Below are 126,788 nucleotides of genomic sequence, written 5' to 3'. Positions count from 1 at the left end.
GAGAAGAACTATCCTCATAGCCAGTGTGCCACAGAGAGAAAGCAAACATGAAAGATGGAGCCCACAAATCATTTTCACCATTTTATCTCACTTTGTTATTCTTGTTTCCACAGAGATGGGATTAGAACCCAGGGCTTCACACTTGGTAGGCTAGCACTTAGGACAGCGCTACATCCCCAAGCCTCAGATGAGCTTCACTGAACCTGACCTAGAACTCATTCAATATAACAAGCCCCTTTCCTAGAGTCGTTGTCATGGCTACATGCAAATTGCACACTGCATGGGACTGATGCAAGAGAAAACAAGACAGCCATGAGGGTTGACTGGGGTTTAACATGTTTCTAGGAAACTAGAAGGCTGTATGCATGCGGAGAAAGGTGGACGTGCACTGCACGCATGCTCAGAAGTCTCCGCAGTCTTTCATTTCTCTCTGCAATAATTGTAAGGCTCTGAGAAAGTGAGACGTGAAGGCTAAGGTGGAGCCGCCAACTGCCCTGATGAGTGTTGAGCACGGAGTCTACTACACGCATAGAATTCCTTAACGAAGGTGGGGGTTCGGTTCCAAGCATGTAAGGAAATCTCCGTCCAGTTCTTTGTTCACATTAAGTCAACTGGGAAGAGACTTCAGTGACCACACACAACCAAGAAGAGAGACTTTGTCACCTAACTGAGAATACTCGTGGATAAAAAGCGGCGATTAGGAATAACAGAGCCTGAACAGCGTGAATTTTAAAAGATGCAGATTCTAAGAGTTGCTCTGCTTTCTGAAACACAACAAAATCAAGGTAATTATGAAACATGCAAATAAAGCCTCATACACAACTTTTCTTTTAAATTTCATTGTGTGTGTGTGTGCACGCGCACGAGCGCTCGTTGATATTTTGCCAAAATGCTCCAGGGAAATGGAGTTACAGACAGTAGTGAGCTGCCATGTGGGTGGTAGGGATTGAACCTCGGTCCTTTGGAAGTGCAGTCAGTGTTCCTAACCACCACTGAACTGTCTTTCCAATCCTATACATGACTTTTTTAAAAGTAGGTTTTGCCAGGCACGAAAAACACATGTATGTATGAAGAACTGAGAGAGGCTTGGGGCATTAGTAAAGTATACATCTCTCCTCTAGGGGTGGCTGTGACACATTGCCAAAAGCAGTTAACACAGGGAAAATCTTGGAAAGTGAATTCTCTCTCTCTCTCTCTCTCTCTCTCTCTCTCTCTCTCTCTCTCTCTCTCTCTCTCTCTCTCTCTCTCGCCCCCCCCTTCCCTTGCCCTTCTTGGCTATCTTGCAACATGCAGTGATGGCTCTTTCCCACTATGCCTTGCTGCCGTGATGCACAGTAGTCTCAAACAGATCCAAAAAGCTAAGCAACAGAAACCTGTGCAGACATGAGCCAAAATAAACGTTTCTCCCTCGAAGTTATTCCTCAACTGTATTTGTTAATAGGAAGTTAAACTAGCATATAAGATTCATAACTGCAGTAAGTACCTAATGGGGGGACTTACTAACAGGGTATTTTAGAAGTATTTGCCAAAGGAATTTTGAATTTTTGCAGAAATACAGGCTGCAGAAGCCTAGAATGGGGTAGGCAGACTAACAATCAACTCTGGAAGGAACTCAAAGGATCAGGCCGCTCATAGAAGTGCAGAGTGGTTTCTGGTGGGAATGCAGACTCTGTTAGGGCCAGAGGCTGCTTACCTTGTGTTAAGAGAATTTGTCTACATTTTATCCATGCTCTAACACTTTGTGGGAGGTTGAGTTTAAAGGTCATGGACTAAGCTGGTGGAAGGAATTTTGAAGGCAGCTCAACATTCATGCTGTGACATAGGTATTTGTTTATCCAAGCTTACGGTGAGAATGTGTTAGCACTAAGAAGAGCAAGGGTTTTTAGAGAAAGATGTGCAAAATTGGGGCCAAGGACAGTCTGCTGTCAAAGAGATGGGGTTCATCAAACAGAAGCCATCCCTGCCTTTACAATGGGGCTACAGCGAAGACGCCTTCAGAGCATCTTAGAAATAGGCTGGGCCCAACCTGTCCCAGGCTCAAGGATATAGAAGTTTCAATCCACCAGAAAGAGTTTCAAGGCTCCTTGTTTTCCAGGGCCACCTAGAAAGGCGCCTCCCCATCTAGACACTGAGCTGCTGTTAGAGTCATGGTCCAAGGGATCCGGCTGCTCCTCAAGGTGGTAGTAGACCTTGGCGACAATCAACATGATTCTGGTTTTGTAGGCATGCAAAATACAAAAGTTACAAGGTCTGTAGTTGTTGGATTTTTACTCTTTTGGGGACCTGCCACCCACCCAAATAAATACACACGGAGGTTTAGTCTTTCTTATAAAGGCCTGGCTTTAGCTTGGCTAATTTCTAGCCAGCTTCTCTTAATTTATCCCATCTACCTTTTCCCTCTGGAGTTTTCCCATTCTCTATTTCTGTATATCTTTTCGTTCCTTCTTATTCTGTGTCTGGCTGTGTAGCTGGGTAGCTGCCCTCCCCCTTTTTTCCCACTCCTTGCTCTTGCTTTCTATTTCCTCCCAGATTCCTCCTCCTATTTATTCTGTCTGCCTGCCAAACCCTCCTATCCTTTCTTCTGCCTTGCTATTGGTCATACAGCTCTTTATCAGACCAATCAGGTGTTTTAGGCAGGCAAAGTAACATAGCTTTACAGAGTTGAACAAATGCAACATAAAAGTATGCAGCACATCTTTACATCACTAAAACAAATATTCCACATCATAAACAAATGTGACACATCTTAAAATAATATCTACAACAAAGGTCATGGAGACATCTCCATGGGTTTTAAAGGAAAGCCTGGGAGACTGGAAAGCGTACCTACAGCGGGAGCAGCTTCTCTAGATAGGATTTCAAGATCATAATACATGAAACCATGAGAGTGAAGTTTCAGGTACAAAAGAAACATGAGGATGTTAAAGGCATTCAGAATGTGGATTGGAATGTCTGCTGTGAGGGGGCTATAGCCAGCAGAGCCATAGAGGTGGGGCTTATGGCAGAAAGTACCAAGCCCATCAGAGGTCATATCACAATGCCATGTGCCAAGGATGTTGGACTCGGAGTTACAGGATTCAGTTTTCCCCTGCAGGGTTTTGGTTTTGCTTTGGACTGATACTTCCTTGCTAGTCACCTATTCCCACTTATGGAATGGAAATGTTTCCTCTGTGACAATGTGCGCAATGAAGGTATTTGTGGTCTTGTTTGTTTGTTTAATTTTACAAAAACTCAAGGTAAATGTTTGTCTTGCATCTCAGAGGAGAGACTGAGAAACACTGAATTAGTTAAGCTTGTGAGGGCTCTTAGGGATAGATTGAATGGATTTTGCATTCTGAGATTAACAGGAGCCTTTTGAAGTCCAGGAGTGAAATTTTATGGCTTAAGGTGATGTGGTTGGGTATCAAGTTTACAAGGGCTGGAGTTGCAATGTTTAATTTTGACCATTGACCTGATTGGATTAAAAGCCTAGGAGATTAGTGAAATGAATCTCTAGATTAACTCTGGAGCATTCATTTCTGGAGAGGATTAACCAAGGCAAGAAGCCCCACCTGGATATGAATGTCGCCATCCCATTGGCTGGGGACCCAGATGCAATGAAATGACAAAAAGGACAGAGTTCACTAGTGAAGGCACGACACTCCGTGTGTGTGTGTGTGTGTGTGTGTGTGTGTGTGTGTGTGTGTGCGTACGCATGTGTCTGGACTGCCATGATTTTGACTTTGTTTTACTAGTCCCCTCTGCTAATTATTTTTCCCAGTTTAGCAAGAAAAAAAAAAGAATTGAAGTAGCACAATTTGAGATACTGTTTTCTTAGTCCCAACAGTACAGTGCCAATTTTTGTTATTTCTTATGGCGCTAAATATGGATTTACCTGGCCTTTCATTACACTTCAAAGTATTTACTCAAGACAATTGATACAATCCAAATGCCCATCACTATAAGAACACGTAAACAATGGAAAATTACTCCGTAACAAAGTCAGGCTCATGATGCATGCTAGCGCACAGATGAATCTCAGATAGCGACAGGAAAGGCTAGATACTATTTAGCCTTCGTAAATGGCATTCTAGAAAAAGGCAAAACCACCTAGTCTGGAACCAGACAGTAGTCATCCTATATGACCAGAGACAGGAGATAAGAATGGACTAATGTGGAACACAAGTGAATTGGAGGGTGTAAGGAATTTCTCTGGAGCTTAAAAATAGCGGTGGTTATGCGGCTACAAGCATTTGCTGAAATCCCTAAGGCCTAAGGGCGTAGCTTTCTGATAGAACAAGAAAGCATTGGGCAGGATCCCCAGCCAGAGCATAAGAAAGGGTGGATTTTCCCAAATGTCAACAGTTGAGTAGCACCTCACTGGGAACTATCGGGTCCTCAAGGTTGGAGACCACTGGTGTGGTCAGTTCAGGAACTTCCAGATGAGTGTTACTCACCGGCAATGTGTTGAGTCGATGGGTGTGTCCAGCATTGAGACCTGATTCTCACCATGAGTCTATACGCCAGAGACATACCCGTGGGGAATATACTGGCAACCACAGAATAGATAATAGGGTGCGGCCTTCATGCTAATGAAGACAGTCTTTGTGTGAACATGCCTATGAAAAGCAAACCCAGCTCCTGAATCATGGCCTACAACACAAGAGAACCATCACCGCCTGACTCAGGCCTTTCAGATTCTTGGCCTGAAAGCATGAAAATCTGCTAATTAATCCAGCTGTCAAGTAGCTTCCTGATGCTTCATTGACCTGTCTTTATTTCTTGTTCCCCAGGAGGGATCAAGCGGAACACAAATTTCAGACAACTTATTTGGTAAGATAACTCGGTTCTGGGAGCTCACCTTTCCTGTATTGAGCTTTGCTTATGCCTGACAAGCTCCCGAGACATTTCTGAACCAATAACAAGATGAGGAGTTGCCTGCCTGGAGGGTTTCTCCACCAGGGTGGGAGGGCGACACTGCCAAGTTCAAGGCTACAGAGGCTTCGATCCTGACCCAGGGATTTGCCTTTCTCTGGCTAGTAATGAAATGCTTTTATTTAATCATCCAAGGGATACTTTTTCTCAGATTGTACAAGGTGTCTGTTTCATGCCTCTGTAACAGAATACCTAAAAAAAGTGGGAGGGTGGGGAGGGAGCTTTATCTCTCTGGGAGTCCAAGATAAGGAATCAGAATTCGAGGAGAGCCTCTCCTAACGTGGTGGAACACATCATGTGACAAGAGGAAAAGAGAAGGGCCGAGCCCACCCATCTATGTGGAACCCACCAACCAATGGTGGCATCCATGCATTCGTGAGGGCAGACTCCCTGTGACCTTAGTTATCACCTGCCTACCCTGTGACCACCCTCTCAACACAGCTTTAAGTTTCCAGCTCGTGACCTTGGTGGTCCAGGATGTGGCCATAGCAAAAGCAAGCAACAGCGGAGGTCAGGTCATCACTGATTTTTCTCGAGTACGTTGTGTTCTTTTGTTGAAAGAGCCTGACTGCTATAGGGTATGTGTCAGAAATAGCATATGATGGTTTCTGTAAGCAGAGACTGCTTGTTTCTTTTCTGACTGCTCAGACCCAAATAACCACACAGAAACCATCATTAATTACAACACTGCTTGGCCTATTAGCTCAGGCTTCTTATTAACTACTTCTTACATCTTAAATTAACCCAGTTTTATTAATCTGTGTTTCGGCACAAGGCAGTGGCTTACTGATAAGGGTCCAGCAGGCATCTTTTTCCTTGGGAAGGGGGCCATGTGGCGTCCCCTTGACTCCACCTACTCTCTCTACATCTCTATTCAGATTTCCTACCTGGCTTTACCCTGTTAAGCCATTAGCCGAAACAGCTTTATTCATCAACCAATAAAAGCAACACATATACAGAAGGACAATCCCACATCAGTTTCCAACCAAGTAGACATGTCACCTATAGGTGTCGAGTATTTTTCTGTCGCTTAATTCCTAAATTCTTCAAGACAGAAAACGGGGCTGTTTTTAAGTGTCCCATTTATTACATGATAAGGGGTGAGCCTAGGACAAATCGGGGTGGGGGGAGGGAAGACTAGAAACAAAAGGAATAATCTCGTTATTGTTTTCGTATCCCCCACTGGAATGTAAGCTGTAACCCAGGGAGGTTTGAGAAAGGTAACTTGGCTGGGAAGGCAAATTGCTGTGGTCGGCGGGCACCTTGGAACACTCTCGATATCCACCCAGTGTCTGGTGCCTCTGTCAGACTAACAGCTACTGTCTCTGTCCAGCCTCCTTTTTAATTATGTTCATGCGTGTATGCAAGTATGCATGGGGTTACACACGCATGACAAGGCCGGAAGTCAGCATGGTGACATCCGAGTCACAGCCTCACTCACGCTCCACCTGTTTTAAAAAATTACACTTTATTATTTATTTATTTTTATTTGTGTGTATGTGTGTTCGTGTGCAAGAGTGTGGGCACACAGATGCCACACACAGCTTACAGAAGCCAGTTTTTCCCTTCTACCTTGTGGCTCCCGGGGATGGACTCCCGGGGATGGACTCAGTGTATTAGACTGGACGGCAGACACTTTTACTGCTGAGCCTTGGCCCTAGCCTCCCACTCCATGTTTTCAGACAGATTCAGCTCGACTGGGTACCCAGCCAGCTCCCGGGATCCTCTTGGGTCAGCCTTCCCAGTGCCTAGCTTTTGTCTGGATTTGAATTTCGGACCTCATATTTGAATGGCAAGTGCTTTGCAGAGCGAGTGGTCTCCCAAGCCCTCTGTACCATCTCCCTGAAGTCTCACTACTGTGCCCCACCGTGCTGTGTGTGCCTCGCTCTCACGTTGTCGTTGGTCCTTCATTCCGCGTTGCAGAGCGACTGGACAGACGGATCCGAGCCTTCCAGCCTCCCCCCTTCCACCCTCCTTCCCTCGCACTATGCTCAACCACCCTCCTCCAAGCCCTGTTCTTTTCTGCTGTACCCTGAACTTGAAGTTCTTTCTCAAACCTCGGTTTCTAACACCACCCCACCCTTAAGATCCAGCTCCAGTGATGTCCCAAGCTGAAGGAAAGTCTCCAAAGTTCTGAGCGGTTACATCACCTCTATGTGGTACATCCATCCTGAATACTGAGGTCCACCTCAGCTGTCTCAGGCACCTTATAATGACCTGTGGTACACACTCAGTAGGTGGTGGTGGTTTCCTCATTCAGCAAAAATGTGTGAGTTTGGGGTGGATACAGGGATGAATAGATCAGAAGTTGGAACTGGAAGAAAGGAAACCAGGTTCTTTGTTATTATAATGAAGGAAGCCAGGAGCCCAGGTGGGGACAGACTATTCTGGAAGCCTTATAGACAGGAAAAGCAGACCTACAGCCACGTGGCAAAGGAGGCTGTTCTCAGCTACATCCCCACATCCTTCTGGTGGCCAGACTTCTCCACAAACACACATGCCCTTATCATAATTCTTTTTAGATGAGTTCTGTTACCCAGAAACCCGCGGTCACCGGGGAAGTCCAGGCGGACGCACTGTCACCTAGTTCTAGTAGCGATCAGAGCAAAGCCCAAAAAAGTACAAAATATAAAAAGTGGGTTTTGTGTTGTATTTTTAATATTTGAGGATTAGTTCTTTAAAAATCAGTGGATTTGCTGTTCAGTAAAACAGATGAACCAACAGATATAGAGATTAGAGTGGTCTCATGACCTATGTAAAAAAATTTAAAACTATTTTGTCGTCCCCCCCCACTCCCTTCTCAATGTCTTTTGCTATTTTGTTTTGTTTTATTTTGTTTTTTGAGACAGGGTTTATCTGTATAACTTTGAAACCTGTCCTGGAATGCACTTGTAGAACAAGCTGACCTTGAACTCACAGAGATCTGCCTGCCTCTGCCTCCTGAGCGCTGGGATTAAAAGTGTTCACCACCAAGTCCAGCAATGCCCTTTACTTTTTATTGCCTCTTAGGAACAGTGTGCAAATGAGTACTCAAAGTTTAGGATCTCTAGATGAAAATACTATAAGCATCACTATCAACTGATGCGGCTTTATGGGAGGAAGTACTAAAGCATCTCTACCAACTGATGCTTAGGACACAGTCATCAAAACCAGCCAAGCAAAGGAGATGTGTATGTATGAAGATGCATGTGTATTATGAAGATAGATGCATATATATAGGAGGTGCTTAATAAAAGCCCACCATGGCCTGGGTTTATCTGTCACTTTTCAGAAACATGTCTGTCATGGCTGAGTCCACCTGTTCCTATGCTGCTCAGTTAGTGAAGAGTCTGGTCATGTGATATCCACCTGCATCACATGTGCAGGCATGTGCTCACCACATGTAGTGGGCATCCTTTCCCTCTGCCTGCTTTAAAGTCATTGGATAAATTTAGGGACAGGACTATTTTTCTAGATGCCTTTTAAGGAACTTTGATTAGACTCCTAGCCAATCAAAAACTAAGCAGAAATTGGCCGGACTGTGGTGACACACGCCCTTAATCCCAAGACTTGAGAAGCAGAGGCAGGCAGATCTCTGAGTTCAAGGCCAGCCTGATCTACAGAATAAGTTCCAGGACAGCCAGCCCTGTTACACAGAGAAACACTGTCTCAAAACAAACAAACAAACAAAATAAATAAATAAATATTTAATAAAAAAATTAATGGGTCTAGCTGGGTAGTGGTGTCACACGCCTTCAATCCCAGCACTTGTGAGACAGGCAGATCTCTGTGAGTTCGAGGCCAGCCTCGTCAACAAGAGCTACAGTTTCCAAAGCTACAGCTAAACCCTGTCTCAAAAAACCAAAAAAAAAAAAAAAAAAAAAGAACGTTCCTGGACCTAAAGCGATGATCAGTGGTTGTTAAGTTCTCACTGCTGTTGTCAAGGACCAAGATTTGGTTCCCAGCATCCACACAGTGTCTCACAGCCATCAGAACGCCGGTTCTAGGCCGTCTTCTGGCCTCAGAGGATACCTCACATGCTTAGTACCTACATGCGCATAAAATGAAAACAAATCCATCTCTTTAAAAATTAACTAATGATTCATCAGCATGAGTCTGGCTGTGGAGAGGAGAGATGAGCACCTTTTCTGCCACAAGGGTCTTAATCACTTCTGTTTCCGGAAGCTGACTCTCTGCCTCTTCATTTCAACAGGAATTCCGCTGTTTTCTAGTTACTCTAAAATGTTCCTGGTGCTGAGAGTTTTGCACGTGAATATTGACAGACACAGTTCCCTCTCTTCGTGCACCACGATGAGTCCCAAACAGCTTTGTCAAGAGCTGGAAACTGAAAACCTGGGGGAGGTAGAGGGTGAACACTGAATTTTTTTTTCTTCCTTTCACAAAGGAAAGATTCTATACTTACTACTGTTCTATACCTGTCCAGGCTCTAGAATAATCTTCCCCTTCCCCTCACCTAGGGGATCTCTGTCGTGTATTGATCTAAATGTCACTTATGTGGCCCTACTCAAGACCATACACCCTCGCAGTGTCTGGAACTACATTTTTACAATCGTTGCCACATGCCTAATCATAGAAATTTACATACGTACTGTTGCTTGCAGATTGAATTGCGACATGCAAGCCCACACAATCATGTGTGACATCTTAGCCACAAGAGTTCGGGAATGTGACTGTATTGGAATGAAAAGACTACTAAAGAAGTGATCGATTTAAATGGGCATTATGATGGGCCCTCATCCCATGTGACTGGTGGCCTTCTATCAAGAGATGAGGAACTGTGTGATTCTATACCTAGTACAGAATCTATAAGCGGGACTCAGACACACCCATGAACATGTGGGAACATATGTGCTTGTAGGTGCACACAGGCTGACTAGCTGGCAAGGGCCTGACATTTTCATGGAATGTGGGGAATAGCAACATTATTACAGGAACCAGAAGGCAGAAAGCCCAGCCGTGTTTATGCAATGGTTGCTAAGCAAGCTCTAATAGTAGCCATAGTTAAACCAGTCAGTTGTCTTAATAAACAGATTTCTATCTAATCTTTTTCTTGTCGATATCATATCATAGTGCTACTGACGAAAAATTCCACTGTTTGCACATTTTTTATTTTAGGTTGTCATTTGCAGTCAGTCTGATCTGTTTGCCTGTTTTCCCCCTTTTCAAAACCATGGGTGTTCCGGGCATGATGCTGCATGCCTTTAATCCCAGCACTTGGAAGACAGAGGCAGGTGGATCTCTATGAGTCCCATGCCATCCTGGTCAGCAGAGCAAGTTCCAGGCCAGCCCGGCCTGTATACATCATGACAAAACTATCTCAAAAACAAACAAACAAATAAACAATCCAACCATGGGTATACTTAAATTTAACAATCTACAAGGAGGTGGCAAAAGAGTCAAAGGGCCAGGCAGTGGCGGCTCATGCCTTTAATCCCAGCACTTGGGAGGCAGAGGCAGGCGGATCTCTGTGAGTTTGAGGCTAGCTTGGACTACAAGAGCTAGTTCAGGACAGCTAGGGCTGTTACTCAGAGAAACCCTGTTCTGAAAAAAAAACCAAAATAAAAGGGGGAGGGAGTCTCAAAGGTCAAGTGGAATAGAGGTGCAACCATCTGTGAGATATAGGGCCCTTGATCTGATGGCCCAGCTACTCACAACTTCACCTCTCTCTGCTGCAAAAGCAAGGACAAGGCCTGAGCGGCGGCTCAGCAAGTGAAGGTGCTTGCAGCCAAACCTGGCAGCCTGAGTTTGAGCCCACACAGGAGAAGGAGAGAACCGACTTCCAAAGAGTTTGCTTTGAACCTTGGCATGTGTACATTTTGAGGGGGGGGGGAAGAGAGAGAGAGAGAGAGAGAGAGAGAGAGAGAGAGAGAGAGAGAGAGAGAGAGAGAGAGAATAAATACATATAATAATAAAAATCAGGACAATAATGAAATGCAGTTCTTAGACTTGAGTACAATCCCTTATGCAATAGGGATTGTATAAGACAATGTGTATAAAATGAATAGAATATAAAAGGCCACATGAAAAGGAGTTCCATCAGGCTCTTCCCCCAGGATCTATAATTCAAGCACTCAGAGAGTGCCTGTAAAGACTACAAGTTTAAGAACGTTATCCAGGTACTGAAACCCACTGCCTGCCTAGGCTGTGAAACCATATATGAAGAGAGAACTTGGCCTTCCTATCTTTCTCCGGCCACCACCCCATTCTCTCAGTGCTGAACACAATCTGGCCTCATCCTTGGTCCTCTTGCTCACCATGGTCGTCCCACCTCAGAGCCTTCTCAGCTGCCTTGTTCTCTGCCCAGGCTCTAGAATAATCTACCCCTTCCCCTCACCTAGGGGATCTCTGTCATGTATTGATCTAAATGTCACTTATGTAGCCCTACTTAAGATCAGACCCTCGCAGGGTCCGGACTGTATTGAAATGAAAAGGTCCCTCGCCCTCTTGATGAGCATCTTTCTCCATTATCGGTGGCCCATTCCCAACATGCTGCTTCCTTTGAGGTCATCGTCACATACCAAGTCATGTCTTTCACAAGAAGCAACCCTTAACCCACCAAGCACTCAACCTCCTCCGTATCAGGCATGTACTGGTGCATGGCTTCATGTTTGACCCAGGTGAGTCTGGCTGGGTTTGGCCAGAACGGAGGAAAGAGGCCAAAGGCACAGATCTTGAACACACATTCTTCGTGGTTCTTCCAGACCTCGGGCACTTTGGCCACAGATCCCTCATGGGCTGAGATGCCCTGTGAACCGTGTGTGCTGGGACTCAGGTACCCTGTGGTTTGGAGGAAGGGAACTGCTAGGTTATGGTTATTTCCAGATACCTGAGGTAGGGCGAAGCTGTGAAGGGTATTTCCCGTGGGCCAGCCCTTTATTCCCCTTCCTGCGGGTCTATAAATGGTTAATAAGTGGGCAGGAGAAGTCTTCTGCCTTTTGCAAAGTTTGGTTCCTGGAGGCAGATTTTTTTTAAACCCAGCAAGTGTCAGATAATTGGAAGGGTGGAGCAGGGCGGCAAAGCTCGGCACACCTTTGTCAGGACTTGTTTGGAAGCAAAGCGCTGAAGGAAACAAGAGGGAGAGAAGAAGCGAACATTTTTGAATGATCACTCAGCTTTAACACACCTTGGCTGGGCCTGGATAAAAAAAAAGTGGCACCGCAAACTTCTAGAAGAAAGGTATCCGAGGAAGAAAGAGAGGGGTGTCTGCTTCAAGCCGTTTCCAGTTCCTCCAGACTCGAAGCCAGGTGAGTCTTTTCCCTTTCTCTGAGACTTTGGTTTGAGGCTTGCTTTCAACTGTAAAATGTTTATCAGAAAAAAAGAGGGAATTTCTGTCTGGAGCTCTGGGTGAAGCCAGAATTGGCCACATACTCATGTATGTATGCTGCTTAGGGTTGGTCTTCTAAAGCAATACCAAGGAAGACCCACCTAAGGCAAGGAGAAGGCCAGCGGAGAGCCACGGGGCTCTCCCGGCAGTGACGACTTCTCACCATTATCTTCAGAACTGAAAAATGATTGTAGCAAACTGCTCTTGCCAGGTGGCAGTCCCTTCCCTCCGTCTCCCTCTTCCTACCAGCCTCTGCCAACTGCTCCAAGCCTCTTCTGGCTGCCCCAGGCCTCTGTTGCTGCAAGGTTTCCCTTAATCTCTGGGGCCTAAGCAGACATTGCTGCTCATCCCTAACTTGCGGAAAAGTGAAATCTTTGAATGGTGTAATTGTTCCAGGGATTTCCTAGAGTCAAACTGGAGTGTGAAAGAGAATGAGAGAAAGAGAATGGAGAGAAAGAGAGAGGAAGAGAGAACACTGTTTCTATGTATAAACTCTCCCTGGCCAATTTGGCCTCTCTTTCCTCTCCTCTCAAATAAAAAATCGCTTTGGCTTTGGACTTTCCAGCTTAGGTCTGATTGGAGCAGAGGTGTAGTAGCTAACACACTGTCCCTTCACGTTTGAAAGCCGGGCAAGCCTCGGCCATCTCACTCCCGCCAGAAGTGCTTACTCCGCAGTCTAGAGTTCAGAACTGTAACGTCCTCGAAAGACGAGAAGGTTTTAAGGCTGTGTATCAGAACCCTGGTACTGTTTCCTTCCTTCTCTGTGTCCTCTCTTGGAGCTGAGACAGGGACCCGAGTAAAAACTATCACATGTCCGTCTACTGATGGATGCCCTCTGATAATTAGGGGGTCTGCCTTGCTCTCAGGCCCTGCAAAATCTCACAGAGCATGCACGGGTCAGAGACAGTGAGAAGCTCTGCTTTAAATCTGCACAGAATCCCTTTGTTTTGGGAAACAGATCAGGCCTAACAAGTTACCAAACAGATTGCAACCAACGGAAAGAAGCCTGTCGGCAACGCATGGTTTGTTCACCATTGGTGGTGGCAGTCACAGCTGAGTTGGCATAATTGCAAACTGCTGTCTTAGCTGTGGTCATGAAGATCTAAGGTGACCAAATGTACTAGGTTGTTGTTTTAAGATTTACTTATTTATTATGCATACAACGTGCTGCTGGTACGTATGCCTATATGCCAGAAGAGGGCACCAGATCTCATTACAGATGGTTGTGAGCCTCCATGTGGTTGCTGGGAATTGAACTCAGGACCTCTGGAAGAGCAGTCAGTGCTCTTAACCTCTGAGCCATCTCGCAGGCTTAAATTCCTAGGTAGCAAACTCACGACACGACCTATGACGTGACCCCACGACATGAGCACCAGGCCTCTGGTTTCCCTTACCTTCAACCTGCTTGGCTCCTGTGTGGAGTCAGATAAAAGGCCAAGGCATGGTTTTCTCATTCTGCAGCAATTTCCGTAATACTTTATTTTAAAATGTAAAATCTACAGAGATTGGAGTAACAAAAATGCTGAAAAATTACTGTGGTTCTTTAGCAGAATATAGGAACATTTATTCCTCAAATTAAACGCTAAGAAAGAAAGAAATGATGAGGATAATTTATTTATCTCCTCTGTATCAAGCACGGGTGTTTTGTTTGTCATTAGAGGATCATGGCCGTGGTTTGTTGTTACACTGACAGGAGCTGGTCCTTGCTTGTGTGTGCCTTAGACCACATCCCTGTCTGAATGGTTTTAAGCGGATGTGACACCATCCAAAGAAAGTGGAAAGGGAAAAAAAATACTCATCAAAGTAGGAAACTGTTTTCAAATTTTGTCTTCATGTACCAGAAAGTCACGTGGGATTGTTTGGACTTTTTTTTTTAAGCATTAGTTATGAAATAAGTATAAGGCAGCTCCTGAGAAGAGAGAGTGGGCACGTTCTCACAGGGAAGCTGAAAGGTTGACCTCAGAGAAGGGGTGAGAATGGTGATTACTAGAGGCTGAGAAACACGGGGGAGGGGAGAAAGAGACAGAGGCTGGCTAACAGTTGCCAGTCAGGTGGGAGGGACAAGCGCTAGGGGCCCACTGCACAAGGGGCTGCCTGGAGCTGGCAGCGATTTCTTATGGATTTTATAAACAATAGAAGGAAGGGTTGTAGGTAGCAGTGCTCGAAACCCAGATAGTGGTGTGAGAAGCTGGAAATGGCACTCACCTTGACTGCATCAGTGCATGTGTGCATGCGTTTAATTACAACACACACTGACTGCTTGACTTGAAAATCAATGAGAGGCATTCCTTGAATCCCAGCACTCAGGAGGCAAAAGCAGGTGGATCTCTATGAGTTCAAAGTCAGCCTGGGCTTCACAGCAAATTCCAGGCCAGCCAAGGCTATATAATGAGATCTTGCCTCAAAATAAATAAGCAAAAATGAACAAATATTAGGAGGAACTGCAGAAGGAAATCGGTACAACTTCGGAGTTAAGAACTTGAGCTACGAACTCGGCCTTCGTGCTAGTGAAGCAGCCCATTCATCCAGGAAGTTAAGAATTATGTTAGACGACAAAGCTCCCATTAAGTGGTACTTTGGGAACTCCAGAGCCCAGCCAAGGATTGACAGGGATGGCAGGCTCAGGCACGAACCTGACCAAACTTTCTTTTCCCTGATGTTACACTTTAAAAAACAACTACCAGCTTGGAATGATTGAAACAGAAGTTCCGTGAGGAAAACCTCTCTCCCGCGGGACAATGCTAGCCCAGGTCTGTGCCTACCACAGTGCACTTCCTCAGAGGAACTCAGAGAAAGTGCTAAGAAATGACTCAAAATCACAAAAGTCAGGAAACCACAAAAAGATCTGCCTTCATAGCAGGGTGTCTACCTCTTTGTGCCTCGGGAAGCTGGGGAACCTGTGGCTTTCTGCTATAGAAACAGAAAGTTCTTCCTTAGAAGAAACCACAGGGCCTGGGAAAGCCTGTGACTGTGTGGATACAGAAACCCCAGCAGAACTGAGGCCTATGGCGCTCAGGAGACTGAACCCTTACAGAGCTGCCTTCAGTCAGTTCCATCAGCACCCTTCTGGAAGTATCAAAATGATACCTCGGGGAGTAAAAGATTCAGACATTTTACTAAGCAGTGATCTCAGGGTAATATTTCCTATTGATCAAGTACCATTCTAGACAGCCAGTCACTGCCCCAGCCAGCATCCAGCTCTACTGAAATGTTTAATCTCCTCAAATCTCCAGCCCCGGCTCTTGGTAATGGTCAATTCGAAGAAAGATAATGATGATAGCAGTGATAATAGCACAAGAGAGAATGCCAGTGGTCCTGAGATAATTAATTCTTAAGCTAAGGATTTCAAAGAGGGTGTCCAGCTCCACACAGACCGGCATGCACAGTCCTATAGGGCACAGCCAGCCTTCCGGCGTGGTCACCAGGCTAGATTTCCTTATTAAGCTGTTTCCGGAGCTATTCCTCTTAGTCCCAGAAAAGACATTTGATGGCATCTCAGATGCAGCTACCCTTTTTCCATGACGCCACATTCCTTCTCTAGAGCTAGGATTAAGAAACACCAGTGATCAAGGAGCTGGCATATCCAGTCAGGCCCTGAAGCGAACTCTCGCCAGTCTTGGCTGAGTCCAACAAACTGCTGAGCTGGTCTTATTTCGTCAGTGTCTCACCAAGGAAGTCACCTCAGGCTACAGTACGACTTGCAAGTCTTAGACATGTTTACATTTGTTCGTTCCTTCCTCCATTACAAACAAAACCAAAAACCTCCTAAGAAAAATATAATCCAGATTAAAGTGTATTTATTTCCCTTCTGATTTTAAAAGAAATTAAAATAACTATGGTTCCCAATCAACACACACACACACACACACACACACCACAAACAAACAAACCAAAACCACGGTGTGAGGCTGGGAAGACAGTTCATCAGTTAAGAGCATTGGCTGCTCTTCCAGAGGGCCCAGGTTTGTTTCCCAGCACCCACATGGCAGCTCACAGGCATCTGTAACTCCAGTTCCAAGGGATCTGATGTCCTCTTCTGACCTCCACGGGCACCAGGCATGCATATATGCACAGACATATATGCAGATAAAATACCCATCCACAAAGTTAAAAATAAACAAGCAAACACATCATAGATGTAGTCTGCCGTCCATGTGCCAAAGCAGTAGGGCAGCAGCGTGAAGCCCAAAGGCAGATGAAGCGTGCAGGAGAAGGCTCTGTAGGGGGCACCTGGGCAGAAATGGCTTCACGTCTACAATCTAGACAGCACTGCACCAAAAGATAACACTGAGAAGGGAAGGTTAGCAGAAGAGAGGCCCAGGGAAAAGCCTGGCTCTGAGTCCTCCCACAGCAGCCCCTAGTCTACCACCATGTCTGTTAGCCCTGCCTGTGTCTCCTGTGCCCAGGAACACAGCAGGCAAGAGCTTTGCCCTTCCAAAGCAGAGTCAGGGTAAGGCTGTTGGTCTGCCTGCCTTCTTCTGCTTGTGTCTGCATGGAAGTCTCTGGACTAGTCTGTTAGGAAGATCACACTTCAAACTTTGCAAACTGTAAGGATCTGTGGATATATAGAATGTGTTTTTATCCACCAAGCACTGTTCTCACATGCAAACTCTAACACGGCATGCAGGTCATACATTCAGAGTTCCTCCCTGAGCACAGAACACTGCTCTAGGTGTTTCATTTCTCCTCTGTGTACGAATGCTCGATTGTGAGTGTGTACAGATGTGTATGGATGTGTGGAGGCCTAATGCTGCTGGTGGGTGTCTTCCTCCATCACTCTCCTGCGTATTTATTGCAACAGGGTCCCTTGCTGAACCCAGGGCTTGCCAATTCTAGCTACTCTAATAAGCCAGCTTGTCCTGGGGATCCCCAGTCCTCTGCGTCTCAAGTGCTGGGATTACAAACAGCCACCATGCCTGCCTGGCATTTATAAGGGCTCTGGGAAATCTACCCTCTCGTTCTTACTCACTAGTATTTAACCTATGGAGCCATCTCCCAGCGCTAGAACACAGAACACTACAAGGCATATTAAAATGTCATAGCCAATATGACCTCAGCACACATCCTGCGGTCCCCCATCACCCTAGCGTATAGTTAGGCAAAGGTCAGGGTGACCAGGCTGCTGAAGCCGAGGGCAGGCTGTCCTACTAGATTCTAAAAAGGGTAGACTGTACAGGGGAACTGCTGGATTTTGTCTGTTATGATCAGTGACCAGATGGGGACTGGTGCCTGTACAAGGTATGCACAAGAGTTAGGCTTTGAGTGCTAAAGACAGGTTTTTGGCTATTAGCTTGAATGTGTGTTGTCGGGGCTAGGCTTGCTAAAATCAGTGACTTCTGTTCCTGCAGGTGGCTATGGGATGGATGTGACCAAGAAAAACAAGCGCGAAGGCACTGAAGTCACTGAAAGACGTAAGACTCTTTGGATTTCTCTTACTCAGAACTGTTTTGGGAACAGCTGCAATCTCTGCTCTTAGTCCACTGCCACCGCGGTATCTCCAAAGGTCTCAGCAGGCAGACTCCACTCCTTCGCCCGGGAGCCATCTTCTCGATTTTTGCTTTCATGGGCTTATAACCAAAGGAGTTCTGCATCTTGTTCCGGGATGAAAATCTCCATTTCTGAACCAGGTTCAGGGCACTATCCCCAGTCCGACAGAAAACAAAAGAAATAAAGAAAGGAAAGGAGGAAGAGGAGGGAGAAGGGAGGAGGGAGAGAAGGGTTTTCTTTTCCCCATAGTTTCCATGAGCAGAATTTCAACAACTGCCCGGTACTCTGTGGTTTGATGACTACTTGAATCTCTGTGGTCTGTTTAACTTCTTTATTTAACCCTTCTCTACCCAGCGGTATAGGACAACAGAAATCTAAAAGTAGAATGTCTTACTTATTTTGGGGTCTAGGTTGAAATACCGCTGGTGTCACGCTCGAAATCCACACTAAAACTTGAAATCACATACATTTCCTCTGTGGAACTGTCCAAATGATAAATTCAGGGGCGTTTAGACTGTCTCTCCAGCAACTCTAATTTAGGAAACTTTTTCATTTATTGTGTGACTTCCATTTATTTCCAACAACAACGAAAAATTGTGGCTCCACTGACTTAGAACTTTAGGCTAGAAATAATTTATGTTTATGCATCAGAAGATCCCTAAGGTCGGTGCAGCAAGAGGTTGCTGGGAGCTCAAGGGTCATTATTCAAATGGAGCTGTTACCTTCCTGTGACAAGCCTTCCCTTTAATGTCCTGAGTGCGGTCCCCACAGCATTCATAACCCTGTGCTCCTGGGGGAGTGAGAGAACTAATTAGAAACATGCCCCGTGACGGGCAGGGATGGATGGGCAGCAAGGCTGGAATCCCAGCAGCAGCTGACTCCGTGCGGCACACGGTGGTCTGGACCATCTCCTTCCAGCTGCTCTTTCACCCCTCTTTCTGACAAGCATGCATGCACGCACTCCACACAACCACATCTGTACACATGTGCACGGCACACAGAAAACCCCCTTTAAAGACCAGCGAGGGCCAGTCAGGTGGCTCAGCATGTAAAGGTGCCGGCCTGCTGACTGTTTAAATGTGAAATCCAGACCTCACATGGTAGAGGGAAAGAGGCAACTCCTGCAAGCTGTTCTCTGTTCCATACACATGCCATGGCACACACATGCCCACACACATGCCATGGCACACACATACCATGGCACACGCATGCCCCCACACACAGGGGCTCCAGCCAGATGAGGCCGAAAGTGAGGGAGGTAGTGTGTTGATGGTCACAGTCAGACAAAAAGTTGACCCTGTTATGGCTTTGGGAATCCACCCAAGCCTCATGCTACTTCAGGGGACTGACTCCTGAGGAAAGAGTCCTACTTCTGAACAATGTTTTCCCAGACACGGGAAGCTGTTAGTGTCTCCGTAAGCTTGCCACTGGAGAAACTCGTGGTTGTGTGGTACAAGGGGATGTTCCTCAAAGTCTGCCTCTGGGATTCGTTGATGCTCATTTTACTGACCTCCCAAAGTGGCTGACTCAGGCTTCCCTTCCTCTCTCTGCCCTCTACGCTCACACACGTCCTTGAGGGTCCAGAATGAATCATGGTATCCCAGAGACACCTCCAACGTCATCAGGGCAAACAGAGTGAGATCAGCCAGGGTGCTGGCCCCAGCTGGCCCAGGCATCTCTGGGAAGGGACAGAGCAGGGATGTGTGACTGTAAGAAAGGAGAGGCTGGCCCTCTTCCAGACTCAGACTTGGGCCTGGACTGGAGCCATCAGTGAAAGGCCTCGGTGCCAAGACAACCCACTCTAACAACTGGGGGGGGAACTTTTGGTACTGACTTAGTTAGGGTTTTCATGCTGTGAAGAGACGCCATGACCACAGTAACTCTTACAGAGGAAACATTTAATTGGATGACTCACAGTTCAGAGGTTTAGTCCATTGTCACCATGGTGAGGAGCCTAGCAGCACGCAGGCAGACATGGTGCTGGAGAAGGAGTTGTAAGTTCTACATCTGGATCTGTAGACAGCAGGGAAAGAATACCACACTGGGCATGACTTGAGCATCTGAGACTTTAAAGCCCACCTCCAGTGACACAATTCCTCCAACAATGCCACACCTACTTCAACAAGGCCTAATAGCCCTACTCCCTATGGGCCTATGGGAGGCCATTTTTTATTCAAACCATCATAGGCACCAAAGAGAAAATTTATAGTCTAGGACATTGACCCTCATTGTTACTGCTCATATTTTCATGTATAATAATAGGTCAGATTTCTTTTCATAAAACACAGCTATGTAAAAAGCTCTGTTGAGCCTAACAATGGTCTTAATGTATGACAGACACCAGACCCTGCCAAAACCCAGTAATGTCAGTAAAAGCTACAGCGTCTCCTCTTTTCCTTGTCTTTTCCAGTTATCACAGAAACAGTAACTACAAGACTCACATCTTTACCACCGAGTAAGTAGCTTTGTCACAGTAGGTCCCATGTGAAGGCTTGAACACGACAGTGTTCCCACTGAGAAAATCTAAACTTTCTGGAATATATTCTTGTGTCGGTGGGGGGAGGGGATTGAGACAGGATTTCTCTGTGTGGCCCTAGCTATCCTGGAACTAATTCTGTCTATTGACCAGGCTGGCCTTGAACTCACAGAGATGCACCTGCCTCTGCAGCCCTAGTGCTGGAGGCCTGCGCCACCACCACCTGGCTTGGGAGATAGCCTTTGCTAGCAGTTAGGCTGATGTTGGATTATACACCACTACCAGTCCGAGTCATGTGATTTGCTGCGGAAGTGCGCAGCAACTGTGTGTTTCCTTATAATTTGAGGATATTCCCATCACTCCCTGCAATAAACCCCCTTGTGTCTTGGCAGTTACGCCCCACTCCCCTCTGCTCCCCCTGGCCCCTAGGAACTCCATCTGCCGGGAACGGTGTCTGCGTCTGTCTTTATGGATTTGCTAGTATAGTCAGTAAAATATGGGGAATCCTATACTCCCTGAGCATTTGACTTCAGTCCACTTTTGTTCGGGAGCTCTTAAGTGGATTCTAATCTTCCTGGTGGATTCTAACAACAGAAATCCCAACACTACCCCTGAGCCCACGTGGGCTGTGGGGTGGGGAGAACCAAATCATCCGTGGCCAAACCCACGTGGGCTCTGGGGTGGGGAGAACCCACCCATCCGTGGCCACAGCAGGGTGACAGAAACAAGTTAAGTGGAACCCAGAGCCACCCCTCATCCTCTCAGCACCTCTCACGGCTGCTGAGTCTGGGTCCCAACTTCCATTTGAGATGGGGGCGGGGCTTCGCGTCACTCAGCGGCCTGGTCTGTCTGGTCTGTTTTGCCTCCGGGATAACTTTCCGTGCTCCACCAGAAAGCTCTCGTTCACATCAAGCAGGACAGTCTTTCCAGACCTCTGTACTGAAAATGAGGAATGGGGAAAGGGCCGCTTAGAATTTGGAGCGTGGTAGGCAAGGCATCCCAACCAGCGGGAGCCTGACGAGAAGGGGGGCTGGGAAGGCTCCACAGAGCAGAGGATGAGGAGACCCTCTGGACAGGCTCCACCTTGAGACTGTCACCTGCTTTGACAGAAGGGAGCACCAGCAATGGATACGCTAAGACAGGCTCTCTCGGTGGAGGAAGTCGGCTAGAGAAACAAAGTCTGACTCATGGCAGCAGCGGCTACATCAACTCAAGTAAGTGGAGTCTGGCCTGAGGGTCAGGTTGATAAGCAGAGAAGAGAAACAGTGGAAATCCACCGTCTGCAGTCATTGCATGAGGGGGACCATTGCCCTCTCTGTCGTTCATTCCACATGCCCCAAGAGTCACCCAAATGACAAGGGAGGGATTGGACACCTACAGCAAATGGATTCGATTTTCACTAAGTCTCCAGGGCAGGTGACACTCACCAGTTAGGAAGCCTGCGAAGGAGGTTGTCTCTCCCCCATTGAGTCCCTCTACCTCAGCTACATCATACAGCTGTGTGTGTTTGAGGTTTACAGTCGGACTAACAAGGAGTGAAAGGTGAAGTCTGATTTGCTCTGCTGAGAAACTCGAATGTAGTTCTCAACCTGTGGGTCACGACCCCTCTAGAGACTGAATGACCCTTTCACAGGGTTTACATATTAGATATCCTGCCTATCAGATATCTATGTGATAATTCATGACAGTAGCAAATTATAGTTATGAAGTGGCAATGAGAATAATATTATGTTGGGGTCATCACAACATGAAGAACTGTATTAAAGGGTCTCGGCACTAGAAAGGCTGAGAACCACGGCCCTAATGACACGCAGCTCCGAGCTGCAGTGTTCTGCTGGGTAAGCACCCACTGTGACCCTCTCGCTCCCTGTGAGGCCATCTTCCACATGAAAACAAAACCCAGCAAAAGTATGACAAAACAAACAAACAAACCACATAACCAACTCTGGAAGCCATTAAGAGGTGGCAGGGGAAATAAAAAGGAAACCTAACACTCAGGAGAGCCTGCCCTCGTCCCTCTGAGCAGGAGTCAGTGGTCCAGCATCAAGTCCTCAAGAAAACTCTAAGCATCCTTACAACCCCCACGCACTCTGTGTCTGAGGGCATCCTTACCTCTCAGTGTCTGCCCGAAAAGGCAGGAGCAGCAACCCTGCCTTCCTTCTCCTGTGTCCCCTGGGGTCCCCTGGCCCCTCTCTCAGGGTCCTCACTTAGTAGCCTGGAGATTATTTGGCTGATAGAACCGTGTGTGGATGTTGAGGAAGCATCTCTGGTGAGGTGGTGCCACTAACACTTACACTGCTTCCCCACGTCAGGCGGGAGCATCCGGGGCAACGCTTCCACCTCCAGCTACAGGAGAGCTCACTCGCCGGCCTCCACCCTGCCCAACTCTCCAGGCTCCACCTTTGAGAGGAAAACTCACATGACCCGCCATGGAACTTACGAAGGTATCTGCAAAAGAGAGCGACTCTCTTCCTGGTGTAATGCCACTCATCCTCAGCACATTGGCTTCTTGGCTTCTCTTGTGTCCACACTCCACCCATCTTCCTCCTCACTGCATGGCTGCTCTTACTGATCGCATTATTGGAATAGCCTTGCATTCATTTATCTCACTCATTCGTTTTTTATTCACTTAATCACTTTCCAATTAGCATGCTACTGTGTTTTACGCTACGCGAAATGCCTTACGGATCTTGTCTTCAGGGGCCCTATAGTCTATAGACGACCTAAGGTGACAGGAAGAAGCGGTAATACCGAGTAGAAGGAGGTTCCTACTTTCCACTGAGGAAATCAAGGATGACTCCATGAAGATGGTGCTTGGCCTTGGCATTGTGATTATACTCATAGATGGAAGGACAAGACACGGATGGTCCAGGGCTAAAGAGGGATTGGGAGGCCCAGATTCTGTACTAGGCTTAGATTTTAGTCTCCATATAAGAACACACAGAGGTTTTTGAGGCAAACAGGTAATCATATTTGAGGCCCAGAAAGCCATGGACAAGTGATGGTTTAAAAGGAAATCTTCAATGGTTGAGAAGAGAGAAATCTGGGCTACGACTAGCTTCTAGAAGTGAAAGGGGGCTGGGAAGTGCGAGATAAAAGAGACAGAATTGGCAGACTTTGCCACCGATGTGAAATGTAAGAACCTGGAAACAGCTGTGCCCCTGGGGTTCCAAATGCAGACAGGGAGCAAAGTTATGCCAACAGTTGGGACAGGCAAGCAGGAGGAAGGGCCCTGCTTGGGTGAATTCTGCTACAAGAACGACCCATTGCCTCCTGAAACACCTCCAGCTATGGGACATAGTAGCTGGCACCCCTGTCCCATAGGAAGCCTTGTGGAGGTAAGCAGCCTTTTGTACTAAGTGTCCTATCTGCTCTCCAGGTAGCTCCAGCGGCAACTCCTCCCCTGAGTACCCACGGAAGGAACTCGGTAAGTCGTCTCCTTATTTGCTGGCGAAATGCTCTAACAGGGCGCTAGGGAAATGCCTGAATGATGGATGTTGGTCAGGGGATACCAGGAGAAAATGGTTTCTTCTCAGAGTTTGGCTCCTGTTGACTTGCTTCCCATTCACCCTGATGCATCCTTGCCAGTTTATTAACTTATGTCGTCAGCATTTGCTCATGACGCTGCTAAGATGGTAAGCTGTGTACACGGTTCATGCCAGGACACATGCGCCCCTAAGGCCAAGCAACAGCTGTAGGGATTCTTCTTTCCACGGTCTTCACAGAGACCTGCCACCAAGGAGGAGCACCAGTCACAATGTTCAAATGCTGGACGTCTCTCTACAGCTCCCTCCCAAGGGCCACGCAGAACACCTGTGCCACACTGAGCTGTGTGTTCACTTGACCTTAAGTGTTTCTCTTGACCTTAAGTCTTTGGTCTGTATTCTTAGAATCTCAATGTACAAATGAAGTGAGGTTAGGACCAGTGGTTACATAATGATTATAATTTTCTTATTTGCTTATGTTGGGAAAGCCAAGGTAGGCTTTAATAAACTTAAAGATTTAGCAGTCTTTTTGGTCCATTTGACAGTGTTTCCACTTGTCCGAATGCATCACACATACACACATACACACACACCTCCGACACAATGCTCTAAGCATCAGCTAACTCAACACTTGCTCAACTAAACTGCATAAAGGAGTTGCAAGAACATTATTTGCCCTTCAGCCTCTAGGCATCATTTATTTAGCATCTTCTATACAGTTAAATATATATATATATATATATATATATATATATATATATATATATATATATATCTGGATTTAGACACTGTGAAAATATCACCAAGTTCAAAAATATTCAGCATATCAAGTCTGTGCCTGAGGTTACTTTTCTCTTTTCCTCAGCATCTTCTGCAACCAGAGGACGAAGCCAAACGCGAGGTGAGTACTATCACTGAATCCAGTTCAATTCACTCTGAGCAACTAGTACTTGTCAACCTGTAGCCAGGAAGCAGAGCACAGAAGCGAAATTGGAAGAGCCTCATCTTGAGGAGCCTGGAGCACTGCAGAGTCTCAGACAACTCTGTGAGCATAGGAGTGGGCATCTGAGAACGACCCACAAAGCTCCATGGGCAGGAACCAAACAGTGGCAATTGAGGGATACGGGTGCCACATCTGTCTTCACAGCTGGTCTCCTAGATGTGCTCTGATTCCTTCGTAAATCAAGACAAGCAAAAGCCCTTCTTTGACAAATTATTGCAAGGGATAGTTCTTTAAACTTGTCATCTAGAAAGACAGAGGAGAGAAAGACTCTAGGAAAGCCCCCCCAGCAGAGGCCTGTGCAACGTGGGAGCCTTGGTCAGGCTGCACTGAAGGCAGAGTCCTCCGCAGGCTCTGTGTGGTGTTCTTCGTGACCAGGCTAGGCTCCCACTGTGTGTCACCGGGAGCTGTACCAGCCACCTGCAGCTTTAGGACAAGAGTTAAAAGTCTCCCACTCCCTAGCTGAAGCTAGCTCTACACTGCCATCTTACCGACTTCCTGTTAGATGACAAAGTGAACACCAGAGGTTTTCGAGTTCTCTTGTCCCCATCTCGGGGGCTCTCGGAGGCAGAAAGATGCTGGCAACAGTGAGGTGGGTGGTGACAAGCAGGGCTTCCTCGCTCAGCCTGGGGTTTGTGAAGTCTCAGGTATCTAGGAGTCAGCTGGCAAGTGCTATGGCAGAGAGGACATCCCTTCTGTAGCCACACAAAGTAGCCCAATGAGTCACACTCTTTTCAGAACTCGGGGTGCAGGATGGTGATGCAGACTCCTTCATCCATAGCCTCTCCTTCTCTTTTCTCCTCTTGTACAGAGAGCGAAATTCGGGTTCGACTGCAGAGTGCGTCACCATCCACCAGATGTAAGTGGTCACTGTCCTACTTCAATGACAGCACCCAGGAAAGTCTCAGAGTAAATCAGAAGCAGAGGAACCGCAGAGCCGAGGAGTTAGGGGATAACGTGTGCTCCCCCGAATCCCTTTCGACACTGCAGGCATACCAGGTCGCCCAAGACACGATATTCAGGGGAAAGCCAATTGTCAAGCTAGTTTCTTAAAAGAGCCTAGCCCTCTAACAGCCCTATCCCAGATGACAGTGTCTTCCAGGCACAGTCACCCCAATGAGTCTGGCGAGGAAATACCTCCAAGGATTCTGAGTTGTGTGTGTGAAGCCCTGTACTTATGAGGCTGTCCCAGCCGCAAACTGGCAGGTTCATAGGAGCTACAAATTGTCAAAATTCAAAAACTGCAAAGCTAATGGGAAATGTCTCCACTTACGGGGCAGATACCAACTTCTCTGATATCAGAATGCCATCGGCATTCCTTCCCTGAACTTTGGACTTAGGAAAGGGTCCAGGGCCTGATGGGAAAGTCTGGGGTTCTTCGCAGGGACAGAGCTGGATGAAGTCAAGCGTTTGCTTAAGGGGAGCCGATCTGCAAGCGCAAGTCCCACCAGGAACACCTCCAACACGCTCCCCATCCCCAAGAAAGGCACCGTAGAAACCAAAACGGTGACCGCGAGCTCCCACTCAGGTAAGCGCCACAGCCCAGGCTGTCACCGGGAGTTGGGAACAGTGTGAAAGATGTGCCTCTTCAGATTTACCAGAGTCGGGAAAGCACCGAGTGTCTGCTCTTCCACACTGTGAATGTCTGAGCGGAACACTCTAATCCGCCTGCTCGGCTGTCTTCTGAGGATGTGGTACCCAGCTAAATCCCCCAGCAGGAGTGTCCCTCCCTCTCATGGTGAAGTACACGTGTGTTTCTCTTTCCAGTATCAGGAACCTATGATGCGACAGTACTGGACACCAACCTCCCCTCCCACATGTGGTCGTCCACCTTGCCCGCAGGGTCCTCCATGGGGACCTATCATAACAACATGACAGCCCAGAGCTCCTCCCTCCTCAACACCAACGCCTACTCAACAGGATCGGGTAAGGTGTGGGCTGCACCTGGCTTCTCCCTCCCAGAATGGGGACCAGTGGGGACCAATGGGGACCGCTGCAGCTCTACTCTGTCACTGAAGAGCTCCCTCGGTGGGCGCTGTAGTATGGAGTGGTGGGCAGCTTCCTGCCACTGTCTAGCTTAGCCCCAGAATAATTACACAGAAACTGTATTCTTTTAAACACTGCCTGGCCCATTAGTTCCAGCCTTTTACTGGCTAATTCTCACATCTTTCTTTAACCCATTTCTAATATTCTGTGTAACACCACAAGGTGGCTTACCAGGAAAGATCTTAACCTGCCTCTGTCTGGAGTGGGAGAATCATGGCGACTCACTGACTCGGCTTCTTTCTCCCAGCATTCTGTTCTGTCTACTCCGCCTACCTAATTTTCTGTCCTATTAAAGGGCCAAGGCAGTCTCTTTATTTAACCAATGAAATTAACACAAAACAGAAGACTCTCCCCCATCAGGGTGCCGTCCCCAGGGCCTCCTGGGAAGGTTTTGTTTTTGTTTTTGTTTTTTTAAGGCCAGATGTCCAAAGCATTTCCCACTGGAACATTGTTCATTTCAATTTAACCCAGAAGGTATTTTTTTTTTTATAGAATGAACATATAAGACTTAGTATCAGAAGAAATACAAAGAACACTAAAAGTAGATACGGACACCACATATCAATGAGTGTTATTTGATTGGGGGACCCTTGAACCATTCAAATAATTTTTAGAGATCCCACTCTATAAGATGGGGCCACTAAGAAGAGAACCTTTAACTGGACCCACTTTCTACTCTGGGTCTAGCTATCCCAGATAATAATGTAACAGAATGCTGGAGCCAGCTCCCAGCATTTGTTCTGGTGTATGCACAGCATGTGAGCGTCCGCCTTGCCTGAGCCTTGCCGTCAACTGTCTTCTCTTTCCCCGCTGTAGTCTTTGGAGTGCCGAATAACATGGCGTCGTGCTCCCCCACGCTGCTCCCTGGACTCAGCAGCTGCTCCTCAGGTCAGTGCCGCCACCTCGACACCTCTTCCTCTTATACTATTTTGGAAATTATTTATTTTTCTATTGCCTGAGAGAGCATTCTATCTGCACGGACGTTTGTTCATCATGAGTGTGAAGCGCCTGCAGGGGGCAGAAAAGGGCATGGGATCACCAGGAACCAAAGTTTTCCCATAGGCTCTGGGAGTCACACCAGTAAGGCAATCAGACCAATCCCCCACAGACATGTCAGTAGGCCAGCTCAAGGTAGACAATCCTTCCCAGATGATCCTAGGCTATGTCCAGTTGACAGTTAAGTCAACAATCAAGCCTATAGGAGTCAAAATTGGGGCAAGGATTTAGCAGGTGCACACCTTTAACCCCAGAACTCCAGAGGCAGAGACGGGTAGCTCTCTGGGTTCGAGACCATACTGATCTGTGGTGAGTTCCAGGGTTGCACAGAGGTGTGCTGTCTCAAAAGGGGATCTTCAAATAAACCACTTCAAACAGAGCTCAGTGGTTATTTTATGTTTTGCCACCCAGGCCACTGTGTTGGCGCAGACCTCAGGGTTAGAGCAGGGGAAGGGATGTGGTGATGCTCGGCTCCTGCCTTCAACCTGCCAACCCCTTAGTCAGAGCAGAGCCCAACCCACGGGAAGCAATAAGGATCCTGTAAAACAGCAGGGATTAAGTGAAGAGCGAGGTCAGAGAGGACTTCCTGAAGGAAGTGGGTCGAGGAAGTAGGAAACTAACAGGAAATTAAGCCCTCCACCCCCACTGCTGGAGAGAGTTGATTTCCTGTGTCCAGCTGATCAAAGGGCTCCCGAGCCGTGGAACCCATCTTCGCATGCTGGCCCAGCTCATTGGTGCTTTCTCTCCTGCAGCATATGGCTTGGAGAAGATATGCTTCCTCAAAGGGAGGGGAGACCAGGGAGTTTATGTGTTTGTTAGAGTCAGAGGAAAGAGTTCAAAAGAAAGGGAGAAACGTGCTGTGTTCGTGCTTCTGGGCTCAGTGTGTCTGCATCTGGTCCCCGCACAGCGAACCTGCTACTAGCCTAGAGGGCAACAGGGACAGGATTTTCAGGGGAGGCGGTAGTGTTTTTCAGCCCTGTGTGATGTACTGCTATTTAGTCACATGGCCCTTACTCTGAAACAACCATAGATAAAGTTTATTCTGGTGGAAGATGACCATGTTTCTAAGAGCATGCCCCTGGTAAAAGCAGTTTTCTGGGAAATGATCCAGCAGCTTCAGGATGCTTGCAGCATCTCAAGGGCATCATCCCACTCACGACTCTCACCCGTTCTCGGTTTCCCTCCCAGTGTTTGGCATGCAGAACAATCTGGCCCCCAGCTCTTCTGTCCTAGCCCACGGCACAACCACCACTTCCACAGGTTGGTAGCCCACGTGTGGGGCTCAGGAACTGGGAATGGGCACCCCTTAGATGCTACAACTCACGACACACCTTTTCACAGAGAGTTAAAAGGACCAAAAGAACTTTCCCACCAGTAAACCAGACCCCCGCAGCCTACGATGTCAACCCTCATCCCTTACTGTCTTTGCTATGAGTTGACTATACAGGGGAGCCTGTAAAGTCAGCAAGTCCACCCTGAGACATCTCATTCCCGTGTGTCTCTCATCCCAGCTGGTCAGGTGGTCTCTCTAGCTCATTAGTCAATCTTTTTCAGCCACTGCCACTTCAGATAAAGCTCCATGGTTGCTTTTATGTTGTTCCGCCCAGGCCATTGCGCCTGTGCAGACCTGGGGGGTAGAGCAGGAGAAGGGATCGCGGTGATGCTCGGCTCCTGCTTTCAACCTGCCTACTCCTTAGCTGGAGTAGAACGCCCAACCCACGGGAAGCTATAACAATCCTGTAAAACAGCAGGGATTAAGTGAAGAGTGAGGCCAAAGAGGACTTCCTGAAGGAAGTGGGCTTACGAACTAGGAAAAGACACAGCAAATTAAGCCACCCCACCACACCCCGCTGGAGAGAATTGATTTCAATGCTTTCTCTCAGCTGATCAGACCGCTCCCACGCCACCGTACCACATTAGCCCAACTCATTGGCGCTTTCTCTCTTGCAGCATATGGTGTGAAGAAAAATGTACCGCAGCCCCCCACTGTCACCAGCACCGGTGTGTCCACCTCTGCTAGTGAGTGCTATTACCAACATCTAGGGCCCCGGTTGGCACATGGGAGAGGCGCCATTACGACACACGGTGTCCTGGGAAAGATCTCAACCCATGCATGGGTGTTCTGAGATCCACAAACACAGCTCCTCTTGAAGGTCTCAGGATGTTTCTGCAGGGATGAGCTGGCTTGATCTTCCTCCCTGGAGCAGGAAGTTCCACCCCCCACACACACACACCTGCCTGCTGTTATATTCCAGCCACCATACTTACTGTAAACTCTTGGCTGTCTGTTACCTGGGATCTCTGAGAAGCTGGGAGCCCCTCCGAAGCTGCTTCCTATAGACTCTATGGGTTCACCCCATGCAATGAGCTATTTCCTCCAGTGCTTAGGTCCTGCTGTGTCTCCTTCCAGTCAGCAATTCATTCATTTAAAATAAAACGTTACCAAGTGCCCATTAAGTATCAGACAGGCAGTTTGGTTTTCCAGGTGACAAGAGAGGGCAGAGTCGTGTAGTGTCGTAGTGAGAGCAAGACAGTGCCGATGGAGCAGCGAGTAACAATCGCAAAGACAAAGTACACCAGACAATGACAGAAAAGGACATGATTCCTAAGCAAGCAAGCGATGTGGTAGACCTGGGGCCCGTGGATGAGAGGGCAGAGCTTTAGGGGGGCGGTCAGAAAAAGCCTCCCCAGGATGGTAAAACCAGTCTATTATTGTAGTTAAGGAAGGGCCTGGCTGATGAAAGAGACCTTGGCAAGGTCAATGAAGACCCTGTGTCTTCAGAAAGAGAGGTGGCCCCATAGACCAATCCCCAATACATCCATCATTGTCCCAACCTCTTGATGGCCAGACCTAGCCGGTCCCCAAGGTACTTCACAGCACTGCAGTCTAAAAGAGGAGCCCCCCAACACACTGGGGAGCCCTCTTTCCTTCCTCCTTGGCATCCTTCCCTTCCCCCTCACCCATGGCTTTCCTCTACAGCCTGCACCACCAGTGTCCAGAGTGATGACCTCCTGCATAAAGACTGCAAGTTCCTGATTCTGGAGAAAGACAACGTACCTGCCAAGAAGGAGATGGAGCTCTTGATCATGACCAAGGACAGTGGGAAGGTCTTCACTGCCTCCCCTGCCAGCATCTCTTCAAGTAAGTCAGAGCTCGGGTGCCGTGGGCTTCAGAAGGGCAGACTGTACAGGAGGCCCAAGGCTCTCACAAAGCGGTTGGAGGCCAGCGAGTTAGTCATAAGCCACCGGGATTCCATTTTGATGAAAAATACCTGCCTGGACCTGCCTTGAATGCAGATAAGCTAGGAAAACACGGGAGTCTGTGCACAGTGGGAGTCTAGTCACACCCCCAGAGAAGGAGATTAGCCCAGCAACACCTGACTAGCTTCCTATCAGGCTAACTTGGATCTTCCCAGGATGGAGGAGATACGAGCAGGCAGGGAGAGTGAAGAGACAGGCAGGGGGTGGGGAGTTAGACCAGGTTATCACTGGTTCTGCGCACAGCTTCTTTTTCAGAGGACACCCTGAAAAAAGAAAAGCAGGCTGCATACGTGGCTGACACCTGCCTAAAGGCAGATATAAATGGTAAGAGAAATCCGACCCTGCCCACCTAGTGAAATAAAGCCACACCTCATTTCTCCGTCTTCTGGGACCACAACGCTCACAGTCCACTGGCAGCCCCAAGAATGTGTTAGGAACATAGAATCCAGCCCTCCTCAGACTTGCTGGGTGGGAGGTCGCAGCTTTTATGTGGAAGTGTGTGTGTGTGTGTGTGTGTGTGTGTGTGTGTGTGTGTTCGTGTGTGTATGGGTGCACATGTGTGTGGGTGAACATGTGTGTGGGTGAACGTGTGTGGGTGCATGTGGGGGTACAATGTGTGGGTTCATGTGTGGAGGGTGCATTGTGGGGGTGCTGTGTGTGTGGTTGCATGTGTGTGGGAATACATGTATGTGTGCACATGTGTGTGGGGATTCACACGTGTGGTTGCATGTGTGTGGGAATACATGTATGTGTACTTGTGTGCTTTTCCCGTCCTCAAGTCCAACTCCCAACTTGTGTTTGTACTTTTAGGAGACCTAAATGCTGCGTCCACAAAGAGCAAGGTCACCTCAGTAGGTGAGTAAGATTGGGGGACCCTGCTGTGAAAGATCCACGAGGTTGGCCACAGTTAGAGGGACAGAGGTGGCCCTTGCCGGGAGCCTGTGCACACATGAGCTACCCAGATCTGGTTTCCTACAGGCTCAAATGGGAGAAAGATGGAAAATGGGAGTGACAGGCTGGGGTCACAAAGATGATGCTCCAGGGCCCCCCCCGCTCCTAAAGGCCAGCCGCCATGCTCCCTGAGGCCCAGAGTCTCCCACCAGGGCAGGCACAATAGGACAGGCCTAGGAAGGTCATCCCGTGACCGCTCCAGCCCTCCGCCCCTTTCCTCCCCTCCTCCCTCGCCTTGTGAAAGAAGTGCATGAAGTTCCCACCTCCAAGACAACTGCTAGCCCTTACCTTTAAAATATAATTTTAGGTTTTGGTAATAAGTGAGAATCACCAAAGGTGAGCTGTGTCAAGTGAGGCTTAGTGACCCGAGATGGGGGTTTAGGCCTAATCAGAGGTAGGCATCGTACATGCATGCATGCAACACCCCTAACAATGAAGATGTTTTAAAGCCCGCACTGGGGTCTGCGGCCTCCACTCCTTAAGAATCTCATTTAACTGTTTTACAAAGCAGTTTGACCTCATTTTATAAAAACCCTTGCCAAGAGTCACATAGCCAAATCCTGGGTTTTCAGACTTCCTTTTCAGTTGTATCTCTATGCTCATGAAAAGCCTCACACAAACTCAAACCCTCCAGAACCGACCCACGTGACGTCACCAATTTTGAAGGGAGACAGACAGAAGCCTCCTGAATTTAACTCATCCTCCCTATTTTTTCCACAGAAAACCACAGCTATGACCGAGGCGGCGGCGGTGGTGGAGGCAAAGGCAGCGGTGGAGGCGCTGTACATGGTGGTGGTGGGGGTGGCGGCGGTGGCACCGGTGGCGGAGGAACATGGGGAGCTGCGCCTGCCTGGTGCCCCTGCGGCTCCTGTTGCAGCTGGTGGAAGTGGCTGCTGGGCCTGCTGCTTACCTGGCTGCTGTTGCTGGGTCTGCTCTTCGGCCTCATCGCTCTGGGTAGGTGCCAAGGGCCTAGAGCCTGAACGAAGTCCCCAGCCCTCCTCCCCCTTCTTAGAGTTAGGAAACTGCAAGCAGCCCTGAGCGTTAGGGCCCAGGAGCTGGAGTTCACTAAGCCAGGCAAAGGCTGTTTTCCAACAAAGAGGAAACAGCCCCTGGAGGCATCTGGTCCAAGTCTCAGGGTCACTAAGAGGACACTGGGAATCTAAGGTCCTGGCTCCTCCCTAGGCTCTTGCACTGGTGGCCTTCAGGGCCTCACTGCCTCAGGGTCCTTTCAACCTTTATCTTTCCTGAGCATCTACCTCCTTTTCCCTGTTTCTCTCTCTCCACCTCCCAGAGGAAAGAGAGCCAGCCTTGTATTCAGCTTGGGTAGTGACAGAGCCAGGCTTCCGGAAGCTCAGGAAGATGTTAGCTCCTATTGGCCACAGGATTATCTCTGCTTGAGTATTCCTGAATTGTGTGCCCCGAAGTGTGCAGAAGCCCCTTCCCCAGCCCAGGGCCCCAGGGCAAGAGGCAGACCCAGTCCTCACAGACGGTCCTCCTGTGTCCATCATAGCGGAGGAGGTGAGGAAGCTCAAAGCCCGGGTGGACGAGCTGGAGAAGATCAGGGTGCAATATTCTGAAGACAAGGTGGAGAGAAGTAGCAAGGACCGCCTTCTGAGTGAGGCGCCCGGCCTGGGACCTGGAGTAGGCAAAGCTGAGCTGGATGGCCGTAGCCAGGAGGTGATCTGGCTCTTCGTGAGGGACAAGCTGATGAAAGAACAGGAAAACGGTGAGAGCAGGCCAGAAACAAGGCCAGCCAGCCCAGAACTGGGGGCCTGGGTGGCCTTACGCCTGTCCCGGGAACACACCTAGGCCTCTCTTCTCCTCCCATCCTATCCTCCATCACCCTAAGAGACAAGATGGAGCTGGGCTGGGATCCCCACTTTCGTTTGGGTGGTGGTGGTGGTGGTGTATGTGTGAATGACTGACTCGAGGTCTGTTCTTTTTTGTAGGAAATCTCAGAGGAAACCCTGGTCCAAAAGGTATTGGAGTGGGGTGACCCAAACTTTCCCTTGCCCTCATATCTGCAGGGGAGGCATGATTCCCCTGGACTGGAATCCTTTTCTCTTTGTGCAAATGGGAGAATGCAGATAACACCTGTCTGTCAGGAAGCTGGGAGTTAACTTTCCAGTCAGACATCACAGCAGGGTTGGGAGCCTGGGCACTGTCCAGGAGAAGCCTAGCGGTCTGCCCCGAGGGCCCTAACAGGGCCCCGTCTTCTCACTGTGATTTGTGGTTCCCATGTTGGAAATGACTGTGAAACACGGATGAGAAAGCAGCTCTTGGTTAATATACCATCTCACAGTGTCTGTCTTTCTGGTTTTAGGTGACATGGGAAGTCAAGGCCCTAAAGGTAACTATTCCAAAGACAGTTTACCTTAAGCCCTGGGGAGGGCGCCGTTAAAGCAAGCAGGAAAACCCTCAGGCTGAGAAAGGCCTTTTAATAAGCAGTAGTCCGCACCTGCCTGAGGAGAAGCCTGCCTGTCCTGTTGCCCCTTGCTGGACCCAAAGCAGCTTTCCCTGAATCACATCACTGAGCATTTTGTCACGTATAGAGTGGGAAGGAACTACATAAAGACCCTGGCCCCTCCCAGAGCCTCTGATTAAGTGGATGAAGGGGCCCAGGAACCTTCCGTCTTCATCACACCAAGGGATCCTGCACCCAGGGTTACCTTCCCTAAGAAAGGCCCACCTCCATCCTTGGCTCTGTTCTAACTCACTCGAATATATAAGAGACCCCAGGCAGGAAGTGGGTTCCTCCATTTGCCTGCCCTTCTCCCCTGTGTAGCTCCTTCATGGTTCCCACACTCTTCCAACCTCAGCCAGCACACACACACACACACACACACACACACACCGGATCCCTAAGTCCATCTTCCAAGATTTACAATTCGACACCCGTCCTGATCCTGTTTAGGATGGGAGCTGGTGGTTCTGGAGCCCCAGCCTGATGAGTCAGGTGACATACAGGACTTCCGCATACCGCAGAACTCAGGAGAACACTGTATTTCCACTCTAATTATGTCCCAAGCAACTCACAGAGCCTAATGATGGAAAAATGTATTTGTGGGTTTAGCAACAATCTGAATGTAACTGGATGCACTTCCTCCCTGGAAGGCCCAACTGAACCTTCTAGCAGCTCCTTAGGGGACCAGGCCACGTTCTCCATCTGATGTGTCCTTTTCTTTCATCCCTACAGGAGACCGAGGCCTCCCTGGATTGCCAGGTGGGTAATCTGCAGTGATTACACACCTCTCATGTTGGTTGGGTTGGGTAAGCTCAGTTGTAGCTGCCAACTCTGGAGGAAATACACACTGGGGTCTTCTTATATATCCGCAGGTATTTCTGGGCCCCTAGGCCACCCAGGCCCAGAAGGACCAAAGGGACAAAAGGGCAGCATTGGTAAGAGCCCTTTTCTAGTCGTTTCTTTCCTCTTCGCCCTTTTTTAAAGTATTAAGGAGATTTTGTTTTAGAAGACAACAATGACCACAACAGAGAAAGACGGGAAGTTAAATAGGAAATTTGAAGAGATAGAGGCTGTGGCCGACATAAGACTTAAGGACACCTTCTGAGTAGAGGGGGCAGCCAAAGCCAAGGCCCCAACAGCAAGTTCAAAGATCACTGGGTAGATAAGGAAGCTGGAGGCTAAAGAGGCAGAAGGGGGGCCTCAGGCAGCAAGCCATGCGGGGCAACAGGGCAAAGCCCACATAAAGATGGCTTCTACTCCTGAGGAGCTGCTTACAGATTCGGGACAAAGGCAGGGGGATTTTATGTACTCACTGGGTTACTCTGGTCCTGGGTTGAGCGAGGCTGCAGGGCAAGACAAACAGCAGAGGCCTGGAAGAGGCTCTGGGCCATCCCTCGGCTGTGGAGGGGCTGTCCGTGGCCCTGGCATGGAATTCTAACATGTGAGGCTGACCATGTCCATCTTTAGGAGATCCTGGCATGGAAGGACCCATAGGCCAGAGAGGACTAGAAGGCCCCATGGGACCTCGTGGTGAACCTGGGCCTCCTGGGTCTGGAGAGAAAGGGGACCGAGGTAAGAGGTGACGCCTTCGCCTAGAGGACTAGCTGCATCCTTCCTTCCTTCCTTCCTTCTGTACGCTTTGGGGCGGCATGGGCCAAGCACCTGCAGAGGTGGACGGTGGAGAAGCTCTGTACTAAACCCTGTGGAGACATCACTAACAATGGAATATGGCCAGGCTAAGAAACAGGCTGTGGTCTGGGGACTTAACCAGAGAAAGAGGTCTCAGGGATGTGACCTTTCCAGAGAGGGTGAGGAGCGGAGCCAGGTCAAGGCAGAGAACAGAGGGCAGGCAGCAGAGCCGGGAGCACAGCCAGGTATGGCTGAAGGTGAAGCTCCCTGGCCTCTGAGGGCCGAGACCCAGCAGGGCCAAAGGCAGAAGACCTGAGTCGGAAGCCTAGCACCTCAGAGGGCTGTGGAGGTTTGGAACTCAGCTCCTTAACCATGAGGTTGACTTTATGGGGAAACTGAGAAGGGCACCAGGAGTTGTTTGGTGCCAGAACACTGAAGGGAAGCTTTCAGAGCCACATTCTCAAGTAAAGTCACTGCTGGATCCTCTAACGTGCAGTCCTGGCAAAGACCCACATGGCCCTTAGGATGAGCCAGTATTTGTTGAGTGCTATCTATGTGCGAGACCTCTCTGGGCGGGAAATGAAGATTGTGACTGAGGAGTGGCCTCACACAAGTACCAAATGGTCCCCAGCTCATTGGCAGAGTGGAAAATCTTGCTTCCAAACCTGACTGCCAAACTGGGGGTTGGGGCTTTCTCAACAAGTTTCTTCTATCTCTCCTCAGGGATTGCTGGAGAACAAGGCCCTCGGGGCCTCCCGGGTGTCCCAGGTTCTGTGGGTCCCAGAGGTATGTCAGAAAGACCACCCCAAGCAAGCAGAGGAACAGGTCCTGGGCTCCCCAAGAGTGCTGCTTGGCAGCCCCAGATTTGTACAGGATGGCCACAAAGTTTTCTTCCAAAGGGGACTTCTGAGTGTCAAGACTCTGGACTATGATTCTGACTTTATAGTGGAGCTTGGGACACATTTCTGTTTCTGTTCAGTGGCCACATTAAGTGGTGTCTAAGCAACTGGACAGATTATACCAGGGCCCAGAAACCAGACAATGTCCTGCTGACTGGGACCCAGATACACACACAAAATGCAGCAAGGGCTTGATGGCCAGCTGCGGCCTCTTCTCTTCGCCTCAGATCTGCCCTCAGGATCTTAGGAGAAGCAAAGGTCTTTGACCCTGCCAAGCTCTGGCCTCCCCTAAAGGGAGGACATGATACTAGGGTCAGCACCGAACCCTCTGGTGTACTGTCCTAGCAAGGACCCCCAAGGCCCTTAGAATGAGCTCCTCATACTTCACCTGCCCTTGACACTAGAGTAAGTTGTCCCAGCCAGTCCTTGGCTTTCTGATTGTCTCTCCCCTGTTTCTCAGGTCCCAATGGCTCTCCTGGTCCCCAGGGACCCCCAGGTAAGTGTGCTGCTTCTTGTGAAAATCCTCTGCTTCTGTGGTAAAGAAAGGGCTGTGCATCTGTGTGTGCACGCACAAGTATACATGTGTGCCCATCCCTTGCAAAGATGGGACACTCACCTAATTGTCTGTTTTCCTCTGGTGGGCAGGCTCTGTGGGTCCCCAAGGACTCCGAGGTGAAGTGGGACTCCCTGGTGTCAAAGGTAAGCTGGGGGAGGGGCAGGGAGTCAAAGGACTCTGTAGAGATCTCTCATTCAAGAGAGAAGTCGGGGTTCAGGGCTCAGAGAGATCTGATGGACGTGACCCACCAGCTACAAAGTGAAAGAAGGGGAGGTGAAACCAAGATGGACGGGAAACTGTCATCAGAGTCAGACACTGACCCTTCCTGGCCATCCCCACACGAACTTCGCCACCAAGGTATCTGTTTCCCTTGCAGGTGACAAAGGACTTATGGGACCACCAGGCACCAAAGGTATACTGTTCCCACCGCTGCTCACTCTGCTCCCAGACACCCAGACTCCAAGAGCACACATGACTCTGGCTTCTGGGCCCTGGGGATGAGAGGGAGCTGAGAGTTCGTTCTTCTCCTCAGAAAGGGAAACTGAGGCACAAAGGGGGAAACAGTGCCCACATCACATAGGCAGGGTTGGGTGCTCTCCACGGTAGTGAGGCGGCACATTGCCAGGTGTCTGCCCTCTGGTCTTGTCCTCCTTGTGCCCAGGACACCTATGTGTGTCCACAGCAGAGGTTGTGGGGGAACCAGTTGGTGGATGGATGGAGGGAGGATGGTGGATGGAGGGTGGGTGGCTCCTACAGCTCCGTCAGTGCAGGGACTTCCCCAGCGTCCTGCTGCAGCTGCCTCACAGGGCCCCAGTCATGGGGGAAGATGGCTTCCGTCGCTTTCAGCTAACAGTTCTTCTCCCATCCCCACATTTGTTTAGGTGACCAGGGTGAGAAAGGACCCAGAGGCCTCACAGGTCAGTCCGACCCAGGAATTTAACTCATTCACAATCTGTTAAGATCTAGCAGTCACCAGAAGTGGGACAAATACAAAAAGATGGGGGTTGAGCATGAACCCAGATGGAATCCATCCGCCTCGATCCGTGTCTGTTTGGTGCAGACGTTATACCTGTCTTAGGTTCTTTGGAAATCTGACTGGGAAAACTAAGAATCAATTCCCAAAGCAGCACAAAGAGTGCCCCACCCACCCTCTCAGCTGCCCACCCCCTGCCCACTGCACGGAAGTCATAATGTTTCACCACGAAGGGTAGTGTGCTGTTTCCAGGGATATCAGACTTATACACGAGCCTGCTGCCCATGGGGTGGAGGGGATAGGGGTCCTGACCGTGGCATCAAGGCAGAGGGTGCCTCTGTCAGCTCCTCCTCCAGAGGAGAAGCAGGCATACGCATTCTACCAACGGTGGAAACATGCATAGCTTAGCCTCCGGCAGCAGCTCCTTTGTCCTTTGCAGGGGAACCTGGCATGCGAGGTTTGCCTGGAGCCGTGGGTGAGCCCGGAGCCAAAGGCGCAATGGGTAAGTGTCCACAAAGACGGCTGACAGTTTTGAGCCGGACACCCTCCTGGACTCTCTAGACACAGTTTTCTGGGAATTTCTCCCCCCTCTGGAATAAGCAAGGTCCTTCCTTCCTGGTGATTTTCTGTCTGCTAAGAACTGACAGGGGCCGAAGTTTGGTGAACCCCCAGTAGCCCACTTCAGGGGTAGTGTCAAAGCCAGATCCAGACCACCACCTTTTGACTAGCCATTACTGAGGTGTCTATGCCAGGAGAGGGAAGCACCAGGAAGCCTGGCCCCAGGCTTGAGTCCCAGGGAAACTCAAGCCCTACCAACGAGGATGTGGCCCTCACACCTCCATTCACTTAAGGAGACATTAGTAAGCGCTTACTGTCCACAGGACAAGTAAACTACTAGCAAGGGGCACAGCTCGCCCCCTCACGTTACCACAAAGCTTGTGATGGGTGACACGGACTGTGAGAGGCACAGAGAACGAGGATACAATCAGAGAAGAGATTATGGAGGACAAAGGAAGTGACATTTCAGATGTTCCTAAACATTTAGGAAGCATTTCATTGTGGCCACTTTGGAAAACTATCCCTGCTGAGGAGACAGAGGTGTGGCTAGTGAGACCAGTCCCAGAGAGCTCCACTTTGGGAGGTCAGCGGTTAGAACTATGCTTAGAGCAGAGGTGGAAAGGGCCTAAAGGACCCCAGATAATGGGGACAGGGTGTCCCAGCAGGGGAATGCTGTGAGGAGGAGGCTGTGCCCGGCGTACCCCACAACAAAGCTTCTGAGATTGACAGCCATAGTGAGAGCTGCATAAGCCTTCCAGCTAGGAGACCACGCGCTCCAGGCTTACTGGGACAGGAGAGAGAGGGTCGCAGAACTACCCGCAAGAGTGCCTGACAGACTTTGCTTTTCTGCTTTACCAGGTCCTTCTGGCCCTGATGGACAGCAAGGCCCCAGAGGTTAGTCCCTGCTCAGTGGTCTTCAGTCTCACCAGCCACCCATGTCTGCCCCTCCCTGCCCTTCCTTCACCCCCACATGCATAGCTGGGCCCTCCATCCTAATAACAAAGAGGCGAGGCATGCACCATGTGGAGATGAACACAGTCTTGGTCACCATGCCTCCTCCTGCCTATCTGCCAGCATGTTACTCAGGAAAACCCGCTGACTCAGGTGCTTTCCTGAGGGAAAAGCATTTCCATTTCTCATGCTCTCTGCAGGTGAGCAAGGCCTAACAGGGATGCCTGGAACCCGAGGCCCACCAGGACCCTCTGGAGACCCAGGAAAGCCAGGTAATGGGATAGGAAACGGAAGCCACAGTCTTTTGAGTGAGTGCGTGCAACTCAGGCATGCTCAGGTGTGTATGTGCACTCTCGAGGATGAGGAAGGCTCACGGGTGCTTCGTCGCGTGTGTGCATAAGCCTTATCCCGTCGCCCTCCACAGCACAGCGGAAGACTCTAACAGCAAGTTATGCTGACTGATGTGGGCCCAGCATCAGTCACTGGGTCTGGACATTTGGAAAAGAGAGACTAGCAGATGAATGCTGGGGGCTCTAGGAAGGGACGAGGGTGTGCTTAAAGTTGCAGACTTGAGCAGCCAGGCAGTGGTGGTGCACACCTTTAATCCCAGCACTCGGAAGGTAGAGGCAGGCGGATCTCTGTGAGTTCAAGGGAAGCCTGATCTACAAAACAAGTTCCAGGACAACCAGAACTGTTACACATAGAAACCCTGTCTCAAAATACAAAAAACAAGCAAACAAAAAATTGCAGACTTGAACTCATCCTCATATCTTGCCCAAGCTTTTCCCTGTCTCCTCTCCTGGGGCTGTGCCTAGGCCTTCACCAGTATCTACCAATCGAGAGGAGAAGCCTTCTTAGTATCTCCACTGAGGGTCAGACAGCAGGATTCTCGGGTCTGTGGGAAGAGCAAATCAGAAGTAGGCAAGGCAACCATTTCCCCAGGCTCTGAAAACACAGGACCCCTGACTTCTTGGCTGGTACCTAGGTGAACTGTAATGGAGGGGATGGTGGTGTGCATGCGCATGCACGCGCACGCGTGTGTGTGTATGTGTGTGTGTGTGTGTGTGTGCAGCTTTCTAGGTTCCTGGCTCTCTGTATTCCTGAAACGATCTATGAACCCAAAGGGGCTTATATCAGATATTTACATGACGACTCATAACAGTAGTAAAATTACAGTTATGAAGTAGCAGCGGTTGGGGTCAGCACAGCATGAGGAGCTGTGTTAAAGGGATGCAGCGTTAGGAAGGTTGAGAACTGCTGGCTTAGGAGCATTTCACAGCAAAACTCACAGAGTTGCTCTCTGCCAAGTGACGAGGAGTCTGGATTATACCACTGTGAGGCTTGTCCTCCCGTGTCCTCTGTCCCCTTTGGCTGCGGGCAAGGCTGTGACTCCTTGAGGACACTCCTAACCCTTCAACTCTCTGTTCTATGTCTTCTTTTCTGCAGGTCTCACAGGACCCCAAGGACCTCAGGGTGAGTCATGCAGTCCCTCCCAGCTACCACCTCCTCCCAGGCCAGACACTTTAGTCACGTGAGCCTGGCTCCCACTCACAACTCCAGCACCACAGGCTCAGGTTTTGTCATAGTGAGTTCTGAGAAGCACCATAAGAGAAAAGCACACACAGAACAATCTAGACGGCTTTCTGGTGTCAGCGATGTCAGATCCTGTTCATGCTGGGTTCTGGCCCCATCTGGTGCAGGAATGCCCAGGAGAAGACCCAAGCCTCAAGGACCCTGCTGGCCAGGAATTCTGTTAGCACTGGCTCCTGGGGTTCTCTCGGGGAAGATGGCTGTGGTAAAGCCCCTGCTGTAAAACCTGCTTGGTTTTTATTATCTTCAACACGCCCAGGCCCTAATTTTCTAAAGGCAACTGGGCAAAGATTCACAGAGAAATCGAGTCCAGGCTACCCAAAGGCCCTCAGCTGCTGCTGCTCTGGACAGGTCCTGCCCTAGACAGGGAGAGGGACAGTGGCAGCTTTGCAACCCAGGGGGTCGGATCCCCCAGAGCTTATGCCTGCTTCAACCCATGCCTGCTGTGCCTCCATTGCCCAGACACAGACAGGGCTCTGGGTGAGAGGCCCTCACTCTCACTCCGGGTGACTCAAGGCAAGACCTGAGTCCCGCTGCCTCGATCAGGCAGCCAGAGTGGCCTGGCTGAGAGGCAGAGTGCTGGCTACTGCCAGAGAGAAGAGAGGGAGGGAGGGCAGACACTCACAACTGCCTGCCAGGCTTTGGTCATCCTGACTGACTTGTGTTTAATCACATTAGGACTTCCTGGTAGCCCTGGCCGACCGGGGACTAAAGGTATGTGACTTTTCCCAAGAAGGTTTTTTTTTTTTTTTGGATTTTTTTTCTTTTCATCAGCCATTTTAACAGCAGGGAGGGGTTGGCAAGAGGGAGGGCTGCTCTGACCAGAGCCTGGACCAACAGTGGCATCTAGTGGCTCCGACTGAAGGCGGGACGGTGGGAGCTCTGACATTCGTGCAGAGCCCTCCTGGCCCTGAGTCCTCAGGCGCCTGCTCTCACCAGCCTTCCTTTCTCAGACTAAGACTCATCTTCATGTTCCCAGGCCCTTGTGGCAGGATATAGGACAGGAAGCTGCTGGTCCCCAAGGTTTCCAAGCCCTTGTTGTTTGCCGCTAAAATACCCCTGTCACCTAGGCTCCATCCCCACTGACTTTCTGAGATTGATGTTTCCTGAGATTAGAGCCACCCTTGGTCTCATCCTCCACCCTGTGCCAGGTGTGACCAAGGACATCAGGTCTGAAGAAACACAGGAAGGAAGGGGTGTTTCCACCCTGCTAACAAAGTCAAAGGACTGAAAGGGGTCTGGTTTGCGCAATGCAGTACCGCCTGGGCACATGGTGACACTCCAGTTCAGTCCTGCCCATCAGACCCCAGCCCTGAGCAAGGCCAGGCATGCAGGGACTCAGGGACACACACTGTCTCCATGCTCCTGAACCCTGACACTCTGGCCACAAGTACTCATGGTCACCCTAGAAAAAAAAATTAAAAAACTATTATTTCCAATGAGCAGTTGAACCAAAAAGTCATTTTGAGAATAAATGAATGAATGTAACCCAAGAAAAATGACAGTTGAGTTCATACTTCCTAGGACAACAAGTCTCTAGTGGCTTCAATAGGCCTCATAGGTTTAGGGATAGCACCACAGACTTCCTCCGTGACTTCCTGTCCAAGGGGACTTCAGGACCTCTTTGAAGGAGATGCAGGACAGAGAAAGTTATCAATCGCTAGGCTGTGTTCTCAGAACAAGCTCAAATACTTTCTCCTGCTGTGACCTTGACACCCTGCTGGAGAACATCAGCAAAGCAATGAGAGGAAACCAAAGCCACCCTTTCACTAAGAGTCCCTGGGAGGACCCTGGTCGGTGGAGCTACATTCTTTAGCTCTTTGAGTAAAACTCGAGACCTCAAACATGGCTGACAGGCTCTCTCACACTGAGCCTGGCTCCAGCCCCAGGATCTCTCCCGTGCCCTACCTACTCCTCTGGTGTATCCAGTCGGGAGGGGCACGAGTGGTGGACACAGAATCCCATGTCCTCTCCCTGGGAGACCTTCACTCACACTTACATTTTCTTCACCTTGGAAGTAACTAGGGATCAGCCAGTGGGCCAGTCGCCAGAACCCTTCTCGAGCTGCCCAGTCGGTCCCCTCGCCCTGGGCCAGTCCATCCCCTCGCCCCGGGCCAGTCCGTCCCCACGCTCCAGGAACTAGAATGTACATACAAGATCATGGCTTTTATGTACCCTTTGACCTTCAGAAAAATTCTCCACCTATGGCCATTCCTGGAAGAAAAGGTGGGCGGAGGTGTTGAGAATGAGTCTCCTGTTAGCCCCATGCCGGCCTCATGGAAGGGCGGACTCTCCATACCCTTGCAGGAAACTCTTCTCTGGGAGACAGTGATGCTCTGGGCTCAGAGCTCCCTGGGCTCCCATCACTATTAAAATCCCTTTAGCCTGAGGCCCGAGGACCACAGGTGGCCTCCAACGCAATCAGGAACTTGGAGAGTGGTTTATCAAGCCACTGATTGATCCTCTTGTCTACTCTTCTTGTCCTCCCCAGGTGAACCTGGTGCTCCGGGCAGAGTCATGACTGCAGGTAGGCAGCCCTGGAGAGCCCCTCCCTGAGTTCTAGTTGCCTGGCCTACCTGGGCCATCTGACCTAGCTGGGCCTCCCTGTCAGCCGCCAGCAGGTGGGTGGTGCTTAGGGAGGGACAGAGGTGAGCTCTGTGGGTTAGCACGAGGAAGGGGGGAAATGCTAGAGGGGTAAGAGGCAGAGTCTGCCTGCCGCACCTGCCGCCCACTGGGTGCTGGCCCCGCTGAAGGGCAGGAGTGGGGCTCAGTGTTCCATGTCCCTTCTGTTTCCAGAGGGGTCATCAACAATCACTGTCCCTGGACCTCCCGGACCTCCCGGTGCCATGGGACCCCCAGGACCTCCAGGGACTCCAGGTCAGTCTGTCTTCTTGCTCTGTCCCCAGTCAACAGCAGGTTATGGATGCAATGGATTCTAGCCACGTTTGTTCAAATCCTGACAGCAAGGGCAGGAACTAGGAGAAGAGAGAAAAGGGGGGCTCCAGAAAGCCCATGCTCACAACCCGGGGACCCTGATGCTATCCTCAGCATCTGCAGATGAGAAGCTGAGACCAGAGTGGGTAAATTACATGCCTAAGGTCACACAGCAACCAACAGCAGGGTAGGGTGTCTGCCCCCATAGCTGGACCAATCAGAAGGAAGGCTCTTGAACTCTTTGTTTCTTAGAAACACAAATGCCAGTGCTCTGTGAGGGGGAAGTATCCCCAAATCCTCCAGCAGCGTGAGACGGCTGCAGAAAAGTGGGGAAAGCCGTGAGGGGTGGCAGCGTTATTGAAGAGTTCCGCTGTCAGGGGCCTGTGAGAGCGCGTGGTTACAGCTACATAATCTTATAAAATAGATGATTAAAAACCCTGCGGAAATGAAACAAAACAAAATGCTTGGGAGCCAAGCACTTGAGATTCGTTTCCTGTTTCCCCAAAACCCTTGCTGTCTTGTTATGTGTCTTAATTATCTAAAATACTTATGTCAAAATTAAGTACATGATTTATACCCAATGCAAGTATGCTCCAGTGAGTGGGGGACATTTGAGATAATGTCCCCAGCCAATAAAGAGACAGCTCTGCCCACCTCGGGGTCCCCTTCCTGTCACAGTCTTACAGGAATGACCTCTGGCGGCTAATCTGTCCCGACACAGCCAGCTAGTCCACGCTCTGGGAGGATGCCTGTGGATCCCCAAGCCCCTGCCCTTTCCTCCGCTTCTCCTGTGACCCCCAGAGTGGGGTTGGGATTTAGCATTTTTTTAATTCATTACTGTTTCCAGGTCCCGCTGGCCCTGCTGGTCTCCCAGGACAACAAGGTATGTCCCATCCTGTAAAATCACAGGCTGTGGGCTGAGTAGCGGGGACATTCTTCCCAGGTGGGGTTGAGGTTCCTGGATGTTAGATAAAGAGGGAGATGTGTACTTTGGAAGAAATAGCAGGGCCTTTCGGGCTCTTCACCGTGGCGGAAGCCACTCCTCTCATCCCTCCCCACTTCTCTGAGAAGGTCTGTCCTTTCTTGACTAGGCTCTACCCTGTATCTGGTCCCACCCCGGAGGAGGGCAGTGTGCACCCTAACTCTGTGTCCTCCCGACAGGCCCACGAGGGGAGCCAGGACTTGCTGGTGACTCATTCATAAGCAGTGGTAGCTCCATCTCCGAGGTCCTCTCTGCCCGTGAGTGCAACCGCTGTCCAGGGCAGGTGTCGCGGGGGAAGGGATGGAAGAGATGACAGTGGTGTCAGGGCCTGGGCAGCTGCACCAGTGAAGTCATTGCAAAGTCTCATGTCACAATGATCATGCTCTGCCATGGAAGCTGGGAAGAATGGCAGGGTCTGTCTGGTGTGAGAGGCACAGTCACGCAGATGGGGCGGCTGATTGGGCTTCCAGCAGGACTGGGGTCAGATCAGACCTCGGGAGTGAGTATGGTTGGCAGGAGTCACCAGACTCAGACAACTATGATGAGGAGACTTGGGTTCTCAGTCACAAGAGGTCTGACACTTGTGATCTCCTGTCCACAAAGCTCTTTCAAGAACCCAAGGGGGTTTGCAGCTGGGCCACCCCCTGAACACTTATGTCGTCGATACACTAGGGGCTCAGTGTCTGGTGGCATCTTGCTGAGTCTGAGTCATCCCAGCACCTCTGCTGTGCAGGTCTCAGTGACTCTGGTTTCTGGGGGAAACAGACTGAGAGAGGGTGAAAAGTTGCCTGAGGTTGCCAGCTGGCTCTACAGAAGTGGGGACTGAGCTCTGGTTGGCTGATGCAGAAGTCCACTCCCCTGACGTCAGTTTGCAGTCTACCCTGCTTCTACCTGGGGGCGGCTCAGCAGATGGGGTCCTAGGGGGTGTTGTGCAATCAGGGCCTGGGTGGCAGCCCCCACACCAACCATCCTGGTGAGAGATCAAGCATGGTGAAGAGCCTTCGGTTTCTATTCGCTTCCCTCTACAGAAGGTGTTGACTTACGGGGTCCCCCTGGTCCCCCTGGCCCACGAGGGCCACCAGGTAAGATCTTGTTGATCTTCGGGAGGTGGGGACATGAACATTTTATGAGGAAGCTCAGACCCTGCTATCAGGAGTTAACCAGCCCTCTAAGGCTAGTACTTTCTCTGCCTTCTACAGGGCCTTCCATCCCAGGCCCACCAGGACCCAGAGGCCCTCCAGGTGAGAACTGAAGTCCTTGTCTGGAGAGGACAAGAACAGGGGAAGTGGTAGACAAGAGCCTTGTCCTTCTGGCTCTCAGGAGAAATGTCCCTGCCTCCTGCCTCAGACAGAGGGCAGCTGACTCACCCTCTGGCTCTACTGAGTCCTGGGCTTCTTTTCCCTAGGGGAAGGTGTGCCGGGACCACCAGGACCACCAGGATCTTTCATGGCTGACTCAGGTAAGTTTAGGACATCCAGTCACACCCATTCCTCCCTCAGACCCAGCCTGACTGTGGTCTCAGCAGTGTGACCTTCCTGACTGGCTCCCCAGACTGCCCCATTCTGAATTTTGAGGGGAGAATGAATACAGAATCCCCCCTTTATCTGCCGCATGTGGGGAAATAGGCTCCGTCAGCGCAGCTACACTGGGAACCGGATTAGAAGGGAGAGCCAGGACTGCTCTTGGGAGACCCTAGGGTGAGCAGGAGGCCTGGTTCCTGCCCTCAGAGAGCAGAGAGTTGATAAAACAGGAAAGCTGCCGGCACACAAATACGAGCAACAATGTTAACAAAGATATGTGGAAATAACCTAAGATTAAGCACTAGTCCAGAACAAGGCCCCTGGAGAAGATCTGTCCACCTAGAACATCCATTAGGCCAGAACAAGGCCCCTGGAGAAGATCCATCCACCCGGAACATCCACTAGGCCAGAACAAGGCCCCGGAGAAAATCCATCCACCCATCATTCCCTCCTACCCGCCTGTCTACCTAGTCATCTTTCCATTCATTCGCATGCCAACCTTTTGAGCATGCAAACATCTTACAAACCAACACGTGTAGGACAAGGTTGACTGAGCATCTACAGCGTGCCCAGTACTGTGCCAGCTGCTGCTTCCCCAGAAGTGCCTCATCCACACTCTTGCTATTTCTTTCCTTGCAGAAACCCTCTTCTCTGGCCGTCCGGGTCCACCTGGCCCCCCAGGTCCCAAGGGAGACCAAGGTAAGATCAGTGTCTCGGGGATCCCAGAGACCAGTGTCCTCTGCTCATCTGCCTGGTGGCCAAAGCATTTAGACGAGGCTGGACATCCTGCAGTGTGGGATGGGAGGAGGAGAGTGGCAGGTGGTCAGAAACTCTGCCGGCAGTCTCCACCCGACGGAGATACCCCGGTTGTCTACTCCAACGCCAGCCTCCATCCCTTCTCACAGAGTCTGGTGTCCTTCTGCAAGACCCTCCGGGCCACAGAGGACATCAGCAAACATCAAACACAGCCTGGAGTAGGGGCGAGGTAGCCAGAGCTGACCCCCGAGAACTCTGAGCTTCTTCAGAATGCATTTGATCCACACAAGTAGATCAGAGTCCCTGTGAATGCGGTGCTGATGTGTGTGTGTGTGTGTGCATGCGTGTGTGCCTGCATGTGTGTGTGTTACTGCTCAGAGAGGGATGCAGACCCAGAAATTGTGGATTTTAGGGTGCCTCCCCATAGGGAAACGTGGTATTTTTGCAAGTAAGATTGTAGTAGACAAGGAATGATTGCTGAGCCACCCACAAAGGGTGCTGAACTTACTAGGCCTGGAGGAGGTGGTACAAACAGGGCTTCTCGGTTTGGATTGCAGGTGATCCTGGTGTCCCAGGTACTCCTGGCATCCCTGGTGGTCACTCTTATGGTAAGAACTAAAAGAGAATAAAGTTCTTCCATCTCCAAGTGAGACTGGGGGGTCCAGTGAGGGATGTTGATCCCTCCGTTCATCTCATCTCTGATTTCCATGGTAACTCTGTAGCTCCTCAGAGGCTCTACATGAGCTACCTTTAAGGAGGCCACAAGCTTGTGGGGGATGGAAGAAAAGGTGCATGCACATCTGTAGGTAGCAGACTGTGCCTGGGGACCAAAAAGCTGAGAATGCAGCAGGCCCTGAGTGCTACAGGTGGTCTGAGAGAAGGGAGGCTGTGAGGTGGTGAGAGACTGCGGAAGGAAAGGGCATGTCTGCCCTGGGTCAGCACCCAGAGTAAAGAAACCTAGTCAGGACCCTTTCTCCTCCCTGCAGGTGGATCATCCAGTACTACGTACATGCAGGGCCCGCCTGGGCCTCCTGGGCCCCCTGGGCCTCCAGGCTCCCTCAGTAGCTCTGGCCAGGACATCCAGCACTACATCGCGGAGTACATGCAGAGTGAGTGCCCGACACCCACCTTGGGAAGGAGACTGAGGGAGAAGAAGGAGTGTTTGGGTAGTCATCTACGTGGTAGGCCCATGTCTTCCACCCCTGAAGTAGTCTTGCCTGCAGGTCCGAGAGCTGGCCAACATACCTGTCCATAAATATGCTGCGTCTTCATCCTACCTGGAGATCTATATACGCATACTACACACTTGCACGGAAATGATACACATATGCACGTGCACACACATTTTCAAAAGTGCTCATACCCCTCCCATGCTGTGTTTGAGCAATGTATCACACGGATGGCTGACTAGAGAGTCTTATCGGCCCAAACCCTCATGGACAGCGCAGGCCTCAGCCTCGGGTTCTCTATCAACAGTAAAGAAGTCCAGGCCACTAGGAAAGACTTACATAGATCTAATCTACGTGGGAAGTAGAAAGTAGAAAAAGACAAGATCTCCTGAGTAAATTGGGAGCATAGGGACCTTGTGGGAGGTCTGAAGGGAGGAGGGGAGAGGCAGGGAGGGGAGCAGAGAAAAATGTAGAGCTCAATAAATATCAATTTAGAAAAAAACCCAAGCAGTCCAGGCCCCCTGCTGGCCATGGCTCAGGCCCTGTGTGGACCAGGACAGACTTTCTCTCCTCCGCCTGTGACCACAGGGAGGCTAGATGCTCTTGGCCACAAGCTTGACTGTTCGTTCCTTTGTTGGCAGGTGACAGCATCAGGTCTTATCTCTCTGGAGTCCAGGGTCCTCCAGGCCCACCAGGTCCTCCAGGGCCTGCCATCACCATCACAGGAGAGACTTTCGACTACTCCCAGCTGGCAAGCCAGGTGGTGAGCTACTTGCGGAGTAAGTCTGTCAGCCTTCAGTGTTCTGATACCCTCCTCCTAAAGCATCACCACAGATCCCAGAACCTCATCTCTCAATTCACTGGGTGTCACACCCGTCCCCTGACTATATAACCTTTCATTCCACATTCGTTGTAGTTGGGTCACAGGGCCCAGCTTCAGCAAACATTGTATTGCTGGGAACAGACATGATGGAGCAGGCATGAAATGCATTTGACTAGCATGCTCCCAAGTACAGGCCCATCTCTGCTCACAAGAAGAGACCCTTGCTTGACAGTATCTAGTAGGAGTTAGGCTAAAGCATATTCTAGAACATGGCATTCCCTACAAAAAGCCAGAGTCTCCACCCCGCCTCTTCTGGCCTCCCAAGTAGCCTGAAATGCTACTCATTTTGCAAAGAATGAAATGCTGTTCATTTTGCAAAGACCATGACAAGCTGACTTGACTTTCAGAGTTTGGACATAGGGGGTCTGCTCTGAGACCAAGGGGGTAACCTGAGGTCTTCTTCCCACAGCTTCTGGCTACGGAGTCAGCTTGTCCTCTGCCTCCTCCGAAGAGATCCTGGCCATGCTGCGACGTGAGTCACCCACCGTGGGCTAGAGTGGGGTCTCTTTGCTCTATTCCGACCTCACTTGGTGGGCACCAGTCCCAGGCTGAGCTCTGTAAGGCCTGCAAGTCCTCTGTGACACTCACTGTCCCACCTCACGTGCTGGGTCACAAATGCATCATGGGAGAGTGAATCTCCCACCTTCTCCACTGCAGACACGCAGAAGTAGGCTGATTACCCCCAGCCTGTGTGTCCCCCAAGGACCAAGACCCAATACTGGGAGCCAGGCTGAGCAGGTGGATCTGACTGGGCTTCTGGGTTGATCCATAAAGCATACCCTCTCCTTTCCAGGGAATGATGTGTGGCAGTTCCTACGGCAGCACCTGGCGGGCCCCCCGGGTCCCCCAGGGCCACCAGGAGTCGGTGGAGATGGGTCCCTCCTGTCCTTGGACTACGGAGAACTTAGCAGACACATTCTCAACTATATGTCAAGTGAGTGGTCAGAAGGGCACAGGATGATGACTAGGCATCCAGTGTCACTGAGATGGCCCCACTGACCCCTCCTCCCCCCCTTGCCAGCTGCACTGACCCCTGCAGGGACTGCAGTCTCCAGGGCTGCTCAGAGCAAGTCTGAGCCATGAGCACACTTGTTTATGCGTGCACATTCCACATCCAGCAGCCATCAAGCAGTGTGGCCCCATGCTCTGCTCAGTGCCCTCCCCATTGGGCGTCACTGCCCAGACTGTACATCTCTCTCCTATGCATCTTCTTTCCGACCCCCTTCTCTCCCTTCCTCAGACCCCACTTCAGTCCAGATTGCTATCTGCTCTCCTCCCCAGCAGGTCATTTGTATCTGAGCTCCCCTGTCCCATGTGAGTCCCCAACAACTTGAGACCTTGTTCCCCAGGTTCTGGAATCAGTTTTGGGCATCCTGGCCCACCAGGCCCCCCTGGCCTGCCAGGAACATCCTATGAGGAGCTACTCACCATGCTCCGAGGTAAGGCCAAACAGGGACTTCCATCTATAGGGTTGGGGTGGAAACTGAACCTTTGGCTCAGGCTGTGACTGACTTCTTACTGTCCATCCATGTCCCAGGGTCTGACTATAGGAACATCATTGGGCCTCCAGGACCACCTGGGCCACCAGGGATGCCAGGCAGTGCGTGGTCCAGCATCAGCGTGGAGGACCTCTCATCCTACTTGCACAGTAGGACACTGGGGAGCAGGGAGAGGAGGGCAGAGGGCTGCGGCCTGACCCCGCAGGCATCCCTAATCCTCGCTAGGGCCACCATAGAGAACTGAATCAATGTGCCATTCCCCAAAGGAGCATGCACAGGGATGCAGCCTGGGGCTTGAAGGGGGTCACAAGCCATGGCAGGGGAAGAAAAAGGGCTCTTAACTGTAGCCCTTGCAGAACTCATGAGCCGTGTGATCAGTCAAGGAATAAGGGTTCTAACGCCTGGTAGTGAAGGCCTAGGAGAACAGGATGTGGGTTGTGGGGTAGAAGGGCCCCTTGGAAGCAGCTATCCCCAAATGATGTCAGAAAGGGGACACCTGGTCCTTTCTCCTCCTGCATGCAAGGGACCCAGTAAGCATCCCCCACCCTCCTCTACTCCACCCTCCCTTCCCATCTCCTTCCCTCCATCCATGGAGGGCCCACAGTAGGCCAAGGGAAAACGGAGCATCTAGTTGGCTCTGCCCTGACCTTTCTCATTCCCTCTCCTCCCACCCAGCTGCTGGATTGTCCTCCATCGCAGGCCCTCCAGGCCCTCCTGGACCCCCAGGTCCTCGAGGGCCCCCAGGTGTCTCAGCAGCTCTGGCTACCTATGCAGCTGAAAACAGCGACAACTTCCGCAGCGAGCTGATTAACTACCTCACAAGTAGGTGCCTTGACATTGGTTGCCTCCTGTGAGCCCCCTTCTAGGCCTTCATTCCTCCTTTAAGTGGCGCAGTAGGCACAGGATTGTCAGCAGTGCAAATCAGTTCCTCTGCTCAGCTGCATTCTTCTGTACATGTACTCTGTCACTAAGGGATTTTATTCAAACTCCAGAGACCCCCTAGCCCCCAAGTCTTTTGTCCATTACAATCTGGGCTAATGCATCTTCCTACCCCACAGGTCCTGATGTCCGTAGCTTCATCGTTGGCCCTCCAGGCCCTCCAGGGCCCCAGGGACCACCTGGAAATGGTCACTTAAGAGAGAACTACAGCTGGGGTAGCAGCTCCTCTGCCAGACGAGACACTTCCTACGGCTCTTCCACAGGAATAGGGGGAGCCAATGGAGGCTCCCTGGGTGAGGGTGGAGCCTTTGGTGCAGGAGATGGGGGTCCCTATGGTACCGATATCGGCCCAGGCGGAGGCTATGGGGCAGCTGCAGGTGGCATATATGGCACCAATGGCGATTCGTTCCGGGATGGCTTCACTGGAGACCTGGATTATAACAAGCTGGCAGTGCGGGTGTCTGAGAGCATGCAGCGTAAGTTGGAACCCTTGGACCTCAGAGTGGGGGGAGCATGAGTGCTTCTTGGTACATAGTCCTCACAAACTGGCCCTTGTTTTTAATGAATGTGGAGATAGAAACTAGAATCAGATGAGCAGGGATTGAAAGAGAGGAGACTTCATCCTAAGTCTCCACCATCTCAGTGCAAGGAACCCCAGTACTGACACCCGAGCTGTGGGGGAACAGGGAACACCAAAGGGCTTGGTATTCTGCTCAGAGCAAGTCTGACAGTAACAGAGATGCAACTTGTCGGTTGTTAGCCAAGAAGTCCTTTCTCCCTCTAGTTATCAGCACAGGTCTGCGGGCCAAATGCCCCAGAGGAATGTCACACAGGCTAGGCCAGTCTCAAAGAACAGAGAAGGAAGCTGCAGGGCTTCTTCCTCAGGGCAGTTTGCTCAGGTTTAGCTGCTTTGAGCGAGGCTGTCTGAGGATACTACCCTTCTGCTGCAGCTTACCACTGTGCAGTGGTATCTGCTTCCTACACCTGCATCCCGGTGTTCTGCAGGTCAAGGCCTGCTACAAGGGATGGCCTACACTGTCCAGGGCCCACCAGGCGTGCCTGGGCCCCAGGGCCCTCCTGGCATCAGCAAGGTCTTCTCTGCCTACAGCAATGTGACACAGGACCTCATGGACTTCTTCCGGAGTAAGCATGCCCTCACGGCTTCCCCAGCTTAGTCTCCCCAGCCTGCTGCTTAGTCTCACAAGGGACCCGACACACAAATGCCTCCTTCTCCCCATAGCTGAGATTCCAGAACCATGAAGCCAGCTCCACTTCCCTGTACAAACCCAGATTCCACTATCTGTGTCACTCTGAACAAACGGCTCGACCTCCCAAACCTCCGGCAACCTCTAGCCTAAAACCAGATTCTTTCCTTCCTTGCAGCTTACGGAGCTATTCCAGGCCCACCTGGGCAAAAGGGAGAGGCGGGCGCCCCAGGACCCAAAGGTAAGTGGCAACGAGAATTGTGTGTAATGACCACCTCTTACTGAGAAGTAGTAGCACCTTTGCTGGTACCACACTGTGCCACACCTTTAGCCTTGTATTCATACTTGTCACATCTTCTCTGTGCTTCTAGGTGACAGGGGCCTTGCTGGACAACGAGGACCTCCTGGGCCACCTGGCCCTCGAGGGCAAAAAGGAGAGAAAGGAGACAAGGGTAAGTCCGAATCTTGTGGCTTCTGAGGTTCTGGGGCTCAGCAGAGAAAAAGTAATTTGCTTCCAAGCTAGTCTGAGAAATTCAAACAAAAACTTATGCATAAAAAGGTATTTTTAGCACAACTGAGGAGGAAGACCAGAGAGTTGCCGCAGAGTGAGAAAGAACCTGGCAACAAAATAGGGCAAATTACTTGAAAATAAGTTGTTTTACAAAGGATTAACTATTCAAGCCACTTTTAGCCGTCATTGTTGGTATCACTGGTCCTCATAGGACATGACATATTTAACCCCTACTCATCTTTGGACTTTCAGGCGACCAAGTCTACACTGGGAGGAGGAGGAGAAGTATTGCCGTCAAGCCATAAGTTGCAATTGGCTGAACCACCGAGTTCTTGGACCAGTTCTTGAAATATTCTCGGGTGTCTGTGTTCAAGTATCCCCTGTGGGTGAAAACTGGATCTGGTTCACATCTTGTTGAGACCAAGTCACCTAGCAACACTTGTTCTAGTTGGAACAAAATATATGCATACAGAAAGTTCAAAGACACACAGTTGGAAACAGCTTCATTGATTGGGTGGGCCTTCAGAATAGCTGCAAAATTTAATATGAGATTTAACCTCTCTGCTATATAGATCTGAGCTCCCTGGCTTCTTTAGCTCCCTGGCTTCTTAACTCAGGCCTAAACCTCAGAAGCCAGGTACATAAATGTTGGGTGGGGAGTCTTGGCGCTTTGCCTAAAAAAATGAGCCCAGAAAAATGGAAAACAGGAATGGGGGCCTTGGCGGGGGTGACACTTGATGGTTTCTGGTCACTGTTACCAAGGCTGTGCTTCCAGTTCCTTCCCTGCTCACTCTGCACTCTCCAGAAGTTTCCCTCCTTCAAGGATAGTTATCACAACAGAGATGCCAACCACCTCCCACTGGAGCTATGGCCTGTGTCCCTGTGCATGCCAGAAGTCACGGTATGACACCACACTAGACCACAGCGGACAGCACAGGAGGGGCAGCAGACAAGGAAGGGAAACATGGCCTCCATACCCCATTCTGCACATAGGAAAGGGCATGGGTGCAGCTGGTTTTTAAGCACTTTTCACTGTCTAAAAGTATTTGTATGTAAGCTGTAAGATGAAAAATCATTTCAATTGTAAAATTTTCAATTAAAGGTTTTTTTTTTCTTTTTTAGTATTTTTACTATGAATCATGTGAAAAGGAAAGTTTAAAAAAAAAGAATCTGGGTTACCTGGGTCTGACTCTAATGCTGTTTATTACAAATATTAGCAGAGAAGACTGGTTACATTTTAGGCCCTGCCTTTTAAAATTTTATCCCTGAGAGCTCTAAAGCAGACTTTTATCTGAAGCTACTAGCTCAACCTGGACACACCGGACAAAGAAGTTTGTTTTTTCTAAGTTCCTTGAAATAGAAACACTTGCACAACAAATTAGCAAGCTTCTTTGCAATTAATGCATGACTGGAGGCCAAATATATAAACCACAAAAATGTCTACTAAGGAAAATGTACACATATCAGACACCCCAAAGAAATGCATGGTAAGATCAGAAGAGCCTGCACTTGGGCAATGGCAATTTGTTAATTTGTTTCAAGCTGTGTCTCTCAATTGCTGGGTAGTCAAGCATGGGATTAACATAAATTCACTTCTGCATCTCTGTGTAGACCAGGCTGTCCTCAAACTCAAGAGATCTGCCTGCCTCTGCCTCCGAAGTTCTGGGATGACTTTCCTTACTCTTCTATGCTCTCCCCTGAATTATCTTACATATCCTAGAGAAAGGACACGATTTAGTTTCACTCCCACAAGCAGCTGCAGCAGCACCAATGCAAGCACATCATCAGAACGTTGCGTGGTCTTCTGGCCTGGTGTTATAACCTGATGGCTACCCATAAGAATCAACATGGGGATCTCTGCACATGAATTCATATAGCCTTCACAATTTCAGATAACTTGCTTTATCACCCACAGGGAACAATACCCATTGTGGATAACAATGAATGCAATGTATCTTTTAATTTTTAAAGAATTTATCAGTTTCATAATGAAAATCTTTTGAAACAGTACTTTTTACTTTGGGGCTCAAGTATTACATGTTAATGATTGCTATCGTGATTAATCAGACCTAGGAAATGTCCCCTTGTTATTAGACTTTACGAAGACACCCAAGTCTTCACAGAGTTCTACACTCAGAAGAAATGGGAGGGAAGTCCCAACTGTGCAGCTTTCTTCAGACAGACACACACACGCCACACTTCAGCTGGACAGCAGTGCATCTGGGAAAGGAGGCAGTGGTCAGGAATGAGCTGGGTAGTGCACAGCTCTGAGATTAGAAAATGACATCACAGCCTCCCTCTAGCCAAGCTGCACACATGTCAAGCAGGGTTGCCAGTGTCCACTGAGTGGTGTTGAACAAATCAATTGACAAATAACAAGAAGGCTTTTTAGCATATGATTTTTCATTGGATTTGAAACACTTGGTCAAACAAATACTCTATCCCAATAAGAGGAAATTAAAGCACACACACACTTTATGTGAACACAGACATTGGAAGTTCCTCCCAGGAGTCCGCATATTGGAAGGTACTTATCAGCAAGTTAGAAATTACATTTGTCAGGAGGGAGAGACTACCACAGATGCCTAGGATCGATGATAAACACAGAATGTCAGAAGACTAAGAAAGTGCAAGTTTAAAAAATGTAAGTAGGACCAAAAAGGCAGGGGGGACAGACCTGCAAAGTGTCTCAGCAGGACAATCTCATTCCTAAGATTCTCTTTTAATTTAAAAAAAAAAATGTTTCCCAAAATAGATTAAGAAATAACTTTATTGTTTGACAATCCCGTGATTGAAAAGGTATGTTTCTAATCCCAAGTATACAAGAAGCATAACGTGAAATGAAATTCTCTTCGAAAATTTAGCTTGTGAACTTATTACACTGCAAAGAATCACATTTTTAAGCTGCAGCCAACATTTGAAACTGGTCAACTCTATTCCAAGCTTTGTAGCAGAAATTTTCAAGCATTATTAAAACTACGTCAGCCAAAGAACAGCAACAGCAGAGGCATTAACTGTTGCCTCTGATGTAAGAGACACACTGAAAATATCACCCGTGTCCTACAAGACCATTTCCCGAAAGAACCAGAAGGCCATTAAAACTGACACCTCTTCAACTGCAGTTCCCATGCCGGGCGGTCTGCAGTATCTCTAGCTATTAATTTGGCCAAATTTGGCTTCTTAGAAGAGTCTCTGTTCATATAATTAGCACAGTGTGGAATGGGGAAAGTATGAGGGTACAGGGGACCTGGAAGAGCACAAAAAAAGTTACTTCTGAGACGTGCTGATGCTCAAGAAATCAGAGAAGCCTCCACGGGGAAGGTCTCACGTGCCTGAGAGCGTGTGCTTGAGAAACACTGCTTAGAGGTAGCTCCGGTTCTGCTTCTTACTTAGTTACAATCTGCCATGTCCTGGCATGTGGGAAGGTTCCAATATTTTCAACAAAATAAAAGCACTCTAAATTTGCTCCTCACCCACAGAAAAGGGTAAGAAAGAGCTTACTGTGACTCCAACTAAAGCAGCAGCTAATTCAGCAACCCACAGCCTGGGGGTCAACAGGTCTGCGGAAACCCTGCGCTTGAGCTCTAGGAGCTGGACCTGCAGAAGTGTGGTGGGTGGAGGTGTGGTGTGGCCAAAGCATGCAGGGAAAGGGGAGGCGACTGCATGGAGAATTCCCTTTATGCGCTGAATGGGGCATTCTGCCACAGCAACCAAACAACTTCATCAGCAGATGGACTGACTGCACTCTCAGATTCAAAGAAGGCGATGCCCTCAGCCACTCCCCACCTATACTTCACCCAGCAAAGAATGATCACTGTTATCTACTGGCATATGGTCTTAAAGGAAGCACAAGTTTAGAAACAGCATGTTCTGTAACAAAACACTCTCTCTATATAACCTGAAGTGTGGAGAGGAGTGTCCCCTCTACAAGTGTAGCACAGGGCAGTCCCTGCACCCACAGGAGAACTCAGAGAGCAGGCTTCAGGTAGACAACCCCTCCAGCCTGCATTCCAGATACAATGCTCTAAATATCAAGCTGAATACAAACAGGAAGGAAAGATACTCAGACCAAACCATGTCTACAATTACCTAAATGATACTGAAAATAAAGCCCATTGACTGGAGTATTCATTTATAAAAATCCAATAAGCTGAAAAATTCAAAGGAGAAAGTGGTGTATAAGAGCTTTCCTCCCCTCTCCCTCTTCAAATAAATCATTAAATACACTGGGCAACATAATTCTGTCTTTTATCATAACAATATAAACAATCTCCATCATACTTTATAAAGATATATTTAAAGGCTTTCAAACAGTTTTCAACCCAGCATCTGAAAATAAAGCATTAAGAATTCTGTATACAGTAACACATTCATGTGCTAAGTGTATGAATTTACAACCATACATTATAATATATACGTATATATATTTATATAAAAACAAAATTGGCTGAAAGTTAAGGCTACCTACAAGGTTGTCCAAGAAAATTAAGCTTGTCAAAATAATTATAAAGTTAAAATTACACATGCATTTTTAAACCAGATAAAGTCCAGCATCCAGAGTTTTCAAATAAACGGCAACAAAGTACTACAGACATCAACATTTCCTTAAATAAACTGGTGTTTCCACATTACATTGACAGTTCTATTTTTCCACCAACCTCAAAATATAACTAAAAACTGAAACGTTTACAGTTTGGTACCTAGCACTCTTAGAAGAGAACAGGTTGCCAATAGCAGGCAGCAAGCATCATTCACAAAAGTGCTGTTTATAATACTGATTCTGAGCTTCAGAAGGAACCAAGAGTGAACACTTCATTAATGAGCACATGTACCAGCAACCACATGATAAAGGTTTCAGGCTTTTCCGACTCAAAGAAATTAATTTAAACATGGAACAAAATGAAACCGAAACGCACTTGAGTAACCTCATTTGAAACCTTAACAATGTCACTTTGCATGTGTATCTCATACTGAATGGAAATCCTTTGTGGACAACGCTTCTTCTAAGACTAGCTTCAGAACTGTAGTTGTGACTGCAGCTAGGGGCACAGAGGCCCCTAAGCATCACTGAGAAATAGAACTTCTGAGACAGAGGCTTCTGACGTGGGCGAGCTCAGTCTGTGATATGACAGTGTGGTGAGCTCTGTTAAGTTCAATCTGCACATTTTAAAGCTAGTTCATTCATCTTTTCATACTTTGTACAACCTTTGTTTTAGGATGAATATTAAATGGCAATATAAACACATTTTTAAAACAGTAATGTCCACCAGTGAGAAGGGTATTTTGTTCCTGCTGATCAAAACGAAAACCCCATTTTATATATGATTAAAATTTAGTGTTTTAGGCACTATCTTAATAAAATTAGCACCTCATTATTGTTCCTGCCCACACAGGCTAATGTTTGTGACAAATTACTGAAATAACCTTTCTCTTTTAAAAGACTTTGATCCTGCTTAATGATAAAAAATATATCTATGTATTGAATCAATAAACATATTTCTGTAGCTCATGGCTTTTTAATAATAGTTGGTTTACCAAAAGAAAATCACTCCAATTCTACAGCATAATCTTAACTATAGAATTTAGCATCATTGAGAAATCAAGTAAAACAATATTTATTAATACTTAGTGATGTAACAGGTTTGGTTTTTTTTCCCCCAAATAACTTTAAACATTTCTCTGGCAGTTTTTCAGTACTATGTCTAAAGAATACAATATTTAAGGTCAATATACAAAATCACCTTAGGGAATTACTGCAAGATGCTACTTGCCAACATGGCCCAGCATCTGTCTTAGTTCATTTGCCCTTCATCTTTGTTTGCTTAACAAAAAAAAATCCAAAAAACCAATTTTCAAAACCACCAAGATGGACAGGTGATTGTCTTTGTGAGTCACATGTGCTGTGGAAGATGAAGAGAACATAAGGATGCACTTAGAAGCCAAATCCAGACAGAGAATGCTTGCTGTCGCTATGACCCAGTGGAATGCAAGGTGGGAATAGGGTAGAACTTGGAGATACGGCTCTGTGCTGACGGATTAAGACATTCGGACTCCCCAGTCATTTTAAAAAACACTTCCTGCTCCTGCAGTTTCCTGGCAAACTCTTCTTCCAGTGTCTTAAAAAAAGAAGAGACAAACAATTATGCACTGCTTTACACTGTACATGGAAATCAGGATTTACTCTGATAGCCAAGATTAAACCTACTAACCCCAAACATTTTATTCAATAGTTAAGACCACATACTTCCCATGGTCACAGGTTCAAGACTCAGTTCAGTTAGTCCTCTGCTATAGAAGAAAGGCACTGCCTAACTTACCTTGTTAGCATGCCATGTGAACATCAAACATAGCAAGGATTTGTTATACTTGATGGAACTGAAATTTATCAACACCTTTATGACATCTTCAGATGTTCATGAGGATAACTGGCAACAGCCAGCAAGTAAGAATAAGGAGGGAACTAGGGTCAGTAGATATATGAGGACATGGTTGAGCAAGCTCGGCAACAGGAAAGAGAATACACACGTCATGCTGGTGGGGCTACTGGAGGAAGGAAAGGTGACATCAATACTGAGTTCACTCTGAAGTCTGCTGAGCTGACGTTCTCCATTATCTTCAACAGCTGTGCACTAGTCACTCAGAGCATTCCAAGAACTCCCCTAACACCAAGATACAGGTCAGCGAACAAAGAGAGAAATTCCCTGCTTTCTAAGCAGCTTATATTCTCATGAAATAAGACAAGAAATATATCTGGTGATGAAGACTATAACAACGAAAAATAAATAAGCCAGGATAAAGAATATTTGAGATGGGAATCAAGTGAAGAAACAAGGACCTCAGAGATACAATGACACTGGAAAAGAGGCCTAGATGAAATGAGGAAGACTAGAACACCAAGAAAATGAAATGAGTGAAAAGTTCAAACTGACAGTAAGGAAACCAATGAGCTGGATGTAGTGGGCATGCCTGTAGTCTCAGTGCCCGGGAGCCTAAGGCAGGAACACAGCAAGCTTGAGGCCAACATGGGATACAAGCAAACCCTGATTCAGAATAGCAATAGTCATGGCACTAATGAACAGCCACAGCAATATAACCACCTATGGCCTCAAGTGCTGAGGCCCTGCTATATGGACATCACCTCTTTTAACTTGTTTTTTCTCATTCTTTTTGAGACTGGGTTTCATGTAGCCAGGCTAACCTCAAATTCATCATGTAACTGAGGAGGACCTTGGACTTAAGGCATGTCCCATGTCACTGAGATGTACAGCAGGAAGAAAGCTCACAAAAAGAAATGTTGATGTCTTAAGGGTTAACAAAGGGAAGTGGACAATAGAGTAACAGCCAGAGATACAGTGGTTAATTCATGAAATCAGGTCAGCAGGGAAACTGGTTACAAACAAGAGAAATAGAAGAAAAGAGGAAATAAGACATTCTTATGCTTTGTATCTTAAGTTAATTCAAGAGCCGTGCTACTGTAGCTTCAGCTGCACCGGGCAGACTCAGCCCTCACTGCTTTCTTCCTGCACTCCTCCCTGACTACTCTGCAAGGGGAAAGAACTATTGGTAATTTTCCACATGCAGTATTTTTGCTCATTCTATTTTCTCTGCTTGTCCCATTCCTTTCCAATCTACCCACCTGCCTGCAAGTTATTATTAATGGTTCATAGCCCACCCAGCTTTTACCTCTTAAGCCTCCTCACAGAGATTTCAGCCCTCCTTCTCCTGTGCTCATGCACTCTGCTCCCCTGCGTCACGCTCTAACCTATCCCCAGCAAGGGTCCCCCCAACTTGGAATCACTTCTCACAGATCCTGGACTTTGGGAATAGGGATATTGTCTTTTCATCTCCGTATCCATCATGTCACTGCACCTGATACAAAGAAAGTACAGAACCAGTAGGCAGGGAATGGGCGAACCACACACAGCGCTGTAGGACAGCTTTTAAATCACCTTCTTCCTCGGTCTCAGTCTCTCTCTCCACTCCTTTAACTCTTGGCTGTGCTCCTCATCTAACTCCTTCAGTTTCTGAGTCTCATGTTCAACCAACAGGTGGCATTTTTCATTCTGAAAATAAAGTTGGTATTAAAGGTTTTTTTCGGGTCAATGGAGCGATTTTTAACAGATATATGTTCCTCCAAAGTAGCAAATTGTTGATTAGATATCATGCTGTTATGGAAGTTCAAATTCTCCTTTAAAAACTAAGTGCCAAGAGTTATGAAATCATCTGTTTTATAAGTGTATAAATACCTTCACTGTTTTTGAAACTTTTATATCTTCTTGCAAAAAAACCCAAATATCATATATAAGAAAGAACTTAAGTAGAAATACATTGGGCTTTTGCTTTTCCAGTTGGTAAAAGATTTGGAATTAGTAAGTATTCTACTCCAGTAAATTAACCAAGTATACAGAACATCAAAGTTACCTCTGAAAGTGTAAACATTTCGGGCACTCACTAGATGGGCTGTACATTTCAAATGAATTCCAAAAACAGTCCTCTCTAAGGTCTAATTTCCTACTGAAAAAATTTCCCAATGTTTACCTTTTTTTTTTTCTCAAAACCAGAAAAAAAAATCAGCCAAATCCTTTTAAATTAAAAAATAAATAAATTCAGAATCTTAAACACACCATGATTTAATAATAAAAAGCATATTTGATGATGCTTTCTCAGGTTTTAATTTAGCTCATGCTTACATTCACCTTAATCACATGGAATAAAAACAAGGGTCCACAGCACTGCACGGCTCTCCCTTGAGCCCATGCAGCAGCCAGGCATCAATGCTCTGTCCCTTTCCTATGCAGCAAATTCTGGTTGGTCTTATTTTCTCCACATCAGTGGTATAAGCTACCCGGCCACCACGCATTCCGTTGTCAGGCTCCAGAACCTAACCTGCAGCTGATGTAGTTCTCGGACATTGGCTTCACACTGCAACTGGAGATCCCGCATTTGGCTCTCATGTTTTTGATGCTGAGCCATTCTCTCATTTTTCTGCCTCTTTTCTTCTTGTGCAGCAAACTATAAATAAGAAAAACAAAAAATAATTTAGATAGGAAGCAGGGTAATCTGTACATACTCTAGAGGTATAATTAATCAATTTAACAAAGCTTAAAAAACAGTAAACTAAAGCTGTAATCCTACGCTGTAACTCAAACCTCTAAGACCTAGGTAAAGGGAGAGGAAATGACCTCTGGTCAAGGCCTCCGTGCTCTAATGGCTTAATGATCTCCAGCAGCAGAAGATCATTTGCTGCCGCAGAAGTGCCACAGCCGGACATGGTTCCTACTTCAAAGTTGTCCAAGTCATCTCACTCCATGGTCTAAGAACTGTCAAGGGAGAGATGACTTTGCCCTCTATGGTCCCAAACAGGGAAGACTAAGTTGGTACATAACAAGCACCCTGCCCCATCCCAGAAAGTTAAAATAACAATCCCGAGGTGAGACTAAATGTCTAAACCCAATTATGAGGTACTTTTAAAGGTCATTCAACTTTGTTAAACCCTGAAAAAGAAGAGAATTATCTCTTAAGTACCTGTTTAATTTTTTCACGATCCTGATCTGGTGTGGCTGTTGAGTTAATTCTTAGACTTTTCTTAAACATGGCCATTCGTGTCTTGGCTTCACTTCGTTGAATCTTGGGCAGTCTCGCTCGTTCCTGAGTCTGTCTGTTTTTCAATTCCTCAATAAGCCGTTGATTATAACGCTGCATTTGTTCTGTTTCCTAAGAAGATTTAAACAGACTTGAACAGTTGCAGATACAACCTAACTCTCAGCACCCACAGACATATTCCAAGATGGCATCTGTTACTGTTTCTCATAGGTACCCTCTAGCTGTACAATGAACAACAAAATATTAGGCAAAAATAATTTATAGGAAAAGTTATTAATGACAGCAGTGTTCAGGAAAGAAATGTTACTAAGATACTTGAATTACATTGGAACCAGGAAGACACAAGATGAATATGACCATTTATAAGGTCTTTAAAACATTGTAATTGATAGAAAAGTTTACAATCAACATAAAGATTATAATCAAGTACTCAAACTCAAAAAAATTTAAGGTAAAAAAAAATAAAGCAAAGAATCTATTCTCTAAGAAATTAAGCTACAAAACTGAATAACTTTGTAAAGTAAAACGAACAAACAACTGAAGAAATTTCCCTTTCGTTCACCTTCTCATGGCGTTTAAGCAGCTGGTGTCTCTGCATGAAATACTGATCCTTAAGCTGCTGTTTAAGCAGCTGGTGCTTTTCCTGTAAGTGTCGCTCCTCAAGCTCCCAAATCGCAGCTTCTCGAGCTGCAAGGAAGTGGTTTTCAAAATGTCACTTAGTTCTTTTAACTAATGTCCAATGCTCTTCATTTTAATACTTACAGCAAAGAATTTTATATATTAATTTACACAAATAGATATTCTAAGGTATAAATAAAAGGTTACCAATGCAAAATAGCATTTATTATCATTTTTTGTTTTTAATGCCCTAAACTAAGAATGTCCTACCAGGAATGCCAAAATCCCACCTTAAAAAGAAAGAAAGAAATTAATCTGTTAGGAGGAATAAGGGCTTAAAATCCCATCCTATCATCTTCTCACTATGTTATTATATTCAGATAGATTAAATATTTTAATTTTTAGGTAGGGTTATTTGGGGTTTTTTGGGGGGGGGTGTTTTTGAAGTACTGAGAACTGAGCCAGGCCCCTATATCCGGGGCTCCATGTATACACTAAGTACATATTCTACCACTAAGCTGCATCTCCAATCCATGTTTTAAGTGTACTTTTAGAGACACTTCTGCTATATCTCACAGTATCTCTCAAGTTTAAAAAAGAGAACCTCTTATTTTATCTTTTCCTTGGCCACCCCAGCAAAGAAAAAGCACTCGACACTCTGCAATGCACACCTCAGGCAACGTCTGAGGCATTTTTGTTGTGCACACACACAGTGTGGACTCTCACATACCTCTCATGAGCTGTTGCTTGTTATTCAAGCACTCTCTCTCGATATTGGCCAACTCTGCCTTCTGTTGTTGGATGATCTTTTTCAGAGAGCCATCTAATTCTTGTTGCTGCTTCTGAACAAATTCTTGTTCCTAACAGACACAGTTAACCATCTGTTAATACATATCTACTAAATTAAACATTCAGTTATCTAGTGCTTATGTATTAGTGGTTAGTGAAGCTTCTTCCTCTCTGCAGGGGAAGAGTGATGGAGACTGAACCAGGGCCTTGTACATGCACGACAAGTACTCTAGCAATGAACTGCATCTCTGGTGCTTATGAAGATTGCTAAGTGAAGTTTATAAAGCTGGTGTGGTTTTAAAAATCACTAAAATTATATTGTACAGATAAAGCACAAATTTACTGGTCACCCAAATCTAGAAATGTGTTAGAATGTACAACATCTATTCACTATTAAGAATGATACACATAAAAAGTACACATCCATTCACAATTAAAATGTTCTTTTTCATTAACAGCTTTGGAAAAATAACAAATTATAACTTCTGAAGCTGACCATTTGCTCCACTATGGTATAACTAAAACAAAAGTAAGTAAGAAATTCCTTTTAAGAATAGAGGCAACTAAAAAAAAAGATCATCACAATGTTTAACCCTATTTTTCCAAGAAACAGACAGGTAGAAAGACTTTGCCTGAACTAGCAGTGGAGGACAGTGCTCATCGTCTACAGCATGTGCCTAAAAGAACACCAGTTTGGAGATGTAGTGAGAAACAATGCACGCTAGGCTAGAGAGATTTAAGTTAGGGCTAGGAAAGTGACACCATGAATCGACACACAAAATTCTTACAATGAAGGCATTCTATCAACACATTTGAGACTCACTAATTCACTTAATAAGTATTTGTTGAATGCCTACCATTTGCCAAATTTGTGCTTTTAAAAAGGCACAAATTAAATTAAAAATGTATGCATCTCTATCCCCCTTTGGCAGTAACAGAAGAAAGTGTTAAGTTCAAAGGATATACAAATAAAAACTTTAGGTTTATATTTTAGGGCTGAAACAACACTTAACCTACAGTCCTTTTCTCTTGTTATCCAGTGAACAGTCAAGGCTCAGCTCTATTTCAAAACTGTTCTTTGGGACTTGAACAGAGTCAGACAAGATCTGGACCACTTCCAGCCTGGTCCTTAGTGCACACAGGCCAAGAAAGCTCCTCTAAGAGTTGACCTATGGCAGTGCCTCTGGAGTTGGTCATTTCAGGCTGTGGTGAGGGAGTAATGTGGAGCTGCAAATGTTACCATCATTTCATCTGCATAATCATGTATGTTTTACTATAAATCCAAATACACAGAGCAGAAAGAAAGGCCAGTGAACAGTCACTATAAAATACAACTAGTAGTAGCACACCCATTTAATCCCAGTACCTGGGAGGCAGAGGCAGAGAGATCTCTGTTAGTTTGGGGACAGCCTGAGTTCCAGAACAGCCAGGGCTGCTATACAAAGAAACCATATCTCAAAAACAAACCAACAAAAACCTATTTATTTATCCATCTAGAATAAAAAAGCCTTTTATATTTTACTCAAGAGATGCGAAATCTCCATGCCACCTTTTAAGCAGTTAAATAAGGCGACCTACACTCCTCTTTTTCCTACAGCAAACATTTGTAATAAAAATTTGTTCCTTTTAACCTCAGATACAAAGTTTCTACTTGCAACGCTGTTCAATAAATGTTTAACCTGGAGATACAGTTAAGAGTTTCTTGTGGTTAACAATTTTATCATTGGGTTACATCATAGCTTTTTAAAATATCTGTGCAAACAGCTTTAACTAGTATGTATGTCGACTTTATATTTAGACTCAGAAGTCAAATATCAAAAGTATAAACTCTAGCCAATAAATATGTGAAACAAAAGGTAAATAGAAGCTGTGCACTAAGTGCGTATGACTTCTGTCCATGCCATTTGTGGGTGTGTCACTGCCCTTAAGATCTGGATTACACAAGGCACGAGTTCAGTTCAAAAAGTTTCTTGAGGTTCTCAGTACATGCCGGGACTGCTAGGTACAGTGCAACTAAAATCAATAAAAACAGCCCCAGAACACAAACTAGGGCTCAACAAGTCAGAGTCAGTAGGCAGTGATAGACTAGTGTGGGAATGCTTCCTGACAGGAGCTAGCAAGGAACATGGTTGCCACACAGCTGAACAAGCAAGCAGAGTTTAAATGACTATATAATTGGTGGGCACCACACAAATAGTTTATATTAAAGTTAAATTAATGTAAATTAATTACCTGAAAAAGACTCTTATACACAAATTAATATACTTTTTTACTTCAAATGAATGTGATTTTAATATTATTGCCCATTCATTAAATTTCTCAACTTCAAAAAGCAAATACAGTATGTTCACAATGGAATTTGTTAGTAGAAATTGCTCTTAGGAACAGAAACTAAGAGAAATTTCACGTTCTAAAAAGTCTGCATGGATTACATTCTGCCTTTAAAAATACCTATGTGCTTATGAGTAGAAGTCACAAAAATGAACAACGAAAGAACCCAAACTAAGAAAGCCAAAAGTCATTTCTAAAAATGGCCTCATGCACTATGAAGTCAATGACCTTTAGAAGTACAAATTCAAATTCTGCTAAGTAATTTTATCATATCAGTTAACTAACTGTAAGTATTAAAACTGCAGATTTGCATTCAAAAAACTATCAGAAAAGGTTATGACAAGTTGAACTATTTGTATGAAAATTGATCTTTTACTCAACAGATTTATTCAACAATGGTAATGATCAGAAAAGATTATAAATCATAATTTCTTGTTTAAAAAAAGTATCTGCCAATTGCTTTTTAAATCTAATTTGGAAATGTGGGAACCAGAAATGGCTGAAATCAAGTAGTTTATATCAAATATCACAAACAAAAATTACCATGTTATATTGGCTAGCCGTTTCTATGGGAACTGTGAGAAGGAATACAGTTTGGAATTTCAGACATAATTTCAAACTACAATGGAAATAACAACACCTCAATATTTACTACTGACAATATAAATAAATGGGGACAAATTAAACCAAAGTAAAATCACTACTTTTACCATGGCTTTTCTGACCATATCCATAATTAAGACATCTAAAATTATATGTAATCAAAATGTCACTTCACACACAGGTAAAAATCTAATCACAGCATTCAATTTCTCACATGTGCAAAGTTTATAAAACTCTACCAGGAAGATATTTTACTTTTCTTAAAAATCATGAAAATTTCAAGTTTAAAATCTATGGTGGGGAGGCAGAAAAATAGAGCCCTCCACTGCAAGTGTTCTGCTTCCAGCTCTTCTGCTGATGCCATAGAGACCACGGGTCTGGAGCAGATCACAAGCCTCCTGTGCCCACATACTACATCTGGAGAAAGAATATACTCCATCCCTACGTGAGGATGGTGCCAGTGAGAACCAGATGTAAAAACTCTGAAGAACACTGTTAATACTAAGTTCGTGCCAAACTATTATTACTGTTATTATTGGCATCAGCTCTCAATATTCTATAATTGAGTCAATGAAGTTAACAATGAAAGGCACATGTGAGTCAAAGAAGGCACAAGTAAAACAGAAGGCACCTCCCACAGCACGCGGACTTACGTCCTGCATTTGGGCGTTGAACACTGCACAAGATGACAACTGAAAAGACTGAATCATGACCTGAGCAACACCCTGTGGATCAGAATACAATGCACCTCCCAGGTGAGAAAACAGACATCTGAATGACTTTGTGTAAATGGAAACAATAACTGCACAAGGTCAAGTCAAGTAACAGAGGGACCTATTGCCCATCTGCAGAACAAAAGGTGAGAATTAGGTCAGTGGTTTCCAAATTCTAATGTGTTACTTACTTCTAAATCAGTGGAACTCCTTTTTAAAAGCCTATCCATGATGGATGGATGTACGGATGGATGTACGGATGGATGAACGGAGGGACAGATGATAGATAGACAAACAGACAGATTTTAGACTGCAAGGAGACTTGAGTGGGTACAACACCTGCTTAAGCCCCACGTGTTTGGAAGGAGGAAAGACTCTCAGAAAATGCTGCCCTCTAACAAACCACGGACAAATGACATATGAAAGAAACAAAGGGAGGGAAGGAGAGAGGAAAAAAGGGGAAGAAAAAGAGAGGAGAGGAAAGGTGGAACAAGGAGGAAAAGAAAAAGTCCTCTTTTCCACAGAGAAGTAACACCCCCAGCCCCATAGCCCTTGCCTGGAATAAGAGCTCCTAGGGAGACAGTCTGAAAGCCTGAGGACTAGGTGTCAAATATGTACCAGCTCCATGGCTACACAGTCTAGACAAACTGTAAAATTATCAAATTTTAGTAAATTTATCAAAGGAATAAATACTTTTGAAGTGCAACATCTAAATTTACAGAAAGAATTTATCAGTAATTTTAACTTTCATGGGAAAACAAAAACTCCTCCAAATTACATGGAGTCATTTAAAAAAAAAAGAGTAAACTAAATTTATAGTATAGGATCACTCAATTCATTCAACAATAAATTCTTATTCTCAACTCCTAAGTTTAATATACTTTTGAAACTAAAAACCATCCGTTATAGTCCTTAAGGCAAAACTATATTGCTATTACTTAGTATCTAGTTTGAAATCTAAACTAACCAAAAGCAAAGGTGGAGCCGGCAAGGACTCCCTTTCTCTTGTTCACAATGAACAGTAGGCCAGATGATGAGCATCCAGACCAGGCATAGTGGGCAGTCTTGACATGAGGCAGCATGGTATGCTGTCTGGCAATCCAGTATTTGAACGTGAAGCTGAAACTGTCCGGGCAACAATTCTGATTTTACATTTCCCTTTCTGTGCTTGTTTCCACACTGCTAAGACAGGGGCGATGCTCAGTGTGAGACTGAGCTGTGATATGTGGAGCATCAGAAAAAGAGATAGCCACACAGCAAATGCTCTGAATGTCACCATATCCTTCAACTAGTCATTCCCACACAGGACAAGACACAATGTCTCAGTGCCTTACAGCAAGAAAAATATTAATTTTATTCAATTAAACTGGAATGAATTAAAACTGGAAATTCTAGATCAGTTTCCTTCTTTTTCATAATACTAAAATGTTATCAGCTCTGAAATAACAATAGGCAAACAGTTTTAAAATATACTTACTGCACACGTGCACATACACACAAACACACACGCACACTTCAGTTGCAGTAAATGCCATGGTCCCTAATGGATTTTTGTTACTTCTGTTTCTTTTCAGGACCTATAAAGCCTAAAAGTTTAGGAATCATTTTTTGTTGTTATTACATAAAAACCACAGTAAAAGGACAATACATTGCAGTAACTAGAAAATTCTGTTAAAATATTCATTTATCTAGTTCATTCTTCTTGTAAAAATATTCTGCTCATTTGGCTGTTGGATTCTAAATAAAAAAATGAATTTATGAAAAATTTGTCTTTGAAGTTGATTATGTTTTTGATCTTAAAAGTAATTAAATGATGCCAGATGGTTGTGGCCTTTAATCCCAGCATGTGGGAGATAAAGACAGGCGGATCTCTGTGAGTTCGAGACCAGCCTGATCTACAGCGCAAGTTCCAGGACAAGCTCCAAAGCTACACAGAGAAACCTTGTCCCGAAAAACCTAAAAACAGTAATTAATAAATATATATATATTTTTTGGTTTTTCGAGACAGGGTTTTCTCTGTAGCTAACCACCTCCCGGCTAAAAACAGTAATTAAATGTATGATCTACCATTAATAATAAAATTTACCATTTTTATTCTAAATGGTTTCTTAATAGGCATTCTTTTTCTAAGCACAAACTTATATATCTACCCCCAACTCTGTCCTAAAGGTCTTCCAGCAAGCACAGGCACCACTTCTTAAAAACATGGGCTTCCAATCAGGTGGTGGTGGTGGTGGCGCGTGCCTTTAATCCCAGCACTCAGGAGGCAGAGACAGGAGGATCTCTGTGAGTTCAAGGCCAGTCTGGTCTACAGAACAAGTTCCAGGACAAGCTCTAAAGCTACACAGAAAAACCCGATCTTGGAAAAAAAAACCCAAAAACATAGCCTTCCATCATGATAAAAATCAGATAACAGTAGCCATTACATTAAGACATTTGTTTCTTTTATCTGGAATCAACTTTCTAAACATTTCATCTACTTTCATTATTAGCAATTTAAATGTCATCAAGTATAAATTCAACATTATTTAAAAACAAAACAAAGATCCTGGGTATCTATAGATGGGGAAAAGTTTAACGTTAAATAATAATTACAATTATAATCTCCTCTTTCAACCATGGCTTCCTGAGCCAAGAGAAAAGGCAGCTTTCTGGTTTTAGTAGCATTACGCTGCTGCTGTTACCTGAGCATGCTGGCTTTGTGCAAGCTCCTCTTTCCTGCGTTTCATAAACTCTTTTCTCAGTTCTTTGGGTGCTTTCTCCACTTCATTCATAACCTAAGTGTATGAGCATGCAGGAGGTGGGGAAATAATACTTTCTCCACAGAAAGCATATGAATATATGAGCAGAAAGCTACAAATCAAAATTAAAGTTGTTAAGATTCCTTTCAACATGCATTAGCACAAGCGTTAGTTGGTAGAAAAGAATAAAGAGACAGAACAGAAAGGGAAACACAGCATGCAAAGGCTCACTCATTGCTTGACTATCCCCACGTACCAATCAGTGAAGGAGTGCTCAGGGCATTCAACTGCCTTCTTGAGGGGTCAAAATTACAAACATACCTATCAATAGTCTTTGAAAAGCTAAACACATAAAAAGCTAACTCCATTTATAAAGTGCAAACTTTACAACTGACTTAGAGCATTCAACTGCCTTCTTGAGGGGTCAAAAATTACAAACATACCTATCGATAGTCTTTGAAAAGCTAAACACATAAAAAGCTAACTCCATTTATAAAGTGCAAACTTTACAACTGACTTGACGACACCAAAGGAACAGTTCCAGATGAGTCACTTCATGACAACAGGGGAGGAAAGGGAAGGGAAGTGGGACTTTAAATGGACAAGAGAAAAATAAATAAACACTAAACTTTTTTCATAAAGCATGCCATTTTATATATGGTGTGACAAAAACGAATATAGCTGATGACCTATAGGATTGGGTAATATTCTCTTTGGTGAAAATTGAAGCCAAGCTGGACAACATTCAAATCAGTAATGTAAGCACTCTTTAAAGTTTAGTAAACTATGATTTCTTACATCAAACAAAGTATGTTTTTAAATGAAGTATATCTTTAAATTTTTTTTTTAACCAAAAGTCTAAATATGACCTTCACCCACCAAAAGATCTATAGTCCAGATCTGAAAAACAAGCATGTGTATACAAGTAAAAGCACCAAAAGAGCCCGGATTCCAAATCACCACATGCCACTGGCACCCAAGAGAGAGACTGATTTTGATTTACAATGTCCTTAGTTCCCATCAGTAACTCCTCATGAAACCAAATCACCAGTAAAAGCAAGAAACTCCCCAAATGCAAGAAGTTTAGGAGTAAGGAAAAAATACACAATAAGATTATTCAATACAAACACATCATGATCTCAAACGTAACTAGATAAAATTCAAAACAGTAACTACAGACTTATTCATCTAGAATTAAATCTTTTAATTTAATCTAATACAAAGATTAGTTTCTCAACAAATGACCCAGAATTTTTTAAAAAAATGACAAAGATCTTTATAATAGTATATGAAGCAACTCTATAAAAGACATAATGACAATAAAAACAACCCTCTAGAAATGGTGGCTATAGGACATGAAGCTAGCTACACACCAGTATGCACATCTGACCTAAGGAAAACATCAAGTACTTGCTATTATTGTTCAGTCCTACTTGAACACATCCTTAAGATTCAATAATATGATATTCTGTTTTCTTCCTAATTAAATACTAAACTCAAATGCTAAAATAATGGTAACTGAAATACGTAATGAAAGTGAAACTACATTTCCCAATCTGGCTGAGATATTTTTTTCCAATCCTAATAGAACTGATCATAATTATTTTTCCCCTGGGGTTGTTTATTTATTTTCTGAAAATGTAACTCCTTCTCCTGCACTGAAGATAAGAACAAGTTGTAAATTATCACTGAGAATTGCTTGAATGTATTTTATTTTACGCTAGGTACAAAAAGACAACATATGGGAAGCCTCTTTACGAGATGATGACAATCAGCTCTATAACAACATGGAAGCAGCGCAGAAAAGCCAAAACCTTTTTATAATCACATGGTTTGTGCTATTTTGAATATCAAGCCATTCAATTCCTGCTTGGCAAAATGTCTAAGAAAATGAATAAATCTAATTGGGAAAAACTCAAACATCAAGTAATTCATAAATGATAATTCTTGTTGCTACTAGTAAATACCAATGATGTTAAGTTCTCTTGAAAAAGTACTTCTAAATAAAGCCCTAAATAGTTCATTAATAAGAAGTAAATGGCAGAATGAAATACAGCTTGGATTTTATTTGAAGATTTGGCTCAAAGTTAAGGGAGACAGGCTGAAACCTCTTTTATTCCCTGTTTCCTTGGCAGTAAAATGAGGATAATATCTGAAGTCACTAACTGCCAGCCTATCACTGTTTGGAATAATGAACAAAGGCATGAATGAATGAGTGCTATTCAGTTACTATCTATTATTCCTGATTCCTCACAGTCTTCAATTTGTATTTTAAAAACATCTGTGATAATTAACAACTGTAGCTACATTTACCTCCTTCTTGCGGTTTCTCAGCATATTCTGGAATTTGGACAGCTCCTTCTCTTGCTCTCCTTTGATTCGTTTGGCTTCATCTCTCAAGCGGTTTGTATGCTCTTGTTCTAATCGTTCAATTGTCTGTTTCTGCTGCTTCTCTAGATTCTCAATTTCTTGGTCATATTGTCGCTTCTTACTCTGTAAAACAATGCAGACTATTACTATGATAATTCATCAAATAGTCAAGTAATTATGTAATTTTGAATATAGAAATACATATTATAAAGTATGAAAGGAAGGAAAGAAAGAGGTTAAAGTTAGGTATAACAACAGCACATGCCTGTCATTCTACCACCTGAGAAATGGAGGCTGGAATGTATAGAGGGAGACTATAAGGGAGACACTGTCTCAAAACAACAACAAACCCTCAAAAATAAAAGAATTTGAAAAGGGAAACATTTCAGATAAATCTATGGAGGGGAAAGACACAATTTCTAAAATTCTGGAAAACAGAATGAAAAGAATGCAAAAGCAGTCAGTGAGAGCATCCCTCTGTTTCCTTGGGAACCTGTGGTAGTGACTGAACACAAAATCAACCACGCCACACAATGCATACAACAGTCCTCAACACTTGCATTACAAAACTGCAAAGGATTATAATTTAAACTTCAATATTATTTTAAATTATCTTCTTTTCTAACATACTTTAAGCTAGATATTCAACTTAAATTTTGTAACACATTCCTAAATTCCCTTCCCAACAGTGGACATAAGTGAAAACTGAAGGCCTGAAACTTAACCGCAAAAGCCAGTGAAGAAAGTAACCAGTGAAAAGCCGCCAACAAGTTCTAACATTCAGTCAGGTGATGTGGGATTCCCCTCTGTATGCTGTGAATACCATTTGTTAGTAAAGAAACTGGCTTGGGCCTGCGCAAGAAATATAGGTAGGTGGGGAAAACTAAACTGAAAGGAGGTGGAATAAAAGAGAGAAGCCATGGCCCTGTCACAGGAGACAGATGCGCTGAAACTTTGCTGGTAAGCCATGACCTCGTGGTAATGCAGAGATTAATGGAGATGGGTTAAATTAAGATGTAAGAGCCAATAAGAAGCTAGAGATAATGGGCCAAGCAATGATTTAAATAATATAGGTTCTGTGTGATTATTTTGGGGCTGGGCAGCTGGGAACAAAACAAGCAGCCTCCTCCAACAGTCAGGCTTGGAAACAACTGTTCTAGATGACCTGGAAACTTCAGAATCTAGAAAACACAGGCAGTATGTTCTGGAGAGAGGGTATGGGAAAGGACTTTCTGAGAAGGACCCCGTTTGCCCACAAATTAAGGCCAACAATTGACAAGTGGGATTTCATAAAACTAAAAAGCCTCTGAACAGCTAAAGAAATAATCAGCTGAAGAAGCAGTCCACGGAATGGGAAGAATCCCTGCCAGTTCTAACTTTGACAGAGGATTAATATACAGAATATATAAAGAACTCAAAAGAAAAGAGTTAAAATAACAAACAACCCATTCAAATGAGAGCCTGAGACCAAACAGAGAGTTCTCAAAAAAAAATAGCTAAAATATTTCAAAAAATGTTCATCAGCCCTAGCAATTAGAGAATGCAATTCAAAACAATTTTGAGATATTTCATCTTACCCCAATCAGAATGGAAAAGACCAATGGAATAACTGGCAACAAATGCTGGAAGGGATGTGAAGGAAAAGGAAACCCCCATTCTCTGTGGATGGGACTGCAAACTACTGCAGCTACTATGGAAATAAGTGTGGAGAATCCTTAAAAAGCTACAATAAATCACCCAGAGGACTCAGCTCCACCACTCCACTTGATAGAGCCTACCCACAGATACTTGCTCAGCCATGTTCATTGCTGTTCTACTCACAACTGCTAGGAAATGGAACCATCCTAAATGTCCTTCAGTTGAGAAATGAATAATGAAAATGTGATACATATACACTACAGAATACTATACAGCTATAAAGAAAGTGAAATCATAGAATTTGCAGGAAAATGGATGGAAATAGAAAATACTGTAGGAGTGAGTTAGTTAACCCAGTCCCAGAAAAACAAACACAAAATGTTTTTTTTTTTTCTTTTCTGTTTCATTATGGCTTTTAACTTCAAATCTTCAGATCTGGGTGAAGCCAGGAAAGTAAGGGATCATGGGAAAAGGAAAGATGTAACAGAGAGGAGAATAGCAGTGTAAATGTAATTGGAACAGGAAATAGGAGAAATGGGGCTGAGGAAGGATTGGGAGGTGGGAGAAAGGTCAACACAGAAGAGGGAGGATAACAGATTCTTACTCTCAAAAAGCTGTAAGAAATCATTATTACCTATTTACCTAAAATTACACATATAATACATCTAAACCTATGTATATACATATATATATAGTCTAAAAGAAATTTTCCCACCTGGGTTGACAAAGTTTGCCACAAAAGTAACAGACAATCTAGCAAAAACCCCCAATACCAGGTCTCAGAAACCCCCTGAAAAGCTGTTGGTAAGGGGAGGCCAAGAGACTCCCAAAACTTTATAGGTTATTGCTGTTGCCCTTGGTTGCCTCCTAGAGACTGAAGATGAGCTCCTGCTGTTGAAGACCAAGAAAATCCAAGCTGGATCTAACTGAAAGCTTCCTCCCTAAGAGACTAACTTTCATAGTACCAGAAGGGTCCATGCAAGCTTATTCCTTGTCCTATCAAGCTATGACACCTATGAACCACAACAACCATCATGGCAAAATAACCACAGTGGCACTCATATTTTGGTGGTAAACAACAACTCTATAATTGGATTTAAGGCTCACTCAACAAGAGAAAAATCATGCCTAATTCTAGAAACTTGGACAACCTACTTAGTCATGGATCTTGGAGGACCTACAACCACCACTTTACAAAACCAGCATAATTCCAGGTTACATTCTAAATATTTATATTTATACCTACATGTAACTTTAGCTCTCACCCCTCAGCAACAACAAACACACAAACAAAAATCTCTTTGCAACAGATGGAGACCGCTACAGAAAAAAACAATTAATTAAAATTCAGAGAATAAGGAATCATGTGATCCCAGCCCCAAGTGAGACATCTGTAACACAACTCCTCCACCTAAGGCTTAGAGAACACTGCAGAAGAGGGGCAGAAAGACGGTAAAATCCAGAGGACTAAGATGTCTGCTGTGAGACTGAGTCTTGCAGAAATGTTGGGAAAACTACACCCACAAAGTCTCAACAATACAGTTGCCAAAACAATTCCCGAAGGACCACAACATCAATAGATAATGCTAACATGGAAGGGAAATCTCATAGGGCCCCAACCCTAAACAAAGAACTACAGGCAATGAAGAAATGCTGAGAGTGGGAGAAACAGTCTCTCCCAGGGATAAGCCCTCCAATTAGTTATCTATACTAAATAGTTAGACCTAAAATCATATACATATAAGCAACATTATACAAACTGAACATGCTGTATTTATATATTTAGGAATACACACACAAATCAGCAATTAAAGAAAAATTAAGTGAGGCCATAAATTGCTGTGGGACAATGGTCTGTACCCTGTCACTTGTATTTTACATAAATGCTGACTGGCCAGTAAGCCAGGCAGAAAGTATAGGTGGGGTAACCAGGCAGGCAGTAGATGTGAGGCAAGGAGAATTCTGGGAGGAGGGAAGTTTCAGTCTGCAGTCGTCACCCAGAGAGAGAGAGAGAGAAAGCCAGACACAGAGCAAGCAAGATGTGACTGCCTCGCCGAAAAAGGTACCAAGCCACGTGGCTAACACAGACAAGAATTATGGGCTAACATAAGTTATAAGAATTAATAAGTAGCCTGAGATACTAGGCCAATCAGTTTATAATTAATGTAGACCTCTGTGTGATTTCTTTGGGAACCAGGCAGGACAGAAACCTCAATCAACAATGAATATAGAGGGGGAGAAGAGTGCATGGGAGGAGGACTTGGAAAGAAGAAAGGGAAATTATGTAATATTTTAATCATAATATTAAAAAAAAATCTTAATATTGTAAGCTGAGAGATGAAACTCGAACACTGAAGCAGCTTTCAGTGACAGAAATATCTAAAAACCTGGTAAACAATCTACCAGTCTCCTAGTACTAACTTCTCATGACAGATTTCAAATGAAACGTGGTATACTATAAAATCGGTAATAAGACTGGGATTGGCGATCCCTTTCAACAAGTTTTTGCTTATAATAAGCACCCAAAACACCCCAGAAATAGTGGCTACAGTAATAGACCACAAAACCATGAAAAATCTTATCATCAGAGAGCAAATTTAATAGCCTACTCCAGGGCTGTTTCTTTCTTTCTTTCTTTCTTTCTTTCTTTCTTTCTTTCTTTCTTTCTTTTTTAAAGATTCATCTCTTTATTATGTATAAAATATTCTGCCTCCATGTATGCCTACTGAACAGAAGAGGGCGCTAGATCTCACTACAGATGGCTGTGAGCCACCATGTGGTTGCTGGGAATTGAACTCAGGACCTCTGGAAGAGCAGCCAGTGCTCTTAACCTCTAAGCCATCTCTTCAGCCCTCCAGGACTGTTTCTAAAACACTAGATTTTATTTATTGACAAAATAACACAAAATTAAAGACTTCACCATCATTTCTTGCTCAAAGCGCCTGAAAATCTGCTCTCGCTGCTGCTGCAGTTTCCCATTGAGCTGTTGCTGGGCCCTCTGCTCTTCTTTCTGAAGAAATCTCAGCTCTCGAAGTTCCTGACGCCTGACAAAGTATAACAAAAAGAAGCAAATTATACTCTGGAGTAATACTTTTAAATAAGCTTTAGCCATAAGATTTTAAACTTGAAAAACAAATTTTCAAATAATCCAAAATTAACCAAGAATTTACTCTTGTTTCTCTATTCTACATAATTTTCAGAAACAGCAATAAACTCAATTAAACTCATGATAATTACACAGTTTCTCTACTCACCTGAGAAACCGCAATTCCTCAGTTTTGGAGTCACTATCTGTAACTATCTTTGATGTTGTTACACTCACTTCTACACCATCAACAATAAATTTGCGTGTTTTCTTCAATGTTTTCTTCTGTCTTCTTGTTTCCTGAATGAGATTTCATTTGGGTTAGGTTTTGTATACTATATGTGGAAGACATTTTCCTCTTTAAAAATAAAAATGCCTGGACAGCCATCAGGACTGCACATTTAAAGCAGCAGGGGTCATCTGTTCATCAGTTATATCACAGCTAACGCTGAGAACACAACTTTGCAGGTAAAAAAAAAAACCAAACAGCTTTTTATAGTGAAATTAGGCATTCTGGCCAAGAGCATACACAACCTTTGTGACACTAATAATTAGGTACATCAGTAATAAAATTCCATAGATGACTTTTACTATTAAGCTTCTCTTCATCTTTTACTGTTGTGGTTCTCACCACTATGCTTTATACCAGTAAACAGATTCAATAGGGAGACAATTACTTGGTTTACTGGGGGACAGGGTGGAGGTGCAGAAAACCAAGGGAGCCCAGCACTTAGAAGTTTGGGGACTCTACAACTAGACTCTGGGAAGTAAGGAAGGGAATGGGGGAGAGAAAAGTGTGAAAGAAGAAGGGGAGGATGAAGGAAAGGGAACACAGGGAAGAAGAGGGGACCAAGGAAAAAGAGAAAAGGAGTACAGAAAATAGGAAGTGCAAGAAAAGGCACTAAATTAAAAATGTGTTAGAATTCAAGTTTGCTCTGGCACCTGTAAGCATCCCCTTACTTCCCCATCCTCCAGCTCCAGGGTCCTCATGTTCGCCCGAACCTGAACCATGGCTGCTTCCCTAGCTCCCTAGCATTTCTCTAAAGTCTAACACTGACATGCTTTAAAATATATATATATATACCTTCCTTAACCTACAAACTTCACAAATTTCTTCAGCTTCTACAATAAGGTATCTACAATTAACATTCCCTTAGCTGTCACAGAAGCACTTACCATGGAAGAAAGGAACTCACTCCCACAAGTTGCCTCTAACCTCCAGAAGCTTGCTATGGCACACATGCGTCCCCACACATAAACTTTCAAAGTAATAAATAAAATATAATTTAAAAAAATACTACCTTTTACTACATTACTGACCCGTAGGAGCCTCCTAGGTTTCTACAAAACTGCCCATATGACTCCTAAGTACCCAAGATTTGAGAATTATGCTCTAATGGCTCCAAGTGCAGGGTGATATTTTGGGGTTTGATTTCCCCATCATGGCAGTATTAATTACTAGGAATAAAGAAACAAAGGTGGACATCTACAGGAGCCAGTGGTTTAGGATTACTCATACCTTGAAACACTTTTCAAAAGGAGACAATTCTTTCAGTTTCTTGTTCTTTGGGATAGCAGTAATGCTTGCTAAGATTGCATCCAGATATGTGCAAGAAACACTAAAACTATCCTGTCCTGTTTATCTACCCATGTACCCATATTTGCAAAAATGAGTAGGCACTATCAAAAATCTTTAAAGATAATTCCAAGAATCTCTCTCTCCAGTTCTTTTTGATTACCTTATGATCCCAAAAGAATATGGTTATTATTACACAGATTTAATAGTGTTTTAAGATAGCAATGAACTAGAAATTACCAAAATGGCAAAGCAAAATCCAAGCAAGGCCCCAGGCACACTTACTTGTAGAGACATTGACCCACTGTCTTTCGTTTTGCTTAGGAAGCTGGAGATGGACAAATTCAAGTCACTGCTGCTGTTCTCCACAGTGGACCCAGTCCCTGAGTCAGTGTCATTTTCCTTTTCATTGTCAGGCTCGTGTGACAGTATGGTTTCAGTTTTTGGGAAAGCATTTATTTCTCCTTTATTTTCTGTGTTTTCAGAGTTAATATTGATACTAGGTATTAGGACAGGATGAGGCTCGTTGGGCTGCGAGGTTGCAGGGGCTTGGGGATCTGTTTTAACCAGCACTTCCTGTGCAGTTTCTTTTCTCTCCAACTCTACCTCAGTAGCAGCTGCCTCAGCTTCACTTCCGAGAGCCGGTTCCTCAGCACCACCAGTCAAGGCACTCCTCTCTGTCTCCTCAGTGCTACGTGACTCACTGACTTGCTCAACCTCAACTGTCCCTGGTTCCTCAATGGCTGCCTGTGTGGTGTCTGACACTTCAGACTGTTGACCTAGCTCCTTCTCCTCAACTCTTTCTTGAACAGAAGGCTCTTCCTTAGCACCATCAGCCTCAGGGCCCTCGGTGGGCTTCCCTGCTGACTTGGGGGCTCCTTCCACTACGCCCTTCCCATCAGCACTCTGTACATCCTGGTTGCCACCTTCAGCAGCCGTCTCCGCAGCATCTAGTGCCTCATTTGTCCCTGCCTTGCTGACTACAACTCTTTGAGCTTTATCATCTTCTCCCCGTTTCTCTCGGGTGTCTTTTGTCAACCCAACTGCATTGTCAACAGCCTGAAAATCAGCCTCTGTTTCTCCAGTCTCTTGAGACACCAAGTCCATTGTTTGACCATGCATATCTTTAATTACTTCAGGCTGTGTAAGTCTATTCTCAGGTATCTCCTGGTTTTCTTTACTCCTGTCGTCCTCTGGTTTCAGATGGTTAGTATTAACTTCTGAAGTTACTCTATCACCCTCATTTCCTCCACAAATTGAATTAACACCCACAGTTTGTTGGTCTTCTGTGTCAGGTAGATTTTCCAGCTTGGGTATCTTCTCTCTCCCATTCTCATGGATTCCTACTGTCTGATCATTGAGTTCAGCCATCGTCTCTATGGTAGAATCACCTGCATGCTCATTAACACCCTCCACAGCCTTCTCAGGTTCCTCAGTGGCAGGTCTTTCATTAACAACTCTGCTGCTAAATTTATCACCAGGAGTACTGTGTTCTATTCTTTCTGATACAGATTCCAAAATACAAGCATTCTGTGAAAGTTTATCTTCTTCAGAGCTGGCAATACTGAGGTCAGAGGAGGCACGTTTATTTGCAGGTATTGGCTAAAAAAGATTTTATACATCATTAGTATTAAAACATGACCACAAGATGATCATCAAAATGGCTTTATATATCTATACTCACATGTGTAAAATTTAATTGCTATATTCTATAAAACTTGAAATTATGTTAAGTAACTTTAAAAAGTGACAGTCTTCAATAATAAAGAGAATGAAAATATGTGACAAGAGAAACTTAGTTACCAACTTCACTTCTAAAGCTGAAGGTTTTGTACTGCCTCATTTGTTCCCCTCGGACACATGTGCAACCACATCTCAAACCTATCTCTAAAACTCTACTAAGGAAACACCCTCAGTGACACTAACCAGAGCATTTTCTGTTTCCTCATCATCATCTTCCTCTTTGCCATCTTCAACTTCTTCTGTTACTTCAGCCTTTGCCTCAGCAATCAATTCTCGAACTGGTTTGTTGGAATCAACAGTAACAAAGGGATGCTGTTAATCACACAAAAAAAGCATGTTCAATGACAACTGAAATGCTTGTAAATTTGAACACATAAGTAGATCCTTCTGTGTCAAAAAATGAATTGTGGATATGAAAAACATACACAAGAAAAAGGGAGAGGAAAGTGAGCAAAAAGTTAAGACTATTCTAACTGGATTTTATTTTGTTTTGTACAATTTAGCTTTTAGTTATTTAGTGTGTGTAAGTGTGCATGTGGAGTCAGACTTTGGCAACCAGTTTTCTCTACTCTGTGGATCGTGGAGATCAAACTCAGTTTACCAGGCTTGTTTGCAGGTCCCTTTACTGAGCCCTCTTGAAGACGCTATATTTTGTCTCATTTTAGTAATTTGAAGGAATTTGTCAAAAATTAAAGAGACTTATTATGACTGAGTAGAAATTACAATTTGGTTTTTCTGTATGTTTGAAAAGTTTAATAAATAATTTTTAAATTAAAATTTAAAGCAAGTTGTAAGTTTAAGCATCACTTCATTAAAAATAACTAAAAGAGGCCAATGAGATGGCTCTGTGGGTAAAGGTGCTTGCTGCCAAACTAAAGACCTGAGTTCAGTCAGCACCCACATAGTGGAAGGAGAAAACCAACTTCTGAAAGTCACCCCAGGCCCATTTCTTCACTAACATTAAAGCCTGCTTCTGGGGAATCCTAGCACACAGTGAAGACAGCTGAGACACCCAGCCTTGTGGACTGAATAACTACTTGATTCTTGGACTTGCCATCAGGAGACAGCCGTTGCTGGAATAGTCAGACTACTCTAACAAAAGCTGTTTATATACAGAGATTAGTTCTATTAATTTGGTTTCTCTAGAGAATCCTTACTAACAGTCTGTTATAGGCTAAGATCTTCAACTACAGGAGTAAGGAAATACTGGGAAAAGTGTTTTAGGGACACAGAGATATACTTGTTGAACACAGAAAGGCAATTTTTCCCACAACCTCTCCTTAGATAAACACGTCAGCTTAAAACACTACCATACTGGCATTACACAACACACATCCTTACAGCAACTGCCCTAAGATTTGTTATTTTATTTATCTATAATATTATTTGACACATTTTTATTTCAAATATAAGGAACAGACCCTGCTTTAAAGTAAAATCAAATTTATCTAACCACCTTCTATCATTTGTGTGCATGCATGTGTAGTGTTCACGTCTGTGCAGTGCACATGTGCAGAGGTATTCTTTTAGACACGGTGTTAGAATAATCTGACCTGCTGGTGTCACACTATCCTCATCTTACCTGTAATAGCTGAGCTGTGGTCCACCGGGCATCTACATTCTTTTCCAAGCACTTCTTTAAAAAGTCCTTAAAATTTGAAGACCTGAAGAATAAAATGTCAACAATGGCATTTTATTTTACTTTATAATTATTAAAAAAAATCAAACTAAATTCTTTAATAGATCATGCTTAGTAGCCAGGCAGTGGTAGCATACACCTTTAATCCCAGCACTCAGGAGGCAGAGGCAGGCAGATATCTGTAAATTTGAGGCCAGCCTGGTCTACAGAGCGAGTTCCAGGACACACTCCAAAGCTACACAGAGAAACCCTGTCTCGAAAACCCTCCCTCCCGCCAAAAAAAGATTATGTTTAGCTTCATTATGCTTAGTATAAATTAGTATTGATTTACTATAATGATAAGAGAACTAATGAGAGTAAGATTTTATGAAAAGTATTCTGTAAATACATGTTAGACATACATGTAATAAGGCACACAGCTGATTGGAGGCAGAGTTTTCCTGTCCTGACCGCTTGCTCCCAAATAACTGGCAACTGCTTCACAAACAACTAACTTGGAGGCTTAATATAAATTATAAATAATTGGTCAATAACTCGGGGTTATTACTAACTAACTAGCTCTTACAACTCAACCCATTTCTATTAATCTATGTGTTGCCCCAAGGTTCATGGCTTTTACCACTATCCCATTTTGTGTGTCTGACTTGTTCTCCGTTGGGGTGGCAACTCTTCTGACTCTGCCCTCCTTCATCCCACCATTCTCAGTTTGGCTTTCCTACCTAACTTTATCCTGTTCAGCTATTGGCCAGTCATCTTGTTTATTAAACCAACCATAGCAACATATATTCATACAGTGTACATGATTATTCCACAGCAGGTAATCAATGAGAGGCAGCCATATCTTCACAAGTTATCAAAATGTTACAACAATTGTTACACTAAGTTCCACAAATACACATCAACTGAACATGGCCTGATTGTTTATAGTACAGAAAACGTCTTCTCCACGCAGACCCAGTTCACTCACACTGTCTAACACAGGGAAAATAATTTACAATGGTTTCCATGATCCTCAAGTCTAGTACTTGTACTTTATGTACAGATGTGAGCACCTGCCATTTATATATCAAGTGTGTGCCTGGTACTCACAGAGGCAAGAAGTGGGCATCAGCTCCCAAGAGACCAGAAGTATGGCCAGCTGTGAGTCATCATGTGGGTGCTGGTAACTGAACCCTGGTCCTTACAAGCAGTAGAGGTGCCAGTGCTCTTAATCACTGAGCCACCTCCCCAGGTCCTTAAATCTTAGGAACACATCTACCTCAGTTTCCTCATTTAGTCTCCGTGCCTCATCTCCAAACTTAAACTTACCCTAAAAGAACAGAACATCAAGCTGGGCAATGGTGGCGCACGCCTTTAACCCCAGCACTTGGGAGGCAGAGGCAGGAAGATTTCTGTGAGTTCAAGGCCAGCCTGGTCTACAGGAGCTAGTTCCAGGACAGGCTCCAAAGCTACAGAGAGACCCTGTAAACAAAACAAAACAAACAAACAAACAAAAACAAAATATCAAGCTTTGGTTCTTTAAAAACTTTGTTAAAAGAGCTTACCATTTTGACGGCTGTGCTAATGTTGGGGGCTCAGATTTTGCTATTTTTAGCAATACTCGCATTGGATTTAACTCATGGTGAGGTGGCTCTATCTCAGCCATTTCTATTAAAGTAATACCCAGGGACCAAACGTCAGCTTTATAGTCATAAGGTCTGTCCTTTGATGTCTCACACATGACTACTTCAGGAGCCATCCTATGAAGACAGAAAAATGAAAAGTTAAGATGTTTAATTAACAGTTATTGTAAACTACAGTCAGTATAATGACTATGTGTGGACAAAGTAATAACTGCAGACCCAACTAATAGTATAGATTCATAAAAATGAATACCTACCAATATGGAGTGCCAATAAAGGAATCCCTCCTTTGAATTGTCCTGGTGTTTTTAGCCGATACTCCAAAATCCGCTTGAAATAAATAATCATACAATAACATTAATGACAGCTTTTAAGCACGGCAAATTGGGTTTAATGGAGTGGGAGAAGCATTTCAAGTCTTTCTTAGTGAACTTGGAGCTTACCATGTTGGCAAGACTAGCTAGCTAGGGAGCAATAGAATTCCTCCTGTCTCTGGCAAGCCAGCACTAGGGTGACAGGCATCCATCACCAAGCCCAGCTTTTACACAGGTTCTTGGGAACCAAAATCAGGGCCCCATTTCAGCAGGAACTTCACTCACTGAGCCATCTCTCCAGCCCCTACCATGCTAATCTTAACCATCATCCTTCTACCATCTTTCAAAAAAGTGTCCAATATTTTATCACAAATACACTGACCACCATCCAGATACATCTTAAATTACAGTAAAAATGACAAATCCTCAGTGACAAAAAATTGTCACTTTAAATTAAAACCTTACATACACTTCAAAATAAATGCCAAACATTGTATGCTGCAATTAACTCAATAGAGGTATTGTCCTATAGTGTGAAAAAAACAGAAATCACAGCAAAGTAGCCTTTATGACAACATTCTATCTCCTCAACGTCCTCAAAAATTAGACTACAAGAGGCTAAAAGGCAGGAGACTCTGGAGTTTAAGCTACTCTAGGCTAAATAGTGAGATTAACTAAAATAAAATAAAACCTTAATTATATTACAAAGGAAAAAGTGAGAAGCCTTATGGTTTCCGATTTAAGTTAAAAAGAACAACAGCACTGTGACTTTATCAATGGGTAAGCCTACCATTAACTAAATAAAACATTTTCTTTTGCTTTTGTCCCAAATAATCAAACAACTAAGAAAATCTCTTCTTATAAAATTGTTAACTTATAGTAATAAATGAAGAGTTAATTGATTATAAAGCTATCAAAAATAACACATGAAAAAATGGTATAATTCATTTTGCAGCCTCAATTAAAGAATAAATCTAGATTTCAAAAACAAATAAGCTTGTGATGCTGGTCTTGGTAGGATGCTGGCACATGTGAGACGCTAAACAACAGCAACAATAACAACCCTAACCAAAGCAGAAGGTAAGTCTCACACTCTGCTAATTGAACAATACACAACCACCTGCTCTCATCTAGGCGTCAAACCTGAGACTCATCAAGCATTACCAAGCCTTTGCTTCATCTACTAACTGAAGGAAATACAGAAAGAAACTAAAATCATGACCACATATTCAGCAAGTGTAGCCAAAGGGAAGGCCACAGGTCTAGTGGCCAGATCCAAGTTCTGCATTTCATTCCTACCACCTCAAAGTCTTTTTAGAACTGTTTTTCTAACCATCCCAGTCACTAAAAATTTTAATACCACATATATACCATGCATCTGTTTGCATGTTGTAGACTTTGGAGAGGTCACAAATCATTATGATGATTTTTTTTTTTGGCCTCCCAACAATCAAATACTGCTCTCTTGGTTGGAACAATGTTAATTCAAGGAGAACGTGTGCTACCATGTAAACAGAGGAATAGAGAAGAAATGTGTAATATATAGAGATGGCAAAGAAAAACCAAAATTTATATATGAGCAAATTTAAAGATAAATATGGGATAACCAAACCATAAAGAAACACAGATTAGTTTTAATAAAAAATCAACACAAAGCTGGGTGGAGGGCGCACGCCTTTAATCCCAGCACTCGGGAGAAAAGCAGATCTCTGTGAGTTTGAGGCCAGTGTGATCTATAGAGCAAGTTCCAGGACAGGCTCTAAAGCTGCACAAAGAAACCCTTTGGGGGGGTAGGGGGTGGAGGGGAGGGTCAACACAGAGTGTGGGGAAGGGGAAGGGCAGAGACTGAAATTAGTTGTGTATGTAAAAGGATTTGTAGGGTAACTGGCTGAGTCTAACTTCTTCACTTAAGAAATGACTTCAAAGCTCTTGTCTAAAAAATTTATACAGCTTTTCTGGTGGATTTCCATGTCTCTTTATGGTATAGTAAGAGATAAAATTTGGCATATTCCATTTTGATGTCCCATTATGTTATGACAATGTAAAATATGATGGTTAAAAATCATTGAAATCAATACCGCTTTTGAATAACTTTACTTTTTCAAAAAACATAAATTTAGGCATCACTGTTCAATTTTTTTTATTGTCTCTTTTTAGAAAAACTTTTTAAAAGGTTGTATCTTCTACTTGTATGTGTGAACTTAACTAACCTCAGTCTAAAATTTACATCTAATTCTTTTTATGACATACTGTAAGACTTTAAGACAATCCTGAAGCCATTTTTGACAATTCTGAATCCTCTCAGCCTCTGTGCCATAGTGCTTCCCCTCCTCCCCTGGGAACCAAGGACCTAACAGCTACACTCGCACGTACTCAGTTCCTGAACAATTACCCATATATGTATGCTTTGGTTCGGTCCCCTGGGAAACGGGGTCAAAATGACCTCTTACCTCATCTGATCTGGCAACAGCTCTCCAGTCAATTATTGGTAATAGCCCTTTCGAATAAGCCAATCAGAATAGTCAAAGAACAACCCCCCTTGCTTCTGTGGCCCCTTTAAAAGTAGGTCCCCGAATGCTGGGGGACCCTGTCATGACAGAATTAATAAAATCCTCATGCTTTTGCATCGGTTGTGGTGTGTGAGGTGGTCTCTGGAGGCGACTCCTCCTCGGTGTTTGGACGCTAGAGTCCAACAATACATCATTCATTCCTTTGGTATAAAAGACAAAATTAAATCCTAGTCCTTAAACTTATTTTACTTTCAAACCTAAGGTTACTTGTTGGCTTAATAAGCATATCAATAAAATAAGAAACTGACGGTAGGGTTTTAGTTTCAGTGATAAGAACACTTGCTTCAAGTTCAAGGCTCTGGGTCGAAGAACGTGGAACAAAAAAAAACCTACTAGATATGTTGTCATTAAAATAAAATTGAGTTTAGTGTTATATAGCCAAATACAAAGCATTTACAAGTGTTAAATCCATGTTCAAAAACTTACAGGAGGAAACACTAACTAGTGCTTTGCCAAGTCTCTGCTTCTGAAAATAAAAACACACCATCTTTTAGTTCCTCTGTGTGTCATTAGGTGCATATACTTAGGAATCCTAAGAACTGGGGGATGTGTAACCACTGAAGTGTTTACAAGTGCAGCTGGGAGTAATTCTCCCTGTTTTACATGTCTGTGTAGGCCAAAACAGCATCAAGTCACTATATTCCATAGTAAATCCCAGAGCACAAATTCAAATGTTTGAAAAACTTACCCAACTTAATGTCTCCATCTAAGGTAAAAAGAATATTGCCAGCTTTTAGATCTCTGTGGATGATTTTATTGTCATGTAAGTAGCTCAACGCTTCTAAAGTCTGCTTGCAAACTACTTGGATTTGGGACTCAGTTAACGGTCTCTCAAGTTCTATAAGGAGAAAGTGAAAAATATATACATGTATGTATTTTTATGCAATGAAAACATAAATATTTTCAGTGCAGTCTACCACTGTGATCTTATCAAAGATCATTTACTGTAAAAGAGCTAAATTTCTACAAAGATTAATTTCTTGACATAGAATATTCAACATTACATCTCAGAACTATACTTATCTAAAATACAAATAAATTGATTTCTTAATGCACTGTACTCTAATATTACATATGTACACATTACACATATAGTTGAGATCCTTTGGTGTGGGAGGTCCTTCTGTCTATGTGGTGCTTCTATTGGTTAATGAATAAAGACACTGCCTTGGCCTGATAGGGCAGAACTTAGGTAGGTGGGGAAGGCAAAACTGAATACTGGGAGGAAGAAGAGAGGCGGAGAGACACCATGGATCCTCCGCCTAAGATGGACGCCAGTAAGAATCTTGCCAGTAAGCCACAGTCACTGGCGATACACAGATTAATGACAATGGGTTAAATTAAGAGTTAGCAAATAAGAAGTTAGAGCTAATGGGCCAAGAGTGACTTAATTAATACAGTTTCTGTGTGGTTATTTCAGTTCTGGGGGGGGGGGGGGGGGATGAACAAGCAGCTCCTTCTACAATCCTTCTATCTGAGACAATCAGAGAAGCAAACATAGGCACAGAGGTACTTACCAAGCATCACAGCATCTACTGCTCCCCCTGCACAAAATTCAATGAGGATCTGCACATAAACAAAAACATGTATCTGTAATTACACCAACTGTCAGAAACTTAGCAAGACAGATAAATGAAAAGCTACTGGTTTATCTAGGCTCTAGGAACAGTGTCATGCTAAACAAGAAGGATTCCCTGCCGTCAGTTACAAGTCTTAAGTGATGTTCTTCTGCACACGCACAGTATGATAGAAGTACATACTATTTCCCCTTTTCCTTTTCTTCATTTTTTTTTTTGAGTCAGCTTTTCCTATAGAAAGGATAGACTCAAATCTGCAATCCTCCTGCCTCCGCCTCCCAAATGCAATGTTAAGTGACCAAATATATTGTTTAACTTTCAATAAAAAAAACCTTAAAAAAAAGCAGGCTTATTTTAAAGACTCATTTTATTTTTAATTATGCTAATGTTCATGTACTTCTGCAGTGGTATGTGCACATGAGTGCAAGTGCTCTTGAAGGCCAGAAGAGAGTGTCAGGTCACCAGGAGCTACAGTTACAAGCACATTATTACCTAATGTGGTGTTTAGAACCAAACTTGGGTCCTCTGCAAGAGCAGTACATGCTTTTAAGCACTGAGCCACCTCTCCAGCCATTTTAATTTAAAAAAGAGAGAGAGAGAAAAGAAGGGAGAAAGCAGGCAGACAGGCAAGCAACATAACACACAGATTCAAACTCAATTATCACCATCAGGTACCCATCCTTCTTCACTTTACTAGTTATAATTTTGTACTATGATTATTCTATTTATATCTATGTCTCCCATTAAACTGTACCTCCATAGTAAACCAAATTTTTATTTTGCAACAGTGTCAGGTAAAGGCATATCTGTTAATGTCGATGAGTTTTTCTTATAATTCAGGCTAGAGCCCTGAACAATTATTTTAAGAGACATTAGACCAATAATAACTATACTTTTAAAAAATAATATTTTAATAAGTAGCGTAATTCTATACATCTTCCCTCTTGCTAAAAATTTTTGTTGTTTTGTTTTGTTTTTGTTTTTACTTTTCTTTTCTTTTTTTTTTGCTTTTTCGAGACAGGGTTTCTCTGTGGCTTTGGAGCCTGTCCTGGAACTAGCTCTATAGACCAGGCTGGTCTCGAACTCACAGAGATCCGCCTGCCTCTGCCTCCCGAGTGCTGGGATTAAAGGCGTGCGCCACCGTCGCCCGGCTTGTTTTTACTTTTCGAGACAGAATATCTCTATATACCACTGGCTGTTCTGGAACTCACTATGCAGACCAAACTGGCCTCAAACTCATTGAAATCCACCTGCCTCTGCCTCCTGAGTGCTTCAATTAAGGTGTGTATCACCACACCAGGCTACTACAATATTTTTATAAGTGTTTGCTGATTACAATTTATTTTCAAGTGAAAAATAATTCGGGAGCTAATTCTTTTTTCATCCTTCAGAGAAACAAAGACTCGAGAATGAGCTTACTCAACCAAGGTCCTAACTGGCAGCAGCTGCATCTCAAAGAACAGACTTTTGATTTCAAGCCAAATAGTCATTATTTTAAGAAAAACATCTAAAACTCTATTTTATAAAAAGCTGTCAGCTTTCTTGAGAGGCTGGAGAGACCACACAACAGTTAAAAGCACTCACTGACTGCTCTTCCAGAGGACCCAGGTTCAATTCCCAGGACCCACATGGAAGTTCACACCCATCTGTAACTCCAGTCTCAGATCTGATATCCTCTTCCAGCCTCCACAGGAACCAGGAATGCACATGGTATACAGATATATATACAGATAAAATACACATAAATCACTATTTTTTAATTTATAAAAAAAAACTCTTGATAAAACTGTTAGTTCAAGTAAATATTAAAATATTATTGCTTTACCTATTTATACCTATTTTCTTAAAAATAAACAAAATGTATACAATTTTAACCATTTCATCATGCAAGAAGGCTGAGCCTAATGTGAAATTTAATATTCTCACAGTTTATAGTATTGCATGATTTATAAAAACTTTAGGATAAAAATTATAAATAACACAGAAAAAATAACTGTCAGTGGGCAATGGTGGCACACTCCTTTAATCTTAGCACTCAGGAGGCAGGACAGGTGGTCTCTGGGTTTGAGGCAAGCCTGGTTCACAGAGTGAGTTCTAAGCCAGTCAGGGCTTGACAGAGAAACCGTCTCAAAAAACCAAGAAGAAAAAAAAAAGAAAGAAAAATAATCCTTCAAAAATATTTAATACTTAAATTATTGAAATTACAAACACAGACATATTTTAGAAATTTATCTCTCCCACCTAGATTCAGTGTCAAACAATGGTATGAAATGGTATAATCTGAAACTAAAGCTGAACATCCATGAACTGAGAATCGTTATCTTGTTACTGACTCTCATTAGCAGATCAACCCTCAATCAAGTTTGCAAGTAACTAAATAGAAGAGGTAATGTACAAAATATGTTTTCACGACCCTTTTAGGACAATTAACTCATTTTGGCTACCATAAAGGAACAAAAAGTACGTACCCAAAGATTGTTCTCATAATAGAAGGCATCTAGAAGCTTGACTATGTTTGGGTGATCACAAGATGCTAATATGTCGATCTCAACCATATAATCTTCAAGTTCTTCTTCAGATTTGGTGTCAATCACCTTTGCAGCAGCTAAAACATTGGTCTCTTTATTCTGGGCCTGAAAATAAAAGTATCAGAAATGTCTGTCACACTTTAAATGCTTACTTTTAGTTTTTTTTAAAAAAAAGAAAATGTTTAGGTTCAAAACAATATTAAGCAGAAGCACAAAGATCCCCCAGAGCTCCACCTCACAGTCTACACCAGCCTGGCACATTTGCTGAAACCAAAGAGCCCACATTAACGTACCACTACCACGTCTACGCACAGCTTACATTATGGTTCAGTCCTGGTGCTTCACATTCTAAGGGATCTAACAAATGTGTAATGAAATATAGCCACCATTTGATCATACGGATAGGTTTTATTGCCCTAAAAATACTGTGTACCCAGCTATTCTTCTCTATCTCCCCTGACAACCACTTATCTTTTGCTACCTTTTCTTTTAACCTTTTCCAGAATAACATAGAATTACAGACTTTTCAGATTGGCTTTTATTTAGTTATATATATTTAATGTTCCAGTAGCTCTTCTCAGGGTTTGAGAGCTCACTTCTTTTCAGTACTAAATACTCTTCCACTCTGGATGGACCAGTTTGTTTACTCTTTCACCTAATTAATGATATATGCTGTTCCCAAGTTTGGAAACTATGAATTACCCATGTGGGTAGACATCAGTATAGATAGTTTTCAACTTATTGAGTAAAGACCAAACAGCATAGCTGCTGGAACAGTTGGCTGAGTTTTGCAGAAAACCGCCACACTGGATTCCAAAGTGGCTGTGTCGTTTTGCATCCCTACTAGCAATGAATGAGAATACCGCTCCACATCCCAGTGCTGCCTGTGTAATTACCAAAAGACTTATGGGTGTGTTTCAAATCATAATTCTCTTTAGACATATGTGGGACATCTCTATATATCCTCTTTGGTGAGGCAGCTGTTCATGTTTTGTTTTGGTTTTTGTAATTTCTAAATACTGAGTTTTAAGAGTTTTCAAACTGTTAGCTTATGTTCTCCCAGCCTGTGGTTTCTCATTCTCTTAAACACTATTTTTAAAAAGTAACTTAAACATAAATATTAATTATGCAGGCTGGGTGAGGTAGTTCTCATCTGCAATTCTAGCAGTTGGAAGGCAAAGATAGGAGAAACAACTAGTTTGAGGCCAGTTCAGTCTACACAGTTAATTCCAAGCCAGTCAGAGCTACAAAGCAAGATTGTCTCAAAAAATAAATAAATCGCACTTGCTATGCAAAGGACTAATGCTTCTGTGCTTTCCATGCCAGGAGGACAGCACTCACTGCCCAGCACTGGTTCAACTGCTAAGGGCTCACAAACTGCGATGTCACTTCCAAGCTGTGTTGCTTACAGCAACTTTTTAAAAATCCCTGTTTTAGTTCCATTACCATTGATGTTTACCTACACCTTGCAAGTTTGTGAGAACTAGATAATACATATTAACTAGGCTTAAAATGCATACAAGCATTTACTATAGCTGACATATATAGTAAGAATTCAAAAGTATTAGCTATAATTATTACTATGTTATTTAATCCTTTGAACACCAGATATTTTATTACCTCCCCTTCAACACAGAATATAAACAAACAGGAGTGGTGGTCTAAATGAAAACCACCCCCATAGGTTCATAGGGAGTGGCATTATTAGGCGGTGTGGCATTGCTGGAGGAAGTCTGTCACTGGGGGTCAGCTTTAAGATTTTCAAATGCTCAAAACAGGCCCAGTGTTGCTCTCTTCCTGCTGCCTGTGGATCCAGATATAAAACTCACAGCTCCTTCTCCAGCACCATGTCTGCCTGTGTGCAGCCATGTTTCCCACCATGTTTCCCACCACGATGATAATGAATTAAACCTCTGAATCTGTTAAGTCAGCCCCAATTAAATGTTTTCCTTATTAAGTGTTTCCCTGGCCGTGGTGTCCCCTCACAGAAATAGAACACACACACTCTCTGAAATTGGTGAAGCGGGAGATGTTTTTGTCAGTGTCATTTTATAATGGCTGTTGGCCAGGACTGTGTTACCATGTAGCCATTCCTGCATCACAAATTCATGTGTCCTTAGTGTCAAACAATTACAATTCCTTGGTCTCTCAGACTCTAAACTTTTTTAAGGATCTCATGAAGAAGCAATGTGAGTCCTACATAATTAAAACTTTTCTATTATGTGGAACGTTCAAGAGAGCATCAGTGTGTTGATCTTTTGTTTGTGTTTTAGCAAATAAAGTCTGCCTAAGACACTAGAGTTCAGGCAGTGGTGGCACACACCTTTAATCCCACCTCTAGGGAGGCGGATGGACCTCTGTGAGTTCAAGGCCACGCAGGGCTATACAAAATTGATCCAGTTTAAAAGAGAACCAGCGGGGCAATGGTGGCTGCCACCTTTAATCCCAGTACTTGGGAGGTGGAGACAGTAAGGATATGGCTTGGCAGAGAGGGGAATATAAGGCAGGAGGAGACAGGAGCTCATGCAGTCTGAGGACAGGATCGCCCCTTTAGTATGAGCACTGGTAGAGTGGCTGGTTGCTCTGTTTCTCGGATCTCTCAGCTTTCACCGCCAAAATTTTTTTTAAAGAACAATTAGAATTTGTGCTACACATCAGCATTATCACCTGCAAAACGAGAATCATTATCTTCCAAGATCTTAGCGAGGATTTTGGAGTACTTGTTAAGAAATGCTGGACCTCAGTGTGGCATTGTCAGGCTAGCCTAGAATACTGCAGCAAGATCCCATCAAAAAGCCAACCAATCACCCAGCCAGCCAGTCAGCCAATTGACCACAATGCCTCAATACTAATGTTTTTAATGATTAGAGGATGACAGTACATGGAAAACACAAACATCAAATAATGATCATTCAAATGTAATTCAGAGGAGTCAAATTTAAATTTTCATATATTCACAGAGATAATAGATACAAAATAGCAATTTGGATGAAATACTCAGGATTCTTGGCAAAATTTAATTAGTATTTTCTTCTTTTGTCCAGAATAAAAATAGAATATCTTTTTATTTGGCTTTTATTTTGAAGATAGGGTATAGCTTGGGTTGTCACTCATCCTGGACTCCAACTTGGAAGAATCCTCCTGCCTCAGTTACCTAAGTACAAGGAATGCAGGCATGTACTAGTATACTCAACTTTATTTCTTCCAATAATAATATATCTTAAAGCAATCACAGAGTGAATAAAATTTGATGAACTATGCTAGCTAGAGTGGCAGAGTAGTAAAGTTGACCTGCGTTGCAATCTTTTTATCTAAAACATATTCTCTAAACCCTAAACCTTAGTAGTAAGTAGTATCTGTTTTTTTCTAAAGGAAATAAAACTTAGCCCAACATAAAGACTTCATGAAATAACTAAGCAAATGTTCATCAAAAATAAGAGCAAGTTAATAAGTAACAAAAATTAACTTAAGCTGGGCGTTGGTGGCACACGCCTTTAATCCCAGCACTTGGGAGGCAGAGGCAGGCGGATCTCTGAGTTCGAGGCCAGCCTGGTCTACAAGAGCTAGTTCCAGGACAGGAACCAAAAGCTACGGAGAAACCCTGTCTCGAAAAAATCCAAAAATAAAAAAAAAATTAACTTAAATGTGACTTCCTTTGATAAAAGGTTTCAAGGATCAACCATGGACATTCAATGTTGCTGTATTTTTATTTTCATAACATATCAATATGGCATAGCTACTTTACATAAACAAATAGAGGACTGTGGGAAAGTTTAGTTTACCTGAGTTCTCTACTGATTTTATGTTCTAAATGAAGGAGGGCCAAAACTAAACTCTCCTACACTATTGTTTTAACAACTGTGACCCTTCCTGGGTGGTGAGAAATTTTTAAATCCCATTTTCTTTCCAAGGTCTACATTTTCTGAGACTACTTTTTAAAACAGGCAAATTTTAGTAAGAATCTCAACTGGAAGTTAAAAGACCTAAAAAAGGAGAGAAGAAATTTTAAAGACCTATAAAGAAAATCAAGTGGAATCCAGTCCCACAAAGGTATCAATCTAAAAAGAAAGGTTAAAACCCATTCAGGATAAATATGAAAGAAATCATAAACAACAAGTTTATAAAAAGAAAAATGAACTCAGTCTCTTCACTAATCCTAATACTGATCCTGCTAATGTGGCCCCTCTGGGTCTAGGGGTTGAAAGGCAAAGGGTTTTCTTCTACCACCCAAACAAGGAGTAAGACCCCAACTGTCCAGAGCATAAGGACATTTAAAATGTCTACCGCGTCTCAGATTACATCACTGTCCCACTTACTTCACAGACTGCTGACTCTGAGTGGCCTGAACATGCTAAAAGCGACACTGAGAGCTATCAAATGGAAAACGGAAACTACAAAGAGTTTCAAGATACATACTTAACAATAAGACAAACGTAAATTACCTTCTAGAATTAATTCAAGAAAAATAAATGCTTTTAAATTTTAAGGATCTTAGTTACATTTTCAACTGCATCACAAAAAAATTTCAAAATTAATCAAGAAGACAGAAAGCTTGTACAGTGAAAACAACCAAACACTACTGAAAAGAAATGAAGACAAAAAAAAGAAAAAAGAAAAAGGAAGCACGTATGTTCATGGACTAGAATCAGAATTGTTAAAATGTTAATATTGCCCACAGCAATCTATACATTCAATGTAAACTCTACCAAAATCTCAAGGTTTTTGCAGAAATAAAAAAGGTCATGATAAAATATGAAATTTTGAATAACCCTAAATAGCCAAAACCTTTAAGGAACAAACCTCAAGAATTCATAATTCCTCATTTCAAAATTTACTATAAAACTGCAGTAATCAAAACAATGAAGCACAGACATAAAGACAGACACGGATAAATGGGATTTCAGAGAAAAGCTTGGCATTGTGGTCATGATCTTCAACAAGGGTGTCAGCAGGTCAGAAAATTGTTTCTATAAACATACTAGGAAAATTAGTATCCATGTGCAAAAAATTAAGTTGGTACCTTGGTATGGGAAATCCTTCTGTATATGTGTGGCTTTTATTGGTTAATGAATAAAGCTGCTGTTTCAGCCAATGGCTTAGCAGAATAGGGCAAGGTGGGATTTCCAAGCAGATAGAGAAGGAGAGAGTAGGCAGAGTCAGGGAGAAGCCTTGTAGCCGCTGCAGGAGACAGACACATCTGCCGGAGCCCACTGAAATTTTGCCAATAGGCCATGACCTCATGGTGATGCATAGATTAATGGAGATGGGTAAATTTAGGATGTAAAAGCTAGGTAAAAATTACGCTTAAGCTATTGGCCAAACAGTATTGCAAATAATATAGTTTCTGTGTGATTATTTCAGGGCTGAGCAGCCGGGAACGAATGAATAGCTTCTGGCAACAGTACCTTATCCAACATCACAAATAAAAATTAATTCAAAACATAAAAAATATAAATATGAGACCTAAAACTATAAAACTTTGAAAATAATATATTAAGGAGGCCAAAGAGGTGGCTTAGCATGTAAAGGTACCTGCTGCCAAGACAAACTACCTGAGTTTGAACCCCTGGACCTACATAGTAAAAGAGACTCCATTCCTACAAGCAGTCCTCTGACCTCCACATATGTGCCACAGCATGCAAATCCACACGTGCATACTCATACAAAATAATTGTTTCTAAGAATGCATGTGGCAAAATACTTAATATTTGAAGATCACTGTCGACTGCTCAGTAGTTAAGAACATGTACAGCTCTTGCAAAAGACACAAGTTCAGTTCCCAAGTACCCACATCAGGAAGTTCACAACAGTCTCTAACTTTAGTTCCAAATAATTGAACACCTCTGGCCTCCACGAACATCTGCACTTTTGTGCTCATACCCCATATGAACACATAACTAAAATCTTTTAAAACAAAAATATAATTCAAGATGAGCAAAGGAGGAATTGGGGAGTGGTTCAGACAGTAAAATGCTTGCCGTGCAAGGATGAGGACCTAAATTCAGATCCCCAGGGCCCATATAATCTGTAACTGCAGATCTGTAACTGCAAGGCTGGAGAGGGAGAGACAGGATGACCCCAGGGTCTTGCTGGCCAGACAATCTAGACCAGTGGTTCTCAATTTTCCTTGTGCTGTGACCTTTTAACAGTTCCTCCTGTGGTAACCCCCTCCATCATAAAATTATTTTCGATGCTATTTCATAACTGCAATTTTGCTACTGTAATGAATCAAAGTGTAAATATCAGTGTTTTCCAATGGCCTTAGGTGACCACTGTGAAAGGTCACTTGACCTCCCAAAAGAGGTTGCAACCCGCAGGTTGGGGAACCACTGATTTAAACAAATCTGTAAGCTCCAGGTTCAGTGAGAGACTGTGTCTTACATAAGGTGTAAGGTGGAGAGCAATTGAAAGATGCACCAGACAATGACTTCTGGCCTCCACACACACATATGAACACATATGCACGCAAACAGCAGCCATATACATATAAATAAAATATATATGAAATAAGCAAAGGACTAGAACAAAATTCCTTCAAAGAAGATAAGGGAATGGCCCATAAGTATATGATAGATGCTAAGCATCACTAATCATTAGAAAAAATGCAAATAGAAACTACAATAAAATACTACCTCATTCATTAGAGTGGCTACCTTTTAAAAGAAACAATATTGGCAAAGAAGAGGAGAAAGCTGAACGACTGGGCACAGTTGGGAGGAATGTAAGATTGCATGCCCACTGTGGGAAATAAAAGTTTCTCAAAAAAGTTAAAATGAGATTACATTTGGTCCAACATCTCCATGGGTTTCAAAGAGGTAATCATACACTATGCTCATATAAGCTTTATTTACAAAAGCTAAAATGCAGAAATGACCTAAAATCCCATCAACAAAGGAATAGCTAAGAGAAATATGAAGGTAAGCAAAGGAACATTATTCAGCTTTTTAAAAAGTAGAGATGTTGATAAGCTACAAATAACTGAACCAAAGGACAAGGCAAATGAAAGAAGCCAACCACAAAATGATAAATACTATAAGATGCAAATACAGTAATCAAAATCATAAAGAAGGTAAAATAATGGCTGCCAAGAACTGTAAAAAGGATAGGAAGTCATTATTTAATGGGTAGAGTGTTAGCTTCACAAGATGAAGAGAGCCAGGTGGTAGTAGTGGTTGAACATTTTTGTCATATTTAATCTCAGTTAACAGTACATAAAAAAAAAAACAGTCAAGGTGTACCAGGAATAGTAGTGATGCATGCCTATAATCCCAGCATTAGGTAGGTGGAGGAAGGAAGACTAAGAGGGCAAGACTAGCCTGTGACACACAGTAAGATCCATGCCAGACTGGGCCACGTAGCAAGATTCTGTCTCAAAATTCACCCCACATCGCCCCTGCAAAACAAAACAAAAAAAAAAAATCTGTGTCTAATACAGAAAGGGGAGGTGGTAACTATTATATATATTTTACCACAATAAAAAAATAGAAAAAAGCCGGGCAAGAGTCCATAACTGTAACCGCAGCACTCACGAGACTAAAACACAAGGCCTGCAAGTTCAAGATCAGCCTCGGCTACTTCACAAGAGCCTATCTCAAAGAGAAAAAGAAAGGAAAAATCTTGGGAAAATGTAAATAATGTTTAGAACTTTTCAAAAGTAATTTTGTAGTAAGCATTAATAATCATTTTATCCTAAAAGTTTTCTCTTACTAGGAATTTATCAGAAAGAAATAATGAATGTCATAGAAATGAACCTTACGCAAACAGACATGTGATGCATGATTAAAACAATGTGAAAAAAGGAGAGGGTGAGCTGCACAAAAACTTACACAGAAAAAGTGAATCTGGATTCCCACCTCACACTAGAAACAAAAATCAACACGTTTAAATATACACCTAGTGAAGAAGGCTATACTACCAATTTGAAGAAAACAACAAAAGAACATTTTCATTGTATTAGGTTGGGAGAAATTTCTCCATACAGAAGCATTCAGTATATAGAAAAAAAGTTAGCAGATTGAGCATTAAAAATGTAAATGTCTATTTTTAAAAAAGCATGTTAAAGAGAATAGACAACCCAGAGGCAAAAGAAATGTGTAGACAACATATAACATATAACAATGACTCCCATAAACCTGTGAGAAATAGAAAGAACTCAGCAATTCTGGGAAGAAATGCAAATGGCCAATCAACATAGGAAAAGGAGCTGGTCTCACTGAAAAGGAAAGATAACACTTCATAGCCATCAAATCATAGACTAGAAAAAAGGGCCAACAAATCTAAAGGCTCTTTAAAGACAATTTAAAGATACAAAATTAGATATGGTCTATTACTTTTTATTCATCCTTTATAAAATTTTGGCAGGATATTCTGAAATAAACTAGTCATTACTTGTCAATAAATACTAATTTACTATATATAGTCAGACCTTTAAATTTTTAAATTACTTTATAAATCTCACACTATACAAAACATCAACAGGAAATTTACAAGTAAAATTAAAACAAGTTATATTGGTTTCTAGTATATTTCTTTAAAACTGTAAAAATGACAACATACAAAGAGAAATAAAATGTATGGTCCACATTTCTCAAGCCATAACATTAAAAAAAAAAGAGCGAGAGAAAAGAGAAGCGATGGAGGGAAGAAAGAAGTTAGGGAGGAAGGGAAAGTTAGAGGGAGAGAAGAGAGATGGGAAGAAGGAAGAACTCATTCAAATATTTTTCCACAAAAAAAAAGGCATTCTTACCAACATTCCCCCACTAATTTATAGGAAGACATGTTGTGGATATCGGTACACTGTGTGAAGATGTGTTACTATGATTGGTAATAAAAAGCTGACCGGCCAATAGCTAGGCAGAAGAGACGGATGGGACTTCCAGGGAGAGAGAAGAGAGAGAGAAAATCAAGGCACAGGAGGAATGAGTCAAACACCTAGAATTGGGACGGTAAAAGGCACGTGGTAGAACGCAAATTAATAAAAAGTATGGGTTAACTTAAGTTATAAGAGCCAGTGGGACAAGCCTAAGCTAAGGCTGAGCTTTCATAATTAGTAAGTGTCCGTGTAGTTATTTGTAGGTTGGTGGTCCTGATGAAAACCATATTACAAAGACACGTGAGTCAATACAAGAATAAACTGGCAAAGCTGATTATCTTATAGATTAAAAGAGGAAAAGGCTAAATATGTTTTATTCCTTGTATGTTCACTGAGTAATTAATTATATCCACATAGAAAAGCAGAAATTGAATAAGAAAATGGAGGGGTAGAAAGCAAGCTGTTCTGCTTTTGACATTTTTTCTTTCCATAATCTTGAAATAAATCATTCACTTAAAACCTTCTAAAATAGAGTTTTAGGAAAGAAAATAAATTCAGCAGGGTTCAGATTAGTATTAACTATTAAAAAATCTGTTTTGAAGCCAGGGGGTGTTGGCCCTCCCTTTTAATCCCAGCACTCAGGAGACACAGACAGGCAGATCTCTTAGTTCAAGACCAGCATGGTCTACATAGTGAGTTCCTGGATAGTCAGGACTACACAGAAAAAACATTTCTGGGGTTAGGGAGGGGGGAGAGGGGATGTATTCTGAATTGGAAAAATAAAAACCTTTCCACTCCCATTTTAACATATAACAACACCATTTTTTATAATGAAGATGCAACTTTTAAATAGCAGCAGCACCTTACATCCAAACACCCTGACAAAAAAAGTCTCTCTTACTGACTTATGAAAAATCTGGGTAAAGGGATGCGTCTATCTGTGCACACACACAAGCACATACATTTAAGTGAGTATGGGTACGTAAATGCATGTGTCTGTGGGTGGAGACAAGCAGACAACCTCACTGATGTCCCTCAGGCACTGCTGATCTGTCTGCTGCTCCTTGCCAGCACTGGGATCACAGTGTGCCCAGTTGTTTGACATGGGTTCTCAGAGACTGTAGTCCAGTCCTTGCAAGCATTTTACTGTTTGAGTTTTATCATCTTAGGCCTAAGGACACAGGACAGCCTGGGAAAGTCTGAACATATTCCCTGCAAACTTCCTATATGCTAGAAACTCAATCCCCAGGTTTACACATTAATGGTGTTTGAAGGTGGGACTGTAGGGTGACAACAGGGTCATGAAGGCCATTCTGTCCCGTCTAAGAAGCTCCCTTGTACACACTGCAGTCAGCACTGCTTCCATAACCAGAGTACACTGATGGGTTAACGGATAACTGGAGAAATAGTCAGGCTATTAGGCAAATGTTGACACATTTACTGTCTCCATGTGATGGTTCTTGCCATAAAAAAGGCTTTCACCAGATGTTGAACAGACGTGCCAAGCTCTTGGATAATCCTAACTCCAGGATCACAAGCCAAATAAGCCTCCATTCTTTATACTCCACAGTTTATGATATTCAGTTATAATAATCAAAAAATTTGCTAAAATATTTCCACAGTATACTCCTGTTGGGAGTGCAAATTGTCTTAACTACCTAAAAGCAAGAAAATCCATTGCTAAGTACACATTCAACAGAAATGAATAAAGGTATGCACCAAAAAAACTACACAAGATTATTGACAATGCCAGGCTAGGTGGCCTAAGCCTGCACTCTCAACACGTGAGAATCAGAGGCAGAAGACCACAAAGTCAAGGGCAACCTGGGCTACAAATTCTATGCTAGTCCGGACTACAGAGAGAGACCTCCTATCTGAGGAGATAGCTCAGTGGTTAAGGAGCTTACCAGAAGCATGGAGATCTGATTTCAAATCCCCAAAACACCATTTCATGTGGGCAAGATGGCCTGTCTATAATTCCAGCTTTAGGAAAGGGTATACAAGACCCCTGGAGCAAGCTGGCTAGCCAGACTAGCTAGCTCAACCAGCAAGCTCAGAGTTCAACTAAGAGATCTCTGACTTTGCCTGTAGAGTGTAATCACGCCTTGAACCTCTGCACAAGTGTATACTTACACCCTAACACACAAATCCCATAATAGGCAAAATTGCATATACGTGCATACATGAATAAAACATATATACATGGATTGATCTTACTATTAAAATACGAAATGTAAAAACAATCCAAATGACTACCAACAAAAGAATAAACTGTAAACAGTGGCATTTCAAAAATTTTAATACTATAGAAAAAAGATCAAATGACTACTATACATAAATGAATCACATTCATTATATCAAAAATACAGACTTACGGCCAGGCGGTGGTGGTGCACACCTTTAATCCCAGCACTGGGGAGGCAGAGGCAGGCAGATCTCTGTGAGTTCGAGACCAGCCTGGTCTACAGAGCTAGTTCCAGGACAGGCTCCAAAGCTACAGAGAAACCCTGCCTCGAAAAACAAAACAAAAAAAAAAAAATACAGACTTACTCAGAAGAATACATTTATATCAAGCCCAAAACATACCAAAAAGATTCAGAAGAGTATAATATGTAAGACAGAGCTGTTCTGACTAAAAAAATTAGAGGGAAAAGAGAGTATGTGTGTGTGTCAAGACATGTTTATTAAGTATAACTTACAAGTTTTTGGACCAGCCAGATGTCTCAGCAGGTAGCGAGGCGCGTGAGGGCAGGCCTGACAACTGGAGTTTGATCTCAAGGAGAATCAACTCCTAAGAGCTGTCATTTGACCTCCTCACAGGTCCTGTGGCATAAGGACCTACACACACACACACACACACACACACACAAACACATACACAAATTAATCAGGTAATTAATTAAAATTAAAATGTATACAAGTTTTAGTGTTAGTAAACAACCAGTTGCTAAAGGAAGGGGAAAAGGGAAGATGAAGGTGCATGAATGTGCAAAAGAGGAAGATTGGCAGGAAGTCGGTCAAATCTAAGTGTTTATGGAATGCCATAGGGAAACCTGCTACTTTGTAAGCTAATTGAAAAATGAAATTAAAAATAGTAACTCTAGAAATTCTATGACAGTAGTCCCAGAACTTGGTGGAAGAAATGGTAAAATATATTGCCCCCATCTTAACAACAGAAAAATTGTAGGTCTATGCAAGTGGTAGCCCCAGATAGTAAATACCAAACAGACCACAGGAATAAACTAGGGACCAACAATAAAGAACTCATATTCTGGACTTTGTTCAAAATATGTTAGACATCAACTTACTTATAAATTACTGCCAATCACATACATTACATGACCAAGCCTGCAATCCCAGCATTCAGGCGGTTAAGGAGCCTAGACTACATTGCCAGTTCATGGCTATAAAGCAAGACCTGTTTTGAAAAAAAAAAAAAGATGGCTAGTGGACAGCTTGATGTATGGATCTAAATTTCAGGAGCAATCTTTGAGCACAGACATAAATTATCTTTAAGTGATAATTAAAGAATGGGTAAAAATAAGTTCTCATAAGCAAAGAAGAAAAGAGAACTTGAGGTGTGCACATCTCAGGAGGCAGAAACATAGGGTTGCTGTAAATTTAAAGCCAGCCCCATTAACACAGGGAGTTCCAGACCACCTAGGGTTAGAAGGGGAGAAGGGGAGTGAGAAGGGAGAAAGAAAGAAAACAAAAATGATATACTCAAATCCTCAGAAATTCAACACTTAAATACCTTTAGCAAAAGAGCTAGCAGAGGAGCCTGGAAAGGCGAAGACACAGAAGAAAAGGGAAAATAAAAGCCAGTAGAAGGCTTTAAAAAGGTAAGAATGGTCAGGGGTAAGTACCAAGAGCTCCTGAGAAGTCAAGTAGGATATTAAGTATCCACTGAATTTAGAAACAGAGATCTCAAAACCATGACAAGAGCTATTGGGGACAGGGGCAGAAACTGTCTAATAAATAATAGAAGAAAATGCCACAGAAATGAAGGACATGAGCCTCTGCACTAAAAGAAGTAAGTCCAGCAAACAGGTGGAGAGTGGGGAGTGGAGATCATAGTATCAGAAAACCATATAAAAAGAGAGTAATTCCTGAAAGCTATAAAAAGATAAAGATCACAAAGAATCAGAAAATAAACTGACATCAACTCTTCAACATCAACACTTAAAGCCAAAAGACAATGAATGGAAAAAAGTCAGAAAATTCTCATTCTTAAAAAATCCAGGAAAACCTGTTTTGAAGCAGAATTTACACACTACTCTCTGCATTATAAAAAGATGGTACTTCAACAGGCAAAGTCTAAAAATATACTTTCCATGGATATTTTCTCTGAAGGCTACAAAAGGTTTCATACAAAATTAAGAAAGAAATCCTAAAAGTAAGGACACTTTTGAAGTAGTTTGTGCTCCAAGACTTCCAGGGAAAAAAAAACAAGAACCCATTACTGAGGAAAGGCATGAATAAAGATATAATGAATACACAGAAAGACATGTCAATTTTCTCAACATTGATTCATAAAACCAATAAAATCTCTCAAAAATAATACAATGGTTTGTGGTTGGTTTTTTTTGAATTTCAATCAAGGTATTTCTAAAATACACATGAAAGGGATAAGAGCCAGGAATATCCTAGACTACTGAAAAAAAGTAGGAGAATGTCTTACTGTCATAGGAACTTACTTTAATGCTTTTCTAATTAGGATAACAGAATAGTGAGATAGGGATTGACTGATAAATTAAAAACTGCAGAAATCCAAAAGTTATATAGTAAATAAAACACCTCAGAGCAGTAAGACAGCCCCCTTAAGGGAAAGAACTTGAATGGTTCTGAACTTTAAATATTCATGATGAAAAGAAGGGAACACATCGCACAGAACTGAATCCTAACCTCATATCACACACAAAAACTTAGTCTATACAAACTGTGAACTTGTTAAAGGCAAAATTCTGAAGCTTTTGGAAGACAAGTAGATTATCTTCATTATATTGGTTTAGGAAAGAATGCCTTAAAAATAAACATTAAAAGAAAAGAAAAAACTGAAAAATTCTACTATACTGACATGAAGAAGTCTCTCGGTCAAGACACTATAATGAAAATAAAGAGATAAGTCACAGAATGAGAAAGCATTTATGATACCATAACTGAGAAATGGCTAAAATTCAAATACATATATATAGAGATACATATATACATATTTATAATACACACAAATATATTACAAGTACATATACTACATATAGGCAGAAAATGACATTTATAAGAAAATAAGCAAGAGAATGGAACACAAAGAAATTTAAACTATGATAAACATATTAAAAAGCATTTATTAATAATCAGATGGTCAAAAATTCTAATACCAAATGTCAATAAGAACAAAGAACAAAGACATCTTTATACACTCCACTAGGACTATAAAATAGCTTAATCAGTTTGACATCAGCTAGTAAAATTAATGTCATACTGCTCTAGAAGCACAGCCATGCTACTCCTGAGTCAAGTCTTGATGAAGTATCCCAGTGTTTTATGTCAGAGTCGAAAACTAGGAACAACCCATTTGCCCACTAACAGTAAAATGGCAAATGACTGTGATACAACCTGTTGCAGGATACTTGTACACTGTATGAAGATGTGCTGCTGTGACTGATGTAATAAAAAGCTTAACGGCCAATAGCTAGGCAGGAGACATAGGTGTGACTTCCTCACAGAAAGAAGACACCATCAGGAGGTGAAACAAGGAGGACACACAAAACGAGAGAGAGGTAAAAGCCACGTGACAGAACGCAGATTAATATAAATGGATTAACTTAAGTTATAAGAGCTAGTAGAACAAGCCTAAGCTAATGACGTCTCCGTGTCATTATTTGGGATCTGCCCAGCAGGACAGAGAAAGATTCACTACAACAATCCTGTTACTGAATGCGATGTGACAATGAAAATCAACTAACTGCAGCAGTCGGTGATAACAAAGCCCGTGTAACAAGCATAGTAACACACTAAATATGATTCTATTTTCATAATGCTGAAACACATACAACTAAGTTTATGTTTAGAGATGCTAAACTATACAGCAGATGAGCAACTTAAGGAGAGAGTCTGAGGTGCAGCAGAATTTCTTAATCCTGATACTGTCAACAGAAACCTACTTTGTTACCTGCTAAATACATATACATGTTTCAGTATTTCTTCAATACAAGAATTACATATTTCACTACTTTCAAAAAGACATGGCCCTGTCAGCTGCCACAGAGCATACAGTCAGGACTCAGCATCAACTGCTTTAACAGGTTAAAAACAGACATGTCACTCAAAGCATATTTTTGTTACTATTTTTTGGTTTCTGATAAGATAATGCAAAGGATATTATGTATCTTCATTTACATCCAACCATACCACATTGAAAAGAAAACAAACTTACACTAGTGCTGATTTTACAAGCATGCTAGTAACTCTGTGAGAGCTGTACAGCTCTGAACTGAGCGCAAGGACTGCAACTGTATGATGGGAAGCTGACTTAAGTTAAGAACACAACATGATTTCCTAGAAACAGTCTTGGCTGTCCTGGAACTCACTCTGTAGAGCAGGCTGGCCTCGAACTCACAGCAATCCCCCTGCCTCAGCCTCCCAAGTGCTAGGATTAAAGGTGTACACCACCACTGCCCAGCCAATTTAATATTTTAATAGTCCCCAATTTCCAAGTGGTAGCTGGAATCAAGCTTTAAAACAGCTGTCTATTGCACACTACCATAAACTTTAAGGTATGACAGCATTCACACCACAAAAATAACTTTAGTTCCTTCATATAAATTTACAACTTCCAGAGAATCTTGAAAATTAAACAATTTTTAGAAAAGGAAAAATGAGGCCAGAAAGTCAAGCAAGCTTAAATTTACATTTTTGTTTAAAAAAAACAAAAACAAAACTCATGCCTGATTCCTCAAGAGCAAATGCAAAGAATCTGTGTTCTTCAGTACCATTGTAAAAATAATCCCACAGGATGCTAGCCAGTTTGTAATGTTAAACTACACAAAGTCTCAAATTTTTCAGGAAATTTCAACTGATTTTGCAATAAGATTATACATGACCCTCTGCAGAGTAAAATCGCACAATCTGCCTATGCCATAGAAAGAGGCTGTTATCTTCTGGGTCCCTTTTCCTCTCCCATACCACGTTTGGCTTCTATGACCTCTATAGATAATGACAGTAATTTCTACTATTCATTGAACCCCTTCTAGATGTCTTACACTTTCTATATATTTACACCACAAGTACAAGAAATAGGCCTTCCAGTGAGGGAAGTCCGTCACAGTCACCGAATATACAGCAGGTAACTTGCCCAAGGTCACAGACTGCTGTGTGGGAGAGCAAGAAATATTCCAGTATGAGCCCATGCTCTTAATCCTCTGCTGTTTCCTATCTGATGAAATGTCCTCACACCACAAGAAATAGCCATGGTCACCTACCCTTCTCACCACAAGCTTCAGGTGCCTTATGGGTTTCTCTTGGCCTCTCCTCAGGAACTGTATATGCAGAGGACATTAACAAGTGGAAAGAGCCAAAGAAACAAACACTCAGGGAAACCTATGGTTTTACAACTGACAAAACATTAGTCGGAGGAGGTGATTATTTTGCCCATGACCACCAAGCTAGCTCTGACAGCCAACACTAGTGTCCCTAAAATGATTTTCCAACCACACTAAATGCCCTTCCAACCATGCATCTTAGAGAGTAAGCTCTTGTTGAAACCATATTCTGTGCCAACTTTCAATAGCATTCTCTGAAGAGAACATTTCATTTCAACAAATAATGAGGAAATGCATATGCTGAGAAACAGATTCAAATGTGAAACTTTGGACCTCAATTTTATTATATAAATATGAATGTCAATTATAATACATGACAAGTGCGACAGTAGCCATGTGAACAAGATGTTCCAAAAACACTCAGCGCAAAGAAAGTGTGTCTTTCAGACTGGATAAAAGATGAGGACTGGAATTTTGACAGAATGCATTCAGTGCATGCATACATCACAAGATAAAGTGTACTATGCTTAACAACTAAGGGAAATGCTTCCTACTGAATGGACCTTAAAGTAAAACACACTACTACAATTGGGAACAGAAGATCTGAGTTCAAGGTTAAACTGAATCACGTGGCCAGGAACTACGTCTAAGCTTCAGGATACCCAACCTTGGAAATGTGGACGCTACTACTGAACTGGCCGCTTTCCGGAACTTTCACGGGGACCAAATTACATGAAGCTGAAAAGTGGAGTATGTAAGTGTTCATTTCTAGGCAACCCTGTGGATCCTTCCCCTAAACTGTGGCTCATAAAAGCCTCACCCTTCAGGAAGTAAATATTCCAGTGACATCATTCATATACTTCCTAGGACAGTACAAACATTTAACATTCACACCTTCACTTTGAAACATCAAACCTCTACTGAAATAACTACGCGTGGAGTTTTTAATTCTTCAAGGGCTGGTACTGCCTTAGAGCCAATGTTTATTATATTTAGAAACTAGGATGAAATGCAGATTTTCTTCTGGAAGTTTTCTGTCAGAAATTCCATCCCATGTGGCCAAGCAACCAACTCAAGAACAGACAGACTGCAAGCTGGCAATCACTTTACTCTTGTTTTACTTGAACTACAGATACCGCCCGCTCTCTGCCCCTAGCTCCCAAAAGTTACCTGTTTTGGTACAAGCGTACCTGCAAGCGCCATTAGTAAACAAAAAGGCGCACACTGAAAAGCCTACTGAGTTTCCGAATTTACAATGAGGGCCACAACCGCCCGCTCCTCCCATGAAATTACACTAATTTCTTTCCAAGTTTGACAGGGTGGACTGCCCAGCCATCACTCTTGAAACTGCATCCGGCCCCCCTGTATTCAGTAAACCCTACCTTCGGAGCCACTGCTTTGATGCTGAGCTGAACTTTCAACGTTCAAAGCCCAGGGAGGGTGGGCAAGAAGGGATGTAGGGGTGAAGTCCTCGTGCCACCCTGGACGGGCGACCGTTTCAACTCCAAAGCCAACTTCCCGTTTTCTCCCTCTTACCTTATACACTTTCCCAAAGGCTCCGTCGCCCAGTTCCCCTATAATCTCCCAAAACTCTTCGGGGTTCAGGTCTCTCTTCACGTGTTCGTACTGCTTCTTCTTCTTCTCGCTCCCCAACTTGAAGATCTTACGGAAATTGAAGAAGGACATTTTTCCTGCCCGGCAGAGTCCCTGGCACTTAAAGAGCTAGGAACAATAAAAGGCAAAGTTTGTGGCGCGTCCTCTCCCGCGCGAGCCTGGGGTCCGGGCCGCTCCCGCCTGGCGCTCCCCGGAGAAGGCGGGGCAGCGACCGGGCTCCGGCCGAGGAGGGGGGCGCGTGGCCCGCGGGGCCGGGACGGGCCGAGCGGCGCCGTGGACACCTCGCTCGAGGGCCCCAGGGGCTGCACCTGCCCCGGCGCTGGTCCCCGCCCCGCCCCACCGCACACCGGGCCGCCCGGGTCCGAGCGGTGCGGACGCCCGCGGCGCCTCGCCTTAGGCCCGTGTCACGGCGCGTCTCCCGGGGCGGCGGCCACTCCGGGCCCGGGAAGCGACCGGCGCCCGCGAGGCACACAGCGGCGAGGCCGAGCTGTCCCGCCGGGGCCCCCGCGTCCGCTCCGAAGCCGTCCGTTCCCGCTGCGCGAGGCCCGCGCGAACCCTCGGCTCTGGGGCGCCGCCGCTTCGCTCGCTGCTTCAGCCCACACAGCCTCGGCCCGCAGCGCGCGCGGACGCCGACGCCGACTCGCAGCGCGCCCGCGCCCTCCGGCCGCGCGCATGCGCGCGCGTCTCGGTCACGCGCCCGGCTCCCCGCGCGCTCGCGAGGGCGTGCCCTCTGGCCCCGCGCACGCGCACTAGAGCCGCCGGGCTGTCTGGCGGGCGGCTTGCTGGCGCCTGCGGCGGGAGGTGTGGCGGGTACGAGAGCGCTTCCAGCCGCCGCCGGAGCTTCGAGTTGACCTCCGGGAGCCGGATCCGGGTGGTTCTCCGACGAGGATGGGGAGGTCTCCACCCGCACGACCCTGTTGATTGTGCTGGCGGATGTTGCCTCATTCTGCTCAGGGGGAAGCGGGAAAGCAGGCTGTGCTGGTTGGTGCCTGAAAGTGGGGTGTTTTCTGCTCCAGAACCGGTACCAGAAGACTGTGCTGGGGAGAACCGGGAACCTGGGCTTTCAGCCACAGTTCAGTGACTTTGAATAGAGCATCAGATTCTGGATTGCGATAATCCCGATAGTCCTTACTGCTGGTGGCGGAAGGTTGTGGTTTAGATCAAAAGAGACAATAGATGGAAACCCTTTGCTCGGTGCCTGCACCAGCAAAGCTCAATCTTGACCTCTGCTAAGTATGGAGGCAGTGCAGACGTAGGTTGTAAAAACGGTTTAAAAGGTACGTGTGGTGGAGCCCGGGAGAGGCTGAGGAAGGAAGATCACAAATTCGAGAGCAGTCTCGGCTACATTAAAGAAACCGTGTCTCAAAAAAGTGAAAAGGAAATTGTTTAAGACCGCTTCTGGAGTGGTGACACTCCCATAAGAGTAACCTCTGGGCCACCTCCACAGCCAGAAAACTGGTACCGCCCTTGGTGACTCTTAACTCTGCTAATAAGTCCCGAGATTCCAGATTTGCTGGGGCTTTGTGGGTGTTGCCCCGGAGTTTGTCAAATGATTTACCTTCCTCCTCCTCCTCCTCCTCCCCCTGACAGAAACCCTTTCAGGGCAGAGGCGGGGTCGCCCATCAGGGTGTCCAAGGGCTGGACCACATTCCAGGGTACGAGAAAACAGACCTGGTGACTAGAACGAGGAATGAGTGAGTGGGTCTCATGAAACCGTTTTAAAATGAAAATAAGGGGCATGGCCAAAAGATGAAGCCAGTAAGTGTTAAGTGATCTGAAGAGGGGATATTTAATAACAAGCTCTAAAATTCGGTCCTGGAGAGATGCCCAAATCCGCAGTTAAGAGCATTTGTTCTTAACCACTTTTTGCTCCGGCCCCAAAATGTAGCAAAATCATTTTTCCAGTAAGGGACTTAAAATTGGTTTTTGAGGATCCTTCTAATTGTTTTAAGTGTTTTATGTATAATTGATTTACAATGAACTGCATACATTAAAATGTACACTTTCATGTATTTACAGATATGAACATCCTGAAAATGACCTAGTCAATTTTAATTATGGTCATTTATGGACAAATGAAGAGAGGTATAAAGAATAAAATAAAAAGTATTATAGTTCCACTAGCCAAACCACTGATAAGATTTTCTTGTATTTTTACATTTACTAACATTATTTTTTGCATAAATTAGATTATATGCCATATAAAGCTTTGCATCTAGGACTTGTAGGTTCTAGTATAGTCTGTAATTATTCTCTGCTGTAGTAAGATATTTGGATTATTTATGATATTTTATTTAAAATAAAACACTGTTAAGTACCTTTGTATACAAATCCTTTCTCATATTCCCTTATATTTGATGATTTCTTCTGTGTGAACCACCAGAATTAGACTTAGGCCAAAGGGTAGATCTGTTTTCTTTCTTGGTGTTGTTCATTTAGGAGTGGCTTTATTGTCTTCCCAAAAGATTATATACATATTTATTCAATTTTAAGAAATAACCTGGACATGATGGTTCATTCACACCTGTAATCTCAGCACTCGTGAGGCTGAGGCAGGAGGCTTACAATGACTTCTAGAACAACCTGTAACATATAACGTGTTTAAAAAATATTTTAAAATACAGAAATTATATTCTAGGAAGCTCCTCATTCAAATTCATTCCTGTTAAAGCTAAAGCTGGGCTGGGGAGATGGGCCAGTGGGAAAAGTACTGGCGTGCATGCTTGAGGAGCTGAGTTCAATCCCAAGGACCCGTGTAAACGTCTGAGGAGCACATTTATAAACCCAGTGCTGGGGGTCGAGGCAGGCTGATTCCAGGGCTCTCTGGACAGCCAGCCTAAAACTCAAACTCCAGGTTCAGTGAGATAGTCTATCCCAAAAAGCTAAGGTAGAGAGTAATAGAAGACGTTTGACATTTGTACACACACACACACACACACACAGCAGAGACTATGTTGATAGATATGTTCCTGGCATAGACTATGATTATTATTATTATTCATGAACATTTCTTATCTCCAAACTGTTCATTAGCTATGAGCATATTTGTATGTGTCAATCATACTTCAGTAAACTCCTTTTAAAAAAAGAAAGAAAGAAAGAAAGAAAGAAAGAAAGAAAGAAAGAAAGAAGGAAGGAAGGAAGGAAGGAAGGAAAGGAAGGAAGGAAGGAAGGAAGGAAGGAAGGAAGGAAGGAAGGAAGGAAGGAAGGAAGGAAGGATAATTGAAAAAGAGCCAGTGTAGTAGAGCAGACAGCCATGTTCTTGGGGGCAGGGGGAAGATCAAAGTCCAGAAAGGCAAATAAGTCTCATCTGTGGCTTGGTGTAATAAAGGTGTCTGTTGTTCTGTGCTTAAAAGTAAAAAGCACTTAGCAGAGGAAAAACTCAGACATCTTCAACAATTACAAATATTCTCATAGTTTTTTCCATAAATTATGGAAAAATAAGTGGACCTCTTATGGAAATGTTTAAAATTAAAGTAATAGGTATGGCCAGAAGATGCTAAGTCCATGGATATGAAGTAACTTGAGGCAGGGATAATCAAAAGCTCTAAGATTTGGGACTGGAGAGATGGCTCCTCAGTTAAGAACATATGTTCTTGCGGAAGACCCAGGTTCGGTTCCCAGCTCTCTCCTAGTAACTCACAATGACCCATAGCTCCAGTTCCTGGAGGTCCAACACCCTCTTCCGACCTCCATATGCTCAAAGTGCACATGGTACATGGCACTTGCAGGCAAAATACTCATCACAAAATAAACCTAAGTTTAAAAAAGTTATAAGATGCCATTGCAAAGCCAAGGGCAGGACAGTTAAAAATATAAAAGTGTTGGGCAGTGGTGGCACACTCCTTTAATCTCAGCACTAAGGAAGCAAAGGCAGGTTAATCTCTGTGAGTTCGAGGCCAGAGCTACTTCCAAGACAGCTCTAAAACTTTCTCTCTCTCTCTCTCTCTCTCTCTCTCTCTCTCTCTCTCTCTCTCTCTCTCTCACACACACACACACACACACACACACACACAGAGAGAGAGAGAGAGAGAGACAGAGACAGAGACACAGAAAGAGAAAGAGATACACAAAAATTCAAGAGCAGCCAGGGTTACATAGTGAAACCCTGATACTGCCGTCCAAAAAAGCCACCTAAATCATTGGTGTGCACTGGATAAATTTACTACATCATTGGACTATGCTTTACAGAAAGGGAATTTTATGGTATGTAAATTATACTTCCCTATAGTTGTCTTAACTAAGAATGCTTTTTCTATGCAGACGTACTAACTATATTTTTGAGAAATTGTAAAAATGGCATCATCCTGTATTGATACCATAGCTCCATGTTTGCATTATTTATAATTAAAGTTTGGCTTTCCTGAACTTTAATTTGGTGTGTGTGCGTGTGTGTGTGTGTGTGTGTGTGTGTGTGTGTGTGTGTGTATGACACATATGTGTGGGTGCCCACAGAGACCAGAACTCAGGTCCTCTGGAAGAAGCGCTCATGTTTCTAACCACTGGGCCATCCCTTCAGCCCCTTTCCTGAATTTTTAGAACATTAAAAGTCAGTTTTAATTAGTGACATGTATTCACTCAATTCATGGTGGGACCCTATTTACACGAAAGACAACTTCATCAAAGACACACGTGTGGTGCTCCCTTCACAGCTTCCCTAGCCCCTCCCTCTAATAAAGGCAGCTAAAAATAGATGCTTAGGACAGGAGAAATGTGTCAGTCAAATGACTCCTGGTAACGTTCTGCTGTGCTCATAGATCGTGTGCAGCCATCACCATTGAAGCCTCCTCCTGCAGCAGATGGGAGCACAAACAGGGACCCACACTCAGGCATTATGCAGAGAATGACATCTTGGAACACTCGGCCCTAAACGTGATGTCTCCATCGAATCCCTCACCTCAGAGCTCAGGGAACCCAATGGAAGAAGAGTCAGAAAGAGTGTAAGAGCTGGAGACGGGCAGAAGGACACCAAGGAATCAAGGCCTCTAGACATAACAGGGATGGCACACATGAACTCACAGGCATCGTGTACAGACCCTCCAGGGTCTGCACCAGCTGGGGTCCTAGAGCTGAAAGGAGAATCCAGAAGCTGTCTCCAGTTGATATCACATGCAAATGAAAATGTAGTTTCTTCCAAAGGAGTCTGACTGGGGACAAACTACCCTTAGGGGTAGGCTGCATGCCCAGCAGTAGATGGTCAAGAGAAATGAAATCCAAGGGCATCTTTGAAGGTTCCCTGTCCCATAATGTGGTGTTGGGGCTCTTTGTTTTTTGTTTTGGGGGTTATTTTATCTTACTCCTTTCAATTTTTTATTTTATTTGTATTTCTTCCTCCTCTCTTTTTACCCTACAGGTCCTTTGTGCACCTATGATGGCTTCCAGTTTAGTGTTTCTGTGGGATTCCTGCGTGTGCAGATGAGTGAGGCTCTGTTTCTTGTGCCTTCTTGGGCTCTTTTTCTTCTGTTTGTTTTGTCCAATTCTAGTGTGTTAGTTTCTGTTTTGTCTTATTATATTTTATCTTATTATTATCCCATAGAAGGCTGTTTATTTTCAAATGAGAGACAGAAAGGAAATTAATCCAGACGGGAGGGTAGCAGGGAAGAACTGGAAGGAATAGGGGGAGAAAAAAAATCACAATCATAATATATTTTGTGAGAAAAAATATTTTCAATAAAAAGAAAAAATAAATTTTAAAACAAACATAGCATATTGTGAGTGCTCACTGCACAGCAGGCCCTAAGAAGTTTGTAACATCATTTTTGAATGCTGGCATTAGTCAGTCTCTAACCCTTTCCAGTGGCTGGCTAGAGTCCCACTGTCTACTTAGGTCATAATGGATTGGAGCATTTCTTTGTTGCAAGCATTCAGGTGGTTTCCAGTGTTTTGTCATGAACACTACCACAGTAAGCATGCAGATAAAAGTGTCTTTGTGTGTTTGTCTATTGTGTTCCCTTAAGGTACAAGCCAAGAAGTAGATTTGATAAGACAAACTATATTAAAAGTTTTTGCCTATGCTGTCAAACCAGCTTCAAAAAGTATGACCTATTCCACTTCATATTCTAGCAACAATCTATGAGCCGACCAACTGCACTACACCCTCCATAGTACACCAAGGTCCCACGCATCCTTCCTTTGATCTTTGCCAGGCTGACAGCCCCAAAATAACCTCTTATTTAATTCACAATTCTCAGATCATTGATGAGATTATGCCTTTTCAGATGCATTTTGGCCATTTTATTTCCGATTTTATAAATGATCTCTTATGAATGAAGAATACCAAATGATTTTGTTAGAATTCCATTAATGAGATTATAAAGTTTGACATACTTATGTGATATGTTCCTGGAGTCAGCTAATAGTTCATACATATTTCCACCTTGAAGTTGTGAGACGTCATTTAGACTGATTTAGATTTTCTATTACTGAACTATTCTAGCTACATGTTTGTGTTATTTATAATCAAAGTTTGACTTTCCTGAAATTTTGGAAATTTAAAAGTAAATTTAACCAACAGCATGTATTCATCTAATATACAATTTTTGGCTCCGTTCTAACCTCACTGGAGAGGTTGGTGATTTACTGGTAGCTCGCTCTCTCTCTCTCTCTCTCTCTCTCTCTCTCTCTCTCTCTCTCTCTGACAATAGAGATATCATTAAAAACAGACACTTAGCGTATAGTGCTTACTACACAGCTGGCAATTGCTAAGTGGTTTGTGGATGTCACCTCATTTTCACCTCCTACCAAAGCTGAGAGGTGTTGTGATAATCCCAGCATGAAGGACGGGAAACTGAAGCAGAGAGCTCAGTTCCCTGTTTATGGCTGCATGGATAAGAATGGCAATCCACATTTAAATAGAGATCTTGGCAAATCTAATTATCTAATACTTAACAACTCCACGAAGATACGCCCCTTGAAGTCACCAAGCTTTTAGAGTAACTTTCTCTGATGATTCTTATAGCTTGTTCTCTCCTTCCTTTCTTAACTTATAAAAACATGCTCCATTCACTATCTATCTCTACGTTATCAGCACCCAAACATAGAAGCTTGTGAGTGTGTGTATACATGGATACGTATGTTTTATGTGCTTATATGCACATATGTATGAGTATGTAAAAGTGTGTATGTGTATCGATATGTGTATGTGTGTATTGTATGAGCATGTGTTTATGTGTGAATACAGCTGTGCATGGGTGTGTGCACAGGAGCTTTGTGTGTCTGTGCACACGTGTGAGGGTTCAGGCTGGAAGTGCTTTGAGAGTAGGGACTGGGTCACCACTCTCATCCTGGTACTCCTAAGTCTAGCCTAGTGTCTTCCTACTCCAGAAACTTTTTTCAATGAATATATTAAAGTGAAAATATATACATATATAGTAACAGAAGCATACATTTATTCCTTTCTGCGTCCACGATTCCAGTTTCGACAGTAAGCTTCCTGGTAGTTTGTCTAGCTGCTGTGTACAGTCGGCAGGACTAGCGAGTTTCTTTGATGGACTCAGTAGTATAAATACATTTTTCTATCTTTGGATATTGTATTTTTAGAAAGGAATTTTACAAGTATTTTAAGAAAGATACCTGCAGTTACGACAATTATTCTCCTGGAATAGATGTGTGTGTCACTCAGAACATTCCAGGTGGGAAATTTGGTCGTGTTCCCCACTTCAAAAGCGGAAGAGAAGTAAACAATCACCTGCTTTTGGCCTCCTTTTGTTTAAAAAAAGATTCTAAAAATATCCTCAGTTCCGATTCATCTCTCTGCGTCACGGGGAATTGTCACACCCCCCACCCACTTCTCATTCCTAGTTGCTTCTGCTAGAATGAATCATGAACATTTGGCAGTGTAAGGAGGAGGCTTACCATCTTAAAACCTCGGGAAAATAGAAAAGGGAAGCAATATGGTCCAGAGTGATGTATAAGTAACGTTCAAATTATGTTAAAAAAAAAAAACCTAGATCCACTGTCTTAGCTAGGATTTCTGTTGCTGCACCAGGACCAAAAAGTGAGTTGGAGAGGAAAGAGCTTATTTGGCTTACACTTCAGCACTGCTATTCATCACTGAAGAAGTCAGGACAGGAACTCAAACAGGGCAGGATCCCAGAGGCAGGAGCTGATGAAGGAGGCTATTTACTGGCTTACTTCTTATGGCTTGCTCAGTTTGATTTCTTATAGAACCCAGGACCAGCAGTCCAGGGATGGCACCACCCACCATGGGCCGGGCATTCCACCATTGATCACTAGTTGAGAAAAGTCCTCCCGGCTGGATCTCATGGAGGCGTTTCCTGAGCTGAGGCTCCTTCCTCTGATGACTCTCGCTTATGTCAAGTTGACACACAAAACCACCTGGTACACCCACCCCATCCTGAACTCTTTCTGAACTTAAATATGGATATTCAATATTGAGTTTTCTTTATTCTGACACTGGCTATGTGGGAGTAACCCAGGAGCAGAAACACGAGCAACCAGTTCTTATAGGGCTGACAAAGTGGCTGTGAAGCTGGCTGTGTGACTCAGTGGTAGAGCACTTGCCTGGAACAGTGAGTTCAGGATCAACTTAACAAAAGGAGAAGGAGGAAAGGGAGGGTGTTTGTGTTAGTTCTCCTTTCAGACTGATTTGTTTTATTTCAGGTGTGCAGTTGTTTTACTTGCACACATACGTGTGCACCACATGTGTTCCATGCCTGGCCGCTGCAGAGGTTGGAAGAGGGCATCTGATGCTCTAGAGCTGGAGTTGTGGGTGTTGTGAGCCACCACATGGGTGCCGGTATCTGAACCCAGTTCTTCTGCAAGAGCAACAAGTGCTCTAACTGCTCAGCCACCTCTCCAGCCCGTCACTCCCATTTGTATGTAGTATATTTGTTCTGTGTTCCGTAAGCTGCATCTTTCAAAATTATTTTTCCTCGAAGATAAAGAGGAAGGAGTGACCCTACGAGGAATTGGGGGAAGTTTGATATAAAAATGATCAAAATAGGGCTGGAGAGATGGCTCAGAGGTTAAGAGCATTGCCTGCTCTTCCAAAGGTCCTGAGTTCAATTCCCAGCAACCACATGGTGGCTCACAACCATCTGTAATGGCCTCTTCTGGCCTGCAGGCATATACACAGACAGAATATTGTATACATAATAAATAAATAAATAGTTTTAAAAAATGATAAAAATACATTATATGAAATGCTCAAAGAATTAATTTTAAATTTTATTTTGGAGGCAGGTCCTTACTGTGTAACACTAGTGTATTGGGACTTGGATTCATTTAGCCAATGACTTTTGGGGCAGCAAGCCCTAGGAGGTGGTCTTATCTGCATATGTGACCACTAAAGAGAAGGATTACACTCTTCATTTGCGTGTTCTCTCTCTCTCTCTCTCTCTCTCTCTCTCTCTCTCTCTCTCTCTCTCTCACTTTGGTGGTCAGAGCCACCAGGAGCAGTTGGTCCCCTTCCCCCTGGGTAGAACAGCAGGATGCAACAGCTGGATTACAGCAGCATCTATTTCGTTCTGCACCAGTGAGTATTTATCCCCATTTTGTATCTAAATAAATTTTTGAGACCCTTTAATAGACTCTTGTGGGTTCATATAACAAATGGCACCCAATGTGGAGCACAAACCCATGACCTGAGATTTAGAGTCTCCTATTCTACTGAGAAAGGGGGAAATGATGTGGGATGACCTTCTGTATGCTGAGAATATGTGTTATTTTTATCAATAGATGAATAAAGCTCATTTAGCCTATGACAGGGCAGAATATAGCTAGCCGGAAAGCCAAACTGAAGACAGGGAGAAAGAAGGCAGAGTCGAGAGAGATGCCAGCAGCCACTAGGGAAGCAAGATGTGAGGTAACAATATAGTAAAATATAGACTAATAGAAATGGGTTAACTTAAAGGTAAAGGATAGCCAGAAATAAGCCTGAGCCATTGGCCAAACAATTATAATTAATATTAAGCCTCTGGGTGGTTATCCAGGAACTGACGGGTTGGAGAGAAACATCCGGTTATACCCTGGCTAGCCTGAAACTCACTATAGACCAGGCAGGCCTCAAACTCATAGAGGTACTCCTGCCTCTGCCTCCCAAGTCCGGAGATTAAAGGAACACATCAAAACAAAACAATTGTAATGGCATGCACCACCACGGCTGCCTAACAAAAACAGTTTTTAAAGTATTTGTCCCATCACTAAGCAGCTATGAGCCACCAGGCAGAGTTGGGCCCCTCCTTCCTCAAGGCTTGCACATTTAGCTCACATGGCTTCAAGGAGCTGAAACAATGACAGAACAGGATCACTTTTAAGTCAGATCTTTGCAGCAGGCACCACATTAAATGACCACATGATCTCCAAGGGCTTTTGCGGTTATACAATTCTATTTACGTCCTGCCCCGATGTTTGATTGCTTTATGCATTAGAAAGGCAATCATGTCCGTTTTCCTGACATAATTATAGCTGGTCAGTGAATAAAAACAGTGTGACTTTCAAAAAGGACAGCTGTCAAAACTTGCAGAGAATCCCATCCCCCACCAGGAAAAGTGTTTTGGGGTTACCCTTAATAAATTTGCATAGTGAAATGTCCAAACCTATTTTGGACACTGGGGGAAGAGGAGGAGATTTTCCAAGAAATATCAGTGGTTATCTTCCAAAAGGGGTTTTTTGAGTTTCTACGGATTGTATAAATTTCCTCCTGGATTGAAACAGTCCATTCTTCCAGGAAGCTCCTAAACAAAAAGGTGAATAGCTCAAAATAGCTCTAGGAAGTCCCTAAAACTGACTAGATTCAGTAGAACCTCCCCACCATAGTAAACAATAAAAGCAGAGACACTCCCTCAGACAGTGAAGTTGAACTATTAAGACTCCAAGCCAGGCGGTGGTGGCACATGCCTTTAATCCCAGAATTTGGGAGGCAGATGCAGGTGAATCTCTGTGAGTTCGAGGCAAGCCTGGTCTACAAAGTGAGTTCCAGGACAGTCAGAACTGTGGACTGTTACATAGAGAAACCCTGTCTCGAAAAAGCCCTCCCACCAAAAAAAAAAAAAGATGAAGAAGACTCTGAGATAAGAACAGCTGGCTGGTAGAGGTTTAGACCAACTGAGGCACCTGGAAAGGACACTCTCCAACCCGTTGAGCTGCCCACAGGCCTTACAGTGTGCTCCAGGTCCCCAGCTTTGTGAGCTGTCATCCACGCCCGCTGTCACCGATGCTGGGGTGAGCTTTGGTGAGACCGCTGTCTTTCAGTCATTTCTGATCCTATAAGGAATCTCTCACCCCAACTTTTGTAAATGATGCCAATAAAACTCATGGGGTTCACCAAGTTAGCTGTGACGATGTCTTGTTCTGTGGTCTGTGGGATCCCTATCTGGGGTGAGGAGTCATGGGTTGTGTCTTCCTGGGAAGAGTTTTGTCCCACAGCACATTGTTGAGAAAGAGCTTCCTAAATCCTGCCGCAGCCCTCTTCCCCTTCCCTCCTCCGGCCTAGGATCCAGCACCTTCTCTACGGTCCTGTTTTACAGCAGCCACAAGCGGCAGTTGAGCCCGGTAGCAGTAGGTGATTCGCACAGTCACGAGACAGTGCCCATGTGTCTGGGAAATCACAATCTTTTCTGTCTCCACGGCTCCATGAAAAGATGGTTTCCTGTCGGAGGCAAATGAATTTTATATCAATGCCAACTCCATAAAATGGACATCACTAATTATAACGAGCCAAATGGTTCATGATTAAGGATACAGATGACTAAAAACGATGGATTTCAGAGTTGGCTATTTCAAATTGCTTCCAATTTATTCATTCATTCATCAAAAGGTAGTCATCAACTTTTCATGGTATGCCAGTGTCCTCAGAGTCATTCAAAATCAAAATAGACAAAAAAAAAAGTTCTTACATTCGCGTGAAACACATTCCAGCTGCTTATGTGGGATTTTACTGATGCTCATCTGGGTGGGGGTGGTTTCACTTGCTTTCATCATCCCTTGAACATCTGGTAATTTCTGGAGACAGTTTTAGTTGTCACAGCTGGGAGGCAGGGCACTAGTGGCATCTGCCAGGTACAGGCCAAGGACATTGCTAACCCTTCCACAAGCGTAGAATAGCTCAAAAGGATTCCTTGTAACAGCAGTGTTTGAAGAGGACAGTTACCCCTGGGGGAGCAGTCACTGGAGGAGGGACTAGCAGAGTGCCTGGTGCCAATGGAAGGTGTGAGTTAATATATAAAAACTTGCTAAACTCTGCGCTTGTGTTGTCTGTGTATTTTAGTGTATAGTCACCTCGTTCTTTGAAAGTCCTTCCAGCAAAAAGTAGGGTCTATGTGCCCCCCCCCCTTGCATCTGGGAACTAGACTATTTAACCAACAGAACGCAGCAGCAGCAATGTTTTGCCAGTTTCCAGAGCCAGGAGTTAAGTAACTAGCAGTTCTGAGCCAGTAAACTGGCCCAGGGGATAAAGAGGTTTGCTGCCAAGCCTGACAACCTGGTTTCAATCCCTCGAACCCACAAGGTGGAAGAAAGAGGACTGAATCCCACAAATTATCATCTGACTTCCACACTCACGCTGCGAGACGTGCGTGAATGAACGAACACACACACAGTCACAGACAGTAAATAAATGTTTTCTTTAAAAAAAATTAGCTGTTCCCACTCCTGGTACCTAAGTGGGACACTCACTTTTGAAACCCACCAGCATGCCTGGTGAACCCCAAGCAGCCCTTGGGGAAATCCACGCGGAGGACTGCGTCCAGAGTCACAACTGAACCTCCAACAGACAGCTCCCGTTACCGTGCCAGCCGGGTGGATGAGCAATTCAAAGAGGATCTTCTACCTCCTAGTCAAACGTCCCCTGTTGATCCCCTGTGCAGAAAAGACAAGTCCCTGCTGAGCCTTGCCCAGACTACAGGTTGAGGAGCTGCAGAGACTTCTGCTGCGAAGAAAACCCACTAGATTTCAGGAAATTTGGCAGGCGGCAGCCTACAACTGGAATCATGTTGAGTTAAAAACATTTCTAAAGGTGAACCCAAAGACAAACACATAGGCATCCTCATGAATATTAACCTTCATCAGGCGATGAAAGGAGACAGAGACAGAGGAGCACGGGACAGAAATCTCAAGGTCCAAATCAGGAGCAGAAGGAGACGGAGCACGAGCAAGGAACTCAGGACCGCGAGGGGTGCACCCACACACTGAGACAATGGGGATGTTCTATCGGGAACTCACCAAGGCCAGCTGGCCTGGGTCTGAAAAAGCATGGGACAAATCCGGACTAGCTGAACATAGAGGACAATGAGGACTACTGAGAACTCAAGAACAATCGCAGTGGGTTTTTGATCCTACTGCACGTACTGGCTTTGGGGGAGCCTAGGCAGTTTGGATGCTCACCTTAGGAGACCTGGATAGAGGTGGGCGGTCCTTGGGCTTCCCACAGGTCAGGGAACCCTTATTGCTCTTAGAGCAGATGAGGGAGGGTGACTTGATTGGGGGAGGGGGAGGGAAATGGGAGGCGGTTGCGGGGAGGAGGCAGAAATCCTTAATAAATAAATAAATTAATAAAAAAAAAAATAAAAAAAAAAAAAAACATTTCTAAAAGGAATCCTAGGTGCTAGAGAAAGGGCTCATCAGTTAAGAGCACTTGCTCCTCTTCTAGATGACCTGAGTTCAGTTCCTAGAACCCACATCAGGTGGCTCGTGACTCCCTGAATACATATTAATGCAGGGTGCTCTGTTTCTCTGGGTTAGATCCCCAGACATGGGGTGCTGGAGAAAGGGTACATATTTGTGCAGGATTGAAAATACACACACACACACTCACACATATCCCTGCTCAAGGAACTTTTGAAACTTCCACTCATCTTTAACGAATGAATGGTCCCTTCTTCAGACTCATAATATAACTCTAGACTACCTTCACAATGATCACAGATTCCTTCAACAGATTACTTACCAAATCCTCTTCATTAAAAACTCAGTGAAAGGGGGCTGAAGAGATGGCTCGGTTGGTAAAAGTTCTTCAGTAGACTGCTTGCCATGCGAGCGTGGGGGCCTGAATCTGAATTTCTGGCCTCATCTGAAAAGCTGGATAAGGATGCCCATACATGTAACCCCAGAGCTGGAGAAGCAGTGATGGATGCCTGCTGTTTGATAGCCAGCTCGTCTAGCTGAATTGGTGAACTCAGGTTCCATTGGAGATCTTGTCTTAAAGAAATGGCGGAGGGTGATTGACCAAGACACCTGAAGTCCCCCTGGCTTCCATATTCCTGTGTGCATGCATACACACACACACACACACACACATACACACACACACAAACACACACACACAACAAAAACTCGACAAAAGGAAATATATGAGTAATATAGTATCAGAGTTATTTTAGGCTGTTTATTCTTGTTATTATCCAAAATCAGTTGGAAGATTGGTTTTACTTTTCCTGCCAAAGGCTAATGCCCAGCCCCTTACATACCTCCAGTGCAGTGCCCTTATATTTCCCCTCAAACACATCCATTCCCCATTCCTCTGAGTATATGGACAGCACAAATAGGAATCGGTGAACTCTAAAAGAACTTGAAGTTGGGAGAAGGTGGAGTAAAGGTAAAGGCAGGTCTGGGAGGAGTTAGAGGAAAGAGTGGGAAGTGACTATAACCAGCAGACACTGTATGAACTATGGCCTTCTTAAAAAACAAAACATTATATTTAAAAGACACGTTCATTCAGCATGGCAGGGTTTTCAAATGGAACCCGCAAGGTCCAGGCACAGCTTGTGAAGGCTGGGGCACAGAGTCACCCCTGGGTGCCTCCTTATCAATCCCTGTCAGACTCTCAGCCTGTCTTGCTAGGACCTGCCTTCAAAATGTCCCTCTCCGATTAGTTCTCCTTTTGCTTTGTTTTCCTCCTGAGATGGTTTCAAGTAACACAGATCAGCCTCAAACTTGCTGTGTAGCCCAGGAGGACCAGGAACTCCCGATTCTCCCTTTAGCTCCAGAGAACTGGGATTCCAGATGAACCACACTCCCCTCTCACTTGGTCTCCTTTCCTCCACTCTTCCCTGGGGCCTTCCAGGGCCTGCCTACCCCTGGGTTGCTCCCTCGGTGACCTGTACCTGATAACTGGGTGAGGCCCTCTGTTCTCTTTGAACCTTTGTGTCCAAAGTATGCTGATTCTAATCTCCCTCCCCAACCAGCTGGGTTAGGAATTCTGGTTTCTAGAGTTCTCTCCAGCTTGTGGAATAAGCCTTTGTTTGACTTCCGTATGCCTTGCAAAAACACACAGTGAAGGGGGCCCACATGGATTGAAATCCAGCCTAGATTTCATATGTCAACACTGAAAGCCTGTGAATCTGCTTTGACCCTGACCGGCACCTTTTTCTGGCTTTCACAGCGTTGTGTTAGTCCCAGCCGAGACTTCACAGACCATCCAGCATGTTCCATTCCCATCGTATCTGCTCACAAGGTGCTGTCCTGTTCCATGACTTTTCAGATGGTTCTTAATTAAGGGCAGTTTGACTGAGTGGCTTGCAAGTCCCTTCTCCATTCTCAAGTTTGAATTGATGTGTTATTCTTACCTCCCTTTTTCTTAGGGACCTGGTGCTTACTTATCCCACGACTTCAAAGCCAATCACGCCTCGCTTGCTATGGTAGAAGTCTCATTTCATTCTGTCCCACGTGAACATTATAACCTTTCGCTAGCAGTCAGTTAGATATGCTCAAACACCAAACTGAATTTTAAACCCTGTTGCTCTCTAGTACAACTTTAAAAATATATTTTTTAAAAAAATATATGGATGCTTTTGTGTTTCTCTTTTCTGAAAGACAGATTAGCCTGAGAACTTGCTGTGTCTAAGTACGACACTGAATTCTGACCTCCTGCCTCCACCCCTCAAGTGCTGCATGCTGTAGTGCTGTAGTGATATTTCATTTGTAATCTAACAACTAATCTAAGCTTGCCTGAAGATCAGAGTGCAGAACGAAGCCACTAGTTAGCCATAGAGGTCAGGCAGTGGTGGCACACACCTTTAATCCCAGGACTCGGAAGACAGAGGCAGATGGATCTCTGTTAGTTCAAAGCCACCCTGGGCTACACGAGATTGATCCAGTCTATAAGAGAAACAGAGCTCACAGAAAGGTGATCCCAGCACTTGGGAATCACAGGCCTTTAATCTCAGCAGAGGCAAGTGGATCTCTGAGTTCAAGGTCAGCCTGGTCTACAGAGCAAGCGAGTTCTAGCACATCCAGCGCTACATAGTGGGACTCTGTCTTGAAATACCAAAAAAAAAAAAAAAAAGAAAGAAAGAAAGAAAAAGAAAAAGAAAGGAAATTATGGTGTGTTCATAAGAAGGAACACTGCACAACAATACAAAGGAATGAGCTACAGATACACGATACACATAATGATATAGATGAACCTTGAAAGAATTGTAGTGAATGGAAAAGGACAGACCCTTCTCCCTGAGAGTCAAGTCCATTTCTACAGTAAATAGAGACTAAAAGCGGAGACTGGGTTGACTAGAGGAGAGTGTGGGAAGAGTGAGAGGTCACACTGAGGAGCATGGGCAGCCCCGGTGATAAGTCTGTTTGATGGCTGTGGTGACAGAACCACAGGTGTCGCGGCGTTAAACAGCACGTCTTAACTCGGAGTGACTTTCCTTGTCAATTATACCCCAAAGAAACCAAAAGGTACTTTCTAACAGCGTGTCTCATCAGCCAATAAATGTAACCATTATAATCTTCTATCTGGTTGATAGGCAACTGACAGGTTTGACCTGATTAGGTGTACCACCCTGGCACCACCACCAACCATCACCAGTCTTTTCGTTGCTGGTGGCATTGTTTGTTTGTTTTGAGACA

General features: G+C 44.1%; 2 protein-coding genes across 4 annotated transcripts; one reads left to right on the top strand and one right to left on the bottom strand.

Moving 5' to 3' along the window:
- Nucleotides 1-17,597: 17,597 nt before the first annotated feature.
- Nucleotides 17,598-55,009, top strand: Col17a1 (collagen type XVII alpha 1 chain). 2 transcript variants are annotated; one of them, XM_075975117.1, is made up of 52 exons: nucleotides 17,598-17,649; nucleotides 20,136-20,180; nucleotides 21,311-21,415; nucleotides 22,514-22,645; nucleotides 23,581-23,628; nucleotides 24,552-24,587; nucleotides 25,498-25,545; nucleotides 26,071-26,214; nucleotides 26,454-26,612; nucleotides 27,549-27,620; nucleotides 28,917-28,988; nucleotides 29,679-29,747; nucleotides 30,709-30,870; nucleotides 31,233-31,313; nucleotides 31,800-31,844; nucleotides 32,661-32,894; nucleotides 33,451-33,666; nucleotides 33,890-33,919; nucleotides 34,264-34,290; nucleotides 35,137-35,163; nucleotides 35,277-35,339; nucleotides 35,872-35,976; nucleotides 36,757-36,819; nucleotides 37,393-37,428; nucleotides 37,578-37,631; nucleotides 37,865-37,900; nucleotides 38,370-38,405; nucleotides 38,901-38,963; nucleotides 39,878-39,913; nucleotides 40,171-40,242; nucleotides 41,417-41,443; nucleotides 42,239-42,274; nucleotides 44,052-44,087; nucleotides 44,357-44,437; nucleotides 45,342-45,377; nucleotides 46,505-46,558; nucleotides 46,676-46,717; nucleotides 46,882-46,935; nucleotides 47,636-47,695; nucleotides 48,310-48,360; nucleotides 48,739-48,861; nucleotides 49,563-49,700; nucleotides 50,214-50,276; nucleotides 50,598-50,738; nucleotides 51,154-51,243; nucleotides 51,342-51,452; nucleotides 51,979-52,125; nucleotides 52,362-52,718; nucleotides 53,248-53,385; nucleotides 53,626-53,688; nucleotides 53,819-53,899; nucleotides 54,211-55,009. In XM_075975117.1, exons 1-52 carry the CDS (start codon nucleotides 17,598-17,600, stop codon nucleotides 54,261-54,263), a joined length of 4,350 nt encoding a protein of 1,449 aa, XP_075831232.1. In that variant the 3' UTR covers nucleotides 54,264-55,009. The 2 variants fall into 2 exon arrangements, with proteins under 2 accessions (XP_075831232.1, XP_075831233.1); XM_075975118.1 differs by lacking the exon at nucleotides 51,342-51,452 and adding an exon at nucleotides 45,656-45,733.
- Nucleotides 55,010-56,710: 1,701 nt separating this feature from the next.
- On the bottom strand, nucleotides 56,711-110,069 carry Slk (STE20 like kinase). Of its 2 annotated transcripts, XM_075974345.1 has the most exons (19): nucleotides 109,905-110,069; nucleotides 91,959-92,123; nucleotides 89,431-89,479; nucleotides 88,602-88,751; nucleotides 85,287-85,359; nucleotides 84,952-85,146; nucleotides 83,351-83,432; nucleotides 81,952-82,080; nucleotides 80,311-81,627; nucleotides 78,619-78,749; nucleotides 78,285-78,408; nucleotides 73,670-73,849; nucleotides 71,300-71,392; nucleotides 64,910-65,039; nucleotides 64,124-64,248; nucleotides 63,484-63,672; nucleotides 62,845-62,970; nucleotides 61,908-62,021; nucleotides 56,711-60,074 (listed from the first exon to the last, which is right to left on the bottom strand). In XM_075974345.1, the coding sequence occupies exons 1-19, from the start codon at nucleotides 110,052-110,054 to the stop codon at nucleotides 59,928-59,930; spliced, it is 3,669 nt and encodes a 1,222-aa protein (XP_075830460.1). In that variant the 5' UTR covers nucleotides 110,055-110,069; the 3' UTR covers nucleotides 56,711-59,927. The 2 variants fall into 2 exon arrangements, with proteins under 2 accessions (XP_075830460.1, XP_075830461.1); XM_075974346.1 differs by lacking the exon at nucleotides 71,300-71,392.
- Nucleotides 110,070-126,788: the final 16,719 nt, after the last annotated feature.

The sequence above is a fragment of the Microtus pennsylvanicus genome, chromosome 5 (genome assembly GCF_037038515.1).
Source record: "Microtus pennsylvanicus isolate mMicPen1 chromosome 5, mMicPen1.hap1, whole genome shotgun sequence".
In the NCBI taxonomy this organism is placed as follows: domain Eukaryota; kingdom Metazoa; phylum Chordata; class Mammalia; order Rodentia; family Cricetidae; genus Microtus; species Microtus pennsylvanicus.
Note: the sequence above shows the minus strand (reverse complement) of the source record. Positions and strands in the feature narration are given on the sequence as shown.

Excerpts from the sequence above, each read along its gene's own strand:
- Col17a1 (XM_075975117.1), top strand. The coding sequence starts at position 17,598 with ATGGATGTGACCAAGAAAAACAAGCGCGAAGGCACTGAAGTCACTGAA. Across the intron at positions 31,314-31,799 it reads CCTAAAGGCAGATATAAATG|GAGACCTAAATGCTGCGTCC; the intron begins GTAAGAGAAATC and ends TTGTACTTTTAG. Across the intron at positions 46,559-46,675 it reads TGGCCCACGAGGGCCACCAG|GGCCTTCCATCCCAGGCCCA; the intron begins GTAAGATCTTGT and ends TGCCTTCTACAG.
- Slk (XM_075974345.1), bottom strand. The coding sequence starts at position 110,054 with ATGTCCTTCTTCAATTTCCGTAAGATCTTCAAGTTGGGGAGCGAGAAG. Across the intron at positions 83,433-84,951 it reads TTAGCACAGCCGTCAAAATG|GTCTTCAAATTTTAAGGACT; the intron begins GTAAGCTCTTTT and ends TTTATTCTTCAG. Across the intron at positions 71,393-73,669 it reads TGAGAAACCGCAAGAAGGAG|GTTATGAATGAAGTGGAGAA; the intron begins GTAAATGTAGCT and ends TCATACACTTAG.